Source organism: Bos javanicus, chromosome 11, assembly GCF_032452875.1.
Source record: "Bos javanicus breed banteng chromosome 11, ARS-OSU_banteng_1.0, whole genome shotgun sequence".
Taxonomy (NCBI): Eukaryota; Metazoa; Chordata; class Mammalia; order Artiodactyla; family Bovidae; genus Bos; species Bos javanicus.
In genome coordinates this window covers 66,955,748-67,077,643 of record NC_083878.1, presented here as the reverse complement: position 1 = coordinate 67,077,643, position 121,896 = coordinate 66,955,748, and the positions used below count along the sequence as shown (strand labels likewise).

The 121,896-nt window shown below is 43.9% G+C and overlaps 1 protein-coding gene across 5 annotated transcripts; it reads right to left on the bottom strand.

Annotated features, from left to right (window-relative positions):
* Positions 1 to 12,248: 12,248 nt before the first annotated feature.
* Positions 12,249 to 106,448, bottom strand: ARHGAP25 (Rho GTPase activating protein 25). 5 transcript variants are annotated; one of them, XM_061432852.1, is made up of 11 exons: positions 106,267 to 106,448; positions 60,188 to 60,387; positions 53,372 to 53,459; positions 46,002 to 46,118; positions 29,969 to 30,176; positions 24,095 to 24,227; positions 22,023 to 22,096; positions 20,359 to 20,480; positions 19,383 to 19,567; positions 15,059 to 15,585; positions 12,249 to 12,590 (listed from the first exon to the last, which is right to left on the bottom strand). In XM_061432852.1, the coding sequence occupies exons 1-11, from the start codon at positions 106,343 to 106,345 to the stop codon at positions 12,383 to 12,385; spliced, it is 1,941 nt and encodes a 646-aa protein (XP_061288836.1). In that variant the 5' UTR covers positions 106,346 to 106,448; the 3' UTR covers positions 12,249 to 12,382. The 5 variants fall into 5 exon arrangements, with proteins under 5 accessions (XP_061288836.1, XP_061288838.1, XP_061288834.1 ...); XM_061432854.1 differs by lacking the exon at positions 106,267 to 106,448 and adding an exon at positions 103,600 to 104,047; XM_061432850.1 differs by lacking the exon at positions 106,267 to 106,448 and adding an exon at positions 103,314 to 103,583.
* Positions 106,449 to 121,896: the final 15,448 nt, after the last annotated feature.

The window sequence follows — 121,896 nt, the reverse complement described above, 5'->3', positions numbered from 1 at the left end:
ATGAACCAGACAGACACAGTCTGTGCCCTGTGAGTCTATAGGTTGGCAGATGAGATCAACATTAATCAAATAATCTTACCTGAAATGTATCACTACAAACTACGATAAGTACAGTGAAGTACAACCAGCATGTTGCCAGCAGGACTTGTTCTCAGGCCTGGGGGAAGAAGCTATATCTGGTTCTCAGCAGGTGTTTCCTTTGGCAGCTGCAAATCCATAGTCATGCTCAGCACCATCCTTCCTCAAACAATGACTTGAAGGGAGGAGAAAACTTGTAGGTTCCACATTGAGGCATTAAAAATAAGTGTTAGTCTTAATGAATCCATATTAGATTCATCGAGGTGGGTTTGAGGATGTTTATGCCAACCTCAGCATCTTCTTGTGACCTGTGGTTCTCAGTGACCATGTTCAGAAGGGGCTCTCCAAGAAAGACTACTTTAGTACAATAAGGCTTTTTTTTTTTCTATGAATTCTAGAGGTTGGGCCAGGGTGAGTGCTCGGGCCTTTTGGAATGAATGACTTTTGTCCGGTTCCTGGGCAAATTGAAGCTTACAGCCTGGAAGCAGACTGTCTGGCCTTCTGGGTCTCAGTGCCTTGGGCCCTTTAGCCCTCTCTAGGTCTGTGTTTTTTAAACTTGCCATGTATAAGGATCTGAAGAGGTGGAACTTCTCTTGCCCGGCTAGCTGTGTGGAGTAATAAGACTCAGAAGATAACACTACAGGGGAGAATTTGGAATACAGCCTGTGGTCCCCTAGCTCAAGGCCCACCAGAATATCCACACCCCATATTCTAGCCCATCTCGGGGCTGATGGAGGCATGAACCTGGAGCTCCCACTAGTGGCAGGAGTGGGTCACCAACGCTTCCCAACTTTTCCATTGAGGGTTTCTCAACTTTTCATTGGTTTCTTCCTTCATTCACATTGGGTTTCAAGAGATATTAAAAAACTTCATCTTCACCTTTATGGGTACAGTTTTTCCAAATGCTAGCAATTTTCTATGGACCTATGGGAACAATGGATGCCTCCAGGCCTTCATGAATGTCTCCTTATAGTTGACGCCAAAGCCTCAGCTACTAGGAGGGAAGTGTAAGGTCACCTCAATCCTGCTATCACCTCCGCTGACCTCCACTACTTTCTTTTTTTAAGGACTGTTCAGAATCAAGAGATGTGAGTTTTGCGTGCACACACACACACACGCACACACACACACACACACACACACACACACATACACACACACATGATTAGTTTATCTCTGCCTCCTGCCAGCTGGGAGGTTGGAAGAGCTCTTGGGGAGTCTGGAATGAGAGGTTTAGAAAAGCTCTCCACAGGGGTTAAGGAGAGTGGTCTCCTTTGCTTCTCTTCAGGCCTGTCTTTTCTCAGTGTCATTATGGAAGGTTTGGGGCCCAGCATCTAGGGGCGGAGGGGCTGCCCAGTCCTTCTGGAAATCAGGCTGCAAACCCACCTCTAGCCCAGGTACCATGGTGCTGCCGTGAGGTCCAGCTCAGGTCAGCAAGGGATTAAACTGAAGTTTGGGGCAAAACCTTTATAGTAATAAAGAGCATGCAATTGTCAACATATCCCCACAAACCCACCACAGTAATGATTGAATGAGTGCAGGCTGGGGCATTCAGGGTTCCTGGGCTCAAGTGAAATAGTGCCTCATCACACCTTCCTATTATTATTATTAACAGTTTAATAAATAATCTAATTAAAATGCTGTATATTATAAATAGAAATCAGGTTTCCTGGCCCCTATCCAATGTCCTTCTCATGACATCCATGGGTCAGCAAGACTTTAGAGTTCTGATCCTATTCATCTCCTGTGTAGAAAATTTAAAACTAAGTAAAACCATAGCCCCTAGTTTCTAGTTGTGAAGATATTAAATCTTTATTGATGTGCAGAAGAAATTCTGAAAAGTGGGGGGATCTTTCTTCTTTGGAGACATAAGTGATGAAGTGTCATGTTACCGAGTGTGATGGGTTGAATCGTGTCACCTCTAAAATTTACATGCTGAAGCCCTAACCCCTAGTACCTCAGAATGTGACCTGTAATTGGAGAGATGGTGCAATTTTGTAATTAGAGGGGTAATTAAGGTAAAATGGGATCACTAGGATGGGCTCTAATCCACCATGACTGACGTGCTAGGAGAAGAGATTAAGACAGATGTGCACAGAGGAAAGACCACATGAACACACAGGCAGAAGGCGACCATCCACAAGCCAAGGAGAGAGGCTCAGAAGAACCCGACCCTTCCCATACCTTGGTCTTGGACGTCCAGCTTTCAGAACTGTTAGGTAATAAATTTCTGTTGTTTATGGCAGTTCAAGAAAACTAATACACCAAGGGTGGGAGTTTTTCTGAAGACTTTACTGGTGATGGAGAATTCAAAATAATACAATTGAATAGAGTAGAACTGGCATTCAAATTCAGGGCTTCCAAGGTGGCTCAGCAGGTAAAGAATCTGCCTGCAATGCAGGAGACACAGGAGTTGCGGGTTCGATCCTCGGGTTAGGAAGATCCCCTGGAGCAGAGCATGGCAACCCACTCCAGTATTCTTGCTTGGAGAAACCCATGGACAGAGGAGCCTGGAGGGTTATAGTCTATAGGGTCACAAACAGTTGGACAGGACTATAACAACTGAGCACAGCAGGGCTCAGGGATTCAAATTCAGGTTAATTCTCACTCTGGAATCCACACAAACCGTAAATGTAATTCACTGTTCACCACCTTGAGCTGGCTTTCAAAAGGCAATTAAAATACACTTGGGGGAGGAGTACTTTTCATAGATAGACTGCTTTCTTAGTGGTATGGGGGGTAAGCAGGAAGCTTTGACGTTCACCAGAGTCTCTTCATTGCTCTGTCCCACTGCTGAGGCTTCGGCTGAAGGAGCAAGCCTGACTCCTGTTTTTCTTCCAGGTGTTTCCTCCACACCAGGTGCTCTGGTGTGAACACAGTTCCTAGAAGGTAAAATGGAGAAACTAGGTCCAAGGGTCTCCTTGAGCTGTGTGAGGACCTCCCTGCATTGGAGGCTCCTCGTGTGCACATTGGGTCAAAGACATGAAACCGCTCATAGTGACTTGTGTACTAACAGTCAATTTTCTCGGGCTGCATCAGGAGACCCTGGTGCCCTCCATCCCAGTAAGGACCCTCATCCTGAGCCCAGGCAGTCAGAGGGGCCGGGAAGGATCTGTGTCCTGCTCCTGCTTGGGGAGCTGGAGTGCCAGCAGGCAAGCAGGATATAGAGCCTGCTTTCAGCACAATTCCTATTCCGGGGTTGTGAAATGTGGAGTCCTAACCCTCAGGCCAGTAGCTCACATTTGCTTAGCCCTTTCACAACATCATCCTATTTGGTCCTAAGGGCCATTATGAGCTTTGAGTGAGATAGATCTCCCCACCATCCCTGTTCATGGGTGAGCGAAGTGATGTCTCACAGGTGACTCAGAAGACACTTGCACTGCCAGTCAGATGAACGGCATGACGACGAGGACAGAGGCGATACCCGAGAGCAGTGGAGTGCTGGTTCCTGTGGCAGTCTTGTCTTGGCATTGGTTCTGCCCTCCAGGGGAAGACAGCCAAGACGGGCTGGGCCGAGCACATGGCAGCTCCTGGGGTAACATGGGGACTGCATGTGTATACATGTGTAAAGGGAGGATGTGGCTCAGAACTACAAAGGGGCTCTGGCCCAGCCCTGGCCTAAGTGCCCCCCACACCGAGTACAGGCAGTTGGGCTTGTCCTAGTGGCAGGCAAAGCTTTAAGAGGCAGGGTGGTCAGATGGCATTATTAGCTGTGTAGGATGCCTCTAAATAGACTAAATAATTTCAAACTAGGAACAATTCTTCCAAGGTAATATCCTTGTTTACACTTAATATAATACCATGCATCACCTAGACTAGTGAGAGGAGGTAATTTTAGAATGGAAGCCTGGGCATCTCTTGCTAAATTTGCAACCTACGGTTCTCTCCATTCTTAAATCTTTTTATTTTCCTTTATTGTTGAAGTGTAGACATTTAGGTTGCTTCTATGTCTTGGCTATTGTGAATAGCACTGCTATGAACCTAGAAGTGAATGTATCTTTTCAAATTATAGTTTTGTCTGGATATATGCCAAGGAGTGGGATGCTGGATCATGTGGCAACTCTATTTCATTCTTAAGTCCTTTTGATACTTTTTTTTAATCTGTAAGAGAGCTTTTCATCAAGGGAAGTAATAACAGTTGCCTCAGTTACTAACAAAGAGCTATTTTAAGGTGGACGTTTTGGCAAATCTCTTGGCGTGTAAGAATCTTCTTTTCCCCTCTGTCTCTGAGTATTCACCAAGTATTTACAAAATTACTTATAATAAGACCCAAACTTCACCATTCTCAACAGTTAGGTGGCCATTTCTGCTTCACCAAGACCTCTGTTCGAGAGCCATAAGCAGCCTGTGTGGCTCTTTGGTGTCAGCTGAAAACTGTGCCCACTGTGGGCTGGCAGAGCCCTGCAGGTGCTGGGCTTAGCAAACTGAGTGTGGCTCTGCATGGAGGAAGGCCCCCTTCCGTGGGGTGAGAAGTCAGGATGGAGGGTTAGGGGACAGATCAGGCTGCAGACAGCAGAGTGAAGGATCTGTGTTTGCCCCCTCAGCTGTACAACTGCTCACACAGCCTGGAGGCAGGGTACACTCATCGTCCCCCACACCCGGAGTTCCAAATGGTGAATTTTCCCTGCCTTCTGATCCTCTCTACAGGGTCTGCAACCACTGCCCCAGCTCACCTTGCCCTTGGTCCTGATCTTCAGTTCAGTGGTCCAGGAAGCAACCTCTGCCTGCCTTGTCTAATATTTTCCTATCAGGTGTGAACTTCACTGATGCTTTACTGGGGTTTCCAGTAAGTCTCTGTTTCCAGTTGGCCAAGCTAGGCTATTAGCATGTGAAGCAGACTAATTTGCTTAAAGGCAATTTGTCAGATGAACAATTCACCCAGTTACTGAATATTGCCCTCATGTGCTCCCAACTCCATCTCCAACCCCAGGAACTGTCAGAAAAATGTTCTCCTCTGAACGTGAGACAGTTTGCAGAGTCACCATGAAAAGCAGGAGCAAAAGCAGCAACAAATTCCTTTGCTGTAAAAAGGGGTTAGTGCTATCTAGTTCTGGGGATTTTGTTAGGATTAACTCAGATAATACCAAAAAAGCACTTAGAACAGTCTGACTGGCAATATTCAGCACACAATAAAGGTTAGTGATTATTACAATTATAATCATTATTACTTTTAATTTCACACGTGCATTTAAACTATATGAGCTAAACTACACTTTACATTAAAAATTAAAATAACAATTTGAATAAGAATGCCAGGAATAGAAGACAGATTGCAATCACTAGGCTTCCCTGGTGGCTCAGTTGGTAAAAAGTCTGCCTGCAATGCAGGAGACCTGGGTTTGAGCCCTGGGTTGGGAAGATCCCTTGGAGAAGGGAATGGCAATCCACTCCAGTATTCATTCTGGCCTGGAGAATTCCATGGACACAGGAGCCTGGTGTGCTACAGTCCATGGGGGTCACAGAGAGTCGGACATGATTGAGTGACTAACTCACTTTCAGGGCCAGTTCAGTGGTCTGTAACTTTGGTCTCATCATTTACCCAGAGGGTTGGGGGAGAGGGCCTGGGGATTGAGTTTAATCACCAATTTGAAGCATCAATTTGGTCAGTGATTTAATCAATTGTTATTATAGAATGAGGGCTTCCTATAGGCCCAAATGACGAAGTTTGGTAAGTTTCTGTGTTGGTGAACACCTGGAGATACCGGAAGATCAAGGAAGCTCTGTGCCCCTTCCCGTCTACTTTGCCCTATGCATCTCTTCCATCTGGCTGTTCCTGAGCTATATTCTTGTATAATAAACCTATGATCTAGGGAGTGAAATGTTTCTCTGAATTGTAGTTTAGAATTTTTAATTTTAAATTTTAGAAATTTTTAATTTCTCGGAAGTGCTAGTGATCCACTCTAACACTAGGCAAACTGGACAGACTTGGGTCAGTTCCTAGCTCTGCTACACTGAAACCTCAATTTTGTCCTCTGTAAAACTGGTATCAGATCAGATCAGATCAGATCAGTCGCTCTAGTAGCACTTAATCCAAGTGTTGGTTTAAGGCACAGTTCTTGAGGCACAAGCCTATTGTGTTCCCCCTTTGCCTGGCAAAGTAATAAAGCTACTCTTCCTTTCTCTTCAAAAAAAAAAAAAAAAGAGAAGAGTTGATGTAAGATTTAAAGATGACATGTACAAAATACTTGGCATAGTGCCTTGCAGAGAATACGTGGTATTTGTTGCTTATCAATGGTAGGGACTGTTATGATGTCGATGATGACACTGATCAAGGATCCAGAATGATGTTTGAACGTGACTGGCCTTGCAGGCAGGGAGGACGGCCATTAGTAAATGGGAGGAGAGAGTAGAAAAGGAAGTCAAAGTGCCAACTTTGATCTGTTATCAGGTTTATTTGAGGGCAAATGAGCTTTCCATCCTGCTGCTTGAATCCCCTGTCCCTTTGTAAGTCCCTGCCTCCTCACCCAGTAGTCAACTATGGATGTGAGAGTTGGATTATAAAGAAGGCTGAGCACTGAAGAATTGATGCTTTTGAACTGTAGTGCTGAATACTCTTGAGAGTCCCTTGGACTGCAAGATCAAACCAGTCAATCCTAAAGGAAATCAAATCTGAATACTCATTGAAAGGACTGGTGCTGAAGCTGAAGCTCCAATACTTTGGCCACCTGATGCAAAGAGGTGACTCATTAGAAAAGACCCTGATGCTGGGAAAGAATGAAGGCAGGAGGAGAAGGGGACAACAGAATATGAGATGGCTGGATGGTATTATTGATTCAATGGGCATGAGTTTCAGCAAACTCTGGGAGATAGAGAAGGACCGGGAAGCCTGGCATGCTGCAATCCATGGGGTGGCAAAGAGTCAGACATGACTGAGCAACTGAACTATGAAACAGCTCTTCACCCATCTCAGATTGTATAACCTGTGCTCTCAGGTGACCAGCCCTCACCTGCTCTATTCTGTGGTACATCCCACACTCCATCCACACCTCCACCCATAGCACGATTTAGCCAGCCAGGTTCCCATCTTAATCACACAGCTCTCTGCTAGGAATCAGATAACTACATGGTATAAAGATGGTATTAATGATTAATGGAAATTTCATGGGTGTCTCCTAGGACTGTCACACTCATGGTTAATATCCCAAAGGCTCCTGGTAGAGATGTCGCTATCTGCCTTGAGTCTGAAAGAGAGATGGTTTGAATCAGTCATTCTCAAGACTGGGACTTCCCTGTAGCTCAAATGGTAAAGAATCTGCCTCTAATGCAGGGAACCTGGGTTCAGTCCCTGGGTTGGAAAGATCCTCTGGAGAAGGGAATGGCAATCCACTCCAGTATTCTTTCCTGGAGAATCCCATGGACAGAGAAGCCTAGGAGGTTACAGTCTCTGGGGTCGCAGAGAGTCAGACATGACTGAGCTACTAACACACATTCTTAAGACTCTTTAAATCAGGCTCTCAAGGGCTTACCTTCTTTGCTTATGTGAGCATTTAAAGTAAGTTGAGTGTATCCCCATATATTAAGGAAGTCTCAGACTCTTTGGATTTATTCACGACTAAGCTACTGTTATATTAAAGTTGTTTGGTAACATCTTCAAGCTCAGTTTTTCCCATCTGAAAAATGGATTCATATCATAAATCCATTTTCTATCTTGTAGGCATCTCTTACCTTATATGAATGAACCCATGATAAACCAATGTAGGGAGGACAGAGTGTATATTTGTGTTGATTGAAAATGGGAGAGGGAGCAGGTAGATTTAATATTATTATTAGTCATGACCTGAGTCATACTTAGCAGTTTTAGACTCATGTTTAACAATCCTGTCTGTATTAGAAGTAATTGAAAAGTTTTTTGCATTTTTTTTAATTCTTAGGCTCCACTCCTAATATTCTGATTCAGTTGATATGGAGTAGGATCTGATGCTCAGATCAAGGGGGTTCTATTGTGAGGCTAAGTCTGAGAACCACTGTCTTAAGACAGCTTTGGTAATGCAGAGAAGGTGGAAAATGCCATATTAGGTGGGTCTTGGTTGTGACCAAGAGCTAAGCCCAGCTCCATATTTTGGAAGCACTGAAGTGACAGACGTTCAGTGGGTTTCACAGCATGGTCCTGGTCTGGGGGCAGAACCCTCGGACAGAAGCTAAGAATCACAAACATCACTGAACGGTGGAACAGAGGAGCCCTTTAAACCTCTTCCTCATCGCTCTGTGAACTCTGACAATTTACTTGTCTCTGGGCTTCAGTTTCACTATCCATTAAGTGAATAGGTTAGATTAGACAAGTTCAAGGGTATCTTCCAGTCTGTTATTCTAGGATCGTAAAACAGTTTCCAGGCAGCAGAGGAAAGAGAGGTTGGCCTCCCTGTTGGTATTCTGCACTCACTTCTCATCTGAAGTCACTCAGCAGCTCTCTCTGTGGCTGACCAAAGGCCAGCCTTGAGCAACAGCTGAATCTCCATCCCCGGGGCCTCCTTTTATCCAGCCTTCCCGGCAGGATGAAAGCTTTCCTGCAATTCTTATGAGGGCAGCCCACGTGAATTGCAGGAGTAGCCTCTGAGTGATCTCTCTGCTCCCCGGCAGCACACGTCTGATGCTATCTGGCAGCACGTGACCTGATGCTATCTGCAGAGGAAGTAGTGGAATGTGGAAGTTTACATGATGTCAGCACATATGCATCCTCCTGTCCTGAACCCAGAGCCCAGCCATCCATTCCTGTGCCATGCAGCTCCTGGCCCTCCCCTTCTCCAGAGCCTCAGGCTGCTTGGGAGCCCTCTGCTCCATGTTTCCCAAGAGGATGGGCATCTGAGCAGGACTGAAAGAATCGGTCAAAACAACAACAAAAACGATTATTGCTTGCATCCTCTGCAGTAGGTTCGGTATTGTGATGTCACATTCCATCTCTCGAGGCTCAGACTGACCAAAATTCACTGGGTAAGAATGGCTCTGATCTGAATGTTTCCTTCCCATCCACCCAAAATTCATATGTAGAAATCCTCAGCCCTAAAGATGATGGTAATAGGAGATGTGGCCTATGGGAAGTAAGTCATAAGCCTGGAGCCCTTGAGAATGGGATTAATGTCTTACAAAAGAGCCCCCATGGAGCTCCCCACAGAGCTTCTTCCATGTATGCATACAACCGGAAGCCGTCAGCCCAGAAAAGGACCTCACCTGACCTTGATCTCAGCCCCCAGCCTCCAGAATTGTGACAAATAAATGCCACCCCATCTGTGGAATTTTGTTAGATGAAGTCAGGACTTACCCCAGGCAATTCCCTAATACAAAGTCTCCTGCCCTATGCACAAACAGATGGAAGACCATCAGGTCTGCTTCACGCATAGGAGAAAACGTGCCATGCTCGAGGCAGTGAGGAAGTGAAGAATGTTGGTGGGAAGAGGGCAAGGGGTTTGAAAGTGCATATTGCAGACTTTTTGAAGTTCTCAGCACCTGTGCAGGTAGAAGAAAAGGGACGGTAAAGGGCTGGTGGCAGGGAAAAGGCAGATTCCTTAGATCCTGCGCATTGCAGGGCTTTGAAAGTAACACTGGGAGCTCCAGGCTCCAACAGAGGTGGCAAAGGTCAGTCTGGGTTTGGCTTCCAGAAACTGGCTCCCGGGTCCAGGTGAGCTGCAGCTACACTGCTATGCAGCTTGTAGGTGGTCTTTTGGGGCTTTGATGACACTGGCCTCAGACCCCAGATCTGCTTCCCTGGCCCTTCCTTGGATTTGAGGGCCTGAGGGCCTGGAGAAACGCTTCTTTGTGTTCTCCTTATGTGGAGGGTGGCACCAGAGCAGGTGGGGGCAGCTTCGGTAAGCCAGATGCCCTCAATTGTGAAGAGATATTGAGACACTGGCTTCAGAAGCTAGACCGGTCGCCCTGTGATCTTGTGATTCTGGCAAAAGGCGTGGAATGAGAGGCATGATCTGACCAGGAGGCGCTTGGGACTCAAATGTGGGCCAGCAAGTTCCTATAATGTGGACCCCCAAACAAACAGGCTTCAGGGCTTCCTCGCTGTACCTGCAGACAAATGTTCCCTTTAGAACTATGAAGCCGGCTACTTCCACACTCAAGTCTGTATTAGCATCCAAAGGGTCCATGTCAGGAGCCCATGGGAACATGTGGCACACATGCCTGGCAGAACTACAGACACTCATCAGTGGACATCAAGTATTCAGGAAGTGTTTCTACGTTTGCTACTCTGTCATTGAAAAACAAATCCCAGGAAATCAAATATTTAACTGCTTTAGTTAATAATGTCCCAAATCAGTCTCCCTGCCCTCAATGGGCTGTAAGCAGGCCTCTACTAGGAACTCTACGTGTCATCCTTGTCCTCCATCCGTCTGGTCCTCAGGGTGCTGGAGGTGGGAGGAGCAGGGCCTGGGTATTAAGACTGGGAAACAGCTCCTGTCCAAGCCTTTCACTCTGTGAGGGATATGATGACCAGAGTGAGGAAAAGAGGAAGAAAAGGGAGAAAAAGAAGTAACGAGGAGACACAGATGCTGGGGAAGGCTAAACTCTCATTGTGGTAACCGGAGATTCCAAACCACTAATTCAGCCATGTGTCTTCCCAAAGTCAAGCATATTTATGGGAGTAATGGATGAAATATGTAATATGTAATATGAGTACAGGTAACACCCACTGGGAAACTGGGCTAGGGGCTTCCAGAGCTGAAAGCACATTTGAGAATATTTACTTAGGTCAGTTTTTATCTCATCGTTATTCAGCTTCTTCCTGTGTATGTTTTGTGATATACATGATAAATTAATATAGTAGTATGTGTATATCATTTATAAATAAATAAACATGTTGAGAAGGATGGACTTCCCTGGCTGCTCAGATGGTAAAGAATTAGTCTGCAATGCAGGAGACCCGGGTTTGACCCCTGGGCTGGGAAGATCCCCTGGAGAAGGGAATGGCAATCCACCCCAGCATTCTTGCCTGGACAATCCCATGGCCAGAGGAGCTTGGTAGGCTACAGTCCATGGGATTGCAAAAATAGGATACGACTGAGCGACTAACACTTTCACTTTTTTTCATGTTGAGGAAGGTATGCTCAAATATTTTCTATTGATGGGGTACATGATCAAAAGAGCTTAGAGACTACTCAACTAGAATGATGACAAAAACCATTAAAGACTCCACCATGCTTCCTAGGAAGGCCTGGGGCCTCACGAGGGGCCTCTACCAGGTTGGCTTAATATAGAAGGAAAAGTCAACTCTCAGCTGGGAAAGCCCTAGCTTTTCTCTAGTGCCTCGGGATCATTTAAAGAAAAAATCATATGCATTTTCGTGAAACAGGAAAAATATTATTATATGACTGTTACTATCTAAACTCACAGTTCACTTCAGTTCAGTCGCTCAGTCGTGTCTGACTCTTTGTGACCCCATGAATCACAGCACGCCAGGCCTCCCTGTCCATCACCAACTCCCGGAGTTCACTTGATGGACATGACTCTAAACTCACAAACAGCGTCTAAAAAAAGTTGTATCATCGTGGGCCTGACCTATGCAATCGCGGCCCCTGAAATGCAAGTGGAATTAGAACACAGCCCATGTCCTGCTCACCGTGTGCCTCGCGAGGGATGTCTCTGCCCCCAGGAAGGGGAGTCATTTACTCTCATAAAGGTGTTGCATGGATTACCAACAGCCCTGCTGCTGCTTTTTTTTTCTTTATTTGAATATAATTTTCTAACGAGTTTTGCTTTCATAAATACAGTTTATTGCTTGGTTTGTCTTTGCCTAACACTAATTTTGAGTTTCCAGCCCTGGAGAGTGTGCCTCATGGTGGGGGTGGCAGAATGGGGTCCCGGCTTCAGCAGGTGCCGCTCTTCAAAACACAGTTCCCCTCCCCCAAGGCAGAGAACTCAAAAGCTGAATATTATTTTTGGCCCCTGTGTCTCAGAGACATCCCAGTCAGACATCTGACCAAGCAAGTTGTTCTACAACGGAAACACAGCTAACACTTCAGTCCAGCCTATGTCGGGGGCAGCCTGTTGCCTGTGGCCTGCATCAGTCTCCACTGGACACAGCCATCCAGTTATGGAAGGTGCCGTTTCACTCCGCTGAAACCACCGTGGAATAATGCAATCCTTTCAAATACAGCCCCATGGGCTCAGAGCTGTCCACACAAGTCCCCGCTCACTCTTCTCCTCTTGCAAACTCCACCGATCTATTTATTGGGAAATGTGATGTTTTTCCCTCCAAATGTCGTCTCCCTTTTAGGGAGTGATGTTGCTTCCTGGCTATTGGTTAGCAGCAAGAAAGGCAGCAGTGCTGGGTCTCTGCAGGCGGTCTCTGTGGTTCCTGGGATCCTCAAGCGTCGGTCTTGGGTTCCTTTATCGATTTGACAAACTCCTTGACCTCCTCTTCCAAGACCTTGTTCCTCTTCTCCACATCCTCCCGGCAGCGTTCCACGTTGCGGAGGCTGATTTCCAAGGCTGCTGACTTCTTCTTCTCATTCTCCAGTTCTTCATTGAGCCTCACCACCTTAGCCCACACGTCATAATTTTCCTTCTCGAGGCTATGAAGAAGGGAAGAAAAGAATGGGATGACAAGGCATGACCTCTAGACTCTCCCTCTGGCCTTGCCCACTGCCACCCTGTCCGTTTCACCTTCCATATCACAAGACCCATCTCCAGCCTGTGCCTCCTAGTGTGTCCCACCCCAGACAGGAGGACTTCCCAATAAAGCTGAACTCCCACAGCATGTTCCTGCTCCTCTTTCGTCATTTATCATCCATCCTGTGACATCTCGTGTTGTTTTTCATGTCGTTTTGTGTTTTGTATCTTCTACCACCCTATAAAGTCTTTGAATGAAGATACCACCTCTAATACTTAGAGCCCACTAGCGTCTTACATCTGTCCTGCTCTGTGGAAGTGTTGATTGACAGCTGAATCTCACCCAGATTCTGTGTGTACGGATCCCCAGCCCCTCTGTAGGGATCCCCAGCCCCTGTGTACACATGTGTGCCTTCTCATCCTGCTCCATGCAGACCATGGATCAGAGCCTTCTCTCATGAAGGCTCCTGGAGACCAAGATTTGGAGAATCCAGGGAGCTGCCCTTTGAGAGCAATGGTCTTTCCAGCCCCACCCACACTTCTGAATCCTATTCAAAGTGCAAGATCTACTGGATTCCTGAATTCCCAGGATTTTCACTGTTACTGCCCCAAATCTGGGTCTCATCCCAGGTGCCTGTCTGTCCCCCTTCAGGCTGTGCTGAATTAACCCTTGAAAAATGAGCGTATATATGACATTTTAAAACCACAGTAGGGAATTTCAGGCCTGTGAGGAGAATGTGATTAGAAAAGTCACTTCAGAGTTTCATTCTGTGAGATACTGCCTCCATGCTACCCAATGGCAGAGACATTCTTAAATGGAGACTTGAGCTCCTGTTTGAGCCCATCCCTGGGCTCCCCTGGTAGCTCAGATGGTAAGGAATCTGCCTGCAATGCAGGAGACCCATCTACAGCGTGTGCAGGGGATCCCGGTTCAATCCCTGGGTCGGAAAGATCTCCTGAAGAAGGGAATGGCAACCTACTCCACTATTCTTGCCTGGTGAATTCCATGGACAAAGGAGCTTGGCGGGCTACCGTCCATGGGGTTGCAAAGAGTTGAACACAACTGAGCAACTAACACTTTCACTGGCTTCTAACTTCACAGGCCCGGTCGATGCTGCACGTAATGGCCTCTCATCAGAGTACTGCCTACCATTGCCCATTTCTTCTTAAAGCCAAATTAGACATTCCTCTGGAATCCACATTGCAGGAAGATTCTTTCCCATCTTCCCTAGTGACTCAGACAGTATACAATCTACCTGCAACGTGGGAAACCCAGGTTTGATCCCTGATTTGGGAAGATACTTGGCAGGAGGAAACGGCAACCTACTCCAGTATTCTTGTCTAGGCAATCCTATGGACAGAGGAGTCTGGTGGGTTACAGTCCATGCGGTTGCAAAGAGTCAGACACGACTGACTGAGTAACACTTTTACTTTCTGTAATCCTACTCATCACAAATCTAATTTTCTTCTCACAGTTCTCCACATCCCTCTTGTTCAGAGGGCAACCTCACGAGACACTGCTAGATCTTGACCACTGATTCCAGTGGTGGAGAGGTAGAATCTGAGTGGGCTCGGGAGGGTGGCTGACCCGGGTTCAAATCCCAGCCCCATCAATGATTAGCTGTGCAATCTTTAGGAACCTTTTTATACTTCCCAAACTCTTATTTCTTCTGTAAAATGAGGGTATTACCTATTTCACCTCATTACTGAAGGGATTATATGAGAAGGGATGTCTGAAGCATGAAGATTAGAGAAAGTATTATAGACTGAGTCCTCTTTCCTCTCCCATGGAGGAGTTGGGAGTCCCCACCCCCCACCCAATTTTGGATTCAGAAGACTTTGTCCCCTTCAGGAGGAGTGGCCACCTTAATAAATATTTGCAGAGTTGGTGAATGACATTAATACAAAAAAGTTTTTAAATTTCTCTTAATGTTTTAGGGCAAATGCATGAGACTCTTTGCGATCCCATGGACTGCAGTCCTCTAGGCTCCTGTGTCCATGGAATTTTCCAGGCAAGAATACCGGAGTGGGTTGCCATTTCCTCCTCCAGGGAATCTTTCCAACCCAGGGATTGAATCTGCCTCCCATGTGTCTCCTGCATTGGCAGGCACATTCTTTACCACTACTCTACCTGGGAAGCTATTAAGGCACGTTGATGCTTAAACAATCACTTTTTGGAAACAGCTGGTTAAGCTACTTAAGCTACATACTTACTTTTCCACGAATTTAATCTAAAGTTTAGTGTTTTCACTAATTTGGTCATCTCCTCAATCTTTTTGCCCTTTTTCTTCATTAGGCCAGACTACTTACTATAGAATCTGTCGTCTATAATTGAAGTTTCATGATGTCACTCCTTTGGCAGAGAAAAATCCCTATTTGCTTTTAATATGGAAACCAAGTGGCTGCCCAAGCCCCTCTGGGATTGACTTACTTTTCAATCTGTTCCTCGTACATTTGCTTCTGTGTTTCTATTTCCTTTCGCAGCTCCTGGACCATCCTCTGCAAAGATTCAAGTTCCTCTTCACCAGAGATTTTTTTCCCAGGCCCAGTTTCAGAGTTTAGGCTGGCAAGAGCATCTCTCTTGGAGTCACAGGCCTGGGGTGAGAGTGTACTGGCTTCATCCCCAGGCGACCCGGGTTGGGTAGGGACATTATCATAGGTGGAAGTTCGCTGGGAGTCGAAAAGCTGCGGCACACCTTGAGACATCGTTCTCCTGTGCCCATCCCCAGCCTTCGCCTCCGAAGAAGATGACCAGAATTCATTTTTAAATATCTCTGTTTTGCAGCTGTTGGCACCTTGCAAAGCAGAGGTCAAGAAGCATTTCCGGTTTGGGAGCGTCTGAGTCCTTTTTCGTGATTGCGGCTTCCAATCCCCTGGCTTGTCCCTGGGTGCTTTGTCTTCTAGACACCCATCGTTTGGCTGTTGTCCAGTGGGGCTGGTTGCATCTGAGTCACTGGCCTGAAAAAAAAAATGGCCATGGATGTTACATGGGTTTTTGTCACATGTGTCATGTTCTCAGGATGAGAAACTTGAAAGAAGCCATCTCCTGGGTGCGCATCTATGAAACTCCAGAAGACCGTCTCTTTTATTTCCTTGGTATTTTCTTTATTATTGTATTTTAGATTAGAGGATAAATACTTAACAATATTGTGATGGTCTTTGCCACACATAAACATGAATTGGCCACAGGTATACATATGTCCCTTCCTTCCTGAATCCCCCTTCCATCGTCCACCCCATCCCACCCCTCTAAATTGTCAGAGAGCACTTTGAGTTCCCTGCATCTTACATTAGACTCCCAGTGGCTATGTATTTTACATACGACAATGTATATGTTTCAATGCTATTCTCTCAAATCATCCCCCCTCTCCTTCCCCCACTGTGTCCAAAAGTCTGTTCTTTATGACTGTATCTCTTTTGCTGTCCTGCATATAGGGTTGTCAATACTATCTTTCTAGATTCCATATATATGTATTAATATATGACCTTTATGACTTACTTGACTCTGCATAATAAGCTCTAGGTTCATCCACCTCATTAGAACTGACTCAAATGCATTCCTTTTTATAGCTGAGTAATATTCTATTGTGTATATGTACCACAACTTCTTTACCCATTATCTGTCGATGGACATCCAGGTTGCTTCTATGTCCTAGCTATTGTAAATAGTACTGCAATGAACATTTGAGTACCTGTGTATTTTTCAGTTATGGTTTCCTCAGGATATATGTCCAGTAGTGGGATTGCTGGGTTGTATGGTAGTTTTATTCCTAGTTTATTAAGGAATCTCCAGATTGTTCTTCATAGAGGCTGTATCAATTTGCATTCCCACAAACAGTGTAGAAGGGTTCCCTTTTCTCCCCACTCTCTAGCATTTATCATTTGTAGACTTTTTGATGATGACCATTCTGACTGGTGTAAGATGATACCTGATTGTAGTTTTGATTGGCATTTCTCTAATAATGAGCAATGTTGAGCATCTTTTCACGTGTTTCTTAGCTATCTATATGTCTTCTTTGGGGAAATGTCTGTTTAGGTAAGAAGACCATCTCTTAATTTGTCACATTAGTTGATTTTCTGCCAGGCATTTTTTTCAGAAGAATATTACATTAATACTTGAAGGAACTTGTGCTCTAGAAGTGAAATGCTGACTAAAATCAATTGCTTGTGGGAAGGAGTCTTAAAATAGGATCTTTTAAAATAACCTTAGAATGGGGAGGCTTTTCCATGACCAAAATCCAGAAGCCATAAAAGAAAAGTTTGATAAATTCAATCTACATGGGTTTCCATGATTTTCCAAATTAAAAGTAAGCCACAGAAATCACTACATGCTAAATCAAAAGAGAATTAACAAACTAACAAAAATATTTGCAATGCATATCACAGACAATAGGCTATTTTCCCTAATACATAAAGTTCATAAAATTTGAGAAGACCAATAATCAATAGAGACATAGGCAAAGAACAAGGTCAGACGGTTTATGTAGGAAAATGCAACTGGCCCTTACACATATGACAACAATGTTTGGATTCTCTTACAACAGGAAAACTTCACAATTAAAATTAATGAAATATCAGTTCTTTCCTATCAGATGGGAACCCCCACCCCCTGAAAGCTAACATACTCTGCTGGGAAAAGTGTAGGGAAATAGATAATTTCATGCATCACTGGTGGAAGCACAAAAGAGGACAACCACTATTTAAAAATTTTAATCAAAATTACATATTACAAATCTATTTACTGACTCATCAATCCCACTTCGAGGAATTTATGCCAGAAATATATCTGTCTGAGCATTAAATAAAGCATGGTCAAGATTATTTATGGCATCCTTGTTTGTAGTATAAAGGAATAAAAGTAACCTGCTCATCTCTAGGGGCTGGCTGAGTAGATCGTGGTCCATGCACAGAATGGAATACCATGTGTGTGAGTCGCTCAGTCATGTCCGACTCTGTGACCACATGGACTGTGGTCTGCCAGGCTCCTCTGCCCATGGAATTCTCCAGGCAAGAATATTGGAGCGGGCTGCCATGCCCTTCTCTAGGGGATCTTCTTGACCCAGGGATCAAACCTAGGTCTTCTGCATTGCAGGCAGATTCTTTACCATCATACATCTGCCAAAAACACAGTTTATGAAGTTGCTGTCTATGTATTGACATGAAAATGTCTCCAGAGTATGCCATTAAACAGAAAACTTCAAGATACAGAGTAGCATGCATGTGTGCCTGTGTGTGTGTGTGTAAAGGGAGAGAATGAGTATGTTATACCTTGTATAAAAAGGGAGATAAATAACAGTTTACATTCATATTTACTTATGTTTTCATAAAGGAACATTGGGAAGACGAAAAAGGAACTGATAAAGGCAGGGAAGAATGAGGTGGGTGGAGAGAGCAGAGGGAGCTGAAGTTCTAAACATATCTCTTTTTCTTTTGTTTTGATGTTTTTGTATCATGGATATATATGTTTAGATTAAATTAAGAAGAAAGAGAAAAAGACTGAGCCCTAAATGTAAAATCAGAAAATCACGGCTCAAGCTGCACTGGAGGCTTCTAGCTTATCACCTGTGCCAGCAACCCCACCTGGAATCAGAAGGGCCTGGGCCCTGAGATGCAAACTAGGTCTAAGTTCCACTCTCCTGCCATTCTAGTACCATCACATTGGGCTAGCTGGTCCACCTCCCTGAGACTCAGCACCTCAGCTATCAGATGTGTAAGATAAATTCTGCCCTACAGAGGAAGGGTGACGACTCCACACGTGATCTATTCAAGGTCTCCAGCACAGTGCCTCTCTTTAGTGTTACACTAAGTACAGAAACCTGTCAAATGAGCAAAATGGCCACTCTCAAGGACGTCCAGGATGATTTCACCATATGAAGTAGGAACATTCCTAAATATTAATTTGATTTTAGAGTATTAGTAAGATGCACTGTATCCAGACAGGCATCATCCAGGAAAAAAATCACAGCCACCACCACCTTTTTTTCAGTACTTTCTTCACCATCCACAGGATTAACAGTACTGAAGGCAGCTGACAGCACCTGGTCAACCGGGAATTTTAGATTCATTACTTGGTCACACATCAAGAATCAAGCTGCTACGTAAAGTTCACATGTTCTTTTAAAAAATATTTGTTTCTCTAAAGATGTAAAAATAGCTGAGCTTTGTAAATTGTTGGCCTTACTCTAAATTTCAGAGTCTGCAGAGTTTTTTGACATTGTGAACGTGAGCCGCAATCCTTCAGTACAAATGAGGGGTTGACATTGCTGAGACAGCTTATCAGGGAAAGGGAAATAATACACAAACACATCACATACTCTGAGAAAGAAATCACGTTTCATGGCTCAGCAGGAAACCAGTTCTCTCTGGACTTTCACCCGGAATTTTCAACAACTCTCACTGAAACATTTACACTGTGGTATACATTAATTTCCCTATCAAACTTCCCTGGACTGCATTTGAAAGGGTTTCCTTTTTAATGTGGGCTTCAGTGAGGACTCCCATTGCTCAGTCACTGAGGGGTGGGCACACATGTCACTAATCTCATCTCCAGGATACCAACAGAAACTAGATTTTGAAAGATGCCAGGCTTTCAAGATGCATTCAAATGAGTGTATACCAGCTGCGCCCACTGCCATAGCATCTCCCAGGACTCCCCAGATTGCCAGCCCAGAGCAGCTCTTACATGGAATGACCTGGACTGAAGGAAGAGTTGGATGGAAAGAGGAAGGTTTTCTACACCTTACCATGTTACTTACACTGTCAGTCCTAGAAATTGGAGGGTCCTCAGTGGCATCCCAGCCCACAGAGCTTCGTGCAACTGGAGGTTTCTTGGGGTCATTTTGGGGGGCAGGGGGTGACAAAGGTGCGTCCTTGGACTTGGGGAAAAGGACTTCGTGGTCTCTGATCATCATGGTCATCACTCTTTGGATTTGAGGAGTCCCTGAAAGAAAGAAGAAAGAGATTTGTAGTGCAAGACCATGGGCAGGGGGCAGGCAGTCCTCAAGGGTCTCCACCCATGAAATGTCACTAAACTTGACTCTAAAACCACATGGCCCCCACGGACTTCAGTTATTCCTCACAGAATCCTTCTTAATTGCTTGGGATAGGGGATCCTGAAAAGGATGAGACAGAAGGATATGGGACTGGGGTGAAAAAGGGTTGTTTTCAGCCTATAGTCCTCTGCATCGTCTTTGATTAGGAAGTAGGGACTACAAGAAAAAAAATGAAGACATCTTTCTCTCCTGATGTGGTCCTCAATATGACATCTGATTTCTTACTGCACACATACCTAATGTGTGCCAAGCGTACTGCCTCCCCGAAATTACGGCAGACATCAATACTCTGTGTCAGAACTCTTGTTCACTGAACTAAGACACAGCCTCAGAAGTCTTTTCAGCACAGCTTTACACGTAGCCTCTTGCTGAGGTGTCTTATAAAATTACATTTGTTCGTACTCTCTGGTTAAGGGTGTTTATAAATACTAAAAGACTAAGAAACACCAGCTAAATGTTTTTGTGCTAGCCTACCATACTGTGTGATGACTGGTAAATCTCTAACCTCTCTGTTCTGCTGTGACCCAGAAAATAAACTGCCTGCTGATTTCACAGGGTTATTTTACAACTCAGATAAGATAATCTACAGAAAACTCTCAGCAAATTGCAGAGCAATTTGGTAGTGATGTCACTGTTATTACTTCCTCTGCCCCTGCCATCACCATGGGACCAGTGGTACCTCTCATGATCACAGCAGGGTCCTCGACCTTCGACCTGATGAGATTCACACCAATCACAGTAGCCAGATTGTCCACACTCATTTTGTTAACTCCACAGTTCAGCTGGATTTCATGGAGGAACCTGCGGGCAGCCAGGATATCCCAGAGTGGGAGACAAGAAGTTGCCACAAGGAAGTACTTCCAGGTACCACAGAGGTATGTCTCAGCTCTTTCCTCCTGGTCTCAGGAATGGGGCCAGTCTGCTTTGACTCCAGGAATTTGGTTTTGTCTCGAAAGATTCAAGATCAAGGCAGACAAGAAACAAAGAGCCCAGCTGCTGAGGGTGGTGTAGGGGCCTAGGGTGGCTAGGAAGTTACATTGGCACAAAGCAGGGTCCAGTGCAAGGAGCTAAGAGGAGATGAGAAAGACTAAAATGGGTGCGGACCATGCCTAGTCTTCACTTTACAGGCTATCTCCCAGGCTTTCTGTACATCCCAGCTTAGTCTCCAGAGAAGAAAATGTTATAGTGAGATTTCATAAATGGGAATTCATGATCCCTCCTTGCTCTCATCCTCAGACTACACCACCGAGCATCTCAAATTTTCAGCAGGTGCTCAAAAACTAACAATGAATTTTCACTATAATTCTACCCAGCTGAGGCATGAAGCTCTCAGACTCATTATTAAAAAAAAAAAAAAAAAAACAACTCTGAAAAGATCAGCAAAGGGATTTCTAAATACTATCTCTAAAAAACACTTTTAAAGGAATAGGCTGAAACAATATAAAATTCCCAATATGGAGAAATTCTCAGAGAAGGGTGTGGTGTCCAAATGAGAAAACTTTATGGAATATTACAGAGTCATATATAACCCTATTTTGCGACATAGGAAAATTCTCAAACTATAATGTTTAGCCAAAAGAAGCAGCTTACAAATATATATATATTATTAACATATATACATATTTCTAATTTGGTATAAAAATTGTTTCCCTATTATTTATATTGATAGATGTGAAGATGTAGCACAGAGACAACAACATTCAGAAGGAAACACATTCAAATGTTAATAGTGATTTTTGCTGGGTGAGTGGACTTGGGGTAATTTTTGTTTATATACAGTATTTTGTATTTTGCTGGTTTCCAAACCAAGCATGTATCTCTTCTATAATTTGGAAACTATAGAAAATATAAAAAAAATAATAAAGAGAAATTCAGCTATGTCTGGGATGGAGATCCAGGTTCCCAACTCAGCCTGATCTGGGTCACTCCACATACTGTGTGTTGCCGCAAAGTCAGGTCCTCAGAAAGGGAACTAAGAAAGATAGCCTGGAATGAATGCCTCTGGGTGCTAAGTTATGATCCAGAGTCAGGAAAATGGGAGATAATTCTAGAAAATTTTAAGGATTCTGGGTTCTAATGTCTGTTCCAGGATTCTGGGCAGCCTTGGAGTAGGTTTGAAGGAAGATGTATGTTTCCTTTTTGTGTTGATCAGATTTTCAGGGGATCCTTTAAATTATCTTGGGGTCACAGGAAAACTACCTCAGTGGTCTGTGAATAGAGTTGATCTTCCAAAGGTCTGGACCAGAATCTCTTGAGTTCACAGAGATCCTCTTTCCTCCTCTAACTGGGGGCCTCTTTCTGGTGTGGCTGAAAATTATGGAGCTGATTCCAGGGGCCTCTTACCTGCAGATGTAGCTCAGGAGGCTATAGTTGTCTCGGGGAAGAATAGAGAGCTGTTTTATCAACTCCTGCTGGGCCTGGGAAGAGATTTCAACACCAGTGAATGAGGCTGCTCACTTGCCAGCAATGGGACCCTGGAACATAACTGGGGTTTATCTCTGCAGGAGCAACACCTTGGCAGTCAATCCTATCTGTCGCCATAGTTTTCTATGTTTTTTTAAAAAATGTTTCATTTTGAAATAACTATAAATCCACAGGAAGCTGCAAAAACAGCATGGAGATGCTCATTGCTTTTAGTACAGTGTATTTCTTTATTCATCTGCAATTATGCTCTCCTCCCCAACTCAGAACTACTCTAAGGCAAGAACTAAGTGATAACCATACTCACAATAATTGTTTGTTTCATAAATGCTAGAGATGTAACACTCCAATAAAGAATTGGACCAGAACCAAATGCCCCCAAGTAACTTCAAATGTATTGAGAAGGAGGATGCTTCTGAGAACTGGGATTTCAAGCAATATGGTTTTCCTGGAACACACTGGGACACAAAGCCAGGATGACCAACCTGGAGGGCAGGTGAGAGGTCTGAAGGTTAGAGCTCCATGATGACACTGAATGTCATAGAGAGTCATACAAGGAGAGCATGTGCCAGGAAGAAGAAGGACTGCAAACTTTCTTTCCTGTTTTCACTCATAGTACCTGCAGGGGCTGCCATCACTATTTTTTAAAGATTTTTTTACATGTGGATCATTATTAAAGTATTTATTGAATTTGTTACATTGTTGCTTCTGTTTTATGTTTTGGTTGTTTCTGGCTGCAAGGCATGTGGAATCTTAGCTCCCTAACAAGGGATGGAACCCACATCCCCTGCATTGGAAAGTGAAGTCTTAACCCCTGGACCACCAGGGAAGTCCCGAATCAATACTTTTAAAATGTGACTCACTTGTGACACATATCCTTTGGTTCTCCAAATGATCCTGTTATGAAACCTAAGTTTGTACTGTCTACTATAACAGCAACTTGCCGCATGTGACTATTATAAAATACAATAAAATTAGAAATTTCGTTCCTTAGTTGTACTAGCCACATTTCAAGTACCTAGTGGCCACATACAATGAGCAGTTACTACATTGGATGGTGCAGCTATGTAACAGTTCAATCATTGTAGAAAGTTCTCTTGGTCTACGAAAATAAACTGAGTCTTACAGAAGATACATCATTTGCTATTAATAAATAGCAAAATCAAAGTTAAATTTATTGCAAGTTTTTCTGTGCACCATTTTGCCAGAGAGAGCTTTTAGCTTAGTAGTGCTAAACACAAATCTCCCCCTGCCCCCAACGTGGGGAGTTAGACCCCTTTAATAGCTGTGTAATACAAACACATTCATGGACCATTTAATTTTGCAAATCTTGATTAAAAACCATGAAGGTTTTATCGTTGTCAGTAGGGTTTTACTGGTTTCTTTTGCTGGTTGGTTAGTTTCTTTAACATGATTCTAATGTGGTTAACTGTTGATTCTAAGCCCTTTAAGGAAACAATTTACCTGAGGATCAAAACTCCTGCTGGTGAAGAGCTTTGTGATGTTGCAGACAGGAACTGTAGGCCCTGCAGGCAGCTGTGGCTGAAACGAGCCAAGGAAAGTTCCTGTCCTTTCTCTCCCTGGCATATGTTCCTTATATACCCACGCCTGCCATGCATGGTATCACAAAGCTAGAACACTCGGACCCTGCATCTGCCCTCCAGGTTGGTCAGCCTGTCTTTCTGTTCCAGCAGGTTTCAGCAAGGCCATATTGCTTGAAACCTTCTCAGAAGCATCCTCCTTCTCTTACTAGCTTTAAAGTGACTTGAGGGTATTTGATGACAGTCCAGTTCTTTGTTGGCATGCAACATCCCATAAAGACTGTTACCATGATTGGCTTCATTCAACTTTTTGCTCTTGAGAAAGTTCTAGTTTAACAAAGTATCTCACCAAAAGGTCCACCCTTGACCCACTGTTGCCTGCCTAACAGACTAGTGTTCAGTAACCATTACCTTCTTCTAAAGTAGGACAATTTACTCTAATGACATACAAACCTTTGCCTCATCTGAATTCATGAGCTGCCCACAGAGCAGGAACCCATCGTACTGGCTCCAGGGAACGACGGGCTCTGGGAGGTCTCGGAGGTAGAGCTTCAGCAGGGAGGCCACCGTGTGGACATCTGTATCTCTGGAAGAAAATAAGCAATGCTTTTTGAAAGTAAAGTTTCAGAATTCTCCTCACCTCCCTGCTGGTGATCCACTGAATAAAACCAGGTCCCCAAAAGGAAATTTTGCAAAGTAGACTCAGCAGCAGCAGCAGCAGCAGAGTTTGATAAAGATGCATTTGACTAAAATATTTTTGCTACTCCCCCTTCTGGAATAACAATCCCCGACACCATTTCCTTTATCTCTTCTATCTAAGAGCCTCAAAGATAAGTTGAAGGTCTACTTTTCCATTAAACCTGTTAAACTATCTAGGCTTCATTGCTTTCTTCTTTCTCTAAGTCACTTAGTATATTACAACTTAGCATTTTCTATGTAGTCTATAGTTTTTCACATGATAACTCATTTATAGCTATGGCCCATTGTTCTCTTTAATCCCTCAGAGAGTTTACATAGTTCTGGGCTTCATTCATATATTTACACGATCATTTATTCAACATTTACTCTCAACAGTAAGTGTTGAGAGAACCTACTAAGTTCAAGATACTATGTCAGATATAGGGATTTCAGCAGTGAACCTGAGAGACACATAAGACCCCTGTCTTCATGTAGTAACAAAGCTGTACAGACTCAAATATTACCAGTCATTATAATACTGTGTGGTTAGTGCAAAGACAAGGGACGTTCAGGACCTGGGACTGCATCGAAATGTAGAAAAGGGATATCCGACATAGAACGGAGGAGTCCTAGGAGACGCTTTAGAAAAAATTTGAAGGATGATGAGGAATTAGGGCATAGGCCAGGCAGCACGTTATCAACAAGGAGAATGGAGGCAAGACTGGGTAAACCGTGGCCCAGAAGCCAAATCTGGCCCATCGCCTTTATGTGTACATCCTGTGAGCTAAGAATGGGCTTTACATTTTCAAATAGTTGCAGGGGGGTCAAAAGAAGAATATTTCATGGCAAGTGAAAAATCATATGAAATTTGAAGTTCAGCATCCATAAATAAAGTGTTATAGGAACATAGCCATGCTCATTCATTTTTGTATTGTCTTCAGCTGATTTCATGCTATAAGAACAGAGTTGAGTAGCTGCAGTAAATATTGTCTGACCCACAAAGCCTAAATATTTTATTTGTGGCCCTTTAAGAAAAGTCTACTGATCCCTGGGGTTTATGGAGCTACTGCATTTATCCCACAGCTCTATAAGAGAAAATGAGTCTGAATATACCATAAACTTGAAGCTCAATAGTGAAAAAACATATGCTTATTTCATTCATATCAAGGAAAACTGGTCATGCACTCCACTGTTCAAAGCAGCACTATTTATAATAGCCAAGACATGGAAGCAACCTAAATGTCCATTGAAGATGAATGGATAAAGAAGATGTGCTACATATTTGCACAATGGAATGTTACTCTGCCTTTAAAAAAATATTATAATGCCATTTGCAGCAACATGGATGGATCTAGAGATTATACTAAGTAAAGTAAGTCAGATAGAGAAAGACAAATATACGATGTTGCTTATATGTGGAATCTAAAACAATGGTACAAATGGACTTACTTACAAAACAGAAACAGACTCACAGACACAGAAACAAACGCATGGTTACCAAAGGAAGGAGGAGGGTTGGGGTAAATTGGGAGTCTGGGATTAACATATACACACTGCTGCTGCTGCTGCTGCTGCTGCTAAGTCGCTTCAGTCGTGTCCGACTCTGTGCGACGCTATAGACGGCAGCCCACCAGGCTGCCCTGTCCCTGGGATTCTCCAGGCAAGAACACTGGAGTGGGTTGCCATTTCCTTCTCCAATGCATGCAAGTGAAAAGTGAAAGTGAAGTTGCGCAGTCATGTCAGACTCTTCGAGACCCCATGGACTGCAGCTTACCAGGCTCCTCCATCCATGGGACTCTCCAGGCAGGAGTACTGGAGTGGGGTGCCATTGCCTTCTCCGATATACACACTACTACATATAAAATAAGTAAACAAGGACTACTGCATAGCACAGGGAACTATAGTCCATATCTTGTAATAACCGATAATGGAAGAGAATCTGAAAAAGAATAGATATATGTGTGTGTGTAACTGAATCACTTGGCTGTACACTCGAAACTCTGTAATTCAACTATGCTTCGATTAAAAAAGAAAGAAAAAGAAAAACTCGTGTTTGTAAGAGACAGCCCCAGTAGTATTTTGAAAAGCTGTGATGTGGTAAAAGGTTCAGCTGATCTGAGTGCTTCCTGGACATCAGCAATGGGGGATACAGAAGTGGATGGGCTAGGTGGGAACCACTCTTGGAGGAGGGCCAGGAGGGGTGGATTTGGGCATGAGGAGGAGAAGGCAGGCATTTGAAGCCTCAGAAACCAGAACATCACAGCTTGACTGTGGAGCTCTCTGTCTTGACATTTCATGTAAATGTTTTCTCTTTGGTTTGTTTTGATGGCTGGTGGTTGGTGCTGCCTCCTGAAAAGTCTCCAGCCTTTGCAGCCCGTGAACTCTAACTCCAAAGCAGAACTCGAGCAAGCACAGGGCCCTGCCTCTGCTCCACTGCTGCCGTCAGGAAACCAGGGGTGGGGACTATTCACTTTAAGGTGGGGATTATGGAAAAGACTTCCCTGCTGAGTCACTGCCTAAAAATACCTTGGCAAAGCCCTAGCATCAAAATGCAGGAGAAGTTCCCCAGAAAATAGCATCTGATACTTTGCAGAGCAGCATTCTCCTAAGTCCAGAAATCTCCTTTGTCCCAGTGCCCCTGAATCACTGTCCACCCAACGGGCATCTCTGGTTTAATTGAAGCCCTTCCCATACCGCACATCCTCTAATCTTACTCTGCAAGTGCCCCTGGAATCCCCCTAAGTCCTGCCCCTCCTTTCCCCGCCATGTTCCAGAAGGCCATCGTCTTTTGCCAGATTCTGCCCTAGCCCCTATTTGGCTTCCTACTGCCACAACTCCATTCACCAATGCATCGTCCGTCATGTGGCACAGCCCCCAAAACTCAGAACACACCCACAGAACAAATATGGAAAACAAAGAATTTGAAATGAGAAAAATAGTATAGATGGTACATCAAGAACCAGAAAATTTTGAAGATAAACATAACAACAAAAAAGTCAAACTCTATAGATAGCTCAATCGGGAGAAGGTAATAGCCAACATTAGAAAAGAGAAAGGGACTGTAGCCACAGATACAGGATTCATACTTTGAAGTTATCATCAAAAAACACAATTAGCCATCTAAATCATCATAGACTATTGCAACCCACTGAAAGCTTTCCAGTACATTTTGTCAAGGGAAGATAATTCTGCTTGGCTTGGCTAAATCCTTAGGCTTGTTTATTGTATCTCAGATTAAGTATCATTTTGGGGTGAAAGCAAAAATACTGGGTTGCCATGCCCTCCTCCCAGGGGATCTTCCAAACCCAGGGATGGAACCCAGGTCTCCTGCATTGCAGGCAGATTCTTTACTGTCTGAGCCACCAGGGAAGCCCCCTAAATCCAGCAGATCATGTCAAAAGCCCCCTGCTGAAATGAAAAATGATGAAAAAATGAAACTAAAAATAGATGAAAAAAATACCATCTATTTTTCATTTTTTGGCACTTAACACAATAGAACTATACAGTTTTGTCTCTAAATTTTTGGTTTAATGTCTGTGCCCCCATGGTTACAGAACTGGCTCTAATATTATGGTTATAGTCTAAATTTCCAGCATGATTTTTCCTGAGTTTGCTTTTCCTCCAACCTAATGAAATGTCTATATATATATATATATATATTTTTTTTTTTTTTTTAATCAAAGACTAAGAACAAGTCAGGAGCTAAGTGACTTCTGAGTTCAATGACTGACCCATCAGAGATTAGCCAAGGCCTCTCAGATGGTCTGCCAAGCCTTGCGTTGTAACACTGATCTTATAATGTGGCACACTTGTCCTTTCCTCACAGAAATATAGGTATGGGAAGTGGATCATATATGGGCAGTATCCAGCCCAGAAGTAACTCGACAAAGACATTTTAAACTTCTTACTTATATGTTTAATGAGAACCATATGTATCTGCAGTAGAACCTACCAAATAAGAGCACCTTTGTTTTTCTTCTTTCTAGAGAGGTAATTCGGGGGATCTGACAGTGGAACTGCACACATGACCAATGTAGAAGATCTAGACAAGTACCCTAGGGGTCACGTGGCCCCAAGAGTCGGCTCTGAAGAGCCTCAGGTGACCCTTCTTACTTTGAATGTGTAAATTCTACTACTCAGTCCTAGGGGGTGGAGCAATCAGACAAGGTGTGTGAAACTCTCCTTCCTCCAGCCCCAAATACTTCACAGGAATCAAAGACTCAACTCCAACCACCCAGGCTGACTTTATAGATGTAGGAGCTCAAGCCTCAGGCAGGTGTTTGGCAACTCTCATAATCACCTCTAGTCCTCCTGGCTGATTGCTCTCATTGCTTTAGCAATAACCCATCTGCATCTTTTGATCCACGAAAAGCTAGCTAAAAACAAGAAGAAAAGTCAGTGTGAAGGTAATGCACTTGATTGAACAGGTGCCTGATGGTGAAATGTGATTTATGGTCCTCCCAGAAAGCTCTGTAAATCTGATGCCTGTAACCTGCTCTCATTCCAGTAACATCTTCCCCTGTTGCTTTCCTGTTAAAACACAGCACCTTGATAAATTAACCTGCTGGATGCCAAGGACAGCAGAGACAGACATATGATGCTCCAAACCAAGACAGTGGCTGAGAATGGAGAGCAAGAGACGGGTCTCAGCAATGCTTCTGAAGGAGAGTGGGCATCATTGGTGACTGGAGTGGGAGGTGAGGGAAAGGGAGGGCGAGACGGTCGCCACAGTACCACACTTAGCTGTTAATGGTTGCCCCAGGATCAGCCCTAGTCCTCCATCGTAAACAAGCTCCTGGGGGGATTTCAATCTTTGGAGACTGGTGAGAGTTCAGGTTCGGCTCACTAAACCTCGGTTTATGGGCTGCTGATTTGGAAAGAACAATGGCTCTTTCTTGCCAGCAGGACAAGCGCGTGCAGGCAACTGAGCAAATATTGCACAACAGGTTAAAAGTATCCAACGTCGGTGGGGGTTGTGCCAGTTGAGCAGGGCAGAGAAGAACCTGGGCTGTGTAGCTGCAGTGGGGGAAGGGGAGGGTGGAAGAAACATCACTGCACCTGAAATGCCCCAAACAGGGCTGGGCAACCTCCATAGACGAGATTGGGAAAACACCAGGCTGCCGTGATGTCAGTCTGTACTCCCTCCCAAAGGGCTCTGAATTAAGTTCAGAGTTGCACAGGACTGTGTTTCCACAGATAAGCAAGAAGTCCTGGCCCTGGCCATTTCTGGAAAGCCAAGGAAGACCATCAGAACCCTTGGATATTGACACGGTACCTAATCCACCACCCCAAGTCTGCCCAGCCAGCTCTGCCATTCTCCATCCCTCATCTGCTTCAAATCGTGCGCCTTGAGCTAGGCCCCATCTTTCTCCCTTAGTCCGCATTCCCCTCCCTGCATCTCCTACATACTTCTTGACTGACCTGCAAGGCCCTAGTCCTAGTTCATGTCCTTTCTCACACAAATGCTCAGCGTGCTTCTCTAACCATGCTCCAGGCTCCCAAATTCTGAGTTACGAGCAGAACAAAAGGCTTTTTCTGTTGCAAGCCAGGGATTTTGGAAGCATCTATGCAAGTCCCATAGCTCAACTGGTAGACAAAGGTCCTCTCAGCCAAGCAGGGCACAGGGGCGACGAGGTGAGCACAGCATACCTGTCAAAGGAGGGCCGCTCCCCCGCGTCAAAAGCATCTCTCAGCTGCTTCACCAGGTTGTCCTGCCCAGGCAGTCGGAAGATGCCCTCTTCGTTCAGACCATGCTCCAGGATGAACTCGGCACACTTCTCCACCAGGATGGGCACCAGGTGGGGGCCGAACTTCTGCTCATAAGCCACGGTCTCATCCAAGCGCTGGCCAAACACGGCTGGGAAGAGAGAAAGCAGAGCCTGCCCGTCACTCCAATTTCCCTTGGCAGAACTGAGCAGTCAAAGTGATAGGATTTTCTGCAATGATACTGAACAAAATATACAAGACAAACCACACGTCATATTTCCTGGGGCTCTAAAGTAGGGGCTGTCCATTTGAGGCTGTCGGTCAGTCTGTTTGTTTACATTTATAGTATTCAAAAGAACAACTCACTTTTAATGACTGCTTGTTTTGTGCTAGGAATTGTGCTAAATTTGAACACCTTTCCTCACTTAACCTTGACAGCCAACTGCATGAGATAGTATTGTTATACCTGTGTTACTATTAAAGATACGGAGCCTTAGAGGCGCTAATGAACTTGCCAAGGTCAGGTGCCAGGACACAGTACAAGTCAGAATTCACACCCAGGCAGTAAACGCAAGAGAAGCAAGTGGGCCATTTTGAATTCTGCGTGTGTCATTTAGCATTAAAGCATAATAGTCTATCATATGGATGTCTCATACTGTATTAAACCATCGCAGCATTTTAAATAATTTATGTTGTTTACTATGTTTTACTGTTGCTAACACTGCCACAGTGACCATGGTCACTAGCCTAGCAGAGGTCCAGGAATGTATCTAGTTCAATGTATAATTTCTAATTAATTGCTTAATTGATTAATTAACATTTGGATTGGATGAACATTGGTTTTTCCTCCTTTTGAACTATCTCCTTAGGGCCAATTCTCACATGTAGAATTACTAAGTCAAGCCGTTTGAACATTTTAATGACTATGGTATGCAAATTGATCTCCAGAAATATTTTTCCGAATTACACTGCCTCCAGCGAAGCATGTGTGGACCAGCTCCACCCAGCCCTGCCAGCATCTGGCTCTATAATTTCCCCACCCCAGCAGTGGAACAAGGTTAGTTTATGAATCAGGACACTGGCTGGCTACCCATTTCCCCACCAGGGCCCCATGCCCTTCCTGTCCTGGAGGTCAGAAGACAGTCACGGTTTCATTTCTGTCCTGCCTGGTTTTCTCTCTGGCATCATTAGGGCTCTGCTACACTGACCACTCCAATCCCTAGGACACTGTGCCCAAAGTCCTTTGGTTTTCCCCATGATTCACTCTCTGGTGGGTCCCCTTTATTTGGTCTCTAATTAATGTGTTTGCCACATGTAAGAGCTGCAGCCATATCTCTGGAATCTGGGTCCTCCTTACTCCCCACTGCCCGAGGCCAAGCTGGACTCCTCCCTTCCCTGCCTCTGCTGTGGTCTCCTTTCCTATAATTGTTCAAAATCCTCCTGCTATTTACCTTTGTAAACAACTGGTCTACCCAAGTATGCTTCCATTTTTAATAGTCACCCACTTCTTTCCCAATTGCCACAGCAGCATTTTTCAGATTACCCCTCAAAGCTCCAGGGGATCCTCATCACCTCAGACCTGCTGGGCTGTTATCTGTTTTACTTACAGCATTCCAGTGAGACTGTCTGCTTAAATATTTCTGTGGGTAAAAATTGAAAACCAGGGCCAGCATCCCTTAGGTCAGCAACTGGACCAGCCCCTACCTACCTTTCTGGCCTGACTTCCTCCCATGCCCCCAAAGGCACCTCACCCTGATGATCTCAAAGCCCACAGTACCCACCAGACTATACACTCTTGGACAGTCTCTTCTAGCTGCCCAGTCTGCTCATCTCTCTCTTCCCTGTCTACTAAGATTCTGTGTCTTCCTTGAAGTGAAAGTGTTAGTCACTCAGTCGGTCTGACTCTGAGACCCCATGGACTGTAGCCTACCAGGCTCCTCTGTCCATGGAATTCTCCAGGCAAGAATACTAGAGTGGATTGCCATTTCCTTCTCTAGGGGATCTTCCTGGCCCAGGAATCAAATCCCAGTATCCTGCATTGCAGGGAGATTCTTCACCATTTGAGCCAGAAGGGAAGCCCATGTCTTCCTTGGCTCAACTCAAATACCATCACCTCTGCCAAGACTTCCCTGACCCAGCCTGAGGAACTCCATCCTCACTCAATGCATCCATATCCCTTCTGTACTATCCCAATCCTTTTCTCACTGGGTTACTATCACTTATCTGCCCTGTGCCCTCTGCAAGACTGTAAGCTCCATAATGCCAGGAGTAGGCCAGGAGAGTCACCTGCCCTCAGAGCTTCTACTTCTTCTCTTGTCATTCACGTAATCTCTCAGTCCAACTCAACCTGATTTCACCCTTATGTTTAGCATGGGGACAAGGTAGACAGTCAAACAATTTTGCTGAATTACTTAATGAGCTATGCCATCTTTAATCAAGTGCTTTCCACGATTAATGACAATTTGAGCATTTCTGTAGTTTAAACCCTAACAGGGATGCCCTCAGTAAGTGAATCAGCCTCACACTGACATCTACTGAGTGCCCTGCATGTATCAGCATTAGGCCATGTGGAATGGGTTCTACAGACAAGGGTCTGTAAGAGGTGACTCTCACTTTCAATTAGCCTACTACCACGTTATGAAAATGAAAGGGCCCATGCAAAATGATAAGAAACAATTAGAGGGTGTCAGGAAATATACAGAATTAGTTTTCTACTTGTCTGTGAAAGGAGCTAGATAGATATTTGCACCAAATTGGAAGGAAACGATTAAATGATCTGACTTAAAGCATAGACAATGGGCATTTTAAAAATTCCCTTTGAGAGTTCTAGGGAGGGCACCTTAGACAGAAAAGCAGATGTGTTTCAGAGCAGTTGACATTTGGGCTCAAGGGGCCCACTGGATCACAGTAGAGAAAGATACCCCAAACACAAAGATGTCAGAGCTGTCAAATGTGAGCTCTATTTCTGAAGTCTTGAGGCAGATGATCTGAAATCAAGCTCCTTCTTACACACCTCTGCACAGCCTGTCCATCAGCTTTCCTCCTCATCTGAGTCTCTCAGCCTTGTTCCTGTGTTCATCGTCTCTTCCTCCCATGGTCCACAGTCACGACTTTCAATGTCATTCTCCCCAGGACACACATTTCCCAATATCCCTTTACCCTCCAGCATCTCCTTGGGTCCAAATTTTCAGCACACCCTTGAGCCTACCACCCATCCCCTCCCCTCTGTCTTAGCAGGTGACCTTGTCTCCTCTTGTCCTTATCTCCCCAAACGGAGAACATCATGAAAGAAACTGTGATCTCCAGTTCCTGCCTTTCCTATCCCCCCTCCTCTGTCCATCTGCCTGTCCTCTCTTGAAGGAAGAAGAGTACCCTGTGCTTTTGTCTAAGATGATGTTTCTTAAATGGGGGTACCCTACTTTTCTGTCTTTTCTAGGACTTCATTCTTTGATATCTTAAATTGAAAGAGCATCTGCATCTAAGTCTTCACCTGTTTATTAAAGAATCATTTCCCACCCCAGCTCTCCTGCAATCAATAAATACTTCCTTTCTTTTCTTCACCAATATGCTTACAGTGAAACATGTATGCTTCTGGAAAGAGTCATCCACCCTCATGGCCTCCATTGTTTCCCTTGTTATTCATGTAACCTCTCAATCTATTTCAATCTGGTATCCTCACCAGCATCTTCCCACCCAATCTGTTCTCTAAGATTTCTCATGCCCTCTTAATGGCCAAGTCTGACAAACCTAAACAGCATATTAAAAAGAAGAGACATTACTTTGCCAACAAAGGTCCCTATAGTCAAAGCTATGGTTTTTCCAGTAGTCATGTATGGATGTGAGAGTTGGACCATAAAGAAAGTTGAGCACTGAAGAATTGATGCTTTTGAACTGTGGTGTTGGAGAAGACTCATGAGAGTCCCTTGGACTGCACAGAGATCAAACCAGTTGATCCTAAAGGAAATCAATCTTGAATATTCATTGGAAGGACTGATGCTGAAGCTGAAGCTCCAATCCTTTGGCTATCTGATGAGAAGAGCTGACTCATTAGAAAAAGACCCTGATACTGGGAAAGATTGAAGGCAGGAGGAGAAGGGGATGACAGAGGATGAGATGGTTGGATGGCATCACTGACTCGATGGACATGAGTTTGAGTAGGCTCAGGAGTTGGTGATGTGACTCTTTGGTCACAAAGAATCAGACACAACTGAGCCGCTGAACTGAACTGACTTTCATTCATTCCACAATCTGCTGGTCTTCTCTGAAGACCAATGGTATTGATTCTTCTTCTTTCCTCAAGACTTCCTCCCTACGTGGCAATGAAACCATCCACCCTCATTTTAGTCTCATCTCCCTGCAGGCTCCTCTGCAGGTTCCTGTACTTGCCCATCTTCTACCTGCTCCTTCAGTGTGTCATTTCCTAGCATCCCAATTCAGACTTCTCCTCACTCTAGATGTTATCCTTGGGAAAGTTCATACAAGTCCATGCATTTGGATAGCACCCATAAATTGACACAAATCTGCATATCTGGTCCAATCTCTTTCTATAGATATCATCTCTGCCTCTCTCATTTCTTTCTCTCTCTCCTGTATTCCTGTGAACCCAATGTCTGATGGCAGTTCTCCCACTGTCTTCTCCAATCTCACTTTCATCCCACTCCCAACTCTCCCAAGTCACTGCTCCTTCTATAGATTTTCTCACAAGCAATAGCAATTCAGTCAATCATTCAAGCAGTAGGCACTTTCCTAGGCATTGAGAATACAAAGCCGTTATCACAAGGTACTAATTATTGCACATTAGAATGATGTGCAACACCCCTTCCTTCCTTCTTAACAGATCAGGACATTTTCAATTCATTTTAACCTGCCTCTCTTCTCAATCCTCACTTGTACTGCAAACATTATTGTAATGGGTGCTTCTGCAATTCTTTTTTTGCAAACTCCTTCCACTGGAATTCACAAAATCATTTGGCAAATATAGCTTGAGCATCTGCTGCAGCCCAGACTCTTTGGTAACTGTAGATTATGATAGAAGGGAAACCAGCCTTCCTCTTGAAAACTCTGGAGTGAAAGCCCTTCCTCCTCCCCACCGGGAAACCTGATTTTCCTGCAGCCTGAACTCAAATGCCTTCTCCTAAGAGGGACTTGGTTATTCCCTACATTGTGCTCACGGCACTCCCTGTGTATACCTCCATCACTTCTCATGTCGTCTTATGATGATTTATTTAAGTATCTCTCTTCCACTGGACTGTGGGTTCCTCAGAGGCAGACAGCCTGTCTGGCTCACCATCTATTTTTATCTCCTGGCACAGAGCCTGGCACATGACAGACGTCCTCACAGAGCTGTTACCTGCTGTCTCCCACTCCTCCTGTTCCTCGTCCCTTCTCTCTCAAAGGCACTCTGGTCAGCACTTCCCCAAACTTGCACTTGCCAAGGAAATCAATTTGTTGTTGTTGTTCAGTCACTATGTCTGACTCTTTGTGACCCCATGGACTGGCAGCATGCCAGAATTTGCTCAGATTCACGTCCATTGAGTCAGTGATGCTATCTAACCATCTTATCCTCTGCTGCTGCTGACTCCTTTTGCCTTTAATCTTACTCAGCATCAGGATCTTTTCTAGTGAGTTGGGCTCTTCCCATCAGTGGCCAAAGTATTGGAGCTCTAGCATCAATCCTTTCAATGAATCTTCAAGGTTGATTTCCTTTAGGATTGATTGGAAAGGAAATCAATGGCTTCTACATTTTTAAAGTCTGGTGATCAAATTCTCAGTCTTTTTCTGAACTGCTGCATCAGCAACATGTGACACAGCAAATCACCCCTTCCTTCTGGAGACAGTTTCTCACATGGCTTTCGGTTCTCCATTTATTTCACCAGCCTCATTCTCGGCCCCCTTGGATGATTCCTCCTTTCTCCCTGTCCGCTAAAGGTTAATGTCTCAAGCTTTTCCTTCCGCCTTTGCATGTACTTTATAATCTCATGACTTTAAATATCACCTATATGATGAAGACTCCAAACTTTCCAGCTCCAGCCTAGAAATCAGTGCAAGCTAGTCTTACCAACAAGAGATGACCACTGCCTGCTCTGGAGACACCAGGACCCCACAGATCCCTTCTAACACGAGGGCAACCTTGTTTCTTCAGTTTGTCTACATCAGGGTTTGTCACTATTCATGTCACATCACATGTCATGAGTTTGGAGTCCGAAATATCCCTGGAACTTCAAAGACCCAATCCTGAGTTCTACCTACCTCTGAATTCTGGATCCTGATTGCTAGAGTATCCTGAATTCTTTGATCCTGGGTGGACAAAGAATTCAAAGATCCTGCATTCTTTGATCCTGGGTGGACAAGAAATAGCCTAGCTATAAGGGAATAGATGAACTGAGAAATCTAGGGAAACCAGTGAAGGATCAGTGAAGGAGGAAGACAACAGACAGTGGGTTAGAAAGTACTCAAAGACCATTTCCCACCCCACGGATACTAAGAGGAGAAACCCAGCTCCCCTTTCTCTGCCCTCCTAGCTTGCACTCAGCCCTTCAGGGAACTGCCCTTTCTACTCTCTCCAACCACTCGTCCACTCAGAATTGCTCATTACTTTGGACCCGTTACCATTAACAAACGCATTTCCATCTAAACAGGTACAAATCTTAAGTAATTATAATATGCCATATAATTATTAATACATTTAATTAAGCTAATTTTATGACAAACTACCTTAAAAGTTTTCATGTGCTCTTTCATTTAGTCCTCATAAAAATAATAAATTTAAAAAAATAATAAATTAGATATTATTGGCCCATTTTACAGATGAGAAAACTGAGACTCAGGTTACAAATCTGTCCAAGGTCATATTAATGTTTACCCTGGGATTCTAAAACCAGTATACTTTAATCTTTCTTGTGTAAAGTTAGTGGAATAAAATTGTCCAGGTAAAATTTCAGACATCCAAAAAGCTCAAGGAGACAGAGAAAGGGGTAAACTGTCTAGTCTCCTCTCACAAGCCATCCTTCACTCCTTACTTCTCTAGCTTCCACCCCAGATTTGCTGGAAAACCCCTGAACACTGTACTGATTCTGTTAAGCACAAGTAGGATTAGCTGTCACCTCCTTTTTAATCTCATTCCTCCTTCATCATTGCTCAAACACTCCTGGATTCAGGACAAGAGCCCTCCCACCCAGCCTCCGGTCCAGCCCAGGTCACGGAGAGCCCCCTCTCTGCCTCTCTCTCCCACTCCTGTCCCCAGAGGCTCAGTCCTAGGAGCATCCCCCTCTCAGACAGGAGAGGGAAGGGGAACACTGGGCAAAGCGTCTTTTCGTGGAAGAAGCAAATCACAAAATTGGAAAGAAATACCTTTCTTTTGGAGCTTGGGGGTTTTCTTCCTGAAATTCCAGCAAAAGAACAGTGCCAGGGCAGGAAAGCCACAGCCCAGCTCCCACCGCGGCATCCTGGGGATATGAGGCATGGCGGGGGCCCAGGAATCGTACTTTCTGCAGGGCCAGCCTCAGACCTTCCCTCCTCCACAAGCTGCAGGAACCATTCTCTCTTGTTTCCAGATCAACACATGCTTGTAAACACTGCTCAGGTTCTGACTCCAGCACTGAAACCATGGGATCTGTCGGCACCTGCCCCTGGCCCTCCCTTCCTCCTTCCCACACATCTTCTCCTCCCCACTCACCTTAACACACATGACTCTTGGCTTTTAAAGAGTGAACATAAAGCTGTCAAGGCCCCCGCAATAAAAATAAGTGCCCCCTTTTACTTAGCAGCTAATTGTCAACTGCCATTCAAGGAGTACCAGGGAGGTGCGTTAAAAAAAAAAAAAAAAAAGAAAGCCCACACACAGCCCTTCCCAGCATCGCTCCATATATCAAAGCCTCTGGCAGGAACACAGGATTTCACTTAGCGCTGATGAAGCCAGCCCACCCTTCCCTAGAAATGAGTTGCACGTGGCTCAGTTGAGCCTTCAGAGAAAAGGATCTTGGAGGTGGGTTGCTGGGTAAAATGAGAAGATTTCCCCCCTCCCACTGAGAAGACTCAGCAAAGAGTGCAGCAAGCCAGCTAGGCGTGCCCAGGAGACTTGAAATGGACTCTTGGCGTCAGGGGGAAGACAGGAAAGGTCAGGGAAGGACTGCCAGGTAGGATCCTGGACAGTGTGATGCTGCCAACCAAGTTCATCCCTCCATGCACTCATAGAAATGGAGGACTCATCTTTGATACCACATTCTCTTCAATTATCAAATTCACTCCCATGTCTGGGCAATGTTACCCCTGAAACATTATGCAAACCTGCTTACTTCTCTCCATCTCCACCTTCCTTACCCTCATCCAAACCACCTTAGCATAAAGACCCAGCTTTAACCAGGCTATCTCCACTGTTCACACCTTCCTCTCACTCCAGAGCCCATTCTCCTTTCTGCCACAGGACCTTTGTACATGCTGTTCCTCTGGCTGAGACACTGTGCCTCTTCCCCCTTCTTTGCCTAGTTGGCCTTTTCTGGCCTTTCAGATAGAAGCTGAATCATCATTAGTTTCCTGAACTTCTTAATAAAGACGTTTTCCCCCCATATGGCATCATGAGATTTATTCTTCATGGTACTTTATGCAATTGTAATTTTACAGGTTTCCTTGGAGTTTTAACTTCTTTTCTGTGTCTTTTTACTAGACTATGAAAGTAGAGACTTGGTCTTTTTTTCTCTCCTCTTTCTCTCTCTCACTGTTGTACCCAGTGCTGGCATAGTGCTTGGTATATGCATGACACATGCTCAAGAAATACTTGTTGAGTAAATAAATATTTGTTGAGTATCTGTCACGTGCTGAGGCCTCAGGGGGAAGGAGGTGAAAGAATTAAAGAAAAGAAACAGAGACCATCCCTTGTAATGTCCCATTTAGCTAGAGAAAAAAGCAGGGCACACGGGGTAACAGTGAATTACAGAAACCATACTCCCTTAGGCAACACTGGGCTGAGGGTTGTGAAATTTTGCTCTGAGGGCTGCAGACACAGTAAGAAATGAGAGAGAAAAAGAACCCAAGGAATAGAACAATTGCATATTTATATGCTCCATGCCTAGTGCTAGCAAACACACAAAGACTCTTAAACTGTGGGACCTGCCCCCAGGCTCTTATATCCTGGTTGGGTGGAACAAAACTGCACACAACCTAGAGCAGCGCTTCTGTGCCCAGCGACGGCTCAGGAAAACCTCAGAGGCCAGCCTCCAGAGGAAGAGGGCAAAGCGGGTCCCCACTGAGGACCGATTTGCAAAGTGGCTAACAGCCTCCTGGGGATGGGCCGGATCCAGGGAAGCAGAGCTGTCTTACTAAAGGGAGGAGATGGTTTGAAGAAAATGCGCAGCTGGGAGTCTGGGGAAGAGTCATTTAAAGTTTAGGTGTGATCACTTCCCTTTCTGTTCTCCTTAATTCTAGAAAACTCTAGAATTGCATCCAGAACTTCCGGGAAAAATTAATCTAACCTTTCCAGACAGACCCTTAGGAAAAGCGTAGTAAAAAAAAGGAGCGGGGAGGAGGAGAGAGATAAACTGGTTGTCTAGGAAGGATCAAGACAGTATGGTACTGGCTCAAAGACAGAAATATAGATCAATGGAACAAAATAGAAAGCCCAGAGATAAATCCACGTACATATGGGCACCTTATCTTTGACAAAGGAGGCAAGAATATACAATGGATTAAAGACAATCTCTTTAACAAGTGGTGCTGGGAAAACTGGTCAACCACTTGTAAAAGAATGAAACTAGAACACTTTCTAACACCATACACAAAAATAAACTCAAAATGGATTAAAGATCTAAAGGTAAGACCAGAAACTATAAAACTCCTAGAGGAGAACATAGGCAAAACACTCTCTGACATACATCACAGCAGGATTCTCTATGACCCACCTCCCAGAATATTGGAAATAAAAGCAAAAATAAACAAATGGGACCTAATTAACCTTAAAAGCTTCTGTACAACAAAGGAAACTATTAGCATGGTGAAAAGGCAGCCTTCAGAATGGGAGAAAATAATATCAAATGAAGCAACTGACAAACAACTAATCTCAAAAATATACAAGCAACTCCTACAGCTCAACTCCAGAAAAATAAATGACCCAATCAAAAAATGGGCCAAAGAACTAAATAGACATTTCTCCAAAGAAGACATACAGATGGCTAACAAACACATGAAAAGATGCTCAACATCACTCATTATCAGAGAAATGCAAATCAAAACCACTATGAGGTACCGTTTCACGCCAGTCAGAATGGCTGTGATCCAAAAGTCTACAAGCAATAAATGCTGGAGAGGGTGTGGAGAAAAGGGAACCCTCTTACACTGTTGGTGGGAATGCAAACTAGTACAGCCACTATGGAGAACAGTGTGGAGATTCCTTAAAAAACTGGAAATAGAACTGCCTTATGATCCAGCAATCCCACTGCTGGGCATACACACTGAGGAAACCAGAAGGGAAAGAGACACGTGTACCCCAATGTTCATCGCAGCACTGTTTATAATAGCCAGGACATGGAAGCAACCTAGATATCCATCAGCAGATGAATGGATAAGAAAGCTGTGGTACATATACACAATAGAGTATTACTCAGCCATTAAAAAGAATACATTTGAATCAGTTCTAATGAGGTGGATGAAACTGGAGCCTATTATACAGAGTGAAGTAAGCCAGAAAGAAAAACACCAATACAGTATACTAACACACATATATGGAATTTAGAAAGATGGTTACAATAACCCTGTGTACGAGACAGCAAAAGAGACACTGATGTATAGAACAGTCTTATGGACTCTGTGGGAGAGGGAGAGGGTGGAAAGGTTTGGGAGAATGGCATTGAAACATGTATAATATCATGTATGAAACAAGTCACCAGTCCAGGTTCGATGCACGATACTGGATGCTTGGGGCTGGTGCACTGGGACGACCCAGAGGGATGGTATGGGGAGGGAGGAGGGAGGAGGGTTCAGAATGGGGAACACAAGTATACCTGTGGCAGATTCATTTCGATATTTGGCAAAACCAATACAATATTGTAAAGTTTAAAAATAAAATAAAATTTAAAAAAATAAAATAAAAATGAAAAAAAAAGAAAAAAGATACTGAATTTATAAATAAAGAATTGATTCAAAATAAAAAAAAAACACAATGAATGTGTGCAAATACTACCACTGCTTTGTAAATTATAAATATCTTTATTAGCAAGATAAAAAAAAAGAAAAAGCTGGAATACCAAGGTGCACCAAAATGTTGCTTTCCAAGGTGCAATATCGTGATTTATAATAAGAAATATATGTTTGCTCTTCCACCCATTTCCTGGCACAGAGTTCCTAAAACTCTTGGAATTTCCTGAGATGAGAGTGATCAAGTGTCTTTTGTTATGTTAAAGAGGTAATTTTTGGATCCTAGCTAAGAATGGGGGCTGGTTGCTAGGGGAACCAACCATGTGACTATTGGTTTGGAACTTTCAGTCTCAGCCTTCTCAGCCTCCCTGGAAGGGGAGAGGGGCTGGCGACTGAATTCAATGACCAGTGACCACTGATTTAATCAATCCTGCCTATGTAATGAAGCCTCCAGAAAAAAACAAACAAACAAAATGGGTTCAGAAAGATGTCAGGTTGCTGAACACAAGGAGGAACTGATAGAAGGGTGCGGGGAGAGGGCTTACCCATACCTTTCCTACACATATCTTCTACTTGTCTGTTCATGAGTTTTGTCCTTTTATAATAAACCAGTAATCTAGTACGTAAACTGGTTTCCTCTGCACTCTGAGCCACTCCAGAAAATTATTAGAACCCAAGGAGGGATTGTTGGAATTTCTAATCTCTAGCTGTTTGGTCAGATACATATGGTACAATATGGACTTGTCGAAGGCATATGAAGTGAGTGTGTGCTTGTGGGCAGTCTTGCAGGACTGAGCTCTTAATCTGTGAAACCTGAAGCTATCTCTTGATGCATGCGTGTGTGCTCAGTCACTCAGTCTTATCTGACTCTGCACCCCAAGGACTGTAGCCCACCAGGCTCCTCTGTCCATGGGGTTCTCCAGGCAAGAATACTGGAGTGGGTTGCCATTTCCTCCTCTATGGGATTTTCCCAACACAGGGATTGAACCCACGTTTCCTGCATCTCCTTCACTGGCAGGTGGACTCTTTACCTTTGTAGATAGTGTCAAAATTGAGTTCAATTGCATAACACCTAGCTCCTGTAGAAGAATTGCTTGAACTTGTGGGGGAACCCGCCCCCTCCCCACAACACATATCCGCCGAAGTTGGTCCCAGAATCAGACACGGTTATAGGCGTGTTCAGAATCACTTCCAAGGCAGGAAGAGCCATGGGGAAGAAGTTAGGTTTGCGTGGGAACCACGTGGACTATCTCTCCCATCACGGGAGTTAGAAAAGGAACTGGGGCAGGAAGAAGCCTCAGCTCTGCAGAACTGTCATGAGAATGACTTGATGGGAAAAGGGCTTAATATTAAACAGGACGATTGGGGCAGGGCTTGCTGACGTGGTATTTGAGCAAGGACTTGAGCAAAGCAAAGGACCAAGTCACACAGCTGTCTGAGAAAGGAGGATTACGGACAGAGAAAGCAGTAAGTGCCAGGGCCCTGAGACAGGACTGTGTCCAGGGTGTTTGGGGAAGAGCACGAAGGCTGGTGAAGCTGGAATGAAATGAGCACTGGAGAGGGTTCTAGAAAACAAGGTTGGAGAGGTCACAGGGATGGGGGCAGATTGTGTACAGGTTCATCCTAACGCTTCTGACTTTTCCTCTGACAGAGAAAGGAAGCTATTGGACTGTGATGAGTAAAGCAGGATCTTGATATGACAGAGTTAACAGGCTTGCTCTTCTGCTCTGTTGAAAACAGACTGTAAGATGGAGAGGCTGAAAGCCTGGAGAGAGTGTGGAGATCAAAGCCGCACTTGGAACAAGACAGTCTGGCATCTCAACTCGGATGGTGGTAGTGAAGGTGGTGAGACGTGATTAGGTTCTGGGTGAAAAAAAGTCATAAGAAGTTTCATGAAGAGCTGGAAAAAGACAGCAGCAGCAGATCTCAGTGTCTTCCCAGTGTCTGAAGGATGTGCCCTGGGGATCCAGTAGACGCAGATGCGCGGCACTTTACAGGGCAAAAGAGGGCCCCCTACAGAGACAGTAGCCTTGCTGCTGCCCCTTGATACCTGGGCCCCTTGGAAAAATCATTTACTTCCTCAGGACTGGACTGTCCTGACTTAAAAACAGGAAAAGCAAATGTCTGACTTGTCCCATGGCCTCAGACTGGACTCTGCTGTCTTCAAATGCCTTCTCATCCTGAGATCTCTGAGTTTGGTTCAACGGAAAACTTTTAAGGGTCTGATATGCCACATCAAATCCAAACCTTGTTCTCTGAATAAATAAATAGTGCCGTGCTCTTATTTTTCCTCCCCTGGACTTTCCTCTGCCTACAGGACTTATGCTTGACTTGCTTTTGATGGTGGTGGCCTCCAGGTGGGGTGAGGAGGAAATCCCCGTTTGTGTTATGACTGTAGCAGCAGTTCACCCTGACAAGGCAGAGCAGAGCACCACAGGGGGCACGGATGCTGGTCACAGCACAGCCACAGCATTCTGACTCAGAACAGGTACATATTTTAGAAGGTATCTACTACCCTTGTCAGTTTAGTGAAAGCACTGGATCCAGGAAAGAAAACGTCAACCATCTCACAATCCCGGGCAGTAAGGAAGGTCACAGATAAGACCAGCCAGGGTGAGCATCACCGAATAGACATTTAATAAATAAACATCTCATCTCTACTAGATTAGCACCCCCAAAAATGCCATATTTAGGAATTGGGAAGTGGTTAATGAAATCACACTTTTTTTTTGGTAATAGGTTGCAGCTCTTTGTAGGAGGCAGGCACTCTTGAGTTGGGCTGTCCCATCCAAGTCACTTCTGTTCTCACAGCCCACCCCTCAACCCCCCATGCAGGTCATAGGACAGCATCCCTGCCCCTGATCCTGACCACAGCTGAGCCAGGAGTTTGGAATGGGGCCATGGTAGAGGCTGAGCTCATACTGTTCATAGGGTTCTCCAGGGAAGAATACTGAATGGGTTGCCATTTCCTTACACTTTATCAGAACCCTTCACTATGACCCATCCGTCTTGGGTAGCTCTGCAAGGCATGACTCATAGTTTCATTGAGTAACGCAAGTGCCTTCGCCGCAAGGCTGTGATCCATGAAAGGGAATGAGCTCAGCCTCTGCTGCCACCCCATTCATTGGAAGCACTGTTGCTGAAACTGAAGCTCCGATATTTTGGCCACCTGATGTGAAGAGCCGACTCATTGGAAAGGACCCTGATGCTGGGAAAGATTGAAGGCAAAAGGAGAAAGGGGCGACAGAGGATGAGATGGTTAGATAGTACCACTGACTCAATGAACATGAATTTGAGCAAACTCCGGGAAATACTGGAGGACAGACGAGCCTGGTGTACTGCAGGTCCATGGGGGTCGCAAAGAGCTGGACAGGACTTAGTGACTGAACAACAAGAGGTTGAGCTCAATCTCCACTGGTAGTTAAGAGAGAAATACAGGAAAGCTGGAGCTAGCACAGCAGTATTTGGGACTGGCATGAGTGGTAGAGGGCTGTTAACTAGATGAAAACAGACAAGAAGGCAGAGAAAAACAGAATGAACAGCTGCATGGCCCCTCAGAAACAAACAGGATAAGCTCATGCTGATCAGTTCTCAGTCTCAGCTCCTTGAGTCCTCCTGGAAGTTCCTGCCCTTGGTTTCCTGAAGGAGCGACTACAGATGCCCAGTGCGTCCCTCTTTCTTGTTCAACATCATTTGCATACATTTTTCCAATTAAGATTATACAACCATTTTGGAAAATTAAACTATAAAATAAAAGGCATTGAATTGCATATAACCTATGTTTATCATCCTGGGGAAGAAGTGTGTATATATGAACACTGGCTGAAAGGAAAATATAAAAATATCTTCGGTAGCCTTATGGGTGGTTATTTTCCTATATTTTTTCAAATGTCCACAAAATTGTTAAGGTGCTCATCATTTTTGAAAGAAATAATTGGGCAATTAAAAAATACATAATATTTGAGTTGTAAAAGCACCCCCTCCAATGATTTATAAATTAACAGGCAGCATAACTGATAAATAATCATGTATTACACAGTTATCCTGAAGTTGACAAAAATGAGTGTCTTCTTAAAAAAGTTGAATACACTCATTTGTGTTATGTGGTCTCTTGAGATCATGTCCACATCAGTTCTTTCATATTTTTTAATGACATGAAAAATCACATACTGGATTCACCTGTTTATTAATTTCATTTTTTTTCACATTAGTTATTCACAGGCAGGGCTCCTGGTGGACACAACATCAAGTATGTCAGAGAGCTCAAATACTCAAGCTTGTAACCTTGAACTTGAGCTTGTACACTCAAATACTTGTAAGCCAGAAAAGTGTTCAGTTCTGAATTCATTGCATACCTATTACACTAGACACAAATCCAGAACCTCTCCCCAGTCTGACCCCCACAGCAACTTTCCTTTCCTGTGCTGATCAGCCTTACTTATGCTTTTAGCATAGATCCTGCCATCAATGCTTTTAGGTTCCGAAGTCCCTATAACTGGGCAGACTCTTGGTACCGCTGAAGGTTAGTGCTGCTGGAGACTGGCGTCAGCTGCTCCAATCCATTCATTTTACAGACAAAAGCACTGTGTCCAGAGAGGAGAAAGGACCACTTCAGGGCATCACACACATTTGTCGATGAGTGCAAACACAGATCTTTCCAGCCAATCTAGAGTTGGCTTTGATATCACTGGGGGAGGGAAGTTAGAGCCTTGGCAATGAGCACGGCCTCAGAGTTGTCCCCTCGTGGTCTTCTTTGAACACTGTTCCAGGAAAGATCATGTCTGAAACTACTTCCTTCCCATCTCTGAGATGTCACAGACACCTGTTCAGAAAAGCCTGCAGGGGTCCTTACCTCCAGAGGGCGTGCCAGAGACTCTCCTAAGGAATTTAACCCACTCCTCCATTTCCGCCTGGGAGCTGGCCATGAGGACATAGGAATCCTGTCCTGTACGACTCTGGTCACATGAGGCTGGAGGAAGAAGTAACATTAATGAAGGTCTTACATTTGCCAGGGAGTAGAGCAAGGGGCAGCAAGGGGGAAGTCAAGCCTGAATTGCTTCTTTGGTCCAATTAAACAATCAGTCAAACAACACAAAAGCATCTACTTATTCCCAGAAGAACTGAATATCCATGCACCTTTGCTGTTTTTGCTGAAACTCCCAATTCTATAGATGAATCACTGAACCCAGTGGTTGACAATTGAGTTGATTTGGGCTGAGATCTGCTCCCTTGAATGACAGAAGCCATTTCCTACCAAAAGTAAGAGGAAGTGCGAGGGGCAATGTCAGTACTAGAGGAGACAGGCTCAGCCCGTACAAGTTTTGAAGACTTCAGTCTATCACGCCAGTCATGGATACTTTCTTCGGCTACCCTGAGCTCAGCTGTGGGTGTGGGAAAGGAAACAGCAACTCAGGAGGGAGGGACAGTGAGCACACAGGTGTCTGTCTTGTGAATCAGTGCTTCTTGTTCAGGATTACTGCTCTCCTGCCTGCACGAGACATTGCAAACAGTGGCTATTGATACATAGTTGACAGACCAATGAAGTCTGTTTTCACTTTAAACCCAATATTATAGACATACATCTGTAGTATGTCCTGGGTTGGAGTTGTCAATTGGACAAAAGGGTAGAGGAAATGACGAGGGGGCAGAGTAGGGACCGGAAACCGAGACAAAGAATGAGAGAAAGTGACAGAGACAAGTAGGGAGAGAGAAGGAGAGGCGTAGAGAGGGAACCCGTCAAACATAGGTCTTAAAAACAGCAAGAAAGTAAGGGCAACGACAAGATACTATTAAATCTCAAACTGTTCTAGGGGATATCAACCCATTCTTTTCAAAATATGAGGGCATTTCCTTCAAAAAGAGTTTGTTCTACTACCATATGATCCAGAAATTCCACTCCTGGGTATTTATCAAAAAAACAAAAGAAAAAAAAACCCCACTAATTTGAAAAGATACAAACACTTCAATGTTCATAGCAGCATTATTTACAATTACCAAGATATGGAAGCAACCTAAATGTCCATCAACAGAAGAATGGATAAAGAAAATGTGGTATATACATACAATGGGATATTACTCAGCCAGTAAAAAAGTATGAAATTTTGTCATTTGCAGCAACATGGACGAACTTGGAGGGCGTTATGCAAAGTAGAATAAGTCAAACAGAGAAAGATAATTATTGTATGATATTGCTTATAGATAACATCTAAAAAATACAACAGACTAGTGGATATAATAAAAAAAAAAAAGAGACGCAAACTCATAGATATAGAAAACAAACTAGTGGTCACTAGTAGGGAGAGGGAAGTAGAGAGAGAGAATCTGGGGTAGAGGATTAAGTGGCACACACTATTGGGTATAAAATAAAATAAGCTACAAGGATTTATTGTACAACATGGGGAAGATAGCCAATATTTTATACTAACTATATATGGAGTACAACCTTTAAAAATTGTGAATCACTATATTGGACACCTGTAATTTACATAATAATGTACATCAAATAAGTTGAATTTCTTTTAGATGTCAGAAAACATAGTCCCAATTTTATTTGTTTTTTCATTTATTTTTTTATTTGAGTATTATTGCTTTATAATTTTGTGTTAGTTTCTGCTGTACAGCAAAGTGAATCAGCTATATGTATACATATACCCCCTCCCTTTTTAGCGTCCCTCCCCCGCACCCTCCACCCTACCCCTCTAGGTCACCACAGAGCACTGAGCTGAGTTCCTATGTTATACAGCAGCCTTCCACTAGCTGGCTATTTTACATGCTAGTGTCTGTATCTCAATGCTACTCTCCCAATTCATCCCACCTTCCTCTTCCTCCACTGTGTCCACATGTCCCTTCTCTATGTCTGTGTCTCTATTCCTTCCTGGCAATAGGTTCATCTGTTTTAAAAAAAAAAACTTTTAAAAAGAACCTGTTATATCTGCCCAGTTGGGCCCAAACCTGTATTTTCTTTCATAGCAACAGAATACTTCCAAAGTTCCTCTGTTTCCAGTCTCTTGAACCCACCTTAAAATTACCCAGTCTCACTTTCTTTATGCTTTGGAGAAACCTGATTCTGTAGCCTGGCATGCTACAGTCCACGGAGTCACAAAGTCAGACATGACTTAGTGGCTCAACAATGACAACAAACCTGATTCTGAATCCATCTTATCATTGGGTCATCAACAGCTCTTCTGGTCTCAGTCCATGGAAGCACTGGCTATTGAGGAACATCCAGATGTTTCCAGAAGTAAAATAGGCAGTAAAAAGCCCTCGGGGAAGAACTAAGGAATCCCAAAGGAATCACAATATCCCTTTGAAGTAGAATGAGGCTCTACTATCATTTCTGCTCCACAAATAAATGAAGCCCAGAGGTGCAACGGGCCTTGCCCATTGGTACCCAGTAAGTACTAAGTCACTTCAGTCATGTTCAACTGTTTGCAACTCTATGGACTGTAGCCCACCAGGCTCCTCACCCATGGGATTTTCCAGGCAAGAATACTGGAGTGGGTTGCCATTTCCTGCTCTAGGGGATCTTCCCGACTCAGGGATTGAACCCACGTCTCTTATATCACCTGCATTGGCAGGCAGCTTCTTTACCACCAGCATCACATGAGAAGCCCAGAAGTTACCCAGTAAGTTACCACCACACTCAGGGCAAGGCTACAGATCTTTCTCTCAAGAGTCTCCATCAGCCCATGGTGCTTCAAATTTGACCTTGGCCAAAATTCATCTGGTGTCTTCCATCACGCCTACACTCCAGTCTGAGAGAACATGCCTTTCAATTCACACTTATTCCTGAGAGATTCGTTTGGTTGCATAATGGCAACAATTAAGAAATACCCAGATCTTGATGTTTCTAAATAATCAGAGCTTCTATGACTGATCTTTCTGATCAGAAGAGCTGATGACAAGATGGATTCAGAAGTAGGTTCTCTCAAAGGCTAAGGAAAGTGAGGCTGAATGAGATTAAGATAGATTTGAGAGACAAGAACCACAAGGAATTTGAAAGTTCTTGTTGCCCTACAAACAAATGAGTGTTTAGACACACTGAGGTGCTAGGAAGAGCTGTCTTTGAGAGAAACTGTTTGACATTAATACAAAGCCCAAGAACAGCAGCTCTGCCCTCAGACACATACTTTCTCTGACTTAAACAGTCTGTTCAGCATGTGTCACCTATTGGGCTGTTTCTCTTGTTAGGAACCTGCCTTTTTTTTTTCCCTTGCCTAAGGAACTCCTAGCCAGCCTTTAAAGTCAAAGTTTAATTGCTCAGTTGTGTCCAACTCTTTGTGACCCCATGGACTGTAGCCTGGCAGGCTCCTCTGTCCGCAGATTTCTCCAGGTAAGAATACTAGAGTGGGTAGCCATTACCTGCTTCAGGGGATCTTCCCCACCCAGTGATCAAACTCTGGGTCTCCCTTATTGCAAACAGATTCTTTACCATCTGAGCTATCAGAGAAGCCCATCCTTTAAAATATAGTACAAATGTTATTTTCTCTAGGGACCCTTCCTTCACATCTCCCCTCCCATTCCAAATCTAGTGGGGAGTTTTTTTTCTAAATCTCTTTTAACATCATATCCTTACTCCTATGGAAGCAGTAGCTAAATTACCCTGAACATTGTTTTCCTTGTCATTAAAATCGAGTTAACTACTTAATACTAAAACAAAAATACAAAGCTAAAGCCTTGATCTTCTACATGCACAAATCTCAGCAGAGCCAGCTTTCCTGTTTGCATGAAAACCTTGAAGTCAACCTTGACTTCTCTTTGCTACATCTAATCTGTCAGCAAATGAAGTACTCTCTGTCTTCAAAATGTGTCCAGAAATTGCTTTATTTCTCACCTCCTTCATTGTCTCTATCACTCAATTGTATAATTGCAATAACCTCCTCTCTGCTGCTCCTGCTATGACTTTGCCCCTTTTTAGCCTCAAAAGAGTTTTAAAACAAAAGTTAGATCATGTTACTTCTCTGCTCAAAACTCCCAATGGCTTTCCATCCTTCCAGCACAAAATCAAACTTTGTGGTTACTGACCAGTGCCTGTGAAATTTGGGCCCACCCCTGACCAAATCGCCTCCTCTTCTCCCCTCTCAGCACTCCACTGTAACCACCTTGACCGCTTTGCTGTTTCCTGAACATGAGAAATAGGCTCAGAGACTTGCACCAGCTGTTCCCTTCCCTGGAATGCTCTTCTCCAGATACACACTTGGCTCATGCCTTCACTTCCTTCAGATCTTGGCTCAAAGGTCACCTTCTCAATGATGTCTATTCTGCCTGCTCTCCTTCAAATGATAAATCAACAGTTGCCATCCCCACTTCACCCAGAACTGCCTCTCTCTTACTTTGTTTTCTTCTTATAGTACTGATCTCATCATAAAACTATACAATGTACTCATTCATTTAGCTTGTTGTCAGTCTCCTCCCTTGATTCTAAGCTGCTTACAGGCTGTTTCATTCATTGCTGGGTTCCCAGTTGCTACAACATGTGCAGCTCATAGCAGGTGCTCAAGAAATTTGGTGTCACATCTCAGAAAGCAGTATGAGAATTAAATCCTACATATTCCACAGAAGGAATAGCCCCCCCGCTACCTGATGATTCCCTTTGGGTGGGAGACTGCTATTCTGCTTGAGTTAAGTAGGGAAGGGAAGCCTGCCACAAATCTTTGCCTGCTCCAAATAAAGAAAAGCAGAGCATAACAACAGTGGAACTCTTCTCTGTGGGCTTTGTACAGCTAACACTGGTGATCACAGAGAGGGGGCCCTGATTAGGAAGGCCATTTCTTATGCCAGGGTTGACCCCTGAGAATCTTTTCGTACAAAAGGATGACCAAAAAAGGAACTGAAAATTCTCTACATTGTAATAGAAAGCATTGTCTCATTTCAGGTTGGGTGAATGATGACATGTTTGGGAAAATGGCTCCCTACCTTACTATTGCTTTGTAAGTGTTGTTTTTCCTTATGTGATGAGTGTGTGCATGCACCTACATACATGTGTGAATCTGCCCAAGAACTGCCCCAGCAGCCCAGGAGACAACTGCAAGTGTAAGTTATGATGAGAGGACAAATCTTCACCCTACCCTAGCACAGAGTCTCCAAAGGCACTGGCTTCTTGGTGCAAAGCCCACAGTAAATTTCTAGTTGGAACTCTCAGTAGGGTCACCCTATATTGAAAAATCAGGCTATGGGACACAAGTTATCATAAGTGGCTGTGTCTCATGATTTGTGCTGGGAAAGGGGCCCTAGAAAGAGAAGAAATTTTGTGGGAGAGGGGTGGAGTTCTCTCAGAAAGGAGAGATTGGAAAAGTAGGCTCTTCCTTTCAGAAGGAAGAAAAATGGATAGCTCCTCATATAAAAATCAAGGGAAGGCCCATGAGGTGGTCACTTAGGAAGAGCTGAACTTTAAAAACAAAATCCTATTTTTATGTTTTCTATAAACAGTCATAGCCAGTTTGGCTGCTGCTGCTGCTAAGTCGCTTCAGTCGTGTCTGACTCTGTGCGACCCCATAGACGGCAGCCCACGAGGCTCCCCCATCCCTGGGATTCTCCAGGCAAGAACACTAGAGTGGGTTGCCATTTCCTTCTCCAATGCATGAAAGTGAAAAGTAAAAGTGAAGTTGCTCAGTCATGTCAGACTCTTCTCGACCCCATGGACTGCAGCCCACCAGGCTCCTCCATCCATGGGATTTTCCAGGCAAGAGTACCAGAGTGGGGTGCCATTGCCTTCTCAAACAATTTCCTCTAGTTATTGCCAAAACATCAAATACTGACATGACACTGTTACCAGATACTATACCAAGTATGACATATATATTTGTTTACTTAATCCTCACTATCATCATCATTGTCCCTATTTCACAGGTAAAGAAACAGAGGAAGGAGAAATTAAATAATTAGATTCAATAACTGACCACAATTACACACATAGCAGGGGCTTCCCTGGTGGCTCAGATGGTAAAGAATCTGCCTGCAATGCAGAAGACCCAGGTTCGATCCCTGGGTCAGGAAGATCCCCTGGAGAAGGGAAAGGCAACCCACTCCAGTATTCTTGCCTGGAGAATTCCATGGACCTGGTGAGGTCGCAAAGAGTTGGACACGACTGAGCGACTTTCACTTTACTCTATCACACACACAGCAAACGGCAGGGCCAGATGTGGCCCCACACAGGCTGGCTCCAACAGTGCACATGTACCCTCTCTGCTGTACTGCCTTCCCCCTCAAGCTTCTTATGCATACGACTGACTTGTGTGAGGGTTAAAGAGAGAATTAAGGGAAGGGGCACTCAGGGGACTTGGGGCCTCTCCTGCTGTGTCACCATGGCAGCAGCAAAACCTGGCTGCAGAGCTGGACCAGCAGCCCTGGAGTTCCTGGTGGGGCAAGAGATGGGCAGAAGCAGCTTCAGTGTGGCACATCAACTCCCCTTGAGACAAACTGAGACAAATTCCCCTGTTCCCTACATGCGTTTGAGGAAGGTAACTCTTGATTAGAAACAGGCATCTCCAGCGTGCTGTTAACTTGTGTAACAGGTGAATTACAGCATGTGACACGTAATGAGTTCTCAGTAAGTTGGAGCTGTCATTTCTTATTAGATCACATTGCACCATATAAGACTGCTGATTATCAACCATTTTTGACCTACCAACACGGCAGTTTCTCATGGTTCTGTTTATACTTTGTTCATTTTATTGTCCCACTCACCTTCAAAGCTAAGTTCCTTTCCATGTTGTTGCTTAGTTGCTAAGTCAAGTTCAACATTTTTGTGACCCCCATGGACTGTAGCTTGCCAAGCTCCTCTATCCATGGGATTTCCCAGGCAAGAATACTGGAGTGGGTTGCCATTTCCTTCTCCAGAGGATCTTCCTGATCCAGGAATCGATCCTGTGTCTCCTGCATTGGCAGGCAGATTCTTTACAAACCACTGAGACACCAGGGAAGCTCCCTTTTAGTTAGCGAGGGTGATATACTTTCAGATCAGTGTCCCAGTGCCCAATGAATAGCTGGCTCCAAGAGGGTGCCCCTGAAATGCTTACAGAGCTGAATCAGACACACATCCACTTAGTTTCTATGTTATTAATGAATTAGTATAGGATCATTAACTATATATAGAACTATTATGCATTCTTACTAGGTTGGTTGGCTAGCTGGTTGACAGACTCACTGAATCTGGCCTTGACTTCTGGGATCAGAAGTAACCCGGGAATGTAACGAACATCTCTCCCACTTTTTGTCACCTACCTGGAATGACTTCGAAGACAAACTTCCCCGCTTCTTCTGGATTTGTGGCAATCTCCTTGATTGTACTTCCAGGTAGATACATGCAGCCCTGAAAGATTGAAAGCGAGGCCTTTAAGATAAACAGAAATGTCATCAGCTTCAAACTAAACTTAAGTTGGAGGACAGGCAGGATAGTGATGGGCTGGTGGAGAGGAACATGAAAGTGAGCATCTCAGCTTCGAATGGGGCCCTTCGGCTCTTCAGACCTCGGTCAAATTAAGTGGAAGCAATGTGAGCACAAGGGAGGTGCCTGAGGAGACAAAGAGGACAAGGTCTTGACCACAGAATGAGCGGAGAGGGTGCTGTCAACAACCTGTGTCTCTTCCTACTTTTCCAAGAGCCCAAATTCATGGCCAAACCAGACACCTGATCTCTGTGGAGGCCATGTTGAGACTGGGGGGATCCTACCACCTGCCAGGTCACCAGAGGGGGCACTGAGGACTGAACCAAGGTCATCAAGGAGATGCAGTGCTTAGCAGCAGCATACTCCAGGAGTCTGTGCCTTTGCTAAGCACTTCAACTGTGTATTATTCATTTAGTCCTTTCATCAATTCTCCAAGTAAAGTATTGCTACACAAATTCACAGGTGAGGAAATGGGATAAGAATGGTTCTGTGATTTGCTCAATGTCACAGAGCTAGGAAGTGGCAGAAATTCATCTCAGAAGTGAGTTCACAGCCTGTGCTCTTCACATCACAGCTGAGGTGCTGAGACCCTTCAGCATAATGTCCCTTGAAGGGACAGGGGAGGAGGATCATGGATTCTCGGGGGTGGGTGGGGTAGAAGAGCGAGGGTGGAACTTGTGACCTTACTCATGAAAATGTCATCAGAAAAACAAGTCACCTCCACCACGTGTGCACTCACTGCTTCACCACTGACAGTGCGCCGTCACACGCACTATCTCCTTAGACCTCAGAACAGCCCCAGATCAAAAGCAGGGCAGGATGGCCACACCCATTTCACAGATGAGGAAACCAATGCTTTCAAAGTCTAAGTAACTGCAGGAAAGGACATAACTAATTTGTCCTCGAGTTACTCACTCATAATTTACATCTCACTGACTGTAATAGGTAGTGTATCTGACTCAGAGTTGAGTAAACAGGGACGTTTTATTTCTAGAACAAACTACAGATGAAAGGATTGGCAACAGAGAAGTTATAAAGGAAGAGTCTTAAGCAACTCTCATATCAGCCCAGAATCCCAAAAGAATAAAGGTTCCTTGGGGGTCTAGAAATGAAAATGTCTAAGACTGAGAAACAGTAGAAAATAAACAAGAAGAGGAAGAGGAGGGGGAGGGGAGAAAGGGGAAGAGGAGAAGGAGTGGGAGGAGGGAGGCAGGGGAAGAAGGAAAATGAAAAATATCTGCTTATACTTCTCTAATTTTATTATTTAAAAATAGCCACCACCTACACACTCCTCATTATCTTTAAATATCAGTGGCCTCAGGAAAAAATTGACCCTGAGATTATGCTGCTGGATAGTATATGCAGGACTTTTAACACAGATCCCAGCACCGAATAACTATTCAATAAACGGTACTTACACATTTTATTTTTACTCTATTTGAATTAGATTTATCAAATAATAGTTTAGAGATGTATTTAGGAGAGACAGACACCTCTGAAATGACATTTTATTTTTCTTCCTACTAGGCAGGGCTCCCTCCTGTCTAAAAAACAAGTGTTTTGTTTTGTTCCCATAGCTCATAGCCATTATTAAAAGTTAAATTCTATGACCTTTCAATGAAATATTTTGTATTAAAAATAAAGATAGTACTATGAGGAATTTATAATTTTCTAATTCTTTTTTTCTTTTTTTTTCTTGCAGTTCTCCTGAGACACAAGTGACATACCACACTGTCCAAGTTCAAGACACACAGCACAATGATTTGACCCACAAACACCGTGAAACGATCACTGTAATAAGTCTGGTGAACATCCATCATCTCATATAAATATAAAAAAAATTTCTATTTACCTAATGATTTGCTATAGTTTACTATCATTTTTCTTCATGTAGTTATTTACATGTAATCAATCTGTGTGGTAGAAATAGTGTCTAACACTGTGCTACTGTACTTCCATTCTCAATTCTGAGTTCAGGGATGCTGGTAGCTTGAATCAGCCACGGTGGGAGTATTTACACCACAGAAATTGGCAAGTGCTTCATCCAAAATAGTTCCTCTACCGGCAGGCTGTTGGTTAAATACTTCCCAGCTTGCCCCCCATAGACAGCCATCTGCTCTGACTTCAGAGAAACCAGATGAAGCAACGGGACAGCTATACCAGGATTGTCTAAAACCATTACTGTAGCACAGACTTAGAGCAATTCACTGAGATTCCGTTTTAAACAACTTCCTTGACAAAGAAATTTTGGAATGAGTTATAGAAAACTAGGTCATGGACTTACAGGGCATTATACTGTTAGAGCTGGACAGACCTTTCTGAGAACTCAGAGGAAAAAATGTACAGATTGCCTTCTCCCAAACCCCCCCGCCCCCCGGAAGAGCATAAATAAGAGTCCATTACACAGGACTCTGTAATTTACTTAATCATTCTCCTTTGTCAGACACTTTATCCAATGCTTCTCATTTACAAATAGCACTGCACATATCTGATTTCTTTTGAAGAGCTTCTTAAAACCAGAATGACAGGGTCATTCTGGATATGATATTTTTGGCTCTTAGAAATCTAGCCAAATTGCTTTCTAGAAAGGCTGCACGTACTCATCATCAGTATACATGAGGGCCTTTTTCATATCATTGCTCTAAGATCATTGCAGCATTTTTGTGTTTTGAGCTTTTTAGGGATGTGTGTTCTTTTTAAATTTACAACTAATTTATATTTTAGTTATAGAGAAAGAGAAAATTAAAGTTTTGTGTAACTCCAGTACGCAGATAACTCAGTTAACACATCTGTGTATTTCTTTCCAAGTCTTTTCCCGTAAATTACAGATTCATGATTCTTTTTTCCCTCAAAAATGGGATTAGCATATAAATCATCCTCTGCTGTTAAGTGCTTTTTTCCCAAGCAATTAAATTATCAATGTCTTTCATTTTCAAAAAGTATCAATTTCAGCATCAACAGCTGAATTATATTCTATTGTATAAATATATATAAGTTCCCTGATATAACTTAGCCCCTTTTGCTGTATATTCTTTCTATGTCACTATTATAAACCCCTACGTTAGGAATGCAGGGTCAAATAATTTGCGTTTTTAAAGAGGCATAGGTTGTACAGATTCTCATTTCTACCAATAGTGCATGAGAATTCCTGTTCCCTAGTCTTCACTAATATTGGAATTTCTAGAAAATCTTTGCCGGTTTTATAAAAGGACAATGATATCTCATTAACTTCCACTGCATGTCTTTAATTACGACTGAGAGTGAAATTTTTTACATATGCCTTTTGGCTATTACATTTCTTTGGGAAATTGTCCGTTTAAGTCCTTTGCTCATTTTCCTATTGCTGTTTCTTATAGGCTTGAGAGTACTTTAGATATGAAGAATATTTACCAGATGTATATGAACAGTTTTTCCTGTTTATTCCTTGCCTTTTCACCTTGTTATTTTGGTTTTTAAGATAGAGAAATTTCTATTTATGCAATTAAAACCAGCTTAAGCAATTAAAATGTGCTTAAGAAATACCTGCTTCCCAAAGATCATGCAGGTAATTACACTTTCTTCTCGGATCTTTATGAACTTGTTTTCACACGTAAGTCTTTATTCCATCCAGCATCATGAATGGCGTGAAACATAGGGTGGAAATAGACCTTTATTTTTTTCCCATGAATTTAGTTTATATCTTTGATTTCACTTCAAGATATCTGCAATGTCTATGGACCCCAAAACAATGTTAAATGATAGTATAATAAAAGTTCTTTAGTTTGTATAGATTTTTATTTATCTTAACGAAATAATGATAGACATATGAAAAGTCTACAAGATGTCCACTTAATTCTTGTTTGTTACAGTAATATAGAAACATCAGCCCAAATTCTCAACTAATTTCTAGGATGAAATTGGTTAAAAAATTATAGAATGTCCACACAAGAAATTATTTTGCCACCACTAAGAATTACATTGTAGAAGAATATTTAATAATAAGGGACACTATTCATGACATATTATTAATTTTTAATTAAAATATTATTATACTAATTTTGCACTTAGAATAGATATTTCTAAATGTGTATGCATAGAAAAAACTGGAAGAATTGAGGATTTGGGTAGCTATTTCTTCCTAATGGAATAATTTTTATTTTCTACTTTCTGATTTTTTGCATCCTCCAAATTTCCTACCATGTTCCCATATGGCTTTTGTAGTCAAAATGTTCATACCCATATAATGTAAAATATTCTAAGAAACTATCATTTTATTACTAAAAGCTTTTAAAAAAAACTTTTTATATCTGAAATGAGTTTTGAATTTTATCAAATTCTCTTTTCAGCCATCTCTTTAGGGGATGTGTAATTTTTCTCATTTGACTTCTGGATCTTGACTTATTGGCTTGATACATTAATAGGTTTCCTAAAATATAAGCCACACTTGTCATCCTCGAAGCAGCTTTACTAATTTAATCCTGAGAGGATTCTGAGTTTCCTCACCCCAAGGTAAGGGAAAAAAGTTAAGACCACCAATAAATTTATTTTATCCTTTGACATCAGTTTATGCTTTTACAAAACAACTTTTTACATGTGCTTCATATAATCCTGTGGCAGATAACTGTCTCATTTTACAAAAGAAGAAAGAGGGGTCTAGACAAATTAAATAATTACATGGCCGGATAGTAGTCGAACCAAACATAAGCTCCCCCCCTACACCTCAGTGAAGTAAGTCTCACTGAGCTGCCCTTTCTGCTAATTTCAGAAGGCCAACACATTGCTATCTCCCTCACTCTTCGCAGATGGGAAGACTTCCTGACTCACTATTAACGCACTAGGAACTCCATCTTAGCCTGTAATTGCTTGACTCTGATGGGGTCTGTTTTTCAAGTGAAGAAAGTCTGGTTTCTACACACAGGACACTGATCAAGAGCTCCATCAGTGGTGGGGTCTCCAGCCCCTCTCCAGCCTCTATAGGAACAAACACTCCCAGCCCTCTGGGTGGCAACCAGGCATTGCTGATGTGTTACAGAGCCTCAAGCCCGCCCTTAGAGAGAACTGTCCTCTTCCAAAAGAAACTTCTCATTTCTTTACATACCCTGTCACCTACTTCTAATATCTTCACCCTTCTTGGGGACTTTTTCCCTGCTTCCAGAAGGTTCTAGACTCTGTTCTCCCTAGTAAACCCTTTCCAGCCAAGCCTACTCTTTCACCTCCACCACTCTAGGAGAGGGTGTCCAGCCCTCCTGGTTGCCTTGAGACATACAGTTAACACCTGGGGCTTCTCAGATGTCAGTAACATCTCCTTTTGCTCTCATTTACCACAATGGCCATGAGGCCGGAAGAAAAGACCCAAGCCCAAGATTTAGGATCAAAGCCCTCTCTAGCCCCATCCACTCCACCTGGAAATCCCGTTTACTGTACTTTCAAAGTATACCAGGCAATCTGGTCATTTTCCTGCAGCCCCCAACTCCTGTTGAGATTTTAAACATTATAGCCTCTCATCTAAATCACCCTTATGCCTCTCCACTTCCGCCTTGGATCTATTTTGGACCATGGTAGCCAGAGCCATCTTTTTACAACACACACCAAGAATGACCCCTTTCTGCTGGAAACCTTGTTAGGCCTCCCATTTACCTCAGTATGAAGGCTCAAGTCCTCACAGAGGCCTACCGTGTCCTTTGCAATTTGCACCCCCACCTCCTGCCCTCTCCTTTCTGACTCATCCCCTCTGATACTCTCATTCTCTAACTCTTACATCCCCACTCTGCTGTCCTTGCTATTTCCCACTCGTATCAGACACACTCTACCTCAGGCCTCAGGGCCTTTGCATTGCCTGTCCCTGCCACCTGGAGTGCTCTTTCCCCAGAGATCTGCCTGGCCAATTACCACTCCTCCTTAATCTTTGCTCAGATGTCCCCCTCTTCATGGAATCATCCTGACCACCCTTCTTGAAATAGTACCAAGTCCCTCAAATGACCAATCCCCCTAGACCACTCTATTTTTTTCCTCATAGAAATAGTCATTTTCTAACAAACCACATACTTGTCTTAATGATTATGTTTATTTTCTGTCTTCCCCACCCCGTCTTCTAAGTTCTACATGGCAGGGTTGTTGTTGTTTTTTTTAATCTGTTTTACTCACTGGGGTTATTTCAATTCCCCAAAACACTGCCTGGTGCAAAGTAGATGCTCAACAAATACTGATTGAACAGACAAATAAATCAAAGCCTCAGATCAATTTTCCTGAACCCAAATCCACTCTCCCTGAGCCCTTGTGCTCTGCATCACCATCAAGACCACGCTGTCACGGAGTCTCCTTCGCTGTTTGCCTGAAACTATCACAGCATTGTTAATCGGCTATACCCCAATACAAAATAAAAAGTTAAAAAGAAAAGACCACAGCTGCCAGGCTTGACTTTGTGCTGTGTTTAGGAAGAGCCCCAGTGATCATCTTGGGGCTCCATGGAGCATCATTACCATGTCATCTCTGAAGCCCAGTTTATATTATCTTGACAAGGCTGAGAAAGACAGAGAAGTCCTTTCGAATGGACAGGATGTTATCCTAGTGAGAAGCCCCCTGTGAGTTTGTAGGAATCTCCGGCGCTCTATCCGCCTCCCACGCCCGGGAGGGGACCGCTGTAGGAAGAAGGTGCAAAAAGCCTGGTTGGGTACCTGTGGCTTTACGTCCTCCTCGTCCTTGTAGTAATAGAGCTGCTGCGCCCTCAGCACGAAGTACCTCTGCTGCCAGTTTCTCACGATGGACCTCTGCTTCTTCAGCCAGCCCATCTTGATGGGCCTTTCCAGCGGGTTGGGGGTGGATGCAGGGTGAAAGGCCGCCATCTGCTCTCCGGTCATCACGCTCCTTGACCGAGCTGTGGAGAGGGACAGACAGGCGGGCTGACCTGGGCTGTAAGCAGTGTGCAGGGAGGGCCCGGGAGGCACTGGGCCCCAGCCTGGCCGGGCTCAGGGCTCCAGATCTGCTGCAGAGAGGATGCCCCGGGACCCAGCGAACCAGCCGAGGGGCCCACTCCCACCAGCGCCGGCCCTGGGGCTCTCCACCCGCAAGGTCCGGCAGCTGGAGTCTGCTCCCTCCTTCTACAAAGCCAGAGATTGGCTGGAGCCGTCTGAAGAGGAAGTGGCCGCAGCATCTGACAAAAGGTGCTTCCTTTTTCCTGCGTGGGAGTCAATATCTGACAAGAGAGGGGAGAAAATAGTGCCTCTTGCTCTCAGGGTTCAGGGTGAGTCCCACGCAGCTGCAGAGCCCCCAGAAGCTGCCTGACTTCTTCCGTAGAAGGAGTTGCTGTGTTCCCCAACCTCACTGTCTGGTTCTGCCCTGCCCCGGCTGCCCTCCATAGCCCCTTACCCGACCTTACAGCCACCATGCAGGATGTGGGCACCTCCCAAATCCTTCTGCTCAGGGTCGTAAGTGCTTTCTGTCCCCCTGCCCACTGGGCGAGTTCACAGCCCTTTCTGCTCTGCTGGACCAAGGGCCTCCTGTGGCTGCCTTCCCATTACCCTCGGTTGGGTTGCCCCTCCCGTGTGGCTGACAGCACACAAGCATTTGAAAGGAACATGAATCTGCCGACAGGACACAGAAGCAGAATTTGAATCCAGACCCTTCAACCCACTGCACTGTGTAGTTTCCTTTTGCTTTCACAGGAGAGCTCTGCCTGTCATCAGATTAGGTCCAGGCGACCACAGCTTGTCTCCATGGTAACTCCCACTGAGGATAACTCTCTCCTTCCCTCCTTTCCACAGCAATCGGTCAGCCAACTGGGGGGTCCCCCGCGGGTCAGCACGTCCTTTCTCTGTTTCTCCCTTCCTTGTTTCCCAGCTGGTTCAACAGTGCCCTTAAAATCATGTTGGCGCTCCCTGTCTCCTCAACCTTGTGCTAAGTGAACTCCGTACCTGTCAGTCTGCTGTGTCTGCAGTTTCCTACTTGCTGGAGGAAGTCTCCATCTTATAATCCCTTTGTCCAGCTTTTGTCAGTTCCCAGAACGTTCATGACGTTGCTGAACTAAGTCAGCTCCTCTCTCAGCCCATCTCATCTCACCTGATTAAAGACCAGTTTTTCCTTTCTTGGATCTTTCAGCCTGGATACATCAGGCAACTTCTCTGAGCCTGTTTCCTCACTTGTTAAACTAAGATCATCATAGTCCCTATTCTATGGAATTGCTGTGGAGATTAAATGAATATATATGTATGTATGTATATATATATACCACTTTGCACAGTCTCTCGTCCAAGGTGAACAAATGTCACTCATTATTTTTATCAACAGATGACTTTACTTCCTACTTTGAAGATGGAGATCACCATTGAGGATCTCCTAAGCTTCCCTGTTCGTTTCAAAATGTTGCTCCATCATCAAACCTTCCTTCTTCCTTCATTCCCACCTTCAGTGCATTGAAGCAACAACTTCTCTCATGGCTTTTGATTCCCTGTTGGTTTTTCATCCTGTATTTCTGTTCACGACATGCTTTCAAATACCAGAATTGTATACAGCATTACAGAGTCTTTCTTCCACTGACTCTAATTGGATCCAGAGTTATCACCCTATTTATATATTTCATCCTGTATTGCTGTCTGAGATGGACTCTTCCCTAACTAGGCTTCCTTGACCCCACAAAGGGTCTGCGTTCCTGCCACATACTGTCATTCCCAAGGTGCAGCTTGCAGCATCACCCCTTGCCTCTCACCAGGGACTGGAGGGGTCAGCCTGTGTTGTACACCAGGACACAAGACATACTTAATTCAACCTCCTTTGCACAGACATCATAACAGTGCAGATACCCCATTGTAGTAAAAAGTAACTTGACATTCTGATGACAATTCAGCAGCACGCTAGCCACACATTTGCTTTATATCCATGTGTCCTGGCATGCCAGTTAAGGATTTTATCTTAGATCTTGCTCTTCCCTTTACTGCTGTCTTCAAGGTCTTCCATCTGTAACTCAAAGAACAGCCACTGTGGGGCTGATCACTTGCTCTAAGGCTGTTTCAGTGATCCGAGGGAACCCGAGGGGGGTTTGGGTAGGAGTACCCAAAGGGAGGAGGGAATTTGAAGTGTCTCTCTAGGCCAGAGACTGTCACTTGGAAAGACTCACATTTGTACTAGAAAGAGGGCAGAAGTGGAAAGAATGGTTTGTATTCAGAATTTTGGAAGAAGACTGAAGAGTGAGGGATTCTGACGGATGCACAGGGATCTTCTCTCACCTCAATAGCCTCTGTGTAGCCCAGCTCAATGGGACTCATGTGATCATTCAGCTGAAGCAGCACCAGATTTGGGAGGGATGGCATCCCTCCTAGCAAGTGCTTAATGAGAAACGTTCATATGGCTTCTAGGATGGTGCCACTAAAGGCAGCCTGTGCAGGAGAGCAGGGAATCGGGTGGGTACCATGTGGTGGTTCTGAAGACTCTGGTCTCCCCAGACTCAGGCTATGCCCCACCCCCACCAAGAGATCCACAGAAACTGTTAGAACTCCTCCAGGAGATAGGAGAAACCAGAGGACTCCAGAAGCACTGACGAAGTAGGAGCAGTGGAGCAGGACCCAAAAAGACACTGGAGACTGAAGAGAACCAACTCAGTGAAGAAGAATTCAGATGCTGGGATAGCTCTGGGAAATTTTTCATGCTCTATAGTGGCAAAAATTGTGACAGTTGGACCATAAAGAAGGCTGAGTGCTGAAGAACTGATGCTTTCAAACTGTGGTGCTGGAGAGGACTCTTGAGAATCCCTTGAAATGCAAGGAGATCAAACCAGTCAATCCTAAAGAAAATCAACCCTAAATAATCATTGGAAGAACTGATGCTGAAGCTCCAACACTTCGGCCACCCGATGCGAAGAGCTGATTCATTGGAATAGACCCTGATGCTGGGAAAGATTGAGGGTAGGAGAAGGGGGTGACAGGATGAAATGATTGGATGGTATCATTGACTCAACGGACATGAGTTTGAGCCAAGTCCGGGAGACAGCAAAGGACAGGGAAACCTGGTGTGCCACAGTCCATGGGGTCACAAACAGTCGGACACAACCGAGCGACTGAACAACAACAATAAAAGTGGCAAAAACAGCAGTAACAGAAACAAACATGCAAAGCTCACACCTCCCCCCAGAAGCATCCGTGCATCATAGAATAGCCTGGCAAAGGGAGAGTAGATATACGAAGCTTATATCCTCAGACTTGGTTAAGAGGGGTCTTGATGTCCTGGAGGCAAGTGAGTGACCACTTTGTCCACAACGTGTGGGATCTAGGCCTTGGCTGACCATCTGTTATATTTCAGAAATGATCCCATTCACCCGTACGTCCATCAAATGTGATGTGAGTTGGGGCACTGGGCCATGAGTACAGATGATTCAGAACAAATTCTCACTGCTAGAATCAGGCCTGAATACTGGGGAGATGATAGCAGAGTTTCTGATGAGACAGTAAAGAAACCGGGGCTCCTTCTGTCCCACATCAGAGCTGTCTCCCACCTTGGCCCTCAGTAAGGCCCCTCAGCCAACCCGTTCATCATGAGATGAGTCAAATACCAGAGAAGAAAGCCTGATGGGCCCTAAGTTGGACTTAGTTTTAACTACATTTCCTGATTTTTTCCTTCGAACAGTCTCTCTTCTCTGTGGGTGTGACTTGTTCCTGAATAAAGTAAACAAAGAAATCTGTTACTATTTATGGGAGCTGTTTCTCATAATAAAAATAATAAGTGTAATAAGTTTTGCTTGTAAGCCAGTCATCACATACTACTGCATGCTCCCAGCCCTTCAGGCAGGAAGTCTGAGCTGGACTGTGGGCTGGAGAGGGGGTGGCGAGTGGCCAGTGAGGCAAGGTGGGCAGTTGGAAGGCAGTTGTTAAAAAGTTTACAGAATACTCTAGGGATGTGGGAAATCCACCTTTACTCTCATAGATAAAGAAAGAATAGGCCCCACGACCTGCACTGACCAATAATATAGTAACCACTTGTTATGACTGGCTACATACATCAAAATGAATTAGAATAAATTAAATTCAGTGCCTTGTTCACACCAGCCACATCTCAAGTGCTCAATATCCCATGAGGCTCATGGCTAGTAATAGACAATATAGAGTATTTCCATCATCACAGAAAGTTCTATTGGTTGGCACTTCAAGCATGAGATGAAACAGGCCATAACGGTGGGAGTATCATTTCATCAAATAGAGAAATGAAACTGGAGGGTCCAGACAAGAAGTGGCTTCTGATGGCAGAGTTAGAAGTTCAGCCTTGATCTGAGAGGTTAGAGGGAGCCAGCTCACCTATCTGAGCAAGAGAGGTCTGTGATAAAATAGACAAGTGATTTAATTGAACTGAATAGGTTGCACTCTAGTCTGCAGGTGAGGGAGGGCAAGATGAGACACGAAAAAAAGACACAGAAGAAGTTCCATATTCTCAGTGATGAAGTTTCTACAGTAGAAGTTAGCTGCTTTTTGCCCCAAATTGGAATGAGAAAAAATTAAAGGAGGAAGTTTAAACAGAGAAGTCAGCTGGGGAGGCATTATCACTTCCTTTCTTTATCTTCTCATCTTCTGACCCCTTCCCCTCCAGATAATCAATCACAAAATCTTCTAAGGTCTACTTCGCAGATGTTTCTTCCAACTTCTCTCAACTCTGCATCCGTTTAGATTCTATTTTAGAAGCTGTGAACATGTGAGTGAGATGGGAATAGTTCGGTCAAAGCCAGAAATCTCTGAAGATATTTTCTCAATATGTTGATCTGAGCAGTGCATTAGTCTGGGAACCTTGTTTAAATAAATTTGAAAAGGGGGTAGAATTTACATGGCTGCCCCCCAGACACCCTCTCCTGAGCTGTGGACTCATCTACCCAACTGCCCACATGTACCACCATGAAGATCTTAAGGTCATGTGTTGCTAGTTGAACTTAACCACTTCCTCCCCCATCTCCTACCCATTCTTCATGTTGTGCAACAGACACATTCAAACCTGCTTTTCTATGGTTTGTTGTGACTGACCTCTTCCCAGTCAACCAGCCAATCCAGAAGGCTGCTCCATTCCTACATCCTCACAATCAACAGCTTTCTTTCTCTCTGATCCCTCCTCCATTTTGGGGGGGCCCATTTATCCTCTCCCTGGATTTCTACAATAGTTGCCTGACCTGTCTCCCTCCCACCAATCTCACCTCTAACCCACTGATAACATTGTTTACGACATGGATCTTCTGAAACACAAGTCTAACCATGTCACTCTTTGACCTAGAAGCCTTCAATGACCCTCCAATATCTTTATCCCAAAAGATGAAGGCTAAACTACCTACCATGGGATTCAGAATCCTTTGTGATTTTCCTATGGTGTTTCCTGCCCTTCCTCCATACCCATCCTGAACTTTATCCATGACAATATTCTAGTCTCTCTGCTGGAATATTCTCCCACCCATCCTTAGCCACCCCCAGTTGGACCTCTTGGAATGTTCTTGTTCATTCTTTAAGACTTCTGGCCACACATCCCACAAGAAGCCTTTTCAGCTCAGACAGACTCAATCAAGCCCTGGGCTCTGGTCTCTCTTAGCTGGGGATAAATGTCCTTCAAAACACTTATCATGCCTTCTGGTCCTTTTCTTATTCTGTCTTCCCTCTCTACTTGAACTCTAACAGGACAAGCGTCAGCCTATGTCTGCCTCTTAAAACATGGGCATTAAATGGAGGTCATAATTGTTAGCATTATTATCATAGTATAGATTTGATTTTATATTAAATGAGAGAAAAGATAGAAATGATGAAAGGAAAGAGATGAAGGAAGGAAGAGGAAAGGAGGAAAGGAAAAGGGGAAAACTAACTGGACAGTGTACAATATTCTGGGTACAAATCCAGAGGTCTGAATTAGGATTATGGCAGGGGGACAGAGAGCACAGGAGAGGTAATGGTGAGGTGGATCACTGGAGCCCCACACCCGGCTGAACAGGAGGTGGGGGTGAGGTTTGGGGTTTGAGTGGCTCAGGTGAGGGGGCCTTCTCCATCCATTCATTCTATGCATATTGGCCAAGCACTTGGCACAGACTGGAAACAGGGACTGGATCTGGGATCTAAGATCAGCTAGAAATAACCCTGCCTCCAGACAGTTCATAGACCTCAGAGGCCCTTTTGTAGATGCAAAGAAAGAAGCAGAGAGCGTGGTGGGTTGGAATGGGCAGGAAAGTCCTGTTCTGGGTGTGATGAAATATAAGGGTGGGCTGGTGATAGCAGCCATGAAATTAAAAGATGCTTACTCCTTGAAAGGAAAGTTATGACCAACCTAGACAGCATATTAAAAAGCAGAGACATTACTTAGTCAACAAAAGTCTGTCTAGTCGAGGCTATGGTTTTCCCAGTGGTCACGTATGGATGTGAGAGTTGGACTATAAAGAAAGCTGAGTGGTGAAGAATTGATGCTTTTGAACTGTGGAGTTGGAGAAGACTCTTCAGAGTACCTTGGACTGCAAGGAGATCCAACCAGTCCATCCTAAAGGATATCAGTCTTGGGTGTTCATTGTAGGGATTGATGTTGAAGCTGAAACTCCAATACTTTGGCCACCTGATACGAAGAGCTGACTCATTTGAAAAGACCCTGATGCTGAAGGCAGGAGAAGGGGATGACAGAGGATGAGATGGTTGGATGGCATCACCGACTCAATGGACATGGGTTTGGGTGGACTCCGGGGGTTGGTGATGGACAGGGAGGCCTGGCATGCTGCAATTCATGGGGTCGCAAAGAGTTGGACATGACTGAGCGACTGAACTGAACCGAACTGAGAGCTTTTGACTTCCCCAGAATTCTGGTTTTGACAGGTGAGGCCTATGTGTTCAGAAAGAGGTTATTGGGGGAAAAGAGGTATAAGTGAAAGGATGTGAGAGTCTCCTATCTGGAAAGTAACATAACAGATGTTCAGAAATCAAAGAAAAAGCTGAGCCCAGGGGAGACTAGCATTGAGGGAAACATTTTTAAATCAGGGCACTGGAGATCAACTTAGATACAAGGCAGAAAAGTTACTGTTTTCCTTCTCTTTACAGAGAGCTTGTACTAGGTGTAAGTGTGGAAGAAGGGAAGTACAGCAAGAAAATCCAGTCTCCCCAAGAGTTTAGTGATGGAGCAGGGGCTGCTGCCTGGAAGGGATGTGAAAGGAGAGGCTGTCATTCCACGCTAAGCAAAGATCCAGGGCCAGTATTGGTCCATCTCACACCCCTGGGCCAGGAGCTGTCCTGGAGGAGAGGATAGTACCCCTGGAGGGATGGATGTAGCCACTCGCCAGCTAACAGCTTCATGAGAGGAGCATTGGCTGGGTTTCAGCCCTGATCACTCTTTCTGCCAAGACTCTCGACCACACACTTACACAAACGTCCATGTTCTGTTAGAGGACCCTTAAGGGTACAAGTACTGCTCAAAAGCAAGAGGTCCTTTATAAAGAAGTGTTTGAGCTTCTGATCTCAGTGTTCACTTTCAGAAAAGCATATTTGGCTGTGTAGGTGAGCAAAGGCCCCATGGCTTGGAAATAAATATCTCTTTTTTAATTTATGCTTTTATAGAAGCCTAGTTGAATTATAATGTTGTGTTAATTACCATTGCACAAAAAAAGTGACTCAGTTACATATATGTCTGTGTGTGTGTGTTAGTCACTCAGTCATGTCTGACTCTTTGTGACTTGATGGACAGTAACTACCAGGCTCCTCTGTCCATGGAATTCTCCAAGAAGAATACTGGAGTGGGTTGCCATTCCCTTCTCCAGGGGGTCTTCCTGACCCAGAGATTGAGCCCAGTCTCCTGCATTGCAGGTAGATTCTTTACCAACTGAGCCACCAGGGACTCATGTGTCCACATTCCTTTTCATATTCTTTCCTTTTTCTTTATGGTTTATAACAGGATATTGGATATAGTTCCCTGTGCTATACAGTAGGACCTTATGTATCCATCCTATATTTAATAGTTTGCATCTGTTAACCCCAAACTCCCAGTCCATCCCACTCCTTCCCCCACTATTCCCTTGGTGTTCACAAGTGTGTTCTCTATGTCTGTGAGTCTGTTCCTATTTTGTAGATGATTTCATTTATGCCATATTTTAGATCCCACATATAAGTGATATTATATGTTATTAGTCTTTCTCTTTCTGACTTACTTCACTTAGTATGATAACCTCTAGTTGCATCCATGTTGCTTCAAATTGTATTATTTTCATTCCTTTTTATGGCTCAGTCTGAATTTGGCAATAAGGAGTTCATGATCTGAGCCACAGTCAGCTCCTGATCTTGTTTTTGCTGACTGTATAGGGCTTCTCCATCTTTGGCTGCAAAGAATATAATCAATCTGATTTCTGTGTTGATCATTTGGTGATGTCTCTGTGTAGAGTCTTCTCTTGTGTTGTTGGAAGTGGGTGTTTGCTATGACCAGTGCGTTCTCTTGGCAAGACTCTATTAGCCTTTGCCCTGCTTCATTCCATATTCCAAGGCCAAATTTGCCTGTTACCCTAGAGGTTTCTTGACTTCCTACTTTTGGATTCCAGTCTCCTATAATAAAAAGAGCATCTTTTTTGGCTGTTAGTTCTAAAAGGTCTTGTAGGTCTTCATAGAACCGTTCAACTTCAGCTTCTTCAGTGTTACTGGTTGGGGTGTAGACTTGGATTACTGTGATATTGAATGGTTTGCCTTGGAAACAAACAGAGATCATTTGTTGTTTTTGAGATTGCATCCAAGTATTGCATTTTGGACTCTTTTGTTGACCTTGATGGCTACTCCATTTCTTCTAAGGGATTCCTGCCCACAGTAGTAGATATAATGGTCATCTGAGTTAAATTCACCTATTCCAGTCCATTTTAGTTCGCTGATTCCTAGAATGTCGACATTCACTCTTGCCATCTCCTGTTTGACCACTTCCAATTTGCCTTGCTTCATGGGCCTAACATTCCAAGTTCCTATGCAATATTGCTCTTTACAGCATCAGACCTTGCTTCTATCACCAGTCACACCCACAGCTTGGTATTGTTTTTGCTTTGGCTCCATCCCTTCATTCTTTCTAGAGTTATTTCTCCAGTGATCTCCAGTAGCATATTGGGCACCTACCAACCCGGGTAGTTCCTCTTTCAGTATCCTATCATTTTGCCTTTTCATATCGTTCATGGGGTTCTCAAGGCAAGAATACTGAAGTGGTTTGCCATTCCCCTCTCCGCCAAATTCAGACTTAAATTGAAGAAAGTAGGGAAAACCACTAGACCACTCAGGTATGACCTAAATCAAATACCCTATGATTATACAGTGGAAGCAAGTAATAGATTTAGGGGACTAGATATGATAGATAGAGTGCCTGATGAACTATGGACGGAGGTTCACGACATTGTACAGGAGACAGGGATCAAGACCATCCCCATGGAAAAGAAATGCAAAAAAGTAAAATGTCTGTCTGGGGAGGCCTTACAAATAGCTGTGAAAAGAAGAGAAGTGAAAAGCAAATGAGAAAAGGAAGGATATAAGCATCTGAATGCAGAGTTCCAAAGAACAGCAAGGAGAGATAAGGAAGCCTTCCTCAGTGATCAATGCAGAGAAATAGAGGAAAACAACAGAATGGAAAAGACTGGAGATCTCTTCAAGAAAATTAGAGATACCAAGGGAACATTTCATGCAAAGATGGGCTCGATAAAGAACAGAAATGGTAGGGACCTAACAGAAGCAGAAGATATTAAGAAGAGGTGGCAAGAATACACAGAAGAACTGTACAAAAAAGATCTTCACGACCAAGATAATCAGGATGGTGTGATCACTCACCTAGAGCCAGACATCCTGGAATGTGAAGTCAAGTGGGCCTTAGAAAGCATCACTACGAACAAAGCTAGTGGAGGTGATGGAATTCCAGTGGAGCTATTTCAAATCCTGAAAGATGATGCTGTGAAAGTGCTGCACTCAATATGCCAGCAAATTTGGAAAACTCAGCAGTGGCCACAGGACTGGAAAAGGTCAGTTTTCATTCCAATCCCAAAGAAAGGCAATGCCAAAGAATGCTCAAACTACCACACAATTGCACTCATCTCACATGCTAGTCAAGTAATGCTCAAAATTCTCCAAGCCAGGCTTCAGCAATACGTGAACCGTGAACTTCCAGATGTCCAAGCTGGTTTTAGAAAAGGCAGAGGAACCAGAGATCAAATTGCCAACATCTGCTGGATCATGGAAAAAGCAAGATAGTTCCAGAAAAACATCTATTTCTGCTTTATTAACTATGCCAAAGCCTTTGACTGTGTGGATCACAATAAACTGTGGAAAATTCTGAAGGAGATGGGAATACCAGACCACCTGACCTGCCTCTTGAGAAACCTATGTGCAGGTCAGGAAGCAATAGTTAGAACTGGACATGGAACAACAGACTGGTTCCAAATAGGAAAAGGAGTAGGTCAAGGCTGTATATTGTTAACTTGCTTAGTTAACTTATATGCAGAATATATCATGAGAAACGCTGGGCTGGAAGAAGCACAAGCTGGAATCAAGATTGCCTGGAGAAATATCAATAAGCTCAGATATGCAGATGACACCACCCTTATTGCAGAAAGTGAAGAGGAACTAAAAAGCCTCTTGATGAAAGTGAAAGAGGAGAGTGAAAAAGTTGACATAAAGCTCAGCATTCAGAAAACTAAGATCATGGCATCTGATCCCATCACTTCATGGGAAATAGATGGGGAAACAGTGGAAACAGTGCCAGACTTTATTTTTGGGGCTCCAAAATCACTGCAGATGGTGACTGCAGCCATAAAGTTAAAAGATGCTTACTCCTTGGAAGGAAAGTTATGACCAACCTAGATAGCATATTCAAAAGCAGAGACATTACTTTGCCAACAAAGGTCCGTCTAGTCAAGGCTATGGTTTTCCCAGTGGTCATGTATGAATGTGAGAGTTGGACTGTGAAGAAAGCTGAGTGCCGAAGAATTGATGCTTTTGAACTGTGGTGTTGGAGAAGACTTTTGAGAGTCCCTTGGACTGCAAGGAGATCCAACCAATCCATTCTAAGGGAGATCAGTCCTGGATGTTCATTGGAAGTACTAATGCTAAAGCTGAAACTCCAATACTTTGGCCAGCTCATGCGAAGAGTTGACTCATTGGAAAAGACTCTGATGCTGGGAAGAATTGGGGGCAGGAGGAGAAGGGGACGACAGAGCATGAGATGGCTGCATGGCATCACCAACTCGATGGACATGAGTTTGAGTAAACTCCGGGGGTTGGTGATGGACAGGGAGGCCTGGCCTGCTTTGATTCATGGGGTTTCAAAGAGTCAGACATGACTGAGCAACTGAACTGAACTATGGCTCAGTATAAGGAATAAATATCTATGTGCTTTTTATTGCATGTCTGCAGGTGCTAGAGCTATGAAGCAGTTCTTGAGACAAGGACCATGTCTTATTCATTTGGTATCATGAAGGAGCACCCTCACTGTGTCTTGCTCAGAAAAGCTAATTGGAAGTAACAAAGAGAGAGGAGGAAAGTGTGTGTGTGTGTGTGTTAGAAGGGGAGAAAATAATGTTGAATAAGGCTCAGCAGGTAAAGAATCCACCTACGATGCAGGAGACACAGGAAGCGGGGGTTTGATCCTTGGGTCCAGAAGATTCCCAGGGGAGGAAATAGCAAGCCATACCAGTATTACTGCCTGAAAAAAAAATCTCATGGACAGAGGAGTCTGGCGGGCTACAGTTGAAAGAGTCTCAATGAGTCAGACAGGACTGAGCTGCTAAGCCCACACACAGGCAGAAGATTCATGGGATATGTTCTCTTTAACAAAGAAACTTATATCCTTTAAATTAACCAACCAGTAAAATTTCTTGGGCATTTCCTGTGTGCAGAGCATGGTGCTAGGTAATGTGCAGAGTTTAAAATATAGAGGAAACCCTCTAAATGAGTGAACTCAAGACTTACAAGGCTTCAAACATTTGCTGTGCAGCCTGGCACACAAAAATACATTCTACTGGACCCTGATGTCTATAGTTGACTCCACTCTGACCTAGTTATTGGTGGACCAGAGCCCTCTCATATTCCTCTTGTATAAAAAAGGGGATTCATTGTTGATCACAAACCGCAAAGTGTGAAAAGACAGAAGTTCAGGCGTGAGAAAGTAGATTCCCAGGGACAGGGATTTTTATAAACTTTTTTCACCAGTCTAACCACACCTCCTAGAAAAGCATTTGGTCAACTAAAGGTTGTCAGTAAATATTTCTTGAGTGAATAAAATAAATATTTTAGTAAGAAATGTGAGTCATCACCAGACATTGTATATATTTGCAACCAAGGGATTTCTAGATATGTTCACTTGTGCCCATGCAGTCAGAGCAGCCAGGGAAGATGAAACTCCTGATGTGAAAGATCCACACAAACAGTGCTGTATTTAGTGAGGTCTTAGCTGTGCCAGCCACCGTGCAAGCACACTATCAGGGTCAAGTCCAGCGTGGTTGAATGCTCACCCTGCGTCTTCACGGAAAGCTCTAAATTTTACAGACCAGGAACTGGAGCTCAGAGAAGTGAAGTGACTGGCCCAGGTACACGGCAAGAAATCTAATTTCAAAGCCCAGAATCCATACCCAGGCACACAGTCCATAGAGGCACATGTGCTGTGCACGAAGTTGTTTCAGTCGTGTCTGACTCTTCGTGACCCTGTGGACTGTAGCCCGCCAGGCTCCTCTGTCCACGGGATTTCCCAGGCAAGAATACTGGAGTAGGTTGCCATTTCCTTCTCCAGGGGATCTTCCTGACCCAGGGTTTGAACCTGCGTCTCTTAAGTCTCCAGCATCGACAGTGGGTTCTCTACCACTAGCACCACCTAAGAGCCCACAGAGAGGCACGTATTGTAGTGGCAAAGAGAGACACTGGGAGTGGGAATCGTGTGTAAAAATTCACAGAGCTAGACAGTCAGAGGGAAGTGAAGAGGAGCCGGTTCCCCGCCCATCGTGGGAGACACCTGCCTTGGCCTCCACCCATCTTGCTGCAATGTCATGTGTAAACCACTCTGTGCTACTTTTTCCGTCCAACGTAAGCTCTGCAGGGCTCAGCAGGCCTTGATGAGAGAGCGATGGGGAACAGTAGCACTGAAACCGCCACCCGGCACCAAGGCGGTGCTGACACCCCCACGGGAAAATGGACATATTAGGCAGTCCTGCCGCGCCTTACTGGCTCTCTGCACAAGCTCCTTCGAGGAGACCTGAGCAGATCCCAGGGGCTGAGACCTGGAAAGTAGGAACTTGGAACCAACCCCAGGGGGCCCAGCACTCGGTGCACAGGGCAGCTCACAGCAGATCCCCCACGTGGCTGAGGGGGCAGCCCTGGCAGCCGTGGGAAACAGTAGCCCCTCATGGCTGCCTCCTGGAGATGGTCACTAGGGGTCATTACACCATTGCCTAGGCCCTCCATACACCCTGCACACACACCCATACACTCATACACACCCACACACTCACAGTCACCCCCTACACACTCATACATAGCCACACACATTTGCACACACACACACACACTCACACCCACCCCTTCCACACTCATACATAGCCACATTCACGCGTGCACACACACACACTTACATTTACCCACACACATATACTCCCCACACTCACACCTAAACTTACACATCCGTTCGCACTCACATACAGTCACACACCCACCCACACACTATCCGCCCCACCACACATGCAGACCCTCAGATATCCAGTTAACAGACTGTGGGAAGACAGCTTTCCTAGGAAAAAAATGACGTCTTTTAACTTCAGAACCTCCAGGCCCACTTTTTCTCCCCCTCTTCTCTTTTCCTTCTCCAAGGCAAACTGACCTCTATTTTGAAACACCCACTATTCATGGAGGTGGGGAGCTTTAAAAAATCTTTCCACTTTCAAAACCTGGCATTTAGACTTTAGAATACATTTATCCTGTGATTAATCTCCTGGAATTTTGTCATAAATTCTCAGTTTCATTTTTAACTTTGGCTTGAAAATCTTTGCTCCACCCCCACCCCTGCAAAAGGTAATGAGATGTAAGACTGAGGACAGCTCTGTGCACCCAGAATGAGGTCACATGGGCCTACCCAGGACACTGGCCTTGAGACAAATTCACAAGACAGAATTCAAAGAAATACCTAAAGTTGTTCCTTGAATACCTGCCTCCAGACCCAGGACCTGTGCAGGTTTAATGCTCCTGTGTTCTATAGCTCAGAGACATTCATTGTTTGACAAGTGAGCCTTTCAGTCTAAAAAAGCAAACTCTGCCTTGCAAAGGGGCTTAACACACACAGCTACGTCTTTTGTAGAAATAGGTAAGAATGTGGTCTCCGTAGATTACGAAGAAGAGAACAAGGGTCTTCAGGCTTTCAAGGTCTACACTTTGAATTCACCTGACCTAGGCTGCCTCTCCAGGGCCACCCCTCTGGTGTTCACATTCTGGAACTTGTGTGTCTCTTGGGAATGCACAGAGCTGCTGCCTCTTGTGGGTGTGTGTCTCCATCCGTTGCAACACTTCACTGGCCCCCTCGGCCGATCTTTGCATAACAGGAAGCCAGCATAAAAACAAGAAGCACACAGAATTGTGAGCACTTCCGAATAAACACTGCTCAAGGCTGCCTCTTCCTCAGCTCATGGTGAAGAGGAGATTTGGCAACTGAGTGGCACACGCACCCTGGAGCACACACTGTGGCCCCTTCACTGTATCTAAGCTACCTGGCTCCCCAGACATGAACAGGAGGAGGCACTCTGCATCGTTAAGACCAGTAGGACATTAGCACAGTCAGATGTACTCATCAGTATTGACCCTTCCTCTGTCGAAATCAGTCATGTGTTCTAGGCAAGGGGTTCTGCTTAGTCACTGGCATTCATAAATAAGTGGTGCATTAGAATGCTTGAACTATTTGCATTTTATAAGCCCAAATAAATTCTGTGGCTCCAGGAACTCACAGTAGGGACCCAACCAGGGCCATGCCCTAGGGCTGGCCCCGATAATCAAACACTGGGCCCTGATGCTGCTGCTGCTGCTACTAAGTCGCTTCAGACATGTCCAACTCTGTGCGACCCTATAGACAGCAGCCCACCAGGCTCCCCCGTCCCTGGGATTCTCCAGGCAAGAACACTGGAGTGGGTCTGATGATGCTACAAGCCATTAACTAGCCTACAGATGTCACTCCAGTCTGTTTCTAGGGGCCTTCTATGGTCTTGGGAATAGTGATTTTTAATATTACAGTTCTATTAAGAGTGTTAACAATGAACAGTTCTTGCAGTGGGATGGGCCTCGCTTACAAGACATGTTTCTCTTACTGTTGTTCAGTCGCTAAGTCATGTCCAACTCTTCGAGGTCCCCATGGATTACAGCATACTAGGCTTCCCTATCCTTTACAATCTCCCAGTTTGCTCAAATTCATATCCATTGAGTCAGTGATACCAACCAACCATCTCATCCTCTGTCACCCTCTTCTCTTGCCCTCAATCTTTCCCGGCATCAGGGTCTTTTCCAATGAGTCGGCTCTTCTCATACTGTACGATCTGATAAAAAGATTCTATTCAAAATGGAGGCAATTAGATTATGGATGGAGGACAAAGGATACTTATAAATTATTAGTTTCATAGATGTAATCAGGCATATGGTTAGGAAATTAAGTGTCCATATTTTCAGAGGTGCACACTTAAGTAAGGGGAATAAAGTTACACAGTGTCTGGGATTGGCTTTAAAATATCTCAGCAAAAAAAGAAAAAGAAAGTAATAGAGCAAATGTGATAAAATCTTGATAATTCTGAATTTCAGTAATAGATATACATGGTGAGGGTCATTATTTTTATTCTCTATTTTGGTATTTGAAATGTATGTATAATTTTTTTAAAAAAGACTCCTTCCAGATTCACTAGTCTTTAAAAATAAATTCTTTTAAGCTTAATTTTTTGCACATATCAGCTGTTGCCCTGAACTTCAACTTGTTGGTTTTCCCAGGCCTGCATTTCCAGACCTGTTGGATGTTCCCCTGAGCGTCCCAGAGTGATGTTAGACAGATGTTCTACCACACACGTACGCATTCCCCCCCGGACAGAGCCTGCCCCTCCGTTTCCCAGCTCTGTCACTTTATCAGTTAATGAAGGGGAAGAACCCAGGAACCCCTGACGCTTTCAATTTAGGATATTTCCTGTAAAATCGGCTTTTACTCAAACTGTTAGTGGTGGTGATGGTCTGTGTGTGTGCATGTACATACACACACACATAATTCCCCAGGGTCGCAGAAGGAGCTTTAAAAACAGCTGTTGCAAGGCAGGCAAAGAGGCTTCGTCTTGCTTAACAATTCCTTCTGGCCGGAAGTAATGTCTGGGATGTCGGACGCTTAATTCAAGATCAATGTAAAGAATGGAGTGACTGATTATCAGCATTTACAATGACAAGAATTGAAGGAAGTGCTAGTCCATAGGCTACTGAAACCTGGTAACTCGTTTACACTTGATGATGGTGAACCCAGCCTGCAGCAGACAAGTCGACAGGCAGTCAGCCTAGAGCAGTGGAAGGCCATCTCATTGGGCGTCAAGAGACCAAAGCTCAAGTTCCAGCTCAGACACAAAGCAGCTGTGTCATTCTCTGGGCCTTTCTGAGTCTTCATTTCCTCCTTTGTAAAATAAAAGGATGAGAATAAAGCACCTTGAATGCTTTTCCAACTCTAAATTAGAAACAAGTTTTTTCAACTCTAAATTTTTCCGATTAGCCTATTAAATATCTTTCAGCCAACTACTTTGTGCTGTAACTCTGCTTTTCAGATGCAACATGTCTAACAATTTGCCAACCCAGTCAAGACTGCACACCAAAATCACAGGTCTCTAGCAATGCATTTATATAATTGATTAAGAAAAATTAATGTGGAAAAAGACATAATCTGGTGATGTTAATCAAATCAGATGATTAGGCACACTCTAGTTATAGTGCTAATTTCAATAGAAGGCTAAAGAAGATTCCTCTGAGAAGTCCCACTAATAATACAGGATAGGAAACACAAAGACAAAAGCCACTGTAACTAGTCCTCAACGACTGACAGTTAAATAGGCTGCATGATCGACTTATTCTGGCGTGACACCTTAGCTCCCAGATATTATGGACCCATCATCTTTCTGGATGCATCTCTCCAACTTTAAATCATGCTTTCCGTATCAACATCTCTAGGTACATCCATGCCTTTTTGACCAAGAAGTCTTCTACTAATTTAGTTAAGGAGACAATAATGTAAGTAAAGGTACTCACTGCAGCATTATTGTTTAAAAAATGTAAATATTAAATGTTCAACAACATGCAATCGGTTGAATGAAGTATGGTGTGCCCATAAAATAAAATGCTGTGCATTAAAGTTGATGCTTCCTTGGGTTATAATGACATGGAAACATTGAATTTATATATTGATAGCTAGGTTAAAATATACTTACTCCAAAATAGCATATGACTTCATTTTGTTAAATACACACACATATATATTATAGTGTAGGAAATTCACAAATATGTGTGTGGTATAGCACAGAAAAACATGATGCAATATTCACACCAAACTGATGTAGGGTTATAGGTTACTTTCCTGGTAGGTGGAATTATAGTTAATTTTTATGTCTTCTACCTGCTGTCATTTTTTCATAAAGAAAACAAGAGTTATTTGTAAAATCTCTACATCGGCTTTTTCTTCAGGGATCTACAGGCTATCTCCCAATTTAAAAATTTTAAAACTTAATGTGTGTGAGTCAAGAAAGAACTGACTGAAACTTTAGAATAATTCATTATTATTCATAAATAAGATTGGCCATGTGTTGAAAAACGAAAGAACTGAATGAGGGGAATCTGTCCCAGTGTTAGAAAAATTTCCATAATCTAAACCAAAGTAAAGTCCCAAAGTTTTCAAATAAAGCATTTCAGGCACTAGTATGTTATCTTGGGCAAATCCCCCTTCCCTGCCTGATGGTATTATTTGCCAGCAGGATACAATATATAACTGTCCTATACAGGAGGGATAGGACATTTTGCTTAGTATTATCCTCATTAAGCAGGCTTCCCAGTTATGCTAGTGGTGCTAATGATAAAGAATCTGCCTGCCAATGCAGGCAGAAGAGACGTGGGTTCAGTCCCTGGGTTGGGAAGATCCCCTGGAGGAAGACATGGCAAACCTCTCCAATATTCTTGCCTGGAAATTTCCCTGGGCAGAGGAGCCTAGTGGGCTACAGTCCGTGGGGCCCCAAAGAATTGGACAATTGAGCAGCTGAGCGCACACACACACTCACACACAGCATTGTCATTAATAAGAATAATTTCTGCACATCTTGGTTTCTACATATTTTAAATGAAGTGGTTGAGCAGGAGTCTTGCTAAGGTCCTCTTCAGCCCCAAATTCTTCTACTCTCCGTATCCAAGCAGTTTCTACTAATACAATATGCACACAGAATACAGAATTAGAGAAAAGGGGAGCAGAGCCGACTAATTTTTTAGGAAAGAAAATAAGAGAGAAAGCACTCAGGGAGGAAGGGAGATCAGTATAGTTTGGAGCCGTCAGCCAAGACATCACAGAAACCATAGAACCTGAACAAGCTCTTTGGGGCTAAGAAGGGCAGGGCTTGGGGAAAAAGAAGAGGCAACCTGAGGGATCCCAGGAAGGAAGGATCCCCTGGAATTCTGGACGATTTGACCCTATGGTATAACAGCCCCACTTCCAAATTTCCATCGAAACGACCAAAGAATGACTTCAGGATTAAGAGGACATGTGAAATGAAAGTAAAACTAAAGAAGAAACAGTGTCAGCTGCTGGTGGTGAGGAGGATTTCTATGACCTGGAGGCTTAGCAGGACTAAACTGAGAGAAGAGTTGACCAACCCACAGTTCAGTGTCTGTGGAGGGGCAGTTGTCCAAGAGATGGGGATGGTCCCCCAAAGAATCTGCCCACCTCCTCAAGCGGAACAGCAGCACTGGAGAGGGGAGCAGAGGGAGACCCCCAAAGCACGGAGGACTGGCTGGGCAGGCTATGCCATCTCCAGCTTATACCAGTCCTGCCAGAAAAGCAAGGGGGGTCCTGTCTTGCAGATGCCTAACCTGGGCCACTGAACCAGTTAGAGTGGGGGAAATTTTTTCAGCTAACCTGGGGTGGCCCCAAAGAGGAAAAAAAAATTGCCCGTGAACAAAGCTGAACTTCCTAAACTGAATGCTTCTTTAAAAGTTACAGGTAAGCTTTACCATGCTGCCTCAATTCCACTTCTAGGAATCTACTCAGAAGAAGTGAAAGCGCATGTCCACAGATTGCTTGCATGCAAGTGTTTCCAGTAGTATTATTCATAATGGTCAAACCGGAAAGATCCATAATCCATCAGCTGCTGGATGGATGAACACAAAGCCATGGCTGTGCCATGCATCACTACCCCACAAATAAAAAGGAATGAAGAACTGATACATGTTGCTACATGGTGACCCTCGAGAGCCTTATGCTAAGTGAAAGATGCTGAATGCAAAAGATAGCATACTGCAAATCCATGTAAGAACTATCCAGAAAAGGCAACATTATAGAGACAGAAAGCAGATAAGCAGTTGCCTGGAGCTGAGAGTAAAAGTAGAGACTGAATGTGCATGGGCAAGAGGGAACTTTCTGGAAAGATGAAATTGTTCTAAAACTGAGTTGTGGTTAATTACTGTACAAGGAACAATTCCTAACTCATGTTATAGTGAAAGTCTCTCAGTCGTGTCTGACTCTTTGTGACCCCACGGACTATAGAGTCCATGGAATTCTCCAGGCCAGTATACTGGAGTGGGTAGCCTTTCCCTTCTCCAGGGGATCTTCCAAACCCAGGGATTGAACCCAGGTCTCCCGCATTGCAGGCCGATTCTTTACCAGCTGAGTCACAAGAGAAGCCCAAGAATACTGGAGTGGGTAGCTCCACTCCATTTTATAATTCCACTTTATAACTCATTTATAAAGGCTTGGAGAATTCCATGGACTGTATAATCCATGGGGTCGCAAAGAGTCGGACACAACTGAGTGACTTTCACTTCAGCATTTAAAATAGATCATTAAACTCCACAAATTAAGTGATTTGCCTGTTTTCCCACTTAGGTAGCCCAAGTGTCTAGAATACTCCAGGAAGGCAAATATTTCATTATTAAGAAAAGTATACAATGGTTTATTACAGCAATAAAGAATTGAAAAGCCATTTTGTTTTTTTTAACATTTTGAATTTACATGTGATAAATTAACAATATCGATTGATATTACAAAATTAATTATCAAGAATAGAATACATTCTTAGGTGGTAAGAAAGGTCTATCTCAAACCAGAAACAGGAAGCTGAAAGGATACTCTACATTGCCTAAAATTCAACTACTGAAATTTGAAAGCATCTTTAAGAAAACGTCAAGAAAGTTCTTAGGAGCAGGGCCAAGTGTTTGGTGTTTAGCTGTGTAAGGAAGAGTGATGAAGGTGAGAATTGCAAAGAAACAGAAGATGACACAGCAGAAAATTCCTGCCACTTTTCCCGGGTCGTATAATCGAGGGCTGTGGAATGTGTGAACATTTCCATTGCGGGGACAGTTTACAGTTCCATGAAACATTTTTTTGAGGATCGACAGAAGAAATTAAAGTCCACAAAACACAATCCGATAGAAACAAAAACTTAACGTCAAGGTCTCACATAGAGCTAATGATGTGGGAAATCATTGAGATTTCACTTTTTTGTGAAATAATATTCTTTACCAGCATTTCTATCCATTTCAGGCTGTGCATCACAATATTTGAGTGAGGCTTCTCAGAAGACAGAATTTCCCCTGTGACTCTGCTGCTGACATCCTACAGTTGTGCTTCCTCTTCAAAGCTGTCAAACGTTATCAGCTGTCTGAAAAAAAAAATGCTCAAGGGGGTTTCCCTATTATCGCTCAAGGTCCTCACAAAAATGTTAGGATTTTTTCTGAAAGTATCTGTCTGAAGTGTGGGCTTTTTCGATGGGCAGCCACAGACCTTTCCCCTGATGGCTCTCTGTAGCTGACCTTTCCCCCCACCCACCCTCAGTCCTCCCAGCCTCTGCACTACATCTCTTGTTGTCCATAGAAGATCTAGAAAAACATCACTTTTCTTTCTTCCTCCATTATCCATTTGTTTGCTTTTAGCCAATGGCCATTGGAAGACAAACTAAGCCTTGAAGTTGTAGGCGCACAAGCTGAAGAAGCAGGAAGCCCAGATGGATAAACAGGAAGCAGAAGACAGGGAACCACACATGGGTGACTTAGTGATTGGCCCTATGACACGCAAGATTTATCCCCAGTCCCAAGTCCCTCTGGTCTGGCCCATCTTACAGCATAAAACGTAAAAAATCACTTACGCTTGCATGAGGTTTTGTTGAAAGGGAGTGATTTCATTCAACTCAAGGTATGCACTAAATAAAGATAAAATAACTGACATGTTTTATAATGACTTCCATGGGGTTCAATCAGAAAAGAAGTAGCAAGCGTCTTAATGTGGAATTTTAAACATGGAAGAAAAGATTTATTCATGTGCTGAAGAGTGGATCACACTTCTTTTCTCCTTCAATTCCTTAACTCCACCCTTCCCCTCTCTTCTTCACTTTTCTGCCATTTCCTTAGTTTGCATCAGCTGTGAAATGGGAGGACTTCAAATCTCACCTAAGATAGCGACAGGAAGCTGTACCCAGACTTAAAAATCGCCCCCAAAATCATCTGTTCCTTTGAATATATGGAAAGATATTTCAAAATACAAGTAGACAAACATAGCTGATTAATTCACTTGAACATTAAATCCCATTGACACAAAGTGTGAGCTTTGTTACACAAGGGATGGATGTATTTGCAGGGACGAGATTCCAGAATGCCATTTTTACTTGCATGATTTTCAGACAGGCTTCACAATGAGGTTCTGGACTGTTTGGCCGTTAAAAACAGCACTGACCGTTTCGATCTCCAGCACTTGCCTCTGCATGATAAAAAGTACTTTGGAAAATGTGACTTCTGTGATCATTGGGAGGAGGCCTGGAAAAGGAGGGCTGAGGTTTCAGAGTGACACAGGAAATCTGTGCTTGTAATGCTTAAGTGTGTGGGTGTGTTCACATGGGCAGTGCTGGAGAGGAAACATGAAAGAAAATGTTTGCAAACCATTGCAGGCAGGAGCTGAATGAGAGACTCAAAGAGTCTATAACATTTTCAAAACATATTTGATATCCGTGGAGTATCCTGGGTCAGAGTTAGCGGAAACTACTCCTGCCACCGAAAGCACAGTCTAGAAGAGAAAAAATTGATGGTGGCTTTCGTCAAAATTAAAACCTTTTGCTCTTTGAAAGGCACTAAGGGAATGAAAAGCAAGCCACAGATTGGGGGGAAAAAATGTTTGCCAATCACATATCTGACAAAGCTATTGTACCCAGAATACATAAAGAATTCTTAAAACTCAACTATAAGTAAACAAACCAATTTTTGAAATGGGTAAAACACTGAACAGATAATTTGCTAAATGAAAAGATGCCAAACAGCATCAACCATTAGGAAAACAAAGGAAAACCCCAAGAGATACCTTTACAATCATATTAGAATGACTGAAATAAAATTTCAAAACAAACAGTGTGGACTGGCAATGATGAGAAGCCTCTGGAACTTTAAAACCTGGCTGGTGGGAGTACAAAACGGTTCTGCTACTTTGGAAAACAATTTGGTGGTTTCTTACAAAGCTAAACACACACTTACAATATGACCCAGCAGTCCCACTACTCAAAATTTACCCAAGAGAAATGAGACATTATATTTATACCAAACCTGTAAGCACCATATTTATAGCAGGTGATTCATAACCTCCAAAAATTGGAAGCAATCCAGTGTCTTTGACAGGTGGCTACATCTATATGATGGAATAATACTCAGCAATAAAAAGGACACAACTATTGATAGAAGTAGGAACATGGATGGACCTCAAATACATTCTACTGTGCAAAAGAGATTGGACTCCAGACGGGTTACATCCTGCACAGTTGCATTTACACAGCATTTAGGACAAAGAAAAACTATAGGGACAGAGAACAGATGAGAGGCTGCCCAGGGTTGGCCCAGACGGGATGATTAAAAAGAGATGGTGCTGGACCTGTCTGTATCTTGACTGTGATGGTTATCACATGACTCTAGGCACTTTCCAAAATGCACACAACTGCAGACCAAAGTAAATATGTTTCCCTAGATGTGAATTTCAAAATAATTCTTTCATCCACTCTCATTTGTTGTATGTTTGTTACACAGAACCACCTGACAGTCTCACTTCCTCCTGACCTTCAAAAGTTTCCATAGCTAATATAAGTTCTGAATGGAAAAAAAAGTGACTCCTACCATCCCACAGGACTTGGGTGAGGTGAGTGACCTCAAAAAACAAGGGAATGTCAGGAGGACCAAAATATTAAGCCAAATCTCCCCAGATGGCAAGGGAGCAGGAACACAGGAAGGGTGGATGGTAGCCCTGCAAAGGCTGGTCCACCTCAGAGCCCGCCATCCCCAGCACCAAGCCTACATCCAAGGAAGAAAGTCTGACCGTGGTCCTCACCCGGGTGGCTCATTTTGGTGTCCCAGGCTAACAAGGCAACGCAGCCACGCTGTCTCCTCACCTCCACACCATTTCTCCATTGCAGTGTTACCATGCTGTAGTACAAGGGAGAGCACAGTGATAGACAAGTTGGTGGGGTGAGAGACCCCCAAAAGGAGTTTCCTGGCAGCAAGTAGTAGAAGTCCCACTGGGCAGTGTTTCTGAGATCTGATTTTCCAGGCCTGGTTTTGCTGCTAACTTACTGTGTGCTTATTTGAGCAGTTTATAGAATTTATTCATGTTTTATCATTGTCTTACTAACTTTTTTTTTTTTTTGGCTGCAAAAAACAGACTCTGAATCAAGCTGGTTAATATAGATGGATAGATAGACACATGTGTACATACATACATATATACACACAAACACACATACATGAACCAATAGCTAGATCAATCAATCATTCTTACTGGGGGACGTTTTTACCCCAGGGTATATTTGGCAATGTCCAGAGATATTCTGTTTGTCACAGCTTGGAGCGTTGCTATTGCCATGAGGTGGAGAAGTCCAGGGATGCTGGTAAATACCCCACAGTGTTCAGGGCAGCCCTCCCAGGAAACAGATGTCTAGACCAAAATGGGCCAGTGCTGAAGCTGACAAACCCTGATACAGACACACGCGTACATGTGTATACCTTATGTATGTATGTGCGTGTGTGCATAATTTTTGTAAAGATAGCAAATTATTTTAAAAAACTAAGTCAATTTGGGGAAAAAGACCATGGCTCAAGATGATCAGAAATTAAGATAGATTTTGCAAGTTTTGAGCTCTTAGAGTTCAAGGACCTTTCTCTCAGCGCCCTACAATTTGCAGGTTTTGTTGCAAATGCCCATTCTCTGTGAACCTCAGGCTGAGAGAGAACAAGCTAGATGCAGCTTGAGTCAGCTCTGTCCAAGGGCAGACTTGCAAAGGCTGAGCCTGTGGCCACCCATGCAGATGGGTTAGAAGCCAAGAGGGGGAGCTGGGAATACATCCCCCAAGACGTTATTGAACGTATCTGTAAAGTGATGACAAGGCCACCTACCCACTAGAAGCCTACCATTAAATAAATGACCGTGGTTCTCAAGTCCCTTGGAAGTACAAGCAGTAGGTTTCTCCTTGAAATGGAATTCATAAGCTTTCTTTTTTCGCCCTTGAAGAACAGTTTGCATTTTTCATGCTACTATACAACAAATGGAACCATAATTTATGTTCCCCTGTTTGCATAATTGATTCCACAAACATTTATAAGTTTTGCTTGCTTATGTCAGTCCCAAGTTTTACTCTCTTAGAGCTATCAGGATATGAAGGGTAATTTTCCACCTGAACTTTATGGTTTGAGGACCAAGTCAGTGTACAGAAAGTTCAGTCAACCCCCGCCCCAACATAGCAAGTGGGGGCCAAAATTAGTCATCTGCAGCACAGGACCACGTTATTTTGAAGTGAATGAAATGGCAGCCTTGAACCAGTTCAGTTGCCCAAGGGAGCTTCAGAGGTCTGGCTGGGCCAACAGATCCGCCCCGGCTGCCGCTGAGTGTGCTGCCCTCTGGTGGCCACAGTCCACTTCAGCTTACACATCCACGACCGGGATGTGGTCCAGGATGCCTGGACCTGCAGGTCAGCAACAAGAAGCAGTTCTAGGAACTTCCCAGTTAGTTGTCACCCTCAAATTGCCCCAGGCCAGGAACACTGTGGGGCCAGGAAAGGCCGTGAACTAGGGAGCCGTGTGGCATTTTCCCACCACTGAGTCTTCTCTCCTTTCACTCTCTACACATGACACCCAGAAAATACCCTTGGACAAGACAGAGGACGGACCCACGTGCTCACTACATTGTGTTTAATTATCACCAGGTTCCTTAGTGAGGGTTTTTTTTTTTTTTTTTTGGTGCTTGGAAACATAAAACAGTGGTTTTAGCCTTTGTATAGACTCCTTTGAGAATCTGCACATATAATTGTTCATACAAATTTGGGAGGGTTGTGGGCTTACCAAAGCCAGTCCAGTTTGCCACCCTATTCAGCAGCTTAAACCCTGTGACTTGGTCCTGACCTCTCTTGAGAACAGCTGACGCTCAGTCACCTGCATGTTCTTCCAAAATAGCTTCAGAAACCAAAAGTTCTACTTCCTTCTCTTAAAGAAATTCAGAATCGTCTCTCTGAATCAAATCATTGCTCCACACTAGTAAGGGCAGCAGAAAAAAACATGCATTGATCTTATTTTTACTCACGAATTTCACTGGGGTGGAGAAAAGTTAGCAGGCCACAGGAGAGTCCCCAGATATACCACAAAAATCTCCAAGATCACCTGTTTAGATTCCAGGCTCTGTTCTTGGCAGCAATGCCCTAAAAGTGAGGGAAATAGACAAAGCCCTTCCTTCAAGGCGCTTATAGTCTAGTAGGAATTGGAGATCATAAAATGAAATCAAATAAATATCATTTCTGGTACTAAAGTGCTATAAAGAAAATAGAATAAAGTAATGAGATAAAGAGAGACTGGAGTAAGGGGATGTTATTATACTAGATGCTGTGGGCAGGAAACACATCTTCAAAGAGAGGATATTTGAACTGAAGCCAAATGGATGAAAGGTCATGGTAAGAGCTGGGGAAGGGCATGTCAGAGAGACAGTGGCAAGACAGACCTCTAGGTGACCTTGAACTCCAAGTGTTTAAGGAACTAGAAGGTGAGCGTGGCTGAAGGGCAATGTGAGAGAAGCAGAGAAGCAGCAGGTGGGTTGGGGAAGATGGTTGGGGTCAGATTCCATAGGCAGGTCTCATTGGTTTGAATCTCATTCTAAATATACTGGAGAAAGCATTCCACAAGTTGATTTCTGCTTTTAAATTCTATTGAGGGGGCAGTTATTCAATGTTCTGAGAAATCAGGACTGGTGTTGTAAAAATCATCTGGATAACAACTTCATTATATTAAAGCAAATAATTGAAGGGGGGAAAAGAAAAAAAAAAAAAACACTATTGAGACTGGCCACAGTGCAGAGTGTAAATTGTATAGGACAAGATGGGAAACAGGAAGACTAATTAGCAAACAAATGCAGAAGACTTGGCCGGAAATGATGGTGTTTACAGTATCAGAAATAACCAAAAAAAAATCAGATGGGGAACTCAAATCGATAATGAATCAAAAAATTTTTTTCTGATGGGTTAGATGCAGGGTGAGAGAGAAAAAGCTGAGTGGAAGATGACTGTAGGTGGAAGCTTGAGAAACCTGGTGAAAAGTGGAGTCTTTTATTGAGATCTAGTAAACAGGGTAGGGAGGAGTGGGAAGAGAGAGAATTCTGGAGTCTGTGTTGGACATACTGGGAGAGCGAAGCCCAAGAAGGGGTGAGCAGTCTGGAGCCCAGCAGAAAGACTAGGGTGAACACAGAAAAGGGTAGATGGAATTTAAAGCCATGGGGAGGGATGAGAGTGCCCAATAAGTGAGGCTGGATAAATAGAAGAAGACCAGGGAACTGAGTCCTGAGCCTGGTTGGCCTCACAGACACATAGCCTGTGAGGTCGCGCTGGGCCCCACATCTCAGCACCTGCATCAGTGCTCTACTTGCAGTGCTCTTCAAGCTCACCATCTTGAAATTCTTCATAACTTGGAATGAGGGGCGCCACATTTTCACTCAGCACCAGGTCCTAAAAATGATGGAGCCAGTTCTGCCTTGAACATCTCAAAGCTAAATGTCTGGTAGAGAAGGAGACTCCATTAAAGAAGACTCAGAAAGAGTGGCTAATGCAGTAAGGAAGGCCCCGAGTGTGGCATCTAGCCAGCCTGGAGATTATTTCAAGGCGGAAATGGCTAACTCGGTGAAACGCTGCAGGGTAGTAGAATGAGACCAGGACAGCCATGCACCCCTGGCCCAGATACCAACAATCAGTGAGGCTGACAAGGACATTCTTAGTGGAGTGGGGTCCCCAGTGATTACCTTGGCTGACTGTAGATGACAAGTGGCCAGGTTTCCACCACCAACCTTGGAGAAAGGAGGGCAAGAATACAGATAGAGGCCCCTCATCATATAGCCCACACCCCTTCTCCTCCCAATCCCAGCTCCATTTAGCAGAGTGAGGGGCTTCACATACATGCATGTGGACACACCAGCCCAGACATCCAAGCTCTATTCTGGGCCTCCTCGCCAACAACCATCTGTAGAACAGCCACTGGGGGGACCCAGGAAGACAGCTCTGGCCATCCTTGTAGGAATTTCACATTCCCAAGTGCTCTAGATGGCATGCAGGGCCCAGGCTACAGGTGGGAAGATGCCTTGTCTTATGAGGAGGAACACAGAGCCAGACCTGAGCAGGACCCTATAAGATCCAAGTTTCCAAATGGGGGTCCCATGTCCAGATCTAAAGGGAAGTTCTTGAGGGGAAGATGGGGGTAGATGTGGGTAGACAGAAGCACTTGGTGGTAGGAAAACAAGGCGGTTCTCAATCAGTTGCACACACTTTTCTCTAAGAAGTGTAAAAGTGAGTGTGACTGTGGAAGTAGGTGTTAAAGCATTCAGAAAAGAAAAAAATGTTCCAGCAAAAAGGAAAGGAGATTTATTAGGTAAGCACAGTAGGCTTCTCTGGCTTGGCTGAACATCCACCTAACATGATCGATCACAAATTTTAAGTAAATCCAGGCAGCTCAATGGCCTGATTTTCCCTACCATTGATTAGATGCCCGAGGCACCAAGAAAGTCAGTTGTTGAGTTTAAACATAGTGAAGGGTTTTACCAGGTGATTATCAAGGCAAGATGGAAGGGCAGAGGAGTCGAGGGTGTTTGTTTAACAGCTCTGCAATCCCATAATTATCTGTGTATGTTAAAGAGAATATAATGGATGATTGATGGTGGAAAAGTGGTAGAACCAATGGAATGGGAGGAATTGCTGGAGTGCGTAGCCTGGGCAGGTAAGATGTGGTGGTCACATCACTTTTCCATGTGGGAAGCCTGCGAGTGAGACTTCAGAGAGGGTACAGTGATGAAGAATGACATGGTTTATTTAGGACTATGAGCAGTCCCTTTCAAGAAATAGGTATTATCTGGAACTCACTTTGTATCTCTAAAGTTACAAAGGTGACTTTTGTTATAATGCTGGGTGTTTCAGGCCACAGAGGAATGAGATATGGGGACAACTTTATGATGATCACAGCCTGGTTAAATCCAGGGCTTTCTGGAGAGAAACCAGGGAAAACAGCCCGTTGGTTAATGTAGCTATGTTGTCTGTGGGCGCCCTCTACTGGCACTTAGTCAGAATAGCCACCTGGAGGTGGAGGCTTTTGCGGGAAGAAGGCGGGGCGCGCGCGTATTATAATTAACGAGTGAAAACTCGCCCCTTGTAGATACTTAGGGGCTGTGGTTCAGTTGGGGCTAGGAAACTAGTTACAGAACAAACCCTGCGCCAGCTTTTTAAATGTTACAATCGCACTTACGTCACTTATGACTTTCTGATTCTAATGGGAGAGCCCTGCTTTCCTGTCTCTCCAATGAGCCTGAGCTACTTCAAGTGAAGATCAGTGTTTCTTATCTTCTTACACCCCCAGCCTAGCACAGTGCCCAGCACATTGTAGGTGTCTGATAAATGTGTTCGTCAAAAGAGAAGCAAAATGGAACAATTTCACACAAGCGGGGGGATACTTGGGCAATTTCAGGAAGGCTTCCAGAGGCACATGGGTGGTGGCCATAGTGGTGGGGAGGAAGGGGTAGAATTGAAAGAAAACCCAGAAAGTATAATGGCAAACCCAGGGGCCAGATATAGATTCCACAAAGGGGGGATTTTTGTGTCATTCTGGGAAGACATTCCTTGCCATGACTGACAGGTGTGGCTCTTAATTCTTCAAGAGAAAGTATGAGCAAGAATTTTAAAATTTCATGAAAACAGAGGAAGTTAGCATGGCAGATTCAGGTAGCCTGAAGGAAGAATCTGAAAGGACTTTTGATCATAAGTACCAAAAAAAGAAAAAGTCAAGGTTTAAAGGTGTTTCTTCCTATTTATTTTTACCCTAAACTGTACAACCTCATTGGAAATCCAGCTCAATGAATAGAGAGATGGCAATTTTCTGTCAAAACATCTCAAACTTAGAGCATGGGACTAGGGTGACTTTTCTGGTTTCTGTACTGAGTGTCTCATATTTCAAGAACCCCTTGAGTTCCATGCCAGTCAGGACAGCTGGTCACACTAGCTGAGTGGGAGAAAGGATGGCTCACACAGAGAAGAGGGCTGCCCAAGCTGGTCTCAGGACGGAGCACAAAGAGCCCTGGCTAAGAATGGACTGAGAGTGACAACTATGCTCTGTACCTGTGATCCTAATAACTCTGGGTTGCATGCCCGGTGAGATTCCTCATCTACCAGCAAAATGGGTTTCCAGTATCTAAATGACCAAATGTCCAGAGCAAAATGCAGAAGGACAGGGAGAGGAGAAGACACTCACAAGAGCCCTTCAGTTGCAACAGCAGAATTGAGGCCAAGAAAAACAGAGATCTCATTTAGAAGGTCCTGCTCTTTCTTCACTTGTATCTAAAAATAATGATGTGGAAATGAATGGATGGCTACATGCAGGATTCTTACAGAACTGGAAAATCTAGTCTGCTGCTACTGTAACTCACATGTAAGTGATCACAGACATTAAACATTGACCCGAGTGAGGCTCAAACAAACAAGATGCAAGCTCACATCAGAGGCCAGAGACTTGTGATGTGGGAGATGCCTGCAGCCCTGGAGGAGACAGCTTCTCAAACAGTAGGTCTTCCCAGTGGTGTACCACCCAGAGTCACTCACTCTTTTCCCACCCAGAGTTAAGAGAAGCGTGAGGAATGGCCCCCATCACAACAGCATGGAGTCTGAACTTTTGACAGCAGGCATCCTACAGGAAACTTACCAGAAGCTCCTCCTTATCCTTATAGGAAAATCACAACCCAGGTTCTTTACCAACTTGGGAAAGAAATGTCAATAAACAAAGAGAGGGAGAGAAAAGCAAGAAGAAAGAAAAAGGAAAAATGACAAAGTTATATAAACATAATGGATGAAATTTGTATGTCTTAAAGAAGGATAGCAGATTGAAAGACTGGAGGTAAGGGAGTCAGAAATAAGACATGCCAGGTGACCAACACTGGGCAGGAAAGTGGGTCAGCAGATATTGCAAAGACCATTTGTCTAAAGAAAATAGAGAGGAACTAAAATGGACCAAGACAAACCAAAGTGGACACTACATTGCTGGCTGTGGCCTTCACCAATGGCTTGGCTAAAAGGAGATGTAGTAGAAAACCTAGATTGTAGTAATGCCCTTGATGGTGATGATGATAAGTGATGTCTATGAAACACATGTCAATGTCTGCTGTTATGCTAAAGGATTTTTACCAAGATCATCTCCTTTAATCATTGCAATAGCCATATGGGTTAGCACTGTGATTATGCCCATCTTACAGATAAAGAAAGTGAGAACCAAAGTCACACGACCAGCAACAAGTGACTGTGGTATTCAAATTTAGGCAGTCTGACTCCAAGGTAACTTTCTAACTACCATACTATACATAGTTGGCTCATGCTACTGTAGCTAGTTCAGACTTTGTTATAAATTTCTTTGGTAAACTTTATAAAATTACTTGTAAATATTAAAAAATATTTTATATAAGCAACAGAAACATAATACTGTACCACTTCCTCTTTCACTTTGAAACCCCCAAACCAACAAGGAAACATACAGATGGTTCAGAAGTCATAGGCCAGAGTTCCAGCAGTAGAGTGTCACCAGCCCCATCTGGAAACAAGATCTGTGTGTACACATTTTGGGGGTGGATCACTATGAACAAAGCTAGTGGAGGTTATGGAATTCCAGTTGAGCTATTTCAAATCCTGAAAGATGATGCTGTGAAAGTGCTGTACTCAATATGTCAGCAAATTTGGAGAACTCAGCAGTGGCCACAAGACTGGAAAAGGTCAGTTTTCATTCCAATCCCAAAGAAAGGTAATGCCAAAGAATGCTCAAACTACTGCACACTTGCACTCATCTCACACACTAGTAAAGAAATGCTCAAAATTCTCCAAGCCAGGCTTCAGTAATACGTGAACCGTGAACTTTCAGATGGTCAAGCTGGTTTTAGAAAAGCCAGAGATCAAATTGCCAACATCCGCTGGATCATGGAAAAAGCAAGAGAGTTCCAGAAAAACATCTATTTCTGCTTTATTGACTATGCCAAAGCCTTTGACTGTGTGGATCACAATAAACTGTGGAAAATTCTGAAAGAGATGGGAATACCAGACCACCTGACCTGCCTCTTGAGAAACCTATGTGCAGGTCAGGGAGCAACAGTTAGAACTGGACATGGAACAACAAACTGGTTCCAAATAGGAAAAGGAGTACGTCAAGGCTATATATTGTCATCCTGCTTATTTAACTTGTATGCAGAGTACATCATGAGAAATTTTGGACTGGAAGAAGCACAAGCTGGAATCAAGATTGCTGGGAGAAAGATCAATAACCTCAGATACGCAGATGACACCACCCTTATGGCAGAAAGTGAAGAACTAAAGAGCCTCGTGATGAAAGTGAAAGAGGAGAGTGATAAAGTTGGCTTAAAGTTCAACATTCAGAAAATTAAGATCATGGCATCCGGTCCCATCACTTCATGGCAAATAGATGGGGAAACAGTGGAAACAGTGGCTGACTTTATTTTTGGGGGCTCCAAAATCACTGCAGATGGTGATTGCAGCCATGAAATTAAAAGACGCTTGCTCTTTGGAGAGAAAGTTATGACCAATCTAGACAGCATATTAAAAACCAGAGACATTACTTTGTCAACAAAGGTCCATCTTGTCAAGGCTATGGTTTTTCCAGTGGTCATGTATGGAAGTGAGAGTTGGACTATAAAGAAAGCTGAGCACTGAAGAATTGATGCTTTTGAAGTGTGGTGTTGGAGGAGACTCCTGAGAGTCCCTTGGACTGCAAGGAGATCCAACCAGTCCATCCTAAAGGAGATCAGTCCTGGGTGTTCATTGGAGGGACTGATGTTGAAGCTGAAACTCCAATACTTTGGCCACCTCATGCGAAGAGCTGACTCATTTGAAAAGACCCTGATGCTGGGAAGATTGAGGACAGGAGGAGAAGGGGATGACAGAGGATGAGATGGTTGGATGGCATCACCGACACAACAGACATGGGCTTGGGTGGACTCCGGGAGTTGGTGATGGACAGGGAGACCTGGCGTGCTGCGGTTCATGGGGTCGCAAAGAGTCAGACACAACTGAGTGACTGAAATGAACTGAGTAGCACAGGGAGGAAGTGAACCAGCTATCACTAGGCATGATACTGAGGATGCTCCTTAAAAGGGTCTATAATGTAAAGGTGAGCAAATAAATGTTGCATGAATGAATGAAATTAAAATGTTTGGTCTTAGTGTACTGAACACACCATGATTTGATATAAGTAGTGAAAAAATATGAGTGACCATAGAAATGTGCTTTCATTTGTGAACTAAAAGAATTGATTCTCAGCACCAATATTCTCTGAACACTGGTTTTAGAAAAATTACAATATCCAGTTGCCACTAATAAGTAGGAAATCTACTCCCAGGATACCTGAGGAGGTATATATTGATAGATTGCATATACTTATACTCTCTCCTTAAAAGAAAAGACTTCATGGGTTTTTCATATTCAAATAGAAAACTCATTTGCAATGAACACATAAATTCATACCAAAGACAAAGGAAAATATGCGTGCTAGCTGCATGGGTGAAAGTTGTGATGGAGCTTCAATTTAACTCTGAGCTTCCTGGCAGCCAAGATAAGAAGAGAAATACAGTAAGTTTCACAACTGTCTTAACAGAAAGGAGGAAGAATGTCAATCCCTCAAAGGAGACAAAGCACAGACACTGAATTCTCAGCGAATTTTCTCACCTAGAATTACATCTAAGAGTCACCTGCCTTGTTCATTTCTTGTTCTCCTTGTTACAAAATAATCAGGAGCAGGTTTCAAGAACTCATTACCTGTGGTGGTATTCAAAACTGATGATGTGACAGTAAAGCCCAGCTCAGTGAGCTCGTCTCACTGAGGATGCCAAGGGAAGGCAGCCCTAGTACAGCTTCTCATTTGATCTGAGGTTAGAAATGAGATTATCTATAAAGAAAGGAAACAGGTGTTTGCTAAACATCTACTGTGTTATATGCATGAAACGTCTTCCTCTCAACATATGTATTGTTAATTCTGTTTAATAATGAAGTGAATGTTTCTGCAAGTCAGAAAAGGCATCCCAAGCTCATGCACTGTCTTCAGTTCCACACATACCCTCTTGTTCTCCTACACTCCTATCAAGAAAAACCAATGGGCAATTCATCCCTTAGACACACCTCAGTCAATGCCACTTTCTACAGACAATTCAAGTTAATTCTCTCCAGGGAGGGCCTAGGGCACCGGTGTTGCACATTACTGATTAAGGAGAAATGCTTTGTTTAAAACCAAGTGATCAATTAGTAGGTTTGAATCATATCTTGAATGTTCAGGAGCCTTCACTGAGTTCACCACAAAGGAAGTCTAGAGTTTCTAGAGCTGTGAGTGTCTCTGTTTAAATGGGCTGGGAAAGGATTGCTATATTCTCCTTCCAGTGATTTGCAGGCTCAGGACTCCCAGGGGACAAGATGTTTATGCTATGACTAAAACATGATAGAGTTTCGATTTAGTTCTGAGCTTCCTGGCAGCCAAGACAAAAAAGACACACAGTCAGTTTCACAACTGTCTTTACAGAAAGGAGGAAGCATGTCAGTCTGTCCAATGAGATCAAGGGAAGGCTAAAACGTGAGCAGGAATTGGATGGTGGTTAAGGGGGCCCTGAGGAGACTGGCTTCCACACAGATGAGAAAGGGGAGGAACTGCAGAAGATGTGACTGGGGTCTAGAGTGTGTCTGTCTGTGTCTGCTTGGGGAAGCAGGTGCTACAAGAGACAAGTGGGCAGGTGTAATCCCTCCACAGGGAGGAGCTACACAAAATTATCGAACTTTTTTCTTCTCTGAAAGAACAAAGACCATGTACAGGAAAATCAGTGTGAGAAGGATGGCAAGTCTGGGACTCACTGAAGAACACATGCATCTATATATTAAAGAAAAGGGATGGCAGTGATGGAGAGAGAGGTGGCGGGGCCAGAATGCAGATTCCTAGGTGCCCTCCTATGGCTCCCATGACTGTTCTCATCACAGGACTTGTCTTGATGTCCTGTGATTGCTTGTCTGTGCCCCACTAGCCTGTAAGCCTTGAAAAAGCAGAGAGCAGGACTGACTGCCTTTATATTCGTTTGCCAGACCTATGGGTATCATTTGTTTGCAAAGTGATTTTGATTTTTTAGAACATTTTCAAAGGAAAAATCAAGTTTTCAAGGAGAAAAATGGTGATGAGTAAAGTATCAAGAAATGTAAATTTATCTTCTCTGTTTGTAACTTCTGCATCTCAGTTCCTGTCTGGGGATTGTACAAAATTTACATACCACGCTCTAGCTAGAATCCCTCCCACTGGCCTGTGCCCCACGCTGGTTCTCCCTGCGGTATTTCCTTGAATCTCTATGAGTGTCCTTTGGTGTCAGGTGCTGTGGCCACAGCTGGGGCTTCATAAAAGCTGCTTATACACTCCCTTCTCATATCCAGTTACTCAACAACAGAGCTGCCTCATGAGAGGTTACTTTTTTTTTTTTCTTTCAAGCTGTCTTGTGTGTGGTGGGACCATTATCACCAACTTAGTCTTTTTAATCAGTCACAGGATCTTTCTAACTGCCATATAATGAGTGTCCTTTTCTCAAAGGACCACGCTCCAGCTGTGAAGGGAAAGGGCAGAGTTTCCCTAGTTCTCCCATAGGATGCTCTCTGCCAATGCTTTATAAACAGAGAGCCAGAGACGACAGCTTGACCATGCCTGGAAGGTACTTACGTCTGTGTATGCCATGCCTAGGTGTATGTCTAGGCTCACCCTAGACACATTTTTGGAAGTTCATGTACCAAGAGCAACTGAGCTCACCTCTGCCAATCCAAGGGCACTTGGCTCCAATCTAACAAAAGTGCAGAAGCTAAGTCAGAATCTAAGTCAGCTTTGCCTAGTGTCTGCCAGGAGGACTTTATCCATAAGTGAGCAGAAAACAAGATTTTGACTTCCCATCATTACTCAAGTTGGTCTTTGCTCTGCTGCTGTTTAGGATGACGTCATTCCTCGTTCCCCAAGTGGTCAGGAGGCTCTCGACCTCGGCAGCAAGAGGCATGTATTTAATTTGTATCTAAAGGTAAGTCAGTGACTACATAGGGAGAGACATTTTTACTGGAACAAGGAACAGAGACAGGGGTGGGTCCCGAGAGGAGTAGTACCCTTGTGTCATGGGCTGAGGAATCAACACTCCTCCTTTGGACTCAGCGTGTGTGTGGGGGGGCCCCTTATGCCTCAGGGACCAGGAGCTGCTCAGGGTGTGCAAAGGCAGCTACAGCATATAGCCCCATACATTTGGGCCAGACCCCAGGCTAGTCTGGATGAGCACTTTGGAAGTTTGGCAGTGAATTATAAAGAAAGCCTTCACCTGAGTCGAATGCCACAAACATAGACCAGTCACCACAGGCTACATGATCTTGGTTGTTCCAATCTGGGGAGTTCAACCAGGCTGGCCTGGTCACAGAAGGACCATGTAGCTCAAAAAAAACCCCTGTATCCCAAGGCTAGAGGCCCAGAAAGTCTGCAGATGGCCATGTATAAGTCCTGGCTGGTTGCAACCTCTGTAGCTGAAGGAGGGCTTTGCAACTGGCTCTAAATCACCAAAGAGCATGTGCCGCCTGCCAAACCTCATGTCAACCTGCCTGGCCAAGCACTGAAATTTGTTTTGTGTGGTTCAGTGGTTAAGAATCCGCCCGCTAACACCGGAGCACCAGGAGGCATGGGTTCGATCCCTGGGTGGAGAAGATCCCCTGGAGGATTTTAGTATTCTTGACTGAGAAATCCCATGGACAGAGGGGCCTGAAGGCCCACATTCCATGGGGTTGCAAAGAGTCAGATACAACTGAGCACCCACACATTCTTAATGATATAGTTATTAATAATATTTGTTCACTATACAAAGTCTGGCAAATACCTATGATGTAATAGTACATATATGTGTGGGTATACCTCACCCATAAATCCTTCACCCATAATTAGCTACTATGGTTGACCCTTGAACAACATGGGTTTGAACTTGGCATGTCCAATTATAGGTGATTATTTTTTTGATAAATATAGTTTCTGTGTTTTCACTTTACAGATCTTTAAATAAACTAAGTGTAGCAAAAAGTTTATGTCCAATTGGAGATTCTTTTCCTATTTCAATATCCTACCTCCTTGGGTGAGTCATTTATCAATTCCTTTGTTCTGGAGGCAGAGATAACAGTACCCAGGTTTCCGACTGCATGGAATGGGGAGGGAGGGCCCTGTGCCCCTAACCCCCACCTTGTTCAAGGGTCAAGTGTATAAACAAATTGTATACCTCCTTCCAGATTTTCGAGGGTTTATTTACACCTTTCTTTCTTTGTTCATTTTATACACATTAATAAAATACCCTCTTATGTGCCTACCAATTAAGATTAGTTAGGTACCTTTGTTGTTGTTGAGTCGCTAAGTCATGTCTGACTCCACACCAGGCTCCTCTGTCCGTGGGATTACAGGCAGGAATAGTGGAATGGGTTGCCGTTTCCTACTCCAGGGATTCTTCTGATCCAGGGATTGAACTCACATCTCCTGCATTGGCAGGCAGGATCTTTACCAGTGAGCCATCTAGGTACCTTTGGAGTTTCCAGATGTATTTCTTGTTCTTTTCCCTCCAGAAGTAACAACCACCCAGAACTTTATGTTAATTGGTTTCTCTGTTTCCCTTGTAGTTTTGCCATATACATACGTAGACGTACATAGTTTTTAAATTTCTTATAAATGAATCCCATTCTGATTTTGTGACTTCCCTTTTCTGTCTAATATTAAGTTTTTGCCATTCAGTCTCATTGAAATACATCACAATTAGTTTTTTGCTCTTGGATAGTATTACATTTCATAAATTTATTATAAATGTATTTTCATTTTATAAAGATACTAAAATTTCTTTTTCTTTTCTTTTATTGATGGGCACTTTGGTTGTTTCCTGTCGCTTGTTATTTCAAGAAATACCACTGTGGAACTGCTATATATTTCTTTGTGTTCATACACACAATATTTTCTCCAGGGGGCACTCTCCAGAGGGAAATGACTACTTCATAGAGTTTGTATATCATCAGTTTCACTAACTGCTGCTGCTAAGTCACTTCAGTCGTGTCTGTCTCTGTGCGACCCCACAGATGGCAGCCCACCAAGCTCCCCCGTCCCTGGGATTCTCCAGGCAAGAACACTGGAGTGGGTTGCCATTTCCTTCTCCAATGCATGAAAGTGAAAAGTGAAAGTGAAGTCAGTCAGTCATATCCGACTCTTCTCGACCCCATGGACTGCAGCCTACCAGGCTCCTCCATCCATGGGATTTTCCAGGCAAGAATACTAGAGTGGGCTGCCATTTCCTTCTCCAAGTTTCACTAAACTGAATGTCAAATTGTTTTCCAAAGTTGTTATTAGTGTCTGACAGTTCCTATCACTCCACGTCCCCAACAACACTTGGTATTGTCAGACTTTTTAATTTTAATCATTTTTGTGGGTGAGATTAGGTATATTATTGTACTTTTAATTTACATTTCCTAATTACTGTGATTAACCATATTTCTATTTATTTATTGGAACCATTATTCCTATTCTGTAAAATGCCTATTCATGTTGCTTGTTCATTTTTTAAAGCGTTTTTATGGATTCTTGGACTTATTTATATATTCAGTTCTCTCTGTCTCTGTTGATCTATCTATGCATCTATCTATCTAAAACTATACTTTCAAATCTAACTTCTTTAAACAAGAATAATAATTTACACTGGAAATTGATCTAGTTCTAGGGCCTTAAGTAACAAATATTTTTATTCTCCTTATGCTAGTTTTCTAAAGGACAAAACTAGATTCCATATCAGAAAAATAATGATTAATCAAGTGGGGAAAAAACCTTCCTCTACTGTCATTATTCACTGTACTACTTGGGAGAGTAAAACAATAAATTTTTGTTTCTGAATAAGTTTTTCTCAACATTAAATTTCAGCAAGAAAAAACAAGTTGAGTGGACTTTCAGTCCAGTGGTTAAGATTCTCCACTGAACGGGCTTCAGTTTCGATCCCTAGGTGAAGGAACTGAGATCCCGCATACTACCACAGTCAAAATATAAATAAAAATTCATTTGTTTTTAAAGTATAGCTCATTCACTTTGGTGTACAATAGAAGCTAACACAGCATTGTAAAGCAACTATATTCCAATAAAATTTTTAAAACTATATGTCCACACACAAAAGAAAGTTGAAAACAGTACCCCTCCATAGTCACTTCTTTTTAAAAAATGTATCTCAGAGTCATATGCTCTCTAGGGCCCATTCTCCCCTAGTTCGGCTTAGGGTACCTGAGAAAAAAGTAAGATGTGCCTGCAACTGGATGGATACAATGAAGTCCTGAAATTCACCCAGTCATCTTCTAACTAAGCACTTTCCAGCCGCAGGGCAGAAGGGGCTTTCCCTCGATGGTCAATGACTTCTCAATAGAGCACCTACATTCCATCCATTGGATGTGCCAGACCCTTGGACAGAGTGCAAGAAAGGACACTGCATTCTAAAACCACCCTTCAGGGCTTACAATTCTGTTAGAAAGACAAATAAGTGATAGAACATATTTGCAAAGAATAAGACAAAACACTGCAAGAAAGCAATGGAGAGCTGTCGCAATTTTAAGTGTTGGACTAAAACTGAAGATGACAAAGGATCAAAGGAAGAAATGAGTGCTCTTGGCTCCATTTCAAGTCAAGTCGTTGGCTCGGCATTTCCCTTACCTCCAACCCCTGTTCCCTCCCAAGACCAATAGATCAGATCCAGGGTGGCCTGGGTCACGTTCTCCCATACATCCAGACCCATGGTGTGGTCTTTCATCCACCTCCCATTCACTGGGGTCTCCTCAGTCTCTGAGATGAAAGTACAGAGTTGCTCCCCACCTTGGAAATTTTCACTTTCATTGAAGCCTCAGCTCAGCACTCTCAAGATAAGATTTAGGGGAATTAGAAGTGCCACTCAGCAAAAAGATATTGGGCCCTTTCCTGGGCCACATCAGTGTCTTGCTATTTCCCTAAACAAATGCTGAACCTGGTGTCCTTCTAGGGTACTGTCCAGCCCCTGAAGTTATAACTTACTAAGAGCCTCTTGAAAGTTGCCCTTGACAATGAATCATGATGTGGTAGTTGAATTCCAGATCCAAGTGGCCTGATAACCACACCTTCTTGATGATAATCTGCTTCAGTGATTTTCAACTAGGAGAGCTGTCTCGTCCCGGGACATCTAGTAATGTCTGGCCATATGTATGGTTGTCACACTAGTGGTGGTAGGGGAGTGCGACCACCATCTACTGGATAGAGGCCGGGGATGCTACTAACATCCTAGAATGCAGGGGTCCCCAAACCCCAGGCCGTGGACCAGTACTGGTCATCATACTGGACAGCATACCTGTCCCCAACCCCCGGGCTTAACCAGTCAGTTAAGAACCCAGTCACAAAGCAGGAGGTGAGCAAGTGAGTGAAGCTTCATCTGTGTTTATAGCCACTCCCCATTGCTCACATTACTGCATTATCACAATGTAATAATAATAGAAATAAAGGGGACAATAAATGTAACGCACTTGAGCCATCCCAAAACCATCCCCCACTTAGCCCATGGAAAAACTGTCTCCCGTGTAACCAGTCCCTGGTGCTGAAAAGGTTGAGGACCATTGCTACAATGCAGAGGATAACCCCCATCACAACAATCAACCAGCCCCAAAATTTGTAGTGTCCAGCTTGAGAAACTAATCTACTCCTGACTCGCCCAGGCTGGAGAAACTACAGGTCGTTGACATCCTGACATGACCCTCAGCTCATATCTTAATAGATATGAGCTTTATTGGTTATTCTTAAGTCAGTTCCTACAGTCACACCTGGACCCAGAACGCTGGAGAGGGAACTGGAGGTCCCATGGCTGAGTCAGTGACTCTCCTCCCTCGGAGGGCTCAGTTTGTGATTTGAATTCTCACCAACGTGATATTCATAAAAAGTATTCTGGCTGCAGTCCCATCCTTGGGGTGACAAACTTGTAAATGGCATAGATAATGACAAGGGCTCCTCTGCATTTCATTTTGTGATTATAATTTTTTTCGTTATTACTGTCGTTTAGTTGCTAAGTCATGTCCAACTCTTTTGCAACTCCATGGACTATAACCCACCAGGTTCCTCTGTCCATGGGATTTCCCAGGCAAGGATACTGGAGTGGGTTGCCATTTTCTGCTCCAGGTGATCTTCCTGACCCAGGGATTGAACCCTCATCTCTTGTTTGGCAGGTGGATTCTTTACCACTGATCCACCAGGGAAGCCTGATATTTTCATTAAATAGTACCAAACAACATCATCTGCTTGTACTCAATCATTCATTCAGTCGACAAATATTTGCTGTGTGCCCACTGGGACCAAGCACCATGCTATATAAGATGAATGGCAATTTCCCAAATCCACTGACTTAGACCACAGCCCCTACAGCAGGACTTCTTGATGAGGTGAGATGGAGGGCTGGGGGCTTATTAAATTGCAGATACTTGGGTCTGAATCCCTTCAGAGATTCTGATTTTACAAGTCAGGATGATGCTCAGGAATCTGTATTTTTACCTAACACTTGTGGTGACTTCTGACACAGGCTAACTATGGGACCATGGTTTAAGAAACATTGGTTGATAGCACATGAAATCTACCCAACCTAATCCCAAGTCTGAGATTATGTAGGCCTGTACTCTAATGTGGTAATGTCCTATATGCTGGGAAAAAAAAAAAAACCCTTAATTATTTAATCAATTAATCATTTAACCATTAATTGTCTCATTTCCCATTTTTTAAACAGAAGGAGAATAAGACTGAAACACAGATGAGGAGAGGGTAGAATGACCCCACATAAATAGAAGCAAGACACTTTCAAAGGAACAGAACTATAGAAGTTTTACTTCTAAAAGCAAATTTTTATAACATACAATAGAATGAGCATTAGCCAAGTACCTTGCTATCAACAGTAGTTAGGAGAAAAATCTCTGATTATCTAAAATCTCTCCTTATTCTCTGAACCAACCTGCAATAGTTCCCAGCTTGATTAGAGACCACTAATCCTCTCTGGTTACCAAGATAAATGGCTTCTCTGATTACTCTCAATTTTTTTCAAATTTTTCTTAGACCTGGAATCATTAACACTCAGATACGTGACTTTTTGCAACACACCCTTTGTTTTAGAGCACATTAACCATCATTAGAAGTCCAAGTTAGACCTGTTCCAAACTGAACATTTCTAAGTCATTAGAAACACCTTAACACTTGTCTATGTCTAGTATCAAGGAAGTTATCTCACTATACATGTATACGGGTAAAACACGGGAATCATTTCCAAGCCAATTACTCTATTGTAAATTACTGTGATCAATTTAATTGTAGAACAAACCCATATAAAGAAACTGATGATAACAATTATGGAACAGATTAAAATCAAAGGATCACATGGTAGACCTAGAGATAATCATACTAAGTAAAGTAAGCCAAAGGAAGACAAATATCATATGATATTGGTTACATGTAGAATCTAAAAAAATGACATAAATGTATACTCAATATCTTATCATAACCTATAGTGGAAGATGATGTAAAAAAAAGAATACACACACACACACACACACACACACACATACACAGCCGAATCATTTTGCTGTACACCTGAAACTAACACAATATTATAAATCAACTGTATTTCAATAACAATTTATTTAAAAAATCAATATATCACCATATTGTTAATGAGAAGAAGCCAGAATTAAAGGCCAGAGTATCTCAGAAAGCATACCAGAGTCCTTTAATTTAATTTATCTCGAATGCATCTATTTCAACTCCTCTAGATTTCCCTTCCATTCTGTCCTTTTTAATTAAAAGTGTCTTTACCTTCAAATGCCTGTATGTTCCACACTGTTTACTTTTTGCTATAAGCAACACCATTTTGGCCCCAAGTTCACAGAGGTCTGGTGACCCAGTAGGCTCACAAAACAGAACAGATCAAGCACTTCCAAGACTCCATCAAAACCCACTCATACATGGATGTGTCCAAACAGGAGGGAAATTATCCTTCCAAGATAAACAGAGAAAAACTCACCATGTTTTGTGAGATCTGTAGCCTTAGTCCACGCCAAGTACCCCAGATCCCACATGCCAAGAAGCTCCATTCCCACCACCTCCAAACAAACCAAAAAAAAAGAAGCCTTCCCCTGGTGCTTGGGGACTTTGAGCCAATATACCAATCTGAATGCAAATTTCACCCCACACCCAGCTTTGCCCAGAGATCCATTTTTAAGCAGACTATGCTCCCTGCAGACCAACATGCAAATGGTGGGAACTCAAGTGTAAGAACCACAAAAGCAGCAAAAAGACGTTGACCATACCTATTTTGCCAGCCTCCCCTCGCAAGTTGAAATCCCAGTTTCTTGGCAACTTCAGGGACATTTTGCTTGTGGTTTGGGTGAGTCGCTGCTGAAGCGGGAAATCTGCCACAATTCGCGCCCTTCTTGGCTTTTTGGTCTTCTTGCCTCTCGAGCTTGTGTGTGTGTGTGTGTGTGTGTGTGTGTGTTTCCCCTTTACAATTGCTTCACAAGCAATCTTGGGTTTGAGGTTGATCTGCCCAAGTATCTTCTCCTTTCTCAGATGAAAGGTCCATCCATCTGTCATGGGGGATGGCACCCAAGCCCTCCCACGGTCCCTCGTGGGGCTGGTGCCTTGTGAAGTGTACACCCAGCTTCTCTTGCTTTCAGTATTACCAGAAATATCCCAGTTGACACTTCGCTCTGCGTCATGGGAAGCAAAGCTCCTGTTCGAAAGAATCTCAGGCCTCACTGAGGCGAGGTCGTGATAAACAACGGCTGCCTCTTGGCTTTTTTTTTTTTTTTAACTGTCTGCTTCCTTGCATTTGAGGAAGTGGGTGGCTGTTCAGTGTAGATGATACATTGAGCTCTGAAGCTCTTTTTTCAGAGAATAGGTTTTAGAAATGCTTATATAAGTAGAGTAATTGCTGTTGGGCTATAAACTTTATAGGTTTGATTAAAATTAGAAGACTCTGGCCATATACCTCTAAGCCTCCTTTCTCACTGAACAGACTGCGCTTCCAAAAATGATCAGTAAGACAATCAGCACTCCCTGGAAGGCACCCTCTTTGAGTTCTTCCTGCTATAAGTCCCACATAGTAAATTCTCCATCTGCTCTGGGTAAAGGTTCCAAGTGATCTCAACCTGATGTCAGGAGGATTCTGATGTATTTAAGTCAACATTAGCTAAGTAGACCCACTTAGGTGTTACAATGGTTCTTTGACCTTGTGTACAGGCTGTGGGTTTGGGAATCAGACTGATAAGGGTTCAAAACTCAGTTTTTCTACTTTTTAGTGCTATAGCTTTTAATAAGCAACTGAATCTCTCCGGGCCTCAGTATCCTCAGCAGTAAAATGGCTTGATAATAACCATGACTGCACAGAGCTGTGAAGGCATCTAGTACACACAGTAGGTGCACCACAAACGTATTTCAATCCTTATTCCATTTAGTTCGGTTCCATGACAGGCTTTCATGTGTTCAACTGGGTTGGACTAACTTAATGATTAAGTACTTGGGCCCAGAGCCAGACTGCTTGTGTTCGAACCATGGCCCAACCACTTTCAAGCTGTATGAATTTTGACGAGTTTCTTGACTACTCTGTACTTCAATAGTCTTATCTGTAAATGAGGTAAATAATAGGACCTACTTCACAGGGCTGTCATGAGGCTTAATAAAGATAGAAGGTAATAAGACTAATGAGACCACAGGGTAATGGGGCTAATACAGCAATAGATAAGAAAGCTCATAAGAGTTGCTACTGGCCAGCATACTAGCTGCAAACTTTGGTTCATTCCTTCTCCCTCTCCTAGAAGACTATGCCGTGCTTTCTTCTTTGCCTCCCACATGCTCACTCTGTTGGTGACCTGGCTTCCTGTTTCGCTGAGAAAGTTGATGCAATGGAGGAGAATTTCTGTAAGCTCCCACCACTGTAGGTCCCACCTCCACGCAGGAAAGCTCACACACTCAATCTTCTGGCTACAAAGGATGAATCGTGTGACCACTCTTCCATCTTTACTGCATCATCAATTTCTTCTCTCTTGGATCATTCCTACCAGCATTCAAACTTATTCTTTTTCATCCTATAGTTTTAAAAAATCTCTCTTGATGCTTCTTCCCCCTTTGGTTATGGCTCTATTTCTCTCCTTCATTTCTGAGCAAAGTTTACATAAGAATTGTATGTATTTGCAAATATCTGTCTTATTATTCTCTTCTGAATCTCTTTCGTATATCTTTTGATCCCATGACTCCCCCAAACATATTCTTATCAAGTACATTGATAACATCACTGCCACTGAACCCACTGGTCAGTTCCGCCTGTCATTTCACTTTGGACACATTTGATTACTTTCTCCAGCTCCAGGCCCACTCTCCACTTGGCCCCCACGACTCCTTGCTGGCATGGTTGTTTGCCTATCTTTCTGCCCCATCTCCATATCCTTGCTGACTCCATCTCATCTCTCTGAATTCTAAACATTGGAAGAAACCAGGACGCACTCAGTGAACTGTTTTTCCATCTATACCCACACCTCAGTGAGCTCATTTCTCTCAAGGCTTGCATGCTATGCATCTGCTGATCCCTCCAATGTAGATTTCCAGCCCAAATTGTTCCCTGAACCCCACAGTCATACACATCTCTGCTCATATAATGAATAACCATCTCAAACAAAGCTGTTCCAAAATGTATGTTTGGGGAACCAGGCTGAAGGGGCAAAGGTGACCTGAGGCATATCCTTCTTGTGAGTGAAAAGTCTGTAAGAGGGAAGAACCACAGGAGCACATTTAAAGCTTCTGTTCTTACCATACCTGCTCACGTTCCAGTGGCCAACACATATCACGTGACCAAGTCCAAAGTCAGTGAGACAGGAAATACTCACAGCCCTGAGGAGGAGGGGGAAGAAGGGAGGAGAGACTAAAAGAGACTGATCAATACTCCAATCCATCCCACCAACCCAGCTCATTCAGCCACCTACCTTCCAACCACCCCAGGGGTGCTGGATTCCTCTGAACTTGACTCAGCCAACTGCACATTTCACAGCCCCCACTCTGCATGACAGCCTGCCCAACCCAAACAACACTATTCTTTTTCTGTCCTCACTTGGAGAGGGCGTGGGGAGAGGGCACAGGTAGATAGCCATCCTGAGCTCAGCCCAGCAGCATCTCAACAGGGAACTTGATATCACCCAAAGTTTCAGTCCTGAGACCTTAAACTCAAGGACTCTGAAAAGATCTTAAAGGTAGCATGTAGAAACATGCAGAGAACTTCCCTTACTCTTCAGGGTACGTTCCTATAAGTCTTGGAAAAACTCGTGACTGATGGGGAAGTTGCTTGTGAATACTTAGAAAGGCAGCCAGAAGAAAAGCACCCCGGAAAGGCCCAGCACAGCTGCCTTGCCTCCAAGAGCCTGCTCTGGGGCCCTCCGCTGCCAGGGTAGGGGTGGAGGGCAGCACCACTGCCGTGCAGCTCCCGATTCCTGGGCTCCAGAAAATGAAGAGCTAGATGTCTTGTCTGGTTCCGAAGACTGAATCAGCATCTGCAACAGCAAAAGAAAAAGCAAACATTCATTCATCTCTTTGCTTATTGAATGCTAACCAGCTATTGAGAACTTAATTTATATATGCATTAATATACAGTATTTGTCTTTCTCTTTCTGACTTATTTCACTCTAAATAATAGGCTCCAGTTTCATCCATCTCATTAGAACTGGTTGAGATGCATTCCTTTTTATACCTGAGTAATATTCCATTATGTTTATGTATCCATTCGTCTGCCGATAGACATCTAGGTTGTGGTTCATTTTTAAAATCTTTATTGAATTTGCTACAATATTGCTTCTGTTTTATGTTTGGTTTTTTGGGCATGCTGCTGCTGCTGCTGACCAGGGATCAAATCCTCACCCCCGCACTGGAAGGTGAAGTCTTAACCACTGGACCATCAGGGCAATCCCAGGAGTTAATTTTTTCCTGGATATTGGCGGAATGTTCACGTTCAGAATGTTAAACAAGCCGCTCTTGTTTCACATTCAACTTACAGTCTGTTGAGAGAGAACAACTAAGTAAGCAATTAAATATGACATGAGAAGGGGCATGTTGAATTGAAAGTTTGGGAAGCATGAGACTTTACCTTCAGTTCAGTTCAGTTCAGTTCAGTCGCTCAGTTGTGTCTGACTCTTTGCAACCCCATGAATCACAGCACGCCAGGCCTCCCTGTCCATTACCAACTCCCGGAGTTCACTTATACTCACGTCCATTGAGTCAGCGATGCCATCCAGCCATCTCATCCTCTGTCGTCCCCTTCTCTTCCTGCCCCCAATCCCTGCCAGCATCAAAGTCTTTCCCAATGAGTCAACTCTTCGTATGAAGTGGCCAAAGTACTGGAGTTTCAGCTTTAGCATCATTCCTTGCAAAAAAAATCCCAGGGCTGATATCCTTCAGAATGGACTGTTTGGATCTCCTTGCAGTCCAAGGGACTCTCAAGAGTCTTCTCCAACACCACAGTTCAAAAGCATCAATTCTTCGGCACTCAGCCTTCTTCATGGTCCAACTCTCACATCCATACATGACCACAGGAAAAACCATAGCCTTGACTAGACGGACCTTTGTTGGCCTTGGAGGGGCCTAATTGAGCCTTAGGGAGTTAGGAAAGGCTTCCTGGAGGAAGTGTCTTTTAAGGCTTCATGAATGAGTTAGGGAAGCAAAAGGATTTAAAATGTTTTCTAGATGAAACAAACAGCATGCAAGAGGCACAGAAGCAAGAAAGAACTCATCAGGTTGCTCCTAAAAAGGATAAAAGAGGAGGGATAGAGGAAAGGTGAATCTGGGGAGAGAGACCAGGGCTGGATCAGGGCTGGATCCCCGGAAAGAGGTTTGACTTTACACTGGAGGAAGTAGAAGCCACTGGGGAGCTTTTTATTGGGATAAGGATGGGGAGGCTGAGATAGACATCCAAGGGAGAGTGAGAGTGAAAGATGGCAGGAGGGAAAACAAGGTAAGAGCCAGCCAGGTGGTAAGATTGATGGCACCCGACGATTCCTATGGGAGAAAAAAGATGCCCACGGTCCTGGCCCCTGTCCCTGCAGAGATGGAGGCTCCAATCACAGAGATGGGGGGTGGAAAGAAAGAGTGAGCGTTGCTAATGAGGAAGGAGAGATACCCCAGGGAGAAGACGGTGGGCTCTGTCCGTCCAGGGCAGGTTGGAGCTCCTAGGTACTAAGAGCAGATGTTCTGCTGGTGTGAGAGCCCAGAGCTCACATTCATTCGTTCCCCACTTCACCCCATAAACATTTATCCAGGACTGTGCTGGATGAATGCTGAGTAAACAGGATGATTAACAACCTGCCTAATCCTCAAATGACTCAGGAGAGAGAAGTGTAAACATCACGGCAATGTCACTGGTGGCATAAAAATAGTGCACACACAGGGCAGGGTGAGAGCAGGAAATGTGAGCTCTGCTTGGGTGGCCAGGGTGGCTTCCCAGGATAGGTGACCCAGAAGAGACCAGGCAGACAAGGAGCAGGGTCGGGGCGCGGGAGGAAGATGTCCTGGCTGATGAAAGAGCAGAGAACTGCTACAACAGGAAATCCATTTAGGGAAGTTCCTGGAGCAGTATATGGCTGCGGGGTAAGGCTGGAGGAAGGAAAAAGGGCCAAAGGGGCAGGGCCTCAGGCACTGGCTGAGGGGTTGGACTCTACCCTGAGATGAGAGTCAACAGTGGATTTCTTAAACATTTCTTTTATTGTTATTTTTACCATTAGAGATGTCTATGCAAGTTTTTTTTATTTGTTTTAATTGGAGGATAACTACTTTACAATATTGTGGTGGGTTTTGCCATATATCAACATGAATCAGCCATGGGTGCTCCCAAACCCCCCCATCCAGAACCACCCCCACCACCTCCCTCCCCACCCCACCCCTCTGGGTTGTCCCAGAGTACTGGCTCTGAGTGCCCTGCATCATGTATCGAACTTGCACTGGTCATCTATTTTACAGATGGTAATGTACATGTTTCAATGCTATTTTCTTATATTGTCCCACCCTCGCCTTCTCCCACATCGTTCAAAAGTCTGTTCTTTGCATCTGTGTCTCTTTTGCTGCCTGGCATATAGGATCATCATTGCCGTCTTTCTAAATTCCATATATTTAAATAAGTATAAAGACAATAAAAGTCACTGTTATTGTTTAAGATGTAATGAAAATGTTTCTCATTCTCTGTCTTCTCTGTGGATGTACTGGGTGTATATGTATTTTTATCTTTATTAGGGAATAATTGACAAATATAATTATTTATACTGAAAGTGTACAATGGGATGATTTGATATCCATATACATTCTACATGTGTGATTACTAAGATTAAGATTATTCACACACCCATCATCTCACATAGTTAACATCCTTACTCTTTGTGTGTGTGTGTGTGGTCAGAATGCCTAAGATCTACTCTTAGCAACTTTCAAACATATAACATTAGTTATAGTCACCATGCTGTACAGTACATCCTGTGTATGTATTTGTGTGCTAAGTTGCCTTAGTCGTGTCTGACTCTTTGAGACCCCATGGACTGTAGCCAAACAGGCTCCACTGTCCATGGGATTCTCCAGGCAAGAATACTGGGGTGGGTTGCCATGCGCTCCTCCAGGGGATCTTCCTGACCCAGGGATCAAACCTGCATCTCTCATGTCTCCTGCATTGGCAGGCGGGAAGTGTCTGCATATATATTTATGTATATATACCTGGGAAGTGTCTGTATATATATTTATGTATAGTTTTAATTTTTAAAACATTAGAATGCATGTTGTTTGATAAACGCTAACATGCCTTGACAAAAACACATGAGTAGTTATCTTGACGTGTTCTCACACTGTCCTACAGAAGGTTCTACCAGTTCGTGTTCACATCAGTGCTATAGGAGGGCTCCAGTTTCATCATGGCCTTGCTAACAGTTGGCATGTTTTCTTTTGAATCATTGCCAATTAAACAAACAACTTCTTATTAATAGTGAAACTGAAGTTACTTTTTAATATGCATATTGGCCATTTGTAGGGTTTAACTATGCCTAGGTATCTATGTGTCCAAGCAGTCTGGAGCTCACTCAAGAGGGAGATTATCTTACACCTTTACTTGTGACTTGTTCCGCTGGCACTTGGATCTCCAGAAATTCCAGTTAGCTACCTGCTAGCTCTTTATTTGTTGCCTCTTTGTCTTTCATTTTGTCACTTCTGTTATAGTCCTCTACATTTTGAGACAGTTTCTCATGTTTGTTCTTCATCTCACTGGTTTGGTTGTTTAACAGCTTTATTGAGATATGATTAATAATATACCACACAATTCACACATCTAAAGTGTAAAATTCAGTGATTTTCTTTACTATATTCATAGAGTTGCACAAACATCACCACAATTTTAGAACATTTTCATTCAGATCAGATCAGTTGCTCAGTCGTGTCCGACTCTTTGCGACCCCATGAATCGCAGCACGCCAGGCCTCCCTGTCCATCACCAACTCCCGGAGTTCACTGAGACTCACGTCCATCGAGTCAGCGATTCCCCCCGCCCAAAAAACCCATGCCCTTTAGCAGACCCTCCCCATTCCCCCAACCAGCCCCAGGCAACCACTAGCCTACTTTCTGAATCTATATATGTGCCTATTCTGGACATTTCATATAAATGGAGTCATATAATATGTGTTTTTTGAAAAATAATACTCACTTTCACTTGGCATAATGTTTTGAAGGTTCATCAATGTTGTGGCATATATCAGAATTTTATTTCTTTTTGTGACCAAAGAATATTCCATTATACGGACAGATTTTGTTTATCTGTTCATCAGGTGATGGAAATTTGAATTATTTTTACTTTGGAGATATTATGATAATATTCCTGTGAACATTCATGTGCAAATTTTCATGTAAATATGCTTTTGTTTCTCTTGGGTATATACAGAGCAGTGGGATTTCTGGATCATATGGTGACTCACATTTAAACTTTTGAGGAACTGCCAGAATGTTTTCCAAAGTGGCTGCCTCACTTTATGTCCCCACTAGCCATGTCGGAGGGTTCTATTTTTTCTATATTGTCCCTAACACTTGTTATCATCTATTTGAGCCATTCTAGTAGGTACAGAATGGTATCTCATTGTATTTTTGATTTGCATTTTCCTGAAGGCAGTAATGTTTCCATCTATTTATTGGCTGTTTCTGTTTTTTAAAGCTTAAATTCTGCTTCTTGAAACATCCAAAGAAGTAGCTATAAGGAGTGTACATTTCTATAAAACCACATTCAGTTAAAACGTGACTTCCAGTTTTGACTGCTTCCAATTTCTACTACTTTGTTTTCGTTCCTTCAAGCCCTTCTTTAAGGAGAAGCTGACGCACATCATGCTGAATTTCATTCCAAATTTCTGGTGGTCTTTTTCCTATGTACTTCTGAATTACCACTTTCCCCTACCTGCTGCCTGATGAATGTTTAAGTGATGTTGGGTCTGAAACCACAGTCCCATCTTACCAGCAGTGGTCAGGTCTGCTAGAGAGAATCCTTTGCCCCTTGCTTTCTCCCTCTCTTTCCCCATCACATGCTCCAGGTCGTGTTTGTCATCATCATCCTCATCATCACTGCTATTGTAGCTGGTATTTTCTGCAGGGATTTGTAGCAGTGCCTGGAGAGAAGAAGGGAGGATGGTACAGTAGCCACCTCACTGATGAGCATCAGAGAGATGTACGACAGAGAAGGCAGTTCAGCTTTCCAGATTCTCCACGGTGTGTGTCTCAGTGAATAACAGACTCCAGGACAAACACCTGAGTATCCACCTTTGTCAGGATGTCTCTGCCTATGAGACAAAGTCAGGGAGGTTTCTCTGAGCCCAGATTCTTAGCTTCTTGTGAAATAGGGCAGTACCTTTGGACTTCTCTGGTGGTTCAGATGATAAAAAATCTGCATGCAATGCAGGATATCTGGGTTCAATCCCTGGGTCGGGAAGATCCCCTGGAGAAGGAAATGGCAACCCACTCCAGTATTCTTGCCTGGAGAATCCCATGGACAGAGGAGCCTGGTGGGCTGCAGTCCATGGGGTCACAAAGAGTCAGACACAACTGAGTGACTAACTCGTGCACACACACACACATACACACACATTGGTGATCAATAAGATTCTCCTTAGGAGGAACAGAGAGAAGCTTTGTTGCTAGTGCTGGCTCAATGGCCTTCCTTAATAGCATTGCTTGTATATTTTGGGAGGTGGGATATAAACAAAGATAAATCTTGAGCAGCTTGGCATTGGAAGTGAAACAAAAGAGGCTTTCCATTTCACTATTAACAATAAAATCTTGGAGTCTAACAGGAGGTCAAGGATTGGCTGCCACCCCACCTGTTTCCCCTAGTCCTTGAAGAGATGCTTGGTAAAAATAATAATAATAATAATAATAAGGCATTGTCCATGGTGGCAGATTTCTGAATCTATTTCTCAGTAGTGAGTGTGGGGTGGGGCTGGAGCAGGGAAAGGGAGCAATGGGAGGCACCTGCCCTAAACAGACAACATATGTCATTGTCTGTGGAGAATTTAAAAAGTATAACAAAATTAAAAGCCATCTGCTTTTTTGTTATCACCGCACATGATAATTCTAAATAATATCTGCTAAAACACTCCTGCCCTTAGCTGGACCACTTCCAACCCCCCACTTTGGTAGGCCCCCACAACCCCTGTTGATTTTGATTCCACCTCATCCATTGAGAATTCTCTCCTTTGTGTGGACCCCACCCAGGGCTCATGAAATTTGATTGCCCACCTGCAAATATTAACACCATCCCCAGTCCTTTCCGATCCTTCCCACGCCAGCTGTCTGGGGATTTGAACCTCTATTCCAGCGCCTACCCCACCTTCCCCAGTCATTGTCTGTAACAACCCACCTCATCTTGTCAGCTTTTCAGTGAGCATGGAATTTGAATCAGATGGTTCGGCTTAGAAAAACATTCTGCAGAAGCTCAGCAGGGTCTACCCTGGTCACATAGGTGGGGAGTGCCGAGACTCTTCTGCCCCAGAGAGGCGGAGCCAGGCGCCATTTGTCGTTACACTTGTACTGCTGTTTTCCTTGGGCTAGATTAAAGAAGAAGAGTATGATACTTTGCACTCATGTCTCATTCTCAGTTCAGTTCAGTTCAGTCACTCAGTCGTGTCCAACTCTTTGCGACCCCATGGACTGCAGCACACCAGGCCTCCCTGTCCATCACCAACTCCTGGAGTTTACTCAACTTATTCTAGAATGTCTCATTCTAAAGTGGGGAGAATAAAGGTAGTCTGGGAAGGTCAAGACATTTGGGAGAAAACATTTCTTTGTGGACATGAGTGAGCTAGTCTCACACACTTACATTCCTTACCTGGCTCTTACTAGCGCTGGGATGTGTGCCCCATATTGGGTGTGCACTCGACCAGCAACTGTCCTTTAAGTTACTACTCAAGTGAAGTGAAAGTCACTCAGTTGTGTCTGACTCTTTGTGACACCATGGGTTGTAGCCCACCAGGCTTTCTGTCCATGGAATTCTCCAGGCAAGAATACTTGAGTGGGTTGCCATTTCCTTCTCCAGGGCATCTTCCCGACCCAAGGATAAAACCCAGGTCTCCTGAATTGCAGACGATTCTTTACTGTCTGAGCCACCAGGGAAGCCCTTGCAGGATTAAAGGCTGCACCTTCAGGGATATAACTGATTCCACAGAAGGTGTGTTCTGGAGTGTGGCATTTAGAGATACCAAGAGAAATATCGTGTTTCATATGGATTGTAATAGTCTGTACCTTTAAGACAGTGAAATTTAAAAAGCACAAGTTCAATGTCTTATTTCTTTTCCCTTGGCTATATGAGTAAAATAGATTAAAAAAAAATCCAGCCTGGTAGAGGAAGAAACTCTGCCCACTGAACACTCTGTCTGGGTCAAGGGATGGCAGACAAGCATCTCTGCTGGGATCCTTGTTCTTCCAGGCCTGAACCATGAGGTCAACCTGCCCTACTTGATACTGATCTCATCTCTGCCAAGGCCCTAGTGTTGATTTTTATGGTTGCTCATAGTTTGACAGTCTATTAACCTTCACTGATTCCAAATATCCCATAAACATATATATATATATATGGATATAGAGATAGAAATAGAGATATATAATGCTGTTGAATTTTACCTAGAGGAAGGTTGTTCCATCTATCATAGGATTAGGAAGACAAATGTCCATTTAAATGGGAAATTTGTCACCCAAGGATTACACAGGATCTTAAGTTTTTGATTGGGAGCACACAGAGCAAGTGTTATGTGAGAAAAGTGTCCGCCCACATAATACATCCTTTGGGCCAAACATGGGTTACATCATATTAGACTGAATGAACTGCATGAAGTTCCTGATATTTGACCACTTTTAACCTGCAAAAACAGCTTCATATATTTCAGTGTAAAAGTCCCACTGCGCTTCCTGCCGCTCACTCACTCAACAAACAGCAAATAAGTTGTTCACCTGTGATGTTCCAGGCACTGTTCTAGGTGCTGGGAACACAGCCAAAATCAAGATAGCCACAACCTCCTGCTTCTGTGAAGTTTATTCTAGTGAGAGGAGAGAGATAACCAACCACAATAATAAGTAGAGTGAGTGTGCTATGTTAAACAGGGGTGAGAACTGTAGGGGAGAGTAGTTGTGCCCTGGGAAGGGAAAAGTGGTGCTGAGTTTCCGGAGGGGGTGGCTGCAGCTGTAAGTGGGTGGACGTGCCCCACTTGAGTAAAGACCTGAGAAAGTGAGGAATGAGCCAGGTGCGTATCTGTGGAAGAACATTCCAGAAGAAAGGAGAGTGAATGCAAGGGCCCCACTCAAGTACAACTGTGAGACAGCCTTGTACATGGCATGCAGGGAAGAAAAGGAGATCACTGGGGATGGGTCGATGAGGTAACAGGGGGCTGACTGCACAGGGCCTTCTAGAACCTGGTCAGGACTCTGGCTTATGCTTGGAGTGAGGTTTTGAGCAGAAGAGTAACTTGACTTGTAGTTTTAAAAGACCACTATGAAAAGATGCTCAATATTGCTAATCAGCAGGGAAATACAAATCAAAACCACAATGAGCTATCACCTTGCACCTGTCAGAACGGCTACCATCCAAAGAACATAAGTAATGAACGTTGATGATGATGTGGAGAAAAGGGACTCTCATGCATTGTTGGTGGGAATGTAAATTGGTGCAGCCAGTATGGAGAACAGTATGGACATTTCTCAAAAAAACTTAAAGTAGAACTATCATCAGTGAAGTCACTCAGTCATGTTTGACTCTTTGCAACCCCATGGACTGTAGCCTACCAGGCTCTTCTGTCCATGGGATTTTCCAAGCAAGAATACTGGAGTGGATTGCCATTTCCTTCTCCAGGAGATCTTCCCAACACAGAGATTGAACCCAGGTCTCCCGCATTGTAGGCAGACACTTTACCATCTGAGCCACCAGGGAAATCCAAGAACCATCATAAGACTATTAATTCCACTCTTGGCTATATATCCAAAAAAAAAAAAAAAACACACTAATTCAAATGTTTATAGCAGCACTATTTACAACAGCCAAGATACAGAAGCAAACTAAATGCTGATCAACAGATTAATGGATAAAGAAGATATGAGCAATATATATGTAATGGAATACTATTCAGCCATAAAAAAGAATCAGATTTTGTCATTTGCAGCAACATGGATGGACTTGGCATTACACTAAGCAAAATAAGTCAGACAGAGAAAGACAAATACTGTATGACATCACTTAAATGCATAATCTAAAAAAAGTACAACAAACTAGTAAACATTTTTTTAAAAAGAAGTGAATTCACAGATAGAGAAAATAAACTAGTAGTTACCAATGGGGAGAGGGAGGGGGAGGGGCAGGGGGTTAAGAGGGACAAACTACTTGGTATGAAATAATCTACAAGGAGGGGTTGCATGGCAACCGGGAACATATCCAGCATTTTATAACTGTAAATGGAGTACATCGTTTAAAAAGTGTGAATCAACATATGGTACACCCATAACTTATATAATATTGCATAGGAACTGCACTTCAGTAAAAAAAAAAAAAAAGATCACTATGGCTTCCATGTTGAGGGCTGGGGAAGAGGGGATAAGAGATCCCAGCTTAAGTAGGTGGGAAGGAAACAAAAAGGGGCAAATTGTGTGAAGGCTGAGAAGGGCAAGGACAGAAGCAGAGACTTCAGAGGTTGACTGCAACAATGCAGGTGAGAGGGCATGGTGGGTCCGAATTGGTGTGGACCAGCCAGCACACCACACATGGTTGATAGTTTGCAGAGGCACCGGCCATACCAACAGGTTGAAGGGGTCCTGGGATCCAGCCAGAGCCTGAGTATGGCACTGCATTCCTCCAGAAGAAGGGGAACCATTCCTTTCTCAAAGGCTCTGTCTACCCATTAAGTCATGGAGTGATATTTTTCTAAATATTACAAAAGCATCACTATATGGACCAGCACAGGCTCTGGCAGTGGCCAAGGAGCTAGTGAGAAGGGGTGAGATTCTAAATGCCTCGTAGATGAGTCCTGTCAGTTCTATTAACAGATAGGGTGAGGGGTGTGAGAGAATGACAGGAATCAAAGGAAAATACAGGGGTCTTGGCCTGAGAAAATGGAACAATGAGGCTTCCATTGGCTGAGATGGGGAAGGTTCAGGCCAGGCGGAGAGGGTGGAGGTCAGCACATCATGAGCTAAAGATGCCCGATACACCTCCAAGTGGAGATGGTCCAGTGGGCAGTTGGGTGGGAGTCTGGCGTTCAGGGCTGAGATCCATTGGATGGATATTTTACATCATGTAAACAAACACTTCCTTGACCTTACACTATTTTGGTCCCCCTAGTGGCTCAGGAAGAACATCAGTAAGTACAGTTGGTATTAACCTGAGGGCCTCAGGAGCTCCTGGCCCTGTTTTCCCTGCATCCTGCAGAGATAATGCACTGTGGGCCTTGCCCCCGTGGGGATGCTCCCCCAGGTTGTCCTCCTTTTCCCTGGGGCTGGCATGAGAGGTCTTGCCCAGGAGATATATACCATTTAGGCTCAGATGTCAAGCAGGCTCATATGTCAAGGGGTCTCAGGGACACCCCAGGTGTTCAGGGGGTTGGGGGAAACATCCGCTCCTTAACCTGGAGAGTCAGGGCCCCCTGTCCAGTGGGAAGTTGAGTCCAGGGATGCCTCAGCCTCTCCCACTGGTAGAAGAGAAGCCCCGTGTTTCCCGGCCATGCAGTCTCCACCGGACATCCCTGCTCAGCTCTAATTCGGCTCTCTAACCCCAGTGGCTCAGCACACAGAACATAGCTCTGTGGTGTCTGGATTGGGAAGTTACCCTACTCCACCACCTCCCGGTGTCAGGCATGTCCATGGTCAAGCAGCTGGGGTCTTCTGTTCCTTCCCAAGTGAGTCAGGTGATGTGTGCCTCTCTTTGGAGCAATAGGCTCAGAGAGTTTCCATCCTGCCACTAGAAGGAACCTCTAGGGACAAGAAAGTGTGTTAGTATAAACCCACGCCCATCTTCAGGTCCAGTTTGTGTCCATCCCAGACTGACTGGCTATAAGCAGTACTAGAGCCTGTCTCCTCCCAGTCCCCCTCATTCAAGCCCTTTTACAAGTGTCTTGCAGTGAAGGCAAGGAGGAGAGGTCAGAGCAGCTCGGAGGCTCACATGGCCAAGCAGGCCTTGTGAGCAAGGGATGGAGGACTAGCTCTCCCACCCCTCCTTCATCCACTCTCAGGGGCCCAGAGGTCTTCCATGAAAGAGGAGCCTGGGCCTTATGATTACCTCCCAGGAAGTCCCTACGGACCAGCATTTCCCAAGCACTCAGCTCACCCCAGACCCCAAAGATGGGTGGAAATGGTTGAGGTGCCCAGATTTAGTGCCCTTTATTTCCCCTCACTCTTGGAGCCCAGTGGGGAGTAGGGGCGCGCTGATCCCTAGAGGGAGCCCTAGGGCAGGAAGGGAGTCCTCTTGCTCTTTCTCCTCCTTGACCGTGTTCTGGATGATCACCCTCCCTCTCATACCTGCTCGAGGTTTTTAATCTGTTCCTTCTTACTCTGTCCAACTATCACAAGAGAAATTTCTCAAGAAATCTGGTCCATTCCTGTCATTTTTGAGAAACGGCCCATCCAGGCTTGCAGGGAGCCCACTGGTTTTCTGTTTCACAGCTGGTCCCACAGTAGGGCCACAGGTCTGGACAGACTGCCCAAGGAGTCCAGCAAGGGCAAGCCCACCCAAATGCCCCTCACTGGGCTGACAGCCCCGCTTCCTTCACTTTGATTTTGCTGAGCCTTCTTTGCTATTAACCAGCAGCCACAGTGCTGGCACCTAGGTGGCTGCCCACAGGCTCTCTGAAGCCCAGCTGGGTCCCCCGGCCTTGAACACAAGCCCGCTGCCCCATGCAGGGATGGACGGAACTCAGGCACACGTGCCCGGGTTCTCCCGAGACTCTGCCAAGCCTGGTTCCCCTTTCAGGCTTTCAGCATTTCCCCCTATGGCTTAGGAATTGGAAACTCCTCCATTTCTTGTCTAACAAAACTGCTCTTAGCCCTCCTGCTTCTCTCATGGCGATTTGACCCAAGCTCCCTTCTTGGGCTTTCTCTACCCTTTTTCCCCTCTTTACTAGATGGAGCCCTGGGGGTTGTACCCATTCTGCCTGGGATTTCACAGGGCAGGCTGAGCCAGGTGCTGCCTGTGGTCTTGGCAGGGCTGTGCAACTTTCCATCTGGGGTTTCCCATGTTCCCCACATGGGTATGTAAATGTATCCACTGTGAGTCCAGTTTAAGACTGAGCTGGGTGTGGGGAGAGAGGAGGAGGGGCAGTATAAGGATGAGGGGTCAGTAGGCACAAACTATTAGGTGTAAGATAGGCCTGATACAACCATTATGGAGAACAGTATGGAGATTCCTTAAAAAACTAGGAATAAAATTACCATATGACCCAGCAATCCCACTACTGAGCATATACCTTGAGAAAACCAAAATTGAAAAAGACACATGTACCCCAGTGTTCACTGCAGCACTATTTACGATAGCCAGGACTTGGAAGCAACCTAGATGTCCATTGGCAGATGAATGGATAAGGAAGTTGTGGTACATATACACAATGGAATATTACTCAGCTATAAAAAGGAATGCATTTTAGTCGCTTCTAATGAGGTGGATGAACCTAGAGCCTATTATACAGAGTGAAGTAAATCAGAAAGAGAAAGACAAATACAGTGTATTAATGCATATATATGGAATCTAGAAAGATGGTATCGACAGTCCTACATGCAGGGCAGCAAAGGAGACACAGACATAAAGAACAGACTTTTGGACTCAGTGGGAGAAGGAAAGGGTGGGATGATTTGAGACAATAACATTGAAACATATACATTAACATAAACATATACAAAAATATGTAAAATAGACAGCCAGTGGGAATTTGATGTGTGATGCAGAAAATGCAAAGCCAGTGCTCTGTGACAGCCTGGAGGGATGGGGTGGGCAGGGAGGTAGGAAGGGATTTCAGGAGAGAGGAGACACACGTATGTGTATGGCAGATTCATGTTGATGTACAGCAAAAACCATCACAATATTGTAAAGTTAGTGAAAGAAAGTGAAAGTCACTTAGTTGTGTCCGACTCCTGGCAACCCCATGGACTACAGTCCATGGAATTCTCCAGGCCAGAATACTGGAGTGGGTAGCTTTTCCCTTCTTCAGGGGATTTTCCCAACCCAGAGATCGAACCCAGGTCTCCCACATTGCAGGCGGATTCTTTACCAGCTGAGCCACAAGGGACGCCCGAGAATACTGAAGTGGGTAGCCTATCCCTTCTCCAGCGGATCTTTCCAACCCAGGAATCGAACCTAGGTCTCCTGCATTGCAGGCAGATTCTTTACCAACTGAGCTATCAGGAAAACCCAGGATAGTAAAAATCAGGATAGTAAAGTAATTATCCTCCAATTAAAATAAATAAATTTAAAAAAATATAGGCCTCAGTGATGCATTGTACAACACAGGGAGGATAGTTAACATTTTGTGATAATTGTAAGTGCAAAATAACCTTTAAAAATTGTATTAAAAATGAAAAATAAAAAAGGCTAGGCCAGGTGTGTCTGCCCACTCTTGATCGGCTAGTCTAGATACTTTATTTTTCCATTAAAAAAAAAAAAAATGCCTGCATTAGCCTTTTGCTGCCTGTCACTCCATAGCACAGAGATTTCATCTAGAGATTCTGGTGGCTCCCACCTTAGGGACCCCAGTTCTCATTCTCCCAGAGGCTGGACAGTGTATTCATACAGTAACTGCTCCATCCAAGGGAAGTATCTTGGGTCCCATTTTTCCCCTAGTCCTTCCGGATTGTGAGGAGAAGCAGAGGGATGGAAGGCCTGCAGGCTGATGGCCCCAGTTCCCCCAGGTGGGGAGTCCACCATGCATGGCCACAGACTGCCACGCCTTCTTAGGGTCTGTACCCGCCCTCTCAGGGATTTCAGTGGTCTGCTGACATTGTGGCCACTCTGATTACTGCTCTCTCCTGACCTGCTAGCACCCTTGGGGTGGGGGAGACATCTTTCCACCCTGGGGACCCCATCCAGCCCTTCTGCACACCTAGTTGGGCAGCATTTACTCAAAATTAACACACTTTACCAGAGGAAACACTGGTTCCATCCCTTGTGCAGGGTTGATCATGGGCAGGAGGGTCAGTGGGTACCCAAGGTCTCCCTCCTCTTGGCTGCAAATGTTGGATTTGCTCTATGGGGGTGGGTGAGGGGTCCACTTATGAAAACTAAAAATACTTGGAATGAAAAACCACAAGGAGCCTTTGGGTACAGCAGCCACGACAGTGAGCCCATAGCACCCAGAGGCCTGCAGGATCCGTGCTCAAAACGATCACAGTGAGGGAACAGCCACCAAGGACCAGGAAGGCCAACTAGGAATCTATCAGATATAGAAATGCATTGTCTGCCAGCTAAGTGAGAAGGCCTCCATCCCCAGGGGTCTGGCTAAAACAGATGAACTTTCCAGGCTCCCTGCTCCCAAACACGGGGCTTCACTTTAGGCCACAGAATTGCCCATCTCTCTCAAATGGATGGCCACACACTGTTGGATGATAAATAACCCCCTTTATCATGTGCTGGAAATCTCTGACCTGAGAAACTCCATTTATGACCACTCCTCCCAGTGGGCCCAGCATCACGGAATCTGCTGTCTATTCCACTCTCCTTACCATCTGCAGCCATGGGGCTATGTGAGCACGGGAATGGCCAGCTCAAGAGCAAAACATAGCCATTGTCACACTTGCCCATAAGGAGAGAGAGCAAAGAGGTGGTGGTGCCCTTCTGCTGGAATACAGGCCCATATGCCAACTGAATCCAGGCCAAGTGCACGCCCCTCAGTGTGAACCCAGGCCAAGCTCAATCCTCACAGTGTGAACACAGGTTGAGCTCAATCCTCGCCATGTGAGCCCAGGTTGAGCTCAATCCTCGCTGTGTCAGCCCAGGCCAAGTTCACTTCTCTCATTGTGAATGCAGGCCAAGCTCACTCCTCTCAGTGTGAACCCAGGCCAAGCTCACTCCTCACAGTGTGAACCTAGGCCAAACCTACTCTCCT

Coding starts and splice junctions, on each gene's coding strand:
- ARHGAP25 (XM_061432854.1), bottom strand. CDS start 103,882: ATGACAGATGGATGGACCTTTCATCTGAGAAAGGAGAAGATACTTGGG. Junction 46,119..53,371: donor TGTCTTCGAAGTCATTCCAG/GTAGGTGACAAA, acceptor TTCTTCCTCCAG/CCTCATGTGACCAGAGTCGT. Junction 15,586..19,382: donor CAATTTCTAGGACTGACAGT/GTAAGTAACATG, acceptor TTTTTTTTTCAG/GCCAGTGACTCAGATGCAAC.